The sequence below is a fragment of the Bos javanicus genome, chromosome 23 (assembly GCF_032452875.1).
Source record: "Bos javanicus breed banteng chromosome 23, ARS-OSU_banteng_1.0, whole genome shotgun sequence".
NCBI lineage: Eukaryota > Metazoa > Chordata > Mammalia > Artiodactyla > Bovidae > Bos > Bos javanicus.
In genome coordinates, this window is record NC_083890.1 from 6,814,866 (window position 1) to 6,959,044 (window position 144,179).

Sequence of the window (144,179 nt, forward strand, 5' to 3'; positions counted from 1 at the left end):
AAGTTCAGGTGATTCCTATGCTGCCATCTAAGACTGGGACGCTAATGAACCTTTTTTAACTTTTTATTTTGTATAGGAGTGTAGCCAAATAACAATGTTGTGAGGGTTTCAGGTGAACAGTGAAGGGATTCAGGCGTATATATGTGTGTATCCATTCTCCCCTCCCATCCAGGCTGCCACAAAACATTCAACAGAGTTCCTTGTGCTATACAATAGGTCCTTTCTGTTTACCCTTTTAAATATTGCAGTGTATACATGCCCATCCAAACTCCCTTAACCACCCCTTCTCCCATCCTTTCCCCTGGCAACTATAAGCTTGTTTTCAAAGTCTATGAGTCTTGTAAGTTTCTTTGTATCATTTCTTTTTATATTCCACATACAAGGGATGTCATAAAATATTTCTCCTTCTCTGTCTGACTTACTTCACTCTGTATGACACGCTCTAGGTCCGTCTATGTTGCTGCAGATGGCACTATTTCTTTCTTTTTAATTGGCTGAGTAATATTCCATTGTATATGTGTACCACATCTTCTTTATCCATTCCTCTGTCGATGGACATTAAAGTTGCTTCCATGTCTTGGCTACTGTAAATAGTGCTGCAATGAACATCGTGGTGCCTGCATCTTTTTGGATCATCTTTTTCTTTTTTTTTTGGGGGGAGGAATATTATTTGTATAGGGCTTTATTTTATTTTATTTTTTTTGCTTTTTCTTTTTTTTTTCTAATTTTATTTTATTTTTAAACTTTACATAATTGTATTAGTTTTGCCAAATATCAAAATGAATCCGCCACAAGTATACATGTGTTCCCCATCCCAAACCCTCCTCCCTCCTCCCTCCCCATACCATCCCTCTGGGCCGTCCCAGTGCACCAGCCCCACTCTGGATATATAGGAGTGGGCATATATACCCTGGCATACCCAGGGTCATACAGTAACTCTATTTTTAGTTTTTTAAGGAGGTGGCACATTGATAAAGAATTCGCCTGCCAAAGCAGGAGACACAAGAGATGTGGGTTTGATCCCTGGGTCGGGAAGATCCCCTGGAGAAAGAAATGGAAACCCATGCAAGTATTCTTGCCTAGAAAATTCCATGGACAGAGGAACCTGGTGGGCTACAGTCCAAGAGGTCTCAAAGAGTTGGACCCAGTTTAGCAAGTGACACACACACATATTGTTCTCCATAGTGGCTATGCCAATTTACATCCCCACAAACAGTGGAAGAGTGTTTCCTTCTCTTCACACCCTCTTCAGAATTTACTGTTTGTGGATTTTTTGATGACAGCCATTCTGGCTTGTGTGAGATGGATCTTATTGTAGTTTTGATTTGCATATCTCTAATATTTAGTAATGTTGAACATCTTTTCATGTGCCTGTTGGCCACCTGTATATCTTTGTTGCAGAAATGTTCATTTAGGTCTCCTGGTTATTTTTTGAATGGCTTGTTTGTTTTGATGCTGTTAAGCATCATGAGCTGTTTGTACATTTTAGAGACTAATCCCTTATCAGTCACATCATTTGCAAATATTTTCTCCCAATCTGTGAGTTGCCTTTTTGTTTATTGTTTTCTCTGCTATGCAAAAAACCTTTGAGTTTAAGTAGGTCCTATTTGTTTAATTTTTTTATTTCCATTATTCTGGGAGATGTATCAAAAAAGATATTGCTGTGTTATGTCAGAGAGTGTTCTGCCTATGTTTTCCTGTAGTTTTATAGTGTCTGGTCTCACATTTAGGTCTTTAATCCATTTTGAGCTTATTTTTGTGTATGGAGTTGGAGAATGATCTAATTTCATTTTTTTACACATGGCTGTCCAGTTTTCCCAGCATCATTTGTTGAAGAGACTGTCTTTCCAATATTAGAGTTGCCTCCTTTGTCATAGATTAATTGTCCATAGGTGCACGGGCTTATTTCTGGGTTTGCTATCCTTTTCCATTGATCTATATTTCTATTTTTGTACCAGTATTATATTGTTTTGATGACTGTAGCTTCGTAGTATAATCTGAAGTCAGGGAGCCTGATTCCTCCAGCTCAGTTTTTCTTTCTCAAGATTTCTTTTGCTATTTGAGCTCTTTTTTGTCTCCATACAAATTTTGAGATTTTTGTTTGTTTCAGTTCTGTGAAAAATGCCACTGGTAATTTGATAGGAATTGCATTGAATCTGTAGATTGCCTTGGGTAGTACAGTCATTTTGACAATATTGATTCTTCTAATCCACAAACATGATACATCTTTTCATCTGTTTATGTCTTATTTGATTTCTTTCATTAGCATCTTGTCGTTTTCAGAATAAGGTCTTTTGTCTCCTTAGGTAGGTTAGTTCCTAGGTACTTTATTTTTTTTGATATGATGGTAAATGAAATTGTTTCTTCAATGTCTCTTTCTAATCTTTCATTGTTAGTGTGTAGAAGTGCAACAGACTTCTGTGCATTGGTTTTGGAGCCTGCACCCTTACCAGATCCACTGATGAGTGCTGATCCACTGATCCACTCATCAGATCCACTGATGAGTGCTGGTAGTTTTCTGGTAGCATCTTTAGGATCTTCTATGTACAGGGCTTCCCTGGTGGCTCAGACGGCAAAGCGTCTGCCTACAATGCGAGAGACCTGGGTTTGATCCCTGAGTTGGGAAGATCTTCTGGAGAAGGAAATGGCAACCCACTCCAGTATTCTTGCCTGGAAAATCCCATGGACGGAGGAGCCTGGTAGGCTACAGTCCATGGGGTCGCAAAGAGTCGGACACAACTGAGCGAATTCACTCACTCACTCATGTACAGTATCATCATCCGCAGACAGTGACAGTTTAACTTCTTCTTTTCCAATTTGGATTCCCTTTACTTCTTTTTCTTCTCTGATTGCTGTAGGTAGGACTTCCAAAGCTACGTTGAATAAAAGTGATGAGAGTGGACATCTCTAATGAAGCTTCCTTAAAGAAAAGAAAGATAACTGTGGACTTCCAGGTTATCTACAAAAACAAATTAACTGTTTAAGAGTAACAGATAGCTTATTTTTCATCTTCCAGTTACATTACTAACCAAATAATAAAGATAAGTCATATATATGTATAAAGTTATAAATATTTATATATTTAAAAGTATAACACTTAGATTTTATTCAATCATATTTCTTTACTTAATAAATAATTCAGAGGTCTCCTCAATTCTAATTTATTCTTCAGTTCAGTTCAATTCAGTCGCTCAGTCGTGTCCGACTCTTCACGACCCCATGAATCGCAGCACGCCAGGCCTCCCTGTCCATCACCAACTCCCGGACTTCACTCAGACTCACGTCCATCGAGTCGGTGATACCATCCAGCCATCTCATCCTCTGTCGTTCCATTCTCCTGCCCCCAATCCCTCCCAGCATCAGAGTCTTTTCCAATGAGTCAACTCTTCGCATGAGGTGGCCAAAGTACTGGAGTTTCAGCTTTAGCATCACTCCTTCCAAAGAAATCCCAGGGCTGATCTCCTTCAGAATGGACTGGAATTTATTCTTAGTATTTTACATTACTGGATCAACTAAAAATTCTTTTTTTTCCATTTCCCCCACAAAACATGAGGGGGAAATATTTTTAAAGAGCATTATCTTGTAAGAATTTTATTTTCTTAATATGTTGAACAATTTGTATGCAAGTATGTTTATTTTTATTCATTCTACTAGCACCTTAAAAGGGATAAAAATTTAAGTATTTGGATAGAAATATCAGTAACTGATATTATTATAAATCTATCCCTTGGTATAACCTGAATCAATTTGTAGAAGACAACACTATCTCTAAGAAAATCAAGCATGAGAATACCTAATCTTATAGAAATTTGAGGAGACGCCTTCTCTCAATCTGTTGCTTTGCCAAAACAATTTACTGCAAGGTTTAAATGGATCATTATTTTAATGTACTGAAATTGAACTTTACTTACCCAAAAATTGTTTCATACAATTTTGTAGCTAGACATCTAATGCATTAGTCTTGAATATGATATTGTTCAACACCTGTGCTTAACAGTGAAGACATTACTCTGTGCAAGTCCTGAGCCCATCAGAACATAACCCGCACCAGAGAGTTTGAATCTCTCTTAGGCCTGCTGTATAACAAGAATTGAGGAAAATTCACATTGAAAGCACAACTTGCTAAAATCCACATACACATATAAGGAAAGTTCACTTGATAAGTTTGTTTCATATTTTTAAAATTTATTTTACTGAAGTCTAATGGACTTACAATGTTGTATTAATTTCTGCTATACAACAGGGTGATTCTGTTATATATACATTCTTTTTCATATTCTTTTCCATTATGGTTTATCAAGGATATGGTTCCCTGTGCTATATAATGGGCTTATTTCATATTTTTAACATCTTAAGTGATATAGAAAATAACTAACTTACATTTATAAGAAAAACTTAAACCAATTCTCTTCTAGACTATAAAATAAAATTATTAACAAAAGCCACTGAATCAGGAATTCAGTGACTGTTGGTCCTGGCTTTTCAACAAAATAGCATTAGACATCAGAAGATTCTCCTCTCCTGGGTCTCATTCTCTCATCTCTACCCAGAGCAGACGGGGTGACAAAGCGTGTAAGGTCTCTGACAACTTCTATTAAAAGGACAATGATTCTTTTTATTCTGTAAAATGTTCTGCTCACCATCAGTTCAGTTCAGTCTCTCATCATGTCCAACTGTTTGCGACCAAATGGACTGCAGCACACCAGGCCTCCCTGTCCATCGCCAACTCCCAGACCTTGCTCAAACTCATGTCCATTGAGTCAGTGATGCCATCTAACTATCTCATCCTCTGTTGTCCCCTTCTCTTCCTGCCTTCAATCTTTCCCAGCATCAGGGTCTTTTCCAGTGAGTCAGTTCTTTACGTCAGGTGGCCAGAGTATTGGAGTTTCAGCTTCAGCATCAGTCTTTCTAATGAATATTAAGGATTGAATTCCTTTAGGATTAACTGGTTTGATCTCCTTGAGAGTCCAAGGGACTCTCAAAAGTCTTTTCCAACACCACAGTTCAAAAGCATCAGTTCTTCAGTGCTCAGCTTTCTTTATGGTCCAACTCTCACATTCATACAAGACTAATGGAAAAACCATAGTTTTGACTAGACAGACCTTTGTCAGCAAAGTAATGTCTCTGCTATTTAACATGCTGTCTAGGTTGGTCATAGCTTTTCTTCCAAAGAGAAATTTTCTTTTAATTTCATGGTGGCAGTCACCATCTGCAGCGATTTTGGAGCCCAAGAAAATAGTCTGTCACTGTTTCTATTGTCTCCCTCATCTATTTGCCATGAAGTGGTGGGACCGGATATCATGATCTTTATTTTTTGAATGCTGAGTTTTAAGCCAGCTTTTTCACTCTCCACTTTCACTTTCATCAAGAGGCTCTTTAGTTCCTCTTTGCTTTCTGCCATAAGGGTGATGTCATCTGCATATCTGAGGTTATTAATATTTCTCCCAGCAATCTTGATTCCAGCTTGTGCTTCATCCAGCCCAGCGTTTCTCATGATGTACTCTGCATATAAGTTAAATAGGCAGGGTGACAATATACAGCCTTGACATACTCCTTTTCCTATTTGGAACCAGTCTGTTGTTCCATGTCCAGTTCTAACTGTTGCTTCCTGACCTGCATACAGATTTCTCAGGAGGCAGGTCAGGTGGTCTGGCATTCCCATCTCTTGAAGAATTTTCCACAGTTTGTTGTGATCCACACATAGGTTTTGACATAGTCGATAAAGCAAAAATAGACATTTTTGGGGAACCCTGTTGCTTTTTCAATGACCCAACAGATGTTGGCAATTTGCTCTCTGGTTCCTCTGCCTTTTCTAAGTCCAGCTTGAACATCTAGAAGTTCTTGATTCACATACTGTTGAAGCCTGGCTTAGAGAATTTTGAGCATTACTTTGCTAGCGTGTGAGATAAGTGCAATTGTGCAGTAGTTTGAACATTCTTTGGCATTGCCTTTCTTTAGGATTGGAATGAAAACTGACCTTTTCCAGTCCTGTACTCAGTATACCTTTTAGCAAAAGTAAACGGCACAAACTCCATCATAAGGAAACATGCTAGCAGGTTTTCATGTTTGCAAGCATTTCTCTTTCATGAGTCACAGTCAGGGCATCTCCTGTTTTCCATGATTACTTTCCTTCTTCCCAGTGTAACCATCATCATCAAATCTGTTTGCCTCAGAATAATCACTTGTTCATAGCCCCTTACAGTCCCTTCTATGTTCATCTGACTCCTCATTTTTCTCTACCTTACTGAGAAAGCATACTTCAAAAACAGAAATTGTTAAGTTTAATAGAGTGATTGACTGTCACCAACAACCCAGGAATTAAATGCTGTCCCTAATACAATAGACTCTGTAATTCGTAGAGATGGAAGAACACAAAATGTCAAACTGTTGTATTGGCCTTCTTAATCTCCAAGCAGGTTGTGTTTTTATAAAAGGTATGTTTTCCTACTTATACAGTAAATTGTTAATATTTATAATTCTGATTTAGTATTTATGATATGTTTATCTAGTTACATCATACATAGTTTAGTATTTATACAGTATTATCTATCTTTAAAACCTGAAAGGATGCAGCTATCAGATGTGATCTATGTCATACCTCTTGGGAGGCTCATGCAACTAGGCAATGCCATAGCCAAGGGGAAGCCAGCAGGACAACGAGGGGAGAAGAGCCAAGATCATCCAGGGGCAGAACACTCCACCCTGGGGAGCTGGCTGCAGCTCACAGTGCCTTAGTTGGGAATAATAAACAAGCTGCCTTCCCTGTGTGGGCTGGGAGTGATGTTTCCATGTCACCATGACTACCTACCTGATCTTCGGGGCTCCCTGAGGAAGGAAGCTGGAGTGTGTGTGTGTGTGTGTGTGTGTGTGTGTGTGTGTGTGTGTAAACCAAAGAAGAGGAAGTGGAAAATGTACCAAGGAGACAGCCAAAGGGGAAATGGTTTTTAAGAAACAAACCAGCTCAAAGGAAAAGTACAATTAGATGAGTGGGAATTGAAAGGTACAGATGGTGTGATAAGTTCCAAGATTACACAAAAGAAGTCGTAATTATTGTTTTCTTCGTGGGGTGTGTCAAAGCTCTTCTGGTACAGCCAGTCACACTGCTTGGCCGTGTTTTTGTCTTCATAGTGTGCAAGTCTCTTACAGAAAGACAGGACTAACTTTCTTATGAAAGCGATGAAATACAACTGGACACGTCACAATCCCTGGGCTAGGTCTGTAGGACTAAACCACGTGGTAGGCAGACTCTCACAGGGCCCCAGCCATCTCCCCACCTCAGTACACAGCGGAGGTTCTGGCGTTATTCCCTCCTCTCAAGTGTTGGCTGGATTGATTGAGTTGCTTCCAATGAATCAAAAGGCAGCAAAATTCATGAGATGTGATTCAGTTGTAAAAAGCCATGACTCCCATCTTGGGTGTCCTGTCTCCTTCTGTCTTAGGGTGACTTGCTCTGGGGGGGAGCCAGCCGCTACAGCCTGAGACGGCCCTGCAGAGACACCCGTTTAAATAATCCTGGAAGCTGGCCTGTTGAAGTGCAGCAGCAGCCACGTGAGTGAGCTCAGGGGCAGAGTCTTCCCCTTGAGTTGATTGCAGGTCGGCTGACATCTTCACTGTAACCTCGCAACGGGGCTGAGCCAGAATGCCCCCAGGAAGCTGTGCCCAGATCCCTGACCCGCAGAAACTTTGAGACAGTAGATGTGTATTGCCTTAGGCTGCAAAATCTGGAGTCATTTGTTGTACAGTAACAGATGACTAATTCAAAGCATAATAGGTAACACGTGGCATAGCTGAAATCCTATACAAGGTGGAGTGGAAGAGTCAGAGTCGAGGCAGGAGAGACGTGAACGGTGACCCAGCGCATGGAGCAGCCGTGTTGTCCCTACAGACACACCTGAGGTTATTCACGACACTCTGGAGCCCTGGCGTCATTCTGCCCATATCACACATGCATAACCTAAGGTTCAGAAGGATTGAATAATTTGAATTTTGCCTTCTTTACTTGGGCCTCCCTGGTGGCTTAGAGGGTAAAGTGTCTGCCTGCAATGTGGGAGACCTGGGTTCGATCCCTGCAGGAAGATCCCCTGGAGGAGGAAATGCCAACCCAGTCCAGTACTCTTGTCTGGGAAATCCCATGGACACAGAGCCTGGTGGGCTACAGTCCAGCAGGGGTCGAAAAGAGTCAGACACGACAGAGTGACTTCACTTTCCTTTCCTTCTTTACTTAAGCTCTTAATGTACTTAGAATTGGCTTCTGTGTGTGAGGTGAAATAGCGTTGAAGTATATTTTCATACGGATTACAAATTATTCTAGGCTCATTCAGTAAAGAGTCTTTTCCAAGTTCCATTACTTCTGTTAATCAAAGATTGGTGGTAACTTCACATGTTTGGGGAAGTTTTTTAGCATATGGCTTTGTATGCAAAGGAGGATTGAAATAGGCTAAGAAATTATCCAGCAAGTTTATTTCCTTTGACAATTGATATAATCTATTTTAAATGAAAAAATAAACCCTCTCCAATAAATACTTTGAAAAACATGGAAGAGTGGAGAACGAAATGGCAACCCACTCCAGTTTTCTTGCCTGGAAAATCCTATGAACAGAGGAGCCTGGCAAGCTACGGTCCATGGGGTTGCAAAAGAGTGGGACATGACTTAGCAACTAAACAACAAAATATATGAAGTAATATTAGATTTGAAAAAATCAAGATCAAGCTAAAAAAGTTTGAAAATCACTAGACGAGGATGGAAAAGAAAATAAACTGAAAATTCCTGAACTGTTTTAAAAAACGGGGAGGGGGATGAATCGGGAGATTGGGATTGACGTATATACACTCTTGATACCAGGTATACAATAGATGACTAATAAAAACCTACTACATAGACTTCCCTGGTGGCTCAGATGGTAAAGCGTCTGTCTACAATGCAGGAGACCCGGGTTCGATCCCTGGGTCAGGAAGATTCCCTGGAGAAGGAAATGGCAACCCACTCCAGCACTCTTGCCTAGAAAATCCCATGGATGGAGGAGCCTGGTGCAGGCTACTGTCCGTGGGGTTGCAAAGAGTCAGACACAACTGCGTGACTTCATACAAAATATAGCACAGGGAACTCTACTTAATGCTCTGTGGTGACATATAGGGAAAGGAAATTGAAAAATGAGGGAAGATATATATATATAAGCTATATATGTATATATAGCTGATTCGCCTTACTATACAGTGGAAACGAACACAACGTCGTAAAGCAACTATACTCCAATGAAACTTTCTTTTAATACTTTAAAAAAGAAGGGTTAAATAACTTGCCCACCTCGATCGCAGTAGCAGGTAGCAGACGCTGGCTTGGAACTCTGGTTTTGAAGTCTGATCTGTGAGTAGATGCGCAAACATGGAGGTCCTGCTTCCATTACAACGCTAATTGCAATGAATGACATGGGGAGTGAGTGCAAATCTTCCAGAGGCACGCCTCACTTTTCAGGTGATAAGAGCTGAAGTCAGGGTGGGTTGATCGCTGCAGGAACGTGAACGGCGGTGGCAGGGCGGGGTCGCGGGAAGCCCCCGTGACGGTTACAGCGGGCACAGCGCAGCCTCTGCTGCCCCTGGGACGGCTCAGGCTCTGGAATCAGGCCAACACTGGTTCAGACCAGTCACTGGCTCTGAGATCGGGACAGGTTACTTCTTGCTGACATGGTGTCCTTATCTGTGCTGATTCAACGAGGCCATGCATAGAAATTGCCTGGCAGTGAATCAGGCATATGGCAAACACTTACTAGATGTTCCCAACTGAGAATACTATTATTATTGTTTTCTCTTCAAATTTGACTTTCTCTTAATAAATATGTAATTACCAGTACCACCTTCTCTGCTCATTAGTCACAGTGATTTCTTTTAAGGGAGAACAAGATATTTCCCTAGAACAATTGGGTGAGAGTTAAAGACAAGAAGGAAAAAAAAAAAGAATATGAGAAATAGGAAAGGGGAATAAAAACAAAAGGTCTACATCTGCGAGATAATGATGATGTGAACAGCGCTGGGAGCAGAGCAGGGAGGCAGGTGGACTCTGTCTGCAAGGAGCAGAGGCTGCCTTTTATCCATTTTTCTATTGTGCTAGCAGTCAGGCCCAGGGCCCTTCCATGAATGCACAATGGGCTCTTTCATTCAGTAAATGCTACGCAAACCTATTGAGCACCATCATGCTTCATTGAGGGTAGGAAGGCTGTGCCTACATTCCAATAAGGCAAGAGAGGCAATCAATGTGTAATATGCAAAGAAATCTACATATGTAAAGTATGAATATATTTTGAAAATGATAACAGGAGACTTTAAAGGAGGGAAAGGGGCTGGAAAGACCCCAAGGAAGGGGTCCTGCTGCCTGAACAAGGGTGGTCAGGACACTGGTCCCTTCCAAGGCTGCCTTCTGAGTGTGCGGGGTGCAGGGGAGCCTCTGTGGAGGGGTGCAGCCAGGGGGAGTCCACAGGGGATGCTGGAACAGCCAGTGCTGGCAAGGCAGCTGGCTAGAGTCAGAAACAGCAAGGTAGCTAGGTAGAGGGGAACCATCAGTGATCCATTCCCTAGAGACAGTTCCACAAGATTCTTGCCTCTTTGGCACTCACCCTGAAAGCAGTCAGTGATTATACCTAGAATCTAGAAAAAGTGATACAGATGAATTTATTTGTGAAGCAGAAATAGAGACACAAATGTAGGGAACAAATTTATGCATACCAAGAGGGGAAGGGGGCGTGCCGTGAGTTGGAAGATCGGGACTGACATATTTACTGATTTGTATAAAATAGAAAACTAATGAAAATCTACTGTAGAGCACAGGGAACTCTCCTCAGTGCTCTGTGATCATTTAAATGGGAAGGAAATCTAAAAAGAGGGAATGTATGCATACACATAGCTGATTCACTTTCCTGTACAGCAGAAATGAACACAACATTGTAAAGCAACTATACTCCAATAAAAATTAATAAAAACAGAAGCGGCCAATGGATCTTTTCCACACATGCACAGGTACTTTTCACACCGCTGCCTCTGCACTGGGACCTGGAGCCGATGAGTATGCGTGTGAGCCCTGCGGAGTGGAGTCTCCACAAACACAGGGCACAGACTTGTGGCTGCCAGGGGGAGGGGGATGTGGAGGGGTGGGGGGAGTGTGGGGTTAGTAGGTGCAAACCATTATATATAGAATCGAAAAACAATGAAATTGTAGTGCGTAGCACAGGATTCAGTGTCTTGGGATAAATCATAATGGAAAAGATATAAAAAAGAATAAATGTATAACTGAGTCCCTTTGCTGTAGAGCCGAAATTAACACATTATAAATCAACTATACTTCAATTATTTTTAAAAAAGATTTCTAAAGAAAACAGAGGAGTTTCCCATTCCCAGCTCCCCTGCTCTCCCAGATGTACACACCCCAACTTTCAGAGCCAGGCATCATGCAGGCTCAGGTCGCCAGGGCAGGGGGGTTCAATGTGGGGCTTGAACCCCTAGCTCCTGAGGGAAAACCTTGCCTCTGGGATTTCCCCTCCTGCTTGTGGGTTCCCTCGCTGGGGGTGTGGGTCCTGACTAGACTGCGTGTCTGCCCTGCCACCCATCTTTATGTGCTTTTTTTCCCTTATAACCTTAGTTATGGAAGAGCTGTTTGGCTTCGGGTCGTGCGTTCTCAGAGAGTTGCTCCCTGTGGAATGTAGCTTCAGTGTGTCCACAGGAGGAGGGGAGTTCAGGGCTTCCTACTCTGCCATCCTGATCCTGCCTCATACTTTTTTCTATTTATAACTCACTCTTTTAGATGTATTGTGTGTGTGTGTGTGTTTTAGAAATACATTCGTACAGAAGGAACTGAATACAGTGTATAAATAAGTAAAGTTATAGTGGGAGAGTTAAATGGAAAAAAGAAAAAGACGTGTTTGGTTCTTTTTGAAAAACAAATAATCCATAGGGTGATACTTTGGCACCATGGAAGTGCTGTTCCGCGGGGGCCTTTCCCCGAGTGGTTTTAGCATTCATTGATGATCTTTGCCTGCATCGGTTATTTAAATGGGAGCTGCAAAAATGATGCTTTTTCTGGTTCTAGACTTTCTGCTAGATCTGTTAGCTGGCTTGGCTCTAAGAAGAAAGAGCTTTCTCTTGTTAACTGGGGATGAACTAAGACCACTGAAATTTTAAAATGTCAGCCTTCAGTGACCACTATTATTTTTACCTGCTTTGTTATGATTTTATAGATTGTGCTTCGCACAACTTGAGGGGTGAGGTCTGATGAAGTAGTCACTGTAGATTGTATAACTGTTATGACAGTTTTCTGGAGGACAGCAGAAAATCATCTTGCAGAAGGGTCTTCTTTTATAATTTAGACCAAGCTGCACTTGGGCTGGTGGCTGGGACTTATGTACCCTGATCCCTGGCCACTCACCTTCAAAACTTGGAAATCAGCCTCTGGAAACCATTCCAGGGTGTCCCCCAGCTGTGTGCTTCTCCCCACAACTCTGTCCCAGCAGACACGTTTCTTCCTTTCTCAGCTTACCTAACACCCGTCATCATCTATCAGAAGAGCACTGGAGCCACACTGAATTGGTGTTTTCAGAGTGGCGGAAGAAAGGGAAGGTACCTGCCATTCAGTGACCCAGAGATCCCAGATGCCGTCTCCACGGTTCTGAATCTTCTTGCTTCTGTCCTGTGCAAGAGGAAACAGTACCCACAGTTCACATCTGTGCCTCCTTCTATTTCTAACAGACAGTGTGTGCTCAATGGCCCAGTTGTGTCCGACTCTTTGCGACCCCAGGAACTGTAGCCCACCAGGCTCCTCTGTCCATGAGATTTTCCAGGTAAGAATACTGTAGTGGTTTGCCACTTCCTCCTCCAGGGGAGTCGTCCTAACCCAAGGATCGAACCTGGGTCTCCTGCATCTCCTGCTCTGACAGGCAGTTTCTTTACCACTGAGCTACCTGGGAAGCCCTTCTGCTGCTGCTGCTGCTGCTGCTGCTGCTGCTAAGTTGCTTCAGTCGTGTCCAACTCTGTGCGACCCCATAGACAGCAGCCCACCAGGCTCCCCGGTCCCTGGGAATCTCCAGGCAAGAACACTGGAGTGGGTTGCCATTTCCTTCTCCAATGCATGAAAGGGAAAAGTGAAAGGGAAGTCGCTCAGTCGTGTCCGACCCTTAGCAACCCCATGAACTGCAGCCCACCAGGCTCCTCCGTCCATGGGATTCTCCAGGCAAGAGTACTGGAGTGGGGCGCCATTGCCTTCTCCAGGGAAGCCCTTCTAACTGACTAGAATTCTCCAGAGCTGTACCTCCCACAATTTATTTATAGGTAACCAAAAAAATGATAGGACGTCTCACTCAGAAACCTTTGCCCACCGAGTCAGTGAAATTTAGTGAAAATTAGCTATGGCTACTGGGACGGAGCAAAGTGTCCTGTCACAGGCTCATTAAACGTCTGCGGGGTCTACAGCCGCTGTTTGCTTAAAAGCTGTTAAGTCCACTTCTTTGTGCTCTGTGTTTTAGCAATTCACAGAGCGATGGAAATTTTCAGCTCTTTCTCTCCCTCTCTTGCCCAGGGAAGCTGTTGGCAATTACAAGCCTTTCCTTGACAAGGTCCTTTTGACCCAGCGTGCTGTTGGCAGTCGCCGCCAGGAGGGTTCAGCTGTTTTAGGAACAAGGTGACAGTCAATTGCTTCCATTTCCACTGGCTACCACTTTTGTTGTTAAAACTTTCCCAGGACTTTTGGGGGCGGTTATTTCTTCTTGTTCCATCATGACAATTTCTTTTCTCACCGTGGGAGCTGTCATGTATAATTAAGCTGTGTGCTCCAAACTAAAGTCAGAAGCGGTGATTACATTACCATTCACTGAATGCCACCAACTCTGTCCCTACGGAATGTAGAGAAATTTCGTGCAGTGACTTTCATTTTTTTGCCCTCTTTTAACAAGAACTCAGTTCATACGCTTGTGAAACATTTCACTTTAGAAACTTGAAGACAGGTTTGAACCACCCTGTCTGTATCTTGAAATCCAAGTTTTTCCAACTTAGCACCATTACCACTTTAAGTTGGACAACTCTTTGTAGTAGAGGGTGTCCTGTGCATTATAAGCTGTTCACCAGCATCCTTGACCCCACCCACTAGATACCAAGACACCCGGCTCCCAAGTGGTGATGTTCAAAAATGTCTCCAGTTATGTCCAGATGTCCCCTGGGGGACAAAACTGTCTCCAGTTGAGAATCATTGTTCTAAATGATCGAGTATTAATATGACTGTGTTTCAGTTTGATAGCATATGTTTCTTTTTTGACATTTTATTTTTTAATTTATTTTTAATTGGAGGATAATTGCTTTACAATGTGTTGGTTTCTGCCATGCAACATGAATCAGCCATAAGTATATATATACATCCCCTGCCTCTTGAACCTCCCCCCACCCCGCCACCCACCCCTCTAGGTCGTCATAGAGCACTGGGCTGAGCTCCCTGTGTCGTACACAACTTCCCACTAGCCGTCTATTTCACATACGGAAATGTACACGTGTCAATGCTGCTCTCTCAATTCGTCCCACCCTCTCCTTCCCCTGCTGTGTCTGCGTCTCTATTCCTGCCCTGCGAGTAGGTTTATCAGGACCATTTTTCTAGATACCATATATATATGCATTAATAAACAGCACTTGTTTTTCTCTTTCTGACTTACTTCACTGTGTATGACAGGCTTCTTGGTTCATCCACCCCACTAGAACTGACTCAGATTCATTCCTTTGTATGCTTGAGTAATATTCCTTTGTGTATATGTACCAGAACCTCTTAATCCATTCATCCCTCGATGGACATCTAGGTTGTTCCCATGTCCTGGCTATTGTAAGTAGTGCTGCAGTGAGCTTTAGGGTACATGCGTCTTTTTGAATTATGGTTTTCTCAGGGTATATGCCCAGTAGTGGGATTGTTGGGTCATATAATAGTTTTATTCCCTTTTTTTTTTTTTTTCAAAAGGCATCTCCATACTGTTCTCCATAGTGGCTGGGTCAATTTACATTCCCACCAACAATACAAGAGAATTCCCTTTTCTCCACACCCTCTCCAGCATTTGTTGTTTGTAGATGTTTGATGATGGCCATTCTGACTTGTGTACTCGTTGTAGTTTTGACTTGCATTTCTCTAACAATGAGCAGCGTTGAGCATCCTTGTCTGTGTTCGTTGGCCATCTGTGTGTGACATTTTATTTCTTTCTTTTCCAGTATAGTTTATTGCAGGATATTGACGAGTTCCCTGCACTCTACACTAGGGCCTTGTTGCTTATCCGTTCTCTATAGAGTAGTTTGCATCTGCTAATCCCAAAGTCCCCTCCGTCCCTCCCCGACTCACATGCCCCTTGGCAGCCACAAGTCTGTTCTCTCTGTGTCTGTTTCTGTTTTCTGTTTCACATTCACTCATGTCATATTTTAGACTCCACATATAAGAGATATCATATGGTACTTGTCTTTCCCTTTCTGACTTACTTCGCTTAGTGTGATCGTCTCTAGGTCCGTCTGTGCTGCTGCAGGTGGCATTGTTTCATTCTGTCCCATGGTTGAGTAGTATTCCATCGTATATATATTTCTCAAAAAGATACCGCACCCTGTGTATCCACGCATCTGTCCATGGACATTTAGGTTGTCTCCATGCTTGGTTATTATGAACGGTGCAGCTATGGACATCAGGGTGCATGTATCTTTTCGACTTACAGTTTTGTCTTGATATATGTCCAGGAATGGGATTGCTGGGTCCTACGGCAACTCCATTTTTATCTTTGTTAGCAGCTTCCATACTGTTTTCCTCTGTGGCTGTGCTAATTTACGTTCCCACCACCAGCGCAGAAAGGCTTTCTTTGCTCCACACCCTCTGGTACGAACATTTCATTGGTTTAGTCTTACCTTTAAAAGCCTCACAAAATCTCTGCCTTCCCTAAAGGTATGATAGAAATAAAGTTCTTAATCTTGCTTATTCTTCTAAAGAGTTATCAAAAGTGGTTCCTAATGAGTTAAACCAATTAAAGGGGGGATAGGGAGGGGACTGCTTTTATTCTGTATAATAGACTAAGCACTGCCAGTTCATCACTGTGGGTAACTTTAAAATTACCCGAAGAAATGTGTAAAAAATAAAGAACTCGTGCCATTACGTCATATGATTCGCCTGTTGATTTGTGTTTAAGAGTAAGACATTTTAGAAGCCTAAGTTTACAGCAGTTCTACCACCATTAAGGCTAGTTATTTCAAAGGTTCCCTCTAAGGTGATTATTCCAGGACCTAAGATGACACAATGGCAGAGACTGACAGGATCTTCTGAGCAACCTCAACACATCCCTTTACTGCAGGCAGGACACTGAAACCCCTTGTGGTACAGCGGTGAGTGCGTGTGTGTGTGTGTGTGCATGTGTCTGTGTGTGTGTGTATGTTGTGTTCCTGTGTGTCTGTATATGAATGTGTATGCCTGCATTTACGTGTATGTATGTGCATGCATGTGTGACTATGTCTACATGAATTGTGTGTGTGTGTGTGTTCCTTGCTCTCCTGCTTCGCGAGCATTCTCTTCCCTGCCTGGATCTGCTCACCTCACTGTTGTGGATCTCGGGAGGCTGAGCTGCTTTTCCTTTGCTTCCCTGAAATGTTCCCCTAGTACAGTGATTCCAGCCCACCGTGACTTCTTCCACCCTTAAATCCTCAGTGCGTGTCCCCTACAACAGTATCTCACCATTTTCTTGGAATGTTTCATGGGTGTTATACAAAAATGGGTTCCAGGTTCAAACAAATAGGGAATTCAGTGTTAACAAAAGGTCTGCAGATTACACTGCTGCAAGACCCCCAGCCTTCATATGCTAAGGAGAGTCTTCACCTGCATGGGGAGTCTCCAAGGAAACACTCACGCAAGGGCTCCACGAGTGTTTTCCCAACTGAATCCACTCTGCGACACTTCACAGAATATCTGACGGAACTGGAATTTCTGAGAAGAGTTTCTATACAGCTCATGTGACACTCAGCATATGCTATGTTATATTTTTATCTCTGCGTTTCACTTCACCTTCCCTACAACATATGGGAAATTCCAAGGCAAGAATAAAATTCTAGCCATATACCCAGGAAAGTGAAAGTCACTCAGATCAGATCAGATCAGATCAGTCGCTCAGTCATGTCCGACTCTTTTCGACCCCATGAATCGCAGCAGGCCAGGCATCCCTGTCCATCACCAACTCCCAGAGTTCACTCAGACTCACGTCCATCAAGTCAGTGATGCCATTCAGCCGTCTCATCCTCTGTCGTCCCCTTCTCCTCCTGCCCCCAATCCCTCCCAGCATCAGAGTCTTTTCCAATGAGTCAACTCTTCGCATCAGGTGGCCAAAGTACTGGAGTTTCAGCTTTAGCATCATTCCTTCCAAAGAAATCCCAGGGCTGATCTCCTTCACAATGGACTGGTTGGATCTCCTTGCAGTCTAAGGGACCCTCAAGAGTCTTCTCCAAAACCACAGTTCAAAAGCATCAATTCTTCTGTGCTCAGCCTTCTTCACAGTCCAACTCTCACATCCATACATGACCACAGGAAAAACCATAGCCTTGACTAGACGAAACTTTGTTGGCAAAGTAATGTCTCTGCTTTTGAATATGCTATCTAGGTTGGTCATAACTTTCCGTTTGCGACCCCATGGACTATACAGTCCATGGAATTCTCCAGGCCAGAATACTGGAGTGGGTAGTCTTACCCTTCTCCAGGGGATCTCCCCAACCCAGGGATCAAACCCAGGTTTCCCACTTTCCAGGTGGATTCTTTATGAGCTGAGCCACCAAGAGAGCCCATATACACAGGAGGTGCTCTGTAAATGTGCCGATGTTGAAAAAGCAAACCCACTGCAGAGCTGACCTTTGATTTGGGGCCCCACAGATGGCTGTGCAGGTTGAAACAGTTTTAAGGGGTGACATTCACCTCCAACATGAGGAGTGCTTTCCCAGGCAGTGCGCGACCTGGGCAAACACACCCAGGGCCCCCATCTTCCAGCCCCTGCACCTGGGAGCTGTGTTCTCTTCACACCCACCAGAACCTGGAAATCTTCACACACAGCAAATCTCCACACACTCTTGTGTCTTCTATTCACACAAAGCCACCGGTCAGAACCACATCCTTTATGAAGATTCTGTGCAAGAAGCAGCAGAGGGGGTTTGAGTCCCACACCATCAGCGAACTTTCTGAGAGTTACCCGTTAGACCTTTCTGTCCTCCTGAAGGCACTCTCCAGCTCTGCCACTAGTGTGGGCATTGTCTTCTCTGTCTTTCTAGAAGCACTCTGACTTTCCTCCCTGTCATAATTTGCTCCACCAAACCACTGTGACAAAGCACAGAAAAAGGAAGCAAACAGCCAGGCCACCCCAGAAAGTCTTTATGACTTCAAGAAGGAACAACCAGTGTTTGACGGGTTGGGAGATTGAAGTGGGAACATCTGCAAAACAAACCAACATGGAAAACAATGTCTATGGTTCATTTAAAAATATCTGTACACATCAGCGGGCTCAAGTTACGTCATGAGATAACGTGTGTGCCATGTATATGGTTCCTGCACTTAACTGGGGAATATGGTATGGTGCTCGTCATTGCCCGTCTCAGGCCTTCAGCAGCTCATAAGATGCAACTATCAGCTCCATGTGCTCTGAGCACCCCCAGCAAGAAAACTGCGGCGGGGCTGGCAGAACCTTTCAAAGGGCAGCCTGCGGGGTGGTCCTTTCCACGAGCAGAAAACCTGAGGGTCGATGTACAATTTTCCATGACGCCATCTGGTGGGTGGGCGATGGGAGTCTGCAGGAGGCAGGATCAGCTGATTTCCTGCCCCTCTGAGTCCAGAAAATAATGCTCTCATGCAGCTGTGGTTAAAGGCTAGTGACCAGTGGGGAGGGCAAGTGCAGGCTCAGGAAAGCCCTTTCTTTAACAGAAACAGGGCAGAAGCCAACCAGAGCAGGCCCACCCTTCGGCTCGAAACTGCTGAGAGGCATCAGAGTCTTTAAACCATTTTATGAAGCAGTTTTCAGTCAAATCCTAGAGCTTTCCCAGAAGGGAAGAGCTTTGATTCCTGCCCCGCCACTCCCACCCCTGTGTTATGTTAGGTACTTGTTTCTCTGACTGTGTGTGTGTGTGTGTGTTATTTGCTCAGTCATGTCCCACTCTTCTGTAACCCAGCAGGCTCCTCTGTCCATGGGACTCTCCAGGCAAGAATACTGGAATGGGTTGCCATGCCCTTCTCCAGGGGATCCTCCGGACCCAGGTATCAAACCCAGGTCTTCTGCATTGCAGGCAGATTCTTTACCGTCTGAGCCAGAGTTACTGAGTGCAAAATACAAAAAGCTGGTAAAACATACCATCTTGAGCCAGTGAAGTCCTGAGCCAACAATTAGCACAAATCTGCAGAGAAATCTTCTTAAGCCTTTCAGTTATCCACAGGCCGACTTGAGCTTCTGTGGACACACTCAGATAAGACTCTCTTGCATTTTAACTGTATTCACGTGCCAAGGGACCGTGCATGGCTGACATGGAATTGCTGCAAGCTTGTCTAAAGACGGAAACCATCACACACTGACAAAGCTCTCCTGCCCTCTTCCAGAATGAGCCCACGGAGCTGCGATGCCAGACTCCCTGACACACAGAACATTAGAAATTTTCAGGAAAGCAGGGCTCGTAAAGTTTGGATGCCATTTGCCGGACCCTCTGGAATTCTGTGGTTCCTTCCAAAGATGCTGGCTTCCAAAGATCCTTAGGATGTGTTCTTTAGTGCCACGGGTTCTACTTCCTGCCTCTTGAGTTTGTACTCTCCTCTCCAGCTCTGTGGGATTCTGAAGGGTTTAAATCTGGTCAGCATGGCATGCAAGACAGCAGAGTGATAATGTGGTTCATTCCAATAGCAGGAGATAAATTTTTTTCTGGTAAAAAAAGTTATGCTAGTGTGTGAAAGAATATTTAGAAGGTATGAAATAACTTTGAGAAAGGATGAAAGCATAGTTTTTAAAGTGCCTGTATCTCCACTGTGCTGTGCTTAGTCGCTCAGTCATGTCTGACTCTGCAACACCATGGACTGTAGTCCGCCAGGGTCCTCTGTCCATGAGGATTCTCTAGGTAAGAATACTGAAGTGGGTTGCCATGCCCTCCTCCAAGTGATCTTCCCAACCCAGATATCGAACCCAGGTCTCCCGCATTGCAGGCAAATTGTTTACCATCTGAGCCTCCGGGAAACCCATATCTCCACTATTCTGAGATCAATCAATTCAATCTTTTCTCTTGTGGAAATTTGTAATTAGTTGTACTTAAGATACAAACAACTGGAGGAGGGACAGAAGCTACAGGTACATGGAGAAACACAGAGACACAGAAAGAACCAGGATGTCGGTCAAGCACTGAAACAGGGGACGAAGTAGCTCTCATGCTAAGTTATCTCGATCCCGAGTTTGGTGTGTACACCGGCTGCGGCATCACCAGGAATTTGTTGGAAATGCAGAACCTCAGGCCAAATCCCAAACAAACCTGCTGAGTTGGAATCTGCATTCGGAAAACATCCCCCGGTGATTCACGTGCTAGAGCATGAGCAGTTCTGCCCCGGGTGACCCGAGGCCGCAGCTGCGATGAGCCCGGAGCAGCCTTCATCCTGCTGAGGCTGATGGTGCCCACCTTCCGTGTACCCTGAATCTTGCTCCCAAGTCACAAGTTTATAAAGGGAAAAGCTGGAACCCCAACAGGAGTCTGCCAGTCTGGTCTGGCTAGATCACTGTGATGTTCTATTTCTAGCCATTTATCCAGAAACACATACGGTTGCCAAGAAAACAAATCATACGGTTAGAGGGTTGGACCTTTCAGTTCCAGGAAGAGGAGAGGGGCTGGAGGTTGAGTCAGTCACCAGTGACCAATGATTTGATCAGTTGTGCCGATGCCATGAAGCCTCCATGAAAACCCCAAAGGACCGGGTCCAGGGAGCTTCTGGTTGGTGAACATGTGGCAATGTGGGGAGGGTAAACTTCTCAGGGAGCATGGGTGTCCCACACCCTTTCCCACATACCTTACCCTCTGCATTGCCTTCCTCTGTCTGTTCCTGAGTTACAGTCTTTTGTAATAAACGGGTGGCCGTAAAGTGTTTCTCTGAGTTCTGTGAGCAAAATAACAGAACCCACAGCTGAGGTCATCGGAACCTTTGATCTCCAGTGGGCCAGGCAAAAGGCTGGATGTTTGGTGTCTGAAGTGGGGAGGGACACCATCTCCAGGTAACTAGTGTCAGAATTGTGTTGAATTGTAGGACACTCAGCTGGTGTCCAGAGAATTACCTGTTAGTGGTGGGCAGGGGTAACTTCTGCCACATGCTGAAAAACTTGGTCCAGAACCCTTTTATGATCTTACATACCTTAATAGGGAGCTTTCATTATCTGTTTACAAAGCAGTTGTTAATACTACTTTGAACTGTTCTTTGCACCATTTAGGATTGTATTAAATGCTTACCAAGATAGACTTGATGTCACCCTACATGACTAATTTCTCCTGGCTTTGTCTGACTATCAAGGTTGGCCTTTATTATTGTATGAAAATATAACAGTAAGGTCGTAGTAAACATTTCTAAGAAACTCACAGAAAATAGGTATAAAGTGCTTGAGTTGAAAGATTAGCAGTTCCCTACTGGTAGGCTCAGGGCTCAGGCAGACCAAGGTTTTATTCTGACTTCACTAATCACTTTCAGAAGTTACAAGATGCAGAGGCAATGATGGTAGCTATCAGATCAGTGGTTCCTAAGCTTTGCTGAATTTCCTAAGCTTTCCTAAGCTATGCTCCCCAGAATTTCCTGGGGAGCTTGTCGATCCCCATTGTCCCTGACCAATTAAATCAGTTTGTCTGGGGGCGGGGCCAAGCAGGAGCAGACCTTAAAGATTTGCAGGTGATTGAAAGAGTGAGCAAAGCAGGGGCCCTGTTGTACTGAGCGGTGCATTCCTAGGACAGCAAATGACAGGCTCCTGGTTACCTGCTTAGTAAATCCGTGCAACTAGAGAAAGCCTGCACACTGCAGATGAAGACCCAGCACAGCCAAAAACAAACTGATGGCTGATCAACAGATAAATGAATAAATAAGATATGGTACTTATATACAATGGAATATTATTCAGCCGTAAAAAAGAATGAAATTTCGCCATTTGCAGCAACATGGACGGACCTAAAGATGACTGTGATAAGTGAAGTCAGTCAGAAAGAGAAAGACATATCAACCTCATATGACACCACTTATGTGTGGAATCTAATGTATGAAACAAGTAAACACATATAAAACACAAACAGAGTCACAAACATAGAGAACAGACTTGCTGTGGTTGCCAAGGTGAGGGGCAGGGATGGGCTGGGAGCTTGGGATTAGCAGATACAAACTCTGAGTGCATAAACAAGGGCTTCCCTGGTAGCTCAGTTGGTAAAGAATCCACCTGCAATGCAGATCCCGGTTTGACTCCTGGGTCAGGAAGATCTGCTGGAGGAGGGATCGGCTACCCACTGCAGGATTCTTGGGCTTCCCTGGTGGCTCAGCGGGTAAAGAATCCGCCCACAATGCGGCAGACCTGGATTTGATCCCTGGGTTGGGAAGATCTCCTGGAGAAGGGAAAGGCTACCCACTCCAGTATTCTGGCCTGGAGAATTCCACGGACTGTATAGTCCATGGAGTCGCAAGGAGTCGGACATGACTGAGAAAACTTCACTTTCCTACTGTATTGCACAGGAAACTATATTCAGTATCCTGTGATAAACCTTAATGGTAAAGAATACATATATCTATATAATATATATCTGAGTCCCTTTGCTGTTACAGAAGAAATTAGCACAACATTGTAAATCAACTGTACTTCAATAAAATAATTTTTTTAAAAAAACTCTGCTTACAACAGTTTATAGACCTCCAGAATCCCACACACTTGAACTCCCTGCATCCCTGGTAGATAAAACTTGAGTCTAAAGCAGTCACTGAGATCTTAAAGTGCGTATGCAACTTCACCTCGTTTTCAGAATGGATCGGAGAGTAGAGTGGGATTCTAAAAGGGTCCCGGTGGCAGTTTAATTAAAAGGCTAAACCAAAAATAGTTTGACAAGGACACAGCAAAGATGTCTATTTAGGCCTTTACACACGAGTCTCGGAGAAGTGTTTTGACTAGCACTTTGCTTTCCCTACTTCTTTCCTGGTGTTGTGAATTTCTTTAAACTTTTTAAAAAAAGCTTTAAATAGATCTATGATCAGAATGACCTTGAACTATAACAGAACAAGAGAATCATGCCTATTACCACAAATACCCAGGCCCTGTCTAAAATAGATCAGGCAATCTTTTTAGGAAAAAAGAAATTAAAAAAAAAAATCTTGCTTTCATGGGCTCCACACCCAGACAACTAGTTCTGTTATTGAGCCATAAAGCACCAGGGGAGAAGCAGGACGTCAAAGGCACCATGAATATGCATGCCTGGGTGTGGAACTGGAAAAGATGCACGCATTAGCTCTGGCTCACAAAGCCAAATTAATGGTGACTGGCAGTTACAAAAACACTTTCTATGGTTTCCCTGCCTTTGGCGATTTGAGTCATAATCTATTTTACGCTTAGTATTTGGGGCATAATAATTTTCCTTATTTACATTCTGTTTTATTCCATGCAAAATGTAAAATGGATTATACAGATATACAGGCCATGGAAGAAAACACAATTTTGAATAAAAGAATGAAGGACATAAGCCAAATGAAAAATAGGTGGGAAAACGATGAGATATAAGTCAAAAGCTGTACGTTCATGCTATCTGAGACTTGAGAGCCACTGAGACAGTGGCTACTCACTCAGCTCTACCTTTTATTGTATGAAAACAAGTGGTATATTCACGGTCTGCTTAAATGAAAATGTCTGGAACTGAGACCAGAGGGGAAAATGCCTCCAGCATTGTCAAAAAGAAGACCTTGTAAAAACTTGAAAAAATTCTTTCAACGTCTGTACAATCCAGAGTTTTGTAGAATTACAGCATCATTCAAGTCATCGAAGCACAAGTTTCAAGGATGGGCAGACAAAACACATTGTTAAAAAATACATGTGTATTTTATTCACTGCAAATGATTACTGGAGCTGCCAAGACTCTGTCCTGACCTTGACCCCTCTGTGGCCAGATTCTGGCACAGCTCAGTGACCAAGGGTCTATGCCTCTACATAACCAGCCCTCAGCCAAGGCACTGGTTATAAAAACTGTACACAGTCTTGTAATATTTCTAACGTATTTCTCAGCGAGTCAATAAAAATATAGTGAAGATTAGAAATGGAATAACTATCCATTCTCTGCCCGCTCCTTAGGTAGAACTTCAGCCTGTGATACCCAGGCTGACAACTTTTCAAGACAGATAATATCTTAAAAATTATTAGGAGTATCAGTTCAGATCAGTCGCTCAGTTGTGTCCAACTCTTTGAGACGCCATGAACTGCAGCACGCCAGGCTTCCCTGTCCATCACCACCTCCTGGAGTTTACTCAAACTCATGTCCATTGAGTCGGTGATGCCATCCAACCATCTCATCCTCTGTCGTCCCCTTCTCCTCCCGCCTTCAATCTTTCCCAGCATCAGGGTCTTTTCCAGTGAGTCAGTTCTTCTCATCAGGTGGCCAAAGTGTTGGACCTTCAGCTTCAGCATCAGTCCTTCCAGTGAATATTCAGGACCGATTTCCTTTAGGATTGACTGCTTTGATCTCCTTGCAGTCCAAGGACTCTCAAGAGTCTTCTCCAACACCACAGTTCAAAAGCATCAGTTCTTTGGCACTCAGCTTTATTTATAGTCCAGCTCTCACATTCATACATGACTACTGGAAAAACCATAGCTTTGACTATAGGGACGTTTGTTGGCAAAGTAATGTCTCTACTTTTGAATATGCTGTCTAGGTTGGTCATAACTTTTCTTCCAAGGAGCAAGCATCTTTTAATTTCATGGCTGCAGTCACCATCTGCAGTGATTTTGGAGCCCAAGAAAATAAAGTCTGTCGCTGTTTCCACTGTTTCCCCATCTATTTGCCATGAAGTGATGGGACCAGATGCCATGATCTTAGTTTCTGAATGTTGAGTTTTAGGCCAACTTTTTCTAGGATTATAATTTTTTTTTAAAAATTTCACCCAGAGAGGCCTCACTCACAGCACCAACAGAATCCATTCTGGACAAGAATTTGAGCCTGCCACCTTTGGGGGGGGGGGTTTATCATTAATTTGGACTTCCCTGGTGGCTCAGACAGTAAGGCGTCTACCTACAATGCGGGAGACCTGGGTTCAATCCCTGGGTCGGGAAGATTTCCTGGAGAAGGAATTGGCAACCCACTCCAGTATTCTTGTAGGCTACAGTTCGTGGGGTCGAAAAGAGTCGGACACGACTGAGCGACTTCACTCACTCACTCACTCACTATCATTAATTTATTGCTTTTTCTAATGAAGTATAGTTGATTTAGAATGTTGTATTAATAAGTGAAAGTGGAGAGTGAAAAAGTTGGCTTAAAGTTCAACATTCAGAAAATGAAGATCATTGCATCCGGTCCCACCACTTCAAGGGAAATAGATGGGGAAACAGTGGAAACAGTGTCAGACTTTATTTTTCTGGGCTCCAAAATCACTACAGATGGTGATTGCAGCCATGAAATTAAAAGACGCTTGCTCCTTGGAAGGAAAGTTATGACCAACCTAGATAGCATATTCAAAAGCAGAGACATTACTTTGCCAACAAAGGTCCATCTAGTCAAGGCTATGGTTTTTCCTGTGGTCATGTATGGATGTAAGAAGTGGACTGTGAAGAAGGCTGAGCGCAGAAGAATTGATGCTTTTGAACTGTGGTGTTGGAGAAGACTCTTGAGGGTCCCTTGGACTGCAAGGAGATCCAACCAGTCCATTGTGAAGGAGATCAGCCCTGGGATTTCTTTGGAAGGAATGATGCTAAAGCTGAAACTCCAGTACTTTGGCCACCTGATGCGAAGAGTTGACTCATTGGAAAAGACTTTGATGCTGGGAGGGATTGGGGGCAGGAGGAGAAGGGGACGACAGAGGATGAGATGGCTGGATGGCATCAGTGACTCGATGCACATAAGTTTGGGTGGACTCCGGGAGTTGGTGATGGACAGGGAGGCCTGGTGTGCTGCGATTCATGGGGTCACAGAGTTGGACACGACTGAGTGACTGAGCTGATCTGATCTGATTAATTTCAGGCATACAGCAAAGTGATTCAGTCATATATATATATATATATATATATATAGGAGGAGGAAATGGCAACCCAGTCCAGTATTCTTGCCTGGAAAATTCCACGGACAGAGGAGCCTGGAGTCCTACAGTTCATGGAGTCGCAAAGAGTTGGCTGTGGCTGAGCACGCACACACACTCTCTTTCAGACCCTTTCCCATGTGGGTTGCTCCACAATGCTGAGTACAGTTCCCTGTGCTGTACAGTGGGCCTTAGTCCACCACCTTTGAACCAATCTCTGCTGGTGGGAAATCTCTCCCAGGTGCCTCATCGAGTTGGAAGTGGGATTTTTTGTTTTGATTGTTTCATCGACAGTGTTTCACAAGTGTGTCACTTTTATTATTTCTGCAACTTTTCATACTATTTGTACTGTTATTAACAGTAGCTGACTTGGAGCTGACTTTTAAATCTTGCTCATCTTACATGAAAATATTTGTAGCATTACACTTGTAAGAGATTTTTTTTTCCCCTAACACACATGAAAGACATGGTATTTTTAAAACTGTCTCCAAAAACCACCTAAAACTGTCTCACCCCCCACACTGCAGAAATCACAACTTAAAGCCTATGAAAGCACTTTAGAGGCAGCGTGGCATAGCGGTTTGAAACTAGGGGTTCTAGGAACAGACTGCCAAGGTCCAGACCCCAGATGTGACTCTCAACATTGAGCAGGTCACTTAGTCTTTCTGTGTCTCAGCATGCTCATCTGTAAAATGGAGTGACAGCACCATGAATTTAATGTATACAAGATGCTTTTTTTCCCCCAGCCGCACCACTTGGCTCGCAGGATCTTAGTTCCTCTACCAGGGACTGAACCACAGCCCTGGTAGTGAAAGTGCTGAGTTCTAACCACTGGACCGCCAGGGAAGTCCCAGTATACATACAGCACTTCTAACAGGGTTTGGTGCATAGTAAGTCCTGGGTCGGGAAGATCTGCTGGAGAAGGGACAGGCTACCCACTCCGGTATTCTTGGGCTTCGCTGGTGGCTCAGCTGGTAAAGAATCTGCCTGCAATGCGGGAGACCTGAGTCCAACCCCTGGGTTGGCAAGATCCCCTGGAGAAGGGAACAGCTACCCACTCTAGTATTCTGGCCTGGAGGATTCCACGGACTGTAAACAACTTTCACTGTCAATTCTTTCAAGTGCTGTGTGCTGTGACTGAATGAAGTCGCTCAGTCGTGTCTGACTCTTTGCAACCCCATGGACACCAAGCTCCTCCGTCCATGGGATTTTCTAGGCAAGAGTACTGGAGTGGGTTGCCTTTTCCTTCTCCAGGGAACTTCCCGACCCAGGGATCGAACTCAGGTCTCCCACATTGTAGACAGACGCTTTACCGTCTGAGCCACTGCTGCTGCTGGTAAGTCCGACTCTGTGTGACCCCATAGATGGCAGCCCACCAGGCTCCCCATCCCTGGGATTCTCCAGGCAAGAACAGTGGAGTGGGCTGCCATTTCCTTGTGGTTCTGTCTGAGCCACAGAACACAGTAAATAAGATAGCCTTTGCTCTAGAAAGGTCTGGACTGCCAACTCTGAAAAGGTGGAGAAAGTGAGCTTTTTCATAACCCCAGAACAAACTCTTTCCTGGTTCTTACCCAGCTCCTTCTTCAGATGAGTTGTGCTCATAGCCTCCTGTCCTATCAAAGCTAACGGGCAAGTTTATGCCCTTACCTGTGGATCTGTCCCATCCTAAATTTCCCGAGTTAGTACAATATTCATAATGACATTTACACTTTTAATTTTGGGGAGCTGTTTGTGATGTAGGGGTGAGTGGCAGGAGTAAAGGAGATGGGGGAGGGGAGGAGGCAGGAAGGACAGAGGATGGAGGTGGAGGCCAGGCCCGAGGTCGTCAGTCCAGCCAGCGAGCTTCAGAAGGTGTCACAGGGCTCAAGGAAGGTGCACAAGTGGCCCCCATGAGTAGAAGGATGATTAATTTATTTTCTTCTTTCTCCTTTTCTGTATTTACTGAGTTTCCTACAGTGAACAAGTGTTGCTTTTATAATGAGAAAAAAAAATTAATAAAATGTGTCCTTGGAAAATTCCAAACAACAAGTTGTTCAGGGAGGAAGGAATTCAAATTAACAGCAACTGAGTATAAAAGAGAAGAGAAAGCTCTGACATGGTAAAATTTTATGCTTATTCACTCATGAAGGACCACCAAGAATCTCAAACGCATAGCTCAGTGAAGGTCTGAGCCTCAGAACAACTTTGCCCCCCGTCTCTGGCAGGTACTAGGAGTTTCCACTCAGAGGCGCCAAGTGACAATACAGCCCCCTCTATTTTTCAATCACAAAATTCCTCTCTAGCCCCCACCACCCTTCTCAACGCTTTTCTCTTTTTCCTTTGTCTCTATTTTCTGTACTAAACCCAACATTCCATCAGGTTCATGCTCAGGACTGTCCAGCTCTCTGCAACATTTTGGACGTCCTGCCATGCTCTTCAGCCCGTGGGATGTTTCAGGCAAGAATACTGCAGTGCGTTGCCATTTTCTCCTCCAGGGGATCCTCGCAAACCCAGGGATCAAACCCAAGTCTGCTTTGTCTCCTGCGTTGCAAGCAGATCCTTTACATGCGGAGTTACTGCTGCTGCTGCTAAGTTGCTTCAGTCGTGTCCGACTCTGTACGACCCCATGGACTGTAGCCTACCAGGCTCCCCCGTCCCTGGGATTCTCCAGGCAAGAACACTGGAGTGGGTTGCCATTTCCTTCTCCAATGCATGAAAGTGAAAAGTGAAAGTGAAGTCGCTGAGTCGTTCCGACTCTGTGCGACCCCATGGACTGCAGCCCGCCAAGCTCCCCCGTCCCTGGGATTCTCCAGGCAAGAACACTGGAGCAGGTTGCCCAGATCCAGCATTCACCTATCAGTGTTTCGGTTAATGAGAGTCCTTTTTTAAACAACCGTATATCTGTCAACTTTCTTTTTTTCTTTTTTTGTTCAATAGAGTTTAGTTTATTTTTTTTTAACTGAAAGAAGAGTTGATTTACCATGATTCAGGTGTACATCACTTTGATGTACACCTATATATAATATATATATTTATTTATTTATACAATGATTCAGGTATGTGTGTGTGTATATATTCTTTTTCAGAGTCTTTTCTAATATAGGTTATTACAAGATATTGAATAGAGTCCTAAAGAACAGCACAAGTTTTACTTTCCTGTTTGAAAAATCGTATTATTCATACAAGAAACATGTGAAAACAAACTCCCTATTTGATCAGATGAAAAGGGTGAGGCTTATCAAGAATGATGACACGTACTTCTTCAGTTACTCATTTCTCCTATTTTTGCATCCAACCCTGAGTCCAAAATGAAATAACCCCATCTTCCTATTTTTTCATTGATATTTTAAGAAATCTATTAATAGAGAACAGCTAAATTGCATGAATCTTAGAGAGCAACTTGTATTTCCCTTAGCAAAATCTTCCAGGAGAGCTGCAGTCAGTTGCTAAACTAGCCTCCTATTTAGACTTTTTAATTTTTTTTAATTTTTGTTTTTGTTTGTTTTAGGCATGGTTTGCAGGATCTTAGTTCCCTGCTGCTGCTGCTGCTGAGTCACTTCAGTCGTGTCCGACTCTGTGTGACCCCATAGATGGCAGTCCACCAGGCTCCCCCGTCCCTGGGATTTTCCAGGCAAGAACACTGGAGTGGGTTGCCATTTCCTTCTCCAGTGCATGAAAGTGAAAAGTGAAAGTGACATCACTCAGTCGTACCCGACTCCTAGCAACCCCATGGACTGCAGCCTACCAGGCTCCTCCATCCCTGGGATTTTCCAGGCAAGAGTACTGGAGTGGGGTGCCACTGACTTCTCCAGGGATCAAACCTACGCCCTCTGCAGTGAAAGCGCAGAGTGCTAACCACTGGACCGCCAGAGAAGTGCCTATCCCACCTTCTTAAAAAAATTATTTTATTAAAGTATAGTTGGACTTCTCTGGTGGTCCAGTGGTTAAGAATCCCCTGCCAGTACCTGGGACTTGGGTTCAATCTCTGGTCTGGGAAGGTTCCACCTGCTGAGGAGCAGCTGGACTCATGAGCCACAGCTACTGAGCCTGTGCTCTAGAGCCCGAGGCCCATAGCTGCTGAAGCCCGCACCCCGGAGAGCCTGTGCTCCATGACAAGAGAAGCCACCACAGGGAGAAGCCCGAGCACTGCGATTAGAGACAGCCCTCGCGCAACAAAGAAGACCCACCACAGCAAGTAAATAAATACTTTTTTTAAAGTATAGCTGATTTACCATGTTGTATCCATTTCTGCTGTACACCAAAGTGACTCCATTTTATATATTTGGCTGCCCAAACAGCACAGTGGGAAAGAGTCTGCCTGCCAAAGCAGGAGATGCAAGAGACATGGATTTGATCCCTGGGTCAGGAAGATCCCCTGGAGGAGGAAATGGCAACCCACTCCAGTGTTCTTGCTGGAACAATCCCATGGGTAGAGGAGCCTGGCAGGCTGCAGTCCATGGGGCCACAAAGAGTCGGACAGAACGGAGCATGCGCGCGCACACACATACACAAACACACACACACATTGTTGTTGTCTAGTCACTAAGTCATGTCGGACTCTTTTGCAACACCATGAACTGTAGTCCACCAGGCTCCTCTATCCATGAGATGTTCCAGGCAAGATTACTAGAGTGTGTTGCCATTTCCTTCTCCAGGGGAGCTTCCTGGCCCAGGGATCGAACCTGCATCTCCCGCATCGGCAGGCACATTCTTTACCACTGAGCCATCCAGGAAGCCCCACATATATATATATTCTTTTCCATTTCTTTTCACTCTGATTTATCACAGGCTGTTGAATATGGTTCCCTGTGCCGTACAGTAGGCCCCTGTTATTTATCCATCTTGTGGGTAGTAGCTTGTATCTGCTTATCCCAAACCCCCACTCTGTCCCTCCCCCATGTCCCCTCCCTTGGCAGCCATAAGTCTGGTCTTTTTCCGTGAGTCCGCTTCATAGACAGGTTCATTTGTGTAATGTTTTAGATTCCACACATATATCATGAATTTGTCTTTCCGTTTCTGACTTTACTTAGTAGGATCGCCTCTAGTCCATCCATCTTGCCGCCAATCTCCCATCCTTCCTTTTGATGCTGGAGGCTGGTCAGGAATGAGCAGGGGCCATGTCCACAGGGGAAGAGCCTGGACTGACGCTGCGGCAGAGTATTTGTGGAGTCACTTATTATTAATAACTGTGTGACGTGACCAAGATACTTCATCTTGTGGGACTTCCTTTTCTCACATCTAAAACGTCAGTGACAAACAACGTCTCATGAAGTCAACAGTAAATGAGATCATTTGACTCATAAAACACTTGAACACCTATGTGTCAGACCCTGTGCTGAGTCCTAGGGATACACTTTGAACAAGACAAAGTTCCGGCTCTCCAGAATCTACAGGAAAGTCAAATCTGTAAATGGATGTAACCAGGGTTCTAGAAGCGGATTCCACAGAGGCTCACGAGATGGGAGGTGATATCAGACACACACGGGGAGCTTTTCAGATCACACACAGCCACCTCCAGGGGGGCTGGGATTCTATGCTCTCAGTAAGTATCACTTCCTCAAAACTGCTCCTGCCTGTACCTAGCAATGAAAGGTGTGGGGTCTTGGGGGTTGTTTGTTTTGTGGGGCGTTTGACTGTGCTGGGTCTTAGCTGCTGTGTGTGAGCTTTCTCCAGTTGCGGCGAGCAGGGGCTACTCTCTAGCTGCTGTTTTAGGGCTTCTCACTGCCGCGGCTTCTGTTGTTGTGGATCATGGGCTCTAGGTGCTCAGGCTCAGCAGTTGTGGCCCAAAGGCTAAGTAGCCCCATGGCATGTGGGATCTTCCTGGACCAGGGACCGAACCCATGTCCCCTGCAATGGCAGGTGGATTCTTAGCCACTGTAGCTCCAGGGAAGTACCCGAAGGCATATTCTGTAGGTCACCTAAAACTAAACATTTTCAGGTGGGGAAATTCCTGTATAAACTCAGACCCCCAGAGCCTCTGCTCTATATAATATTCTTGGGCAAAGTCAGTCAGTAGTTATCTCATCTTCAACTTCTGCTTGCTTGCTAATGACTCTGAAATCTGCATCTTCAATCCAGATCACCCTGCTGAGCTCCAAAACCTAGTGGGTTTTGGAGCTAGTGGGTACCTATCTTCCAGTCGATCCACAGGACCCACATTTGCAGTCAAAGCAATAGTGAATTCAGGGCCCTTCTCCCTTCTGCTGGTGGACCTCTTCCCACTATATTCCCCACTGTATAGAAGGATACACAATCTGCCCAAGCAAACAACCCTGGAGTCATCCTAGATTCCCTCCATCTTTTGCACCATTTATTAATCATCTGCCAAATCCAAATGCCATCTCTGAAATACAAAATATAGATCCCCAACTCTATTCCCAGAGCTGTGATCCTAGTTAAAATCTGAAATAATCTACAGTCACATTTTCTGGATTGTCCCCATGACTCTCTTGTCTACTTCTAAATGGTGCTCTCTCTAAACTCTAAGGTTTCTTTCCCACAGGTAATCTGATGACATCATCTCCAGCTAAAAGCTTCCCAATGGTCTTACCTTCTTACTCCTAACCCAGCGCCCAGAACCATGTCTTCCTCCTCTCCCAGCTTGATCACTGTTGGGACAGAGTGAGGGACTGCCACGAGCCAGGAATAGAAGACGCATAAGAAGAGAGTTGTAGAGGAGATCATCCTACAAGGAGGTAATTTATAGTCTGGCTTGGAAGGCACTGGAAGACTCAAATAACATAAAGGTTGTTTTGTGATCACTTACTGAATTCCTGTAATGTGTCTGGCACCAAGTCAGTTGCTAAGTGACAATGATTACAATACATGGTTCCTGGGACTTCTCTGCTGGTCCAGTGGCTAAGACTCCACACTCCCAGTGCAGGGGGCCCAGGTTCGACCCCTGGTCAGGGAACTGGGTCCCACATGCCACAACTAAAGACCCTGTGTGCTGCAACTAAGACCCGGCACAGCCAAATAAATTAGTATCTAAAATATACGGTTCCTGCACTTGAGCTGGGAAAACTGCAACAAGCTGAGTCCTGTGTCATGATACACACAGGAAGTACTGCCCCAGCACGGAGCCTGAGTTATAACTTGGAAGTTGAGAGGGACTGCCTGGGCAATGGTGGGCTGCCTACGATGATAAGGAAGCCAGAAATTACAGCAAGAGGAAGCATGTGATGCTTTTTAGAATAGCAAGCGGGTCATTGCTGCAGGATTACAAGGAGGATGATTAGGAAACACCGGAGTGAGGGGTTAGGCAGAGGCTGTCATTCACATGTTCATCAACAAATATTTATCTAACATTCTTTCCCATGTCTCCTATTAGTTCCACCAGCTCCAGAGAGCTATGGTTGTGTCATGGCTTAAGTTAAGACGTTGAAAGTCATCAGTGAGCAGATAAAGATTCTAAGCGATGTCACCGTTGGTTTATTGCTTCCCCCTCCCCAACCTCCACTCTCAGGCCCCAGAACACGCCTTTGGATCCTTCAGTACTTTTCTTGGCTGCACCGTGAGGCATGCGTGATCTTAGTTCCGTGTCCGGGGATGGAGTACACGCCTCCTGCAGCGGAAGCACAGTCTTAACCATTGGACTACAAGAGAAGTCCCTCAGTATTTCTGTCTTATGTTTCACCCATAGATTAGACATGTCAACCTTTAAAAGAATAGAGTGAAAGAAAATAAACAAATTTCAAGAGAAAGAAAGGGCTTTAACACAGAAGGGAAATGTGGCACAGAAACCTCTCTGCTGCTAAGAATCTTTCAGACAAGAAGGCGACACGGCTTAAGGCACTCCCAGCCACATTCAGCGTATAGTTCTCTTGTTTTAAATAATCATATAGAACAGTCTTTTGGACTCTGTGGGAGAGGGAGAGGGTGGGATTATTTGGGAGAATGGCATTGAAATACGTATAATATCATATATGGAACGAGTCCCCAGTCCAAGTTTGATGCACGATACTGGATGCTTGGGGCTGGTGCACTGGGACAACCCAGAGGGATGGTGTGGGGAGGGAGGAGGGAGGAGGGTTCAGGATGGGGAACACATGTATACCTGTGGCGGATTCATTTCAATATTTGGCAAAACCAATACGATATTGTAAAGTTTAAAAATAAAATAAAATTTAAAAAATAAATAAATAAATAAATGATCGTGTTCGATCATTGTTTTAAACGATCGTGTTCGATCATTACTCCCGTACTGGCAGTCTTTCTTTTGTGTATGTGAGTTTCTTCCTATTGAATAAGCCTCTCTTTTGGAAGCATTCTTATGGCAACAACTGTAATTGCAAACCCAAGACTGAGCTAGAAGATGCCGCGATGTGACAGCTTTTGTGACAGGAAGGGTGGAGAGAGAATGAAAGCTTACAATTTCCTTTGAGGCATCTTGAAGTCTCACAGTAGCCCTGCCCTGGTCATGTAAACAGGCAGTGACCCAGAGATTCAGAGGAGAAAAAGTCAGACAGTCACATAAAGTCCCCGCTCCATGAACCACAAGTCAACAAGCAAGAGCTGAATTCTTGATGGCGTCTTAAAAAGGAATCATTTAGAACAACATTTCCCAATATCTTGGAATAGGAGGGCCTCTTTTTCCTGTCAAAACTTTTCATTCCTTCTATGAGTTGCGTTGTTCTTTTTGAGTACCTCATTCGAAGAAAGGCCTACATGATCGCTAGCAGCTGCACCTTTGCCATGACTTTGAAACAAATATCTTTGCCTCATGGATTATATCAGCATTTATGTTACTGGAAAATTTCATTAAAGAATATGAATTCTTCGGTTGACCAACAACGCTGGGCCCCTGAGGAACGAGATGATGTTTGCAGTGGCCCCTATGACTTCTTCCTCTCCTCGCTGTCGCTACTTGAAGATCATAGACTTGGAATCCATTGTGTTCCTTGTATCCATTCATTTGGTTAATCGTTTCTTTTCGTTAAAAAAAAAAAATGTATTGGGGCTGAGTATATTCTGAGCAGCTCAGAGGTCACAGATGCAAAGTCAATACCTGGGACCTGCCATCAGGGAAATTTAAGTCCAGCTGGGGAGACAGATGTGAATATCTGCCACAGTAAGACTGTATGGTGGGTACCAAGCAGAGTGGTCAGTTCCATCGAGGGAGAGGAGTTGGCAAAGCTTTCCTGTGGGAGGAGTAGCAACCAGCTATGGCCACAGTAGTGTTGCAGCTCACGGCTCAAAGACACAGTGAGTTAAAACAATAGTCCTCAGGCTCACGGTCTATGGGACAACGGCCAACCCACTGGGCTGAACTTGACTGCAAGCTCTGGGTTCCGGCTCTACGCTGCTGATTGCGTTTGCATTCACTCCACAAGGCTCTTCTCTTCCTTAAGATCTGAATTTGTTCTCAGAGTGGGTCTCTAAAGAGCAAGAGAGCTCAACAGTGCAAAAACAGTAAGTCTCGCCTCTCACTGCAGTCACTAAAATTCCGGTGGCCAAAGCGAGCAAGGTGGCCACGTCCAAAGTCAAGGGACTGGGCAGTACACTCCACTTTTCCACAGTGTCGGTGTGGATGCTCTACAGGGGAGTAAAGAAACTGGGGCTCCAAACTCAATTTACCATAAGACCTTGGCTCTACATCCTGAGAGATGAGCTCAAGTTTACCAGGTAAACCTAAACATCTAAAACAAAGATCAAGAAACATCAAGCAACATTCATGCACAGTATCTGGCCTCCAAGAAGAGTCCTGAGGGGAGAAGTCAGGCACGTTCTAGGGGACCCGTGATCAGCATCTGTCATGGAATAGACCAGGGCCACTAGCGCATAGAGATGAGCACAGCCTTGTGGCTGCCAGAGCTACATCGAGCTAGAAGAGGTTTAATGAAAGGCCTCCTACGGCTGCATCTCAGCCCAGATCAACCACGAGGGGCCATTTGAATCCAGTGTCTCCGGTTTGATGGACAGTGACTCTTAAAAGAGGAAAAGTAAGACTCACGTTCTGTGCTGCTTTCCAAAAGAATCCATCCTTTATGCTTCAAGGATTGGATTAGTTTCCTATTTCCACTGTTGCTGTTGTTGTTCAGTCACTCAGTCGTGTCCAGCTCTTTGCGGCCCCATGGACTGCAGCACACCAGCCTTCCCTGTCCTTCTATATCTCCTGGAGCTTACTCAAACTCATGTCCATTGAGTCAGTGATGCCATCCAACCATCTCATCCTCTGTTGTCCCCTTCTCCTCCTGCCCTCAGTCTTTCCCAGCATCAGGGTCTTTTCTAATGAGTCAGTTCTTTGCATCAGGTGGCCAAAGTATTGGACCTTCAGCTTCAGCATCAGTCCTTCCAGTGAATACTCAGGACAGAGGTCCTTTATGATTGACTGGTTTGATCTCCTTGCAGTCTAAGGGACTCTCAAGAGTCTTCTCCAACACCACAGTTCAAAAGTATCAATTCTTCAGTGCTCAGCCTTCTTTATGGTCCAACTCTCACATCCATACATGACCACTGGAAAAACCATAGCTTTGATTATAAGGACCTTTGTTGGCAAATTAATGTCTCTGCTTTCTAATATGCTGTCTAGGTTTGTCATAACTTTTCTTCCAAGGAGCAAGTGTCATTTAATTTCATGGCTGTAGTCACCATCTGCAGTGATTTTGGAGCCCAAGAAAATAAAGTCTGCCATTGTTGCCACGAAGTGATGGGACCAGATGCCATTAGTTTTTTGAATGTTGAGTTTTAAGCTAACTTTTTCATTCTCCTTTTTCATTTTCATCAAGAGGCTCTTTAGTTCTTCACTTTCTGCCATAAGGGTAGTATCATCTGCTTATCTGAGGTTATTGATATTTCTCCCAGCAATCTTGATTCCAGCTTGTGCTTCTTCCAGCCCAGTGTTTCTCATGATGTATTCTGTATATAGTTAAATAAGCAGGGTGACAATCTACAACCTTGATGTATTCGTTTCCCAATTTGGAACCAGTCTGTTGTCCCATACCCGGTTCTAACTGTTGCTCCGTGACCTGCATACAGATTTCTCAGGAGGCAGGTAAGGTAGTCTGGTATTCCCATCTCTTGAAGAAGTTTCCAGTTTGTTATGATCTACATAGTTAGCATAGTCAATGAAGTAGAAGTAGATGTTTTTCTGGAACTCTCTTGTTTTTTCTATGATCCAACGGATGTTGGCAATTTGATCTCTGGTTCCTCTGCCATTTCTAAATCTAGCTTCAACATCTGGAAGTTCTCAGTTCATGTACTGTTGAAGCCTAGCTTGGAGAATTTTGAGTATTACTTTGCTAGCATGTGAATCTCAGGGACGGGGGAGCATGGTGGGCTGCCGTCTCTGGTGTCGCACAGAGTTGAACACGACTGAAGCGACTTAGCAGCAGCATGTGAAATGAATGCAATTGTGTGGTAGTTTGAACATTCTTTGGCATTGCCTTTCTTTGGGATTGGAATGAAGACTGACCTTTTCCAGTCCTGTGGCCACTGCTGAGTTTTCCAAATTTGCTGGCATATTGAGTGCAGCACTTTCACAGCATCGTCTTTTAGGATTTGAAATAGCTCAACTGCAATTCCATCACCTCCACTAGCTTTGTGCATAGTGACACTTCCTAAGGCCCACTTGACTTCACATTCCAGGATGTCTGGCTCTAGGTGAGTGATCACACCATCGTGGTTATCTGGGTCATTATGATCTTTTTTGTATAGTTCTTCTGTGTATTCTTGCCACCTCTTCTTATCTTATGCTTCTGTCAGGTCCATACCATTTCTGTCCTTTATTGCGCCTGTCTTTGCATGAAAGAGAGTGGGATTCTTTAATGTTTCGAGAGGGACAATTTCCTCCCATCCTTCTTGAATTCTGCTGTATAATCTAATCACTAAATTGACCCAAGACAGAATAATAGGAGAAAAAAAAAAAACAAACATACAATTCTTATAGAACAGACCTAAGAAGTAACCAAGGCAGTCAGCTTTTAGATTCTTTAGACAAAGAAACAACACATTTGTGAGGAATGGAGAGGATGAAGAAACTGAGACTTAGGTGATTATTAGTGAAGAATCTAAACAGAATTGGGCTTGGGTGATAAATTAGTAAAGAAGAAACAAGGTTGTTTCTAGAGCCTTCCTGGCAACTTTCACATGGGAGACCTATTTCCTGTTTTCAGGGAGATGGAGGGGAGGGTCAGAGTGTCCTTGTATCAGCTGTTTCTTATGTAACTTTCATTCAAACTAATCAATATGCCACTTTGGCATATTTGGGGCCAGATTGCCTTGGGCCCCAACACCACTGTCACCAAATTACTACAAACTTAAATCAGCTTTAAATCAGCACACATCTGACTTTCCTGGTGGTCCAGTGGTTAAGAAGTCGCCTGCCAATGCAGGAGACAAGGATTTGATCCCTGGTCCAGGAAGATCCCACATGCCACAGGGCAACTGAGCCTGTGTACCACAAGAGAAGCCATTGCAGTGAGAAGCCCGCCCACCGAACTGGAGAAAGCCCACGCTCAGCAACCAAGACCCAGTGCAGCCCCAAATAAGTACATACATAAATACTTTTACAAAGCCTTAGAAAGCACACATTTATCATTTTACATTTATACATTTTACACATTTATACATTTTACACTGGAGGTGAGAAGTCTAAAATGGGCTAATGAGCTAACACGGAGCTGCTGTCAGGGCTGCATTCCTTCTGGAATCTCCAGGAGAGACTGTTTCCTCACCTTTGCAGCTTCTGGAGGCCATCCATTTTCCTGGGGGTGTGCTTCCTCTGTCTCCAAAGCCAGCAGAGCAGCACCTTCAAAACCTTCTGACTCTGAACTTCTGCTTCCCTTTTCCCTTGTGATTATATTGAACCAACTAGAGAGTCCAAGATAACATCCATATTTTAAGGGCAGCTGGGGCTTCCCTGGTGATCCAGTGACTAAGACTCTGAGCTCCTAATGCAGGGGGCTTGGGTTCGATCCTTCATCACGGAAGTAGCTCCAACATGCCACACCGAAAGATCCCACATGCCGCAACTAAGACCCGATGCAGTCAAATAATAAATAATTATGTTCCAAAAAAATAAATAAGAGCAGTTGGTTAGCAATCTTCATCCCACCTTACTAGGTAACACAGGGACATGGACATCTTTGACAGGCCATTTTTCTGCCCAGCGCACCTCCTACTGGTGGTAATGTTGTATGACAGGCCAAGACTTTCATTCCTTTAGGCTCTCACTTCTGAATCAGGAGAAAAATAAGCAGAGAATTACTTTATAAGGGAATACATTGAAACGCAGATAGTTACATGGCAACACAGTCTAGTATAATCGTTACTGCTTCTGCAGCTACCTCAGAGTACTTCAGATGTGTCCAGTTGGCCCTTGTCTGACTTGCAATCATCTGTTAACTTGTCTGTCTCATCAGCTCTAAGCAGGCATGGAGTTAAAAATAACTGTGCAGAGGCTGGAGAAGAGTGAGCACAAATCACATTAGACACCCATTGTGTACATTCATCAGAGAGGCTATATGTGACCTGTACTTAAAGAAGAGTCACCCTGGGACCAAGGTCATACAGCTAACACACAGAACAGGGCTTGAACTCACACCAAGATCTGCCTGACATCAAAGCCTTTTTTTTTTTTTTTTTTTTGCTTCCTATCAGTAAGGAAAGGCTGGGACACAGATTTTGTTTTCAAAAGGCATCAGTTGCTTCTTTTTTTTCCCTATCATCCCTACTAAGTTTCTGGAGTATTCTAGTTTTAAGATATAACTTTGAAAAGTACGTGATGAATATATTTGCCCAAGCCCATCAAACTACAAAATCAAGAGTGACCTGTAAACTTTGGGTGATATATAATTATTTAGAATATTTGTATAATATTCTAAATCCTACATTGTCATTTCAGCAATCTTCACAGCGTCTTTACCAACAGTAGGTCCTATGTCAAAAACTCACTCTATGCACTGATTCATAAGAAACAACTTTTCATCTGTTCCAGTTTTATCCTGAGACCGCAGCAATTCAGTCCCATCTTCAGGCTCCACTTCTAATTCTAGCTCCCCTACTTTCCCCACCACATTTGCAGTTGCTTCCTCCACTGAGGTCTTGAACCGTCAGTCATTCATTAGTGCTACCGAAAGGGGAGTGTGGGGTCCAGCTGCTCACCACTCAAAAGCCAACAAAGAGGCCAGGTTGGTGGAAAGGAAAGTTTGCTTTATTTCAGACGTTGGCAACTGGGGGTGGAGGGTGGCGGACACCTGTCCAAAGTCCAACTTCGCCCCTGCCCCTGACAGTGGGAGCTTTTATAGACAGAGTATTGGCAGGGGCAGGGGGTTACATGCAGAAACAGCACAGTCATCTCTAACAGTCATCTTCACATTGGTCATCAGTGGTCTGACCAGCATCACCTTGGTTGTTTTAGGTTCAGTTAATCTTCAGTTCCGGGGTGCACTTGTTCCCATCTCTTTGCGGCCAATTCTCGGAACTGTGGCAGCTGAAGTACAGCCTGGCCATCATGCAGTTAACTTCTCCACCTAGTGTTTTAGTATCTACAAGACGGCTCACAGGATATGGCTCAGAATACTATCCACAGCCCTTGAGAAAGATCTAAAGCTCCTTGACTATGCTTCAGTCAGTTCAGTTCAGTCGCTCAGTCGTGTCTGACTCTTTGCGACCCCATGAATCGCAGCACGCCAGGCCTCCCTGTCCATCACCAACTCCCGGAGTTCACTCAGACTCACGTCCATCGAGTCAGTGATGCCATCCAGCCATCTCATCCTCTGTCATTTCCTTCTCCTCCTGCCCCCAATCCCTCCCAGCATCAGAGTCTTTTCCAATGAGTCAACTCTTAGCATCAGGTGGCCAAAGTACTGGAGTTTCAGCTTTAGCATCATTCCTTCCAAAGAACACCCAGGGCTGATCTCCTTCAGAATGGACTATGTTTAATGACTACATTATTATTATTTAGTCTCCTTTGGCTGTTTTCCTTTGTTTCAGCATTTCTCACTTCTCTGATAAAACTTATTCTTTATAGTTTTGCACAGACAAAAGGCATGCAGAGGATATGGTGAGGGAGCAACGACCACAGCATCCTGCTCCATTTCTGAGGAATCAGCTTCTTCCAAACTCCTGGTAACCTTGATATTTTGACCTCTTGCCATGAATCACAAATGTTCTTCATGGCCTCCGAGGTGGTGAATCCTTTCCGGGCAATTGACCTTGCTCAGATCCATCAGAGGAAGCACTTTGTATAGCATCTATAGCCTTATGAAGTATATTTCTTAAATTATAAGACTGGAAAGTTGAAATTACCCCTTGATCCGTGGGCTGCCGAGTGGATGTCCTGTTAACAAGCATGAAAACAACATGAGCCTCCTTGCACAGCTTCATCAGAGCTCTCGGATGACCAGGTGCATTCTCAGTGAGCAGTAACATTTTGAATAAAAAGCTTTTTTTTTTATTTTCTGAAACCGCGTTGTAAACAAGATGCAATATCACCCAGGTTTTGTTGTTCCATTTATAGAGCACAGGCAGGGTAGATGTCACATAATTCTTTCAATTTTTCAAAACCATGTGTTTTATTTTCGGCAGTGCTGGGTCTTCATCGCTGCACAGGCTTTTCTCTAGCTGGGTGCGCAGGCTTCTCATCGCAGTGTCTTCTCTTGCTGCGGAGCAGGGCCTCCGGGGTGAGGGCATCCATGGTTGCTGCCCCCTTGCTCTGGAACACAGGCCCCACAGTTGCGGTGCCTGGGCTTAGTTGCTCCGAGGCGTGTGGGATCCTCCAAGACCAGAAACCAAACCCATGTCTCCTGGATTGGCAGGCGGATTCTTTACCTCTGGGCCACCAGGGAAGCCCTGATTTAGGATAAAGGTCCTAGGATTTGGGGAATGGTGAGCGAGCACTGGCTTCAACTTCAAGTCGCTAGCTGCCTTAGCCCCTAACAAGAGAATCAGCCTGCCCTTCGAAGTTTTGAAGCCGGACATTGACTTCTCCTCTCCATCTGTGAAAGTTCCACATGGCATCTTCTTCCAGTAAAAGGCTGTGTTGTCCATATGGAAAAGCTGTTTAGTGTGGCCACCTTCATGAGTTATCTTAGCTAAAGCTTCTGGATTAACTGGTGCAGCTTCTACGTTAGCACTAGCTGTTTCCCCTTGCACTTCTGTTAGGGAGGTGGTTTCTTTCCCTAAAAGTCATGACCCAAACTCTGCCAGCTTCAGACTTTTCTTCTGCAGCTGCCTCACCTCTCTTAAGCTTCATAGAATTGAAGGGAGTTAGGGCTTAAGGGCATGTTGTGCCTGGATTGACTTTCTACCCAGAGATTAACATTTTCTCCATATCAGCAATAAGGTGATCTCACTTTCTTATCATTCATGTGTTCACTGGAGCAGCATTTTTAATTTCCTTCAAGAACTTTTCCTTTGCATTCATGACTTAGCTAACAGTTTGGCGCAAGAGGCCTCGCTTTTAGCCTAACTTGGCTTTCAACATGCCTTCCTTACTAACCTTAATTATTTCTACCTTTTGATTTAAAGTGAGAGACATGCGACTCTTCCTTTTATTCAAACACTTGGAGGCCATTGTAGAGTTATTAACTGATGTAATTTCAATACTGTTGTGTCTCAGGGAACAGGAGGCCCTAGGAGAGAGCAGGGGGAGCAGCTAGTCGGTGGAACAGGCAGAAACACACGACATTCACTGTTTAAGTTTGCCTTCTTACATGGGCACGGTTCACAGAACTCCAAAACAATCACAGTGACAACATAAAAGACCACTGATCACAGATCACTTTAACACATAATGAAAACAAAGAAAGTTTGAAATATTGTGAAAATTACTGAAATGTGACAGAAATATGAACTGAGCAAATGCTGTTGAAAAACTGGCTCCGACCGACTTGTGTGAGCCAGGTTACCACAAACCTTCAATCTGTAAAAAATGCAGTATCTGTAAAGCACAATAAAATGCATTAAAATGAGGTCTGCCTATAAGTGATAATATACAAGAAAGATTCAGTTGACAGTTTTTTATCTCAATGTTTTGATTTCAAGATTTATCCATGTTAATATGTGGATAGAAACATTTGTTTTAACTGCTATATTGTATTTCATTGTATGACTATAATGTTTATTTTTCCCTATGAACATTTCCCCTAATGTTTATTTTCTTCTTTAAATGCATCTCCTCATGGCCGTGGGGTTCAGTTACTAATGGCACAGTTCCTCAAACTGAGAACTGCAGACTGTTAGCATTTCATGGACAGGAACTGCAGAAGTGCAGAATAAGCACTTAGAAACTTCAAAAGTTATTCAACTGAGACTTTTACATCTATGGAGTCTAATAATAAAAAATTATTCAGGCTTATATTTTGTAGGTCTATTGTTATATTTCATTTGTTTTATGAATTTTATTTATTTTAAAATTTATTTGTTTTAATTGGAGGCTAATTACTTTATAATATTGTAGTTGTTTTTGCTACACATTGATATGAATCTGCCACGGGTGTACATGTGTTCCCCATCCTGAACCCCCCCTCCTACCCCCCTCCCCCTCCCATCCCTCTGGGTCATCCCAGTGCACCAGCCTTGAGCACCCTGTCTCATGCATCGAACCTGGATTGGCGATCTGTTTCACATATGATAATATACATGTTTCAATGCTATTGTCTCAAAGCATCCCACCCTTGCCTTCTCCTACATTTTATGAATTTTTTTGCTTTATCCTTATAAATACGTTGATCCTCAATAGGTTGGAAATTCAAAAGGGAAACACTGGATTCTCATGATAGTATTTCAGAATTTCTGCAGTTTCCATCCAGAGGGCTTCCCAGGTGGCACAGTGGTAAAAAAAAAACAAAAACAAAAACAAAAACCCACCTGCCAATGCAGGAGATCCAGGAGACATGGGTTCGATCTCCGGGTTAGAAAGATCCCCTGGAGGAGGAAAGGCAACCCACTCTAGTGTTCTTGCCTGGCAAATTCCATGAACAGAGGAGCCTGGTGGGCTACAGTCCATGGGGTCACACAGAGTTGTACACAACTGAGTACACACACACACACACACACACACACACACACACGCACATTCCACCCAGAAAAGGTATTTCTGAGTGATGAATAGGTGCATCTTTAGCTCTTTAGGTATTTACACTCTAGTACGGTCAACCTTACATGCAATGTATGAGGGTCTCCTTTTCCCCACAGCTGCACTGTGTGTCCTTCATCACTCAGTCCTGCCTGACTCTGTGATTCTTTGGACAGTGCCAGGCTCCTCCATCCACAGGATTTCCCAAGCAAGAATACTGGAGTGGGTTGCCATTTCCTCCTCCAGGGGATCTTCCTGACCCAGGGATTGAACCCACGTCTCCTCTGTCTCCTGCATTGCAGGCGGATTCTTTACCCACTGAGCCATCGAGGAAGCCCACAGTTGCATTATCAAACTTTAAAATCTTTCCTAATAGCCTTGATACCTGTGAAATAATGTCGGTATCATTAATTTCAAATTAACACTTGAAATCTATTAGGTTGCCATTTGTGTGACTTGAACAAGGGAGATTTTCTCAGTTGGCCATTGTGGGAAAAATATTTCCTTAACAAGTTCTAGGAGGTAAAGCATTCTAACAGGTAGAACTGGTTTGGATGAGGAAAAGCCTAAGAATAGCTGGTTGTGACTTGATTCGAAACAGGAAGTGCTACTTGTAGCAAATCAGGGCTCAGGCAGACTTTCTTGTATATGCTTCTTACCTGGTATTCTGGGTTTGGGGCAATCATTCAGTCATCACCACTAATACACTTCAGTGGAGCCGTTTTCACTAAGAATTCTGTATCTGACATCCCGATCTGATCATCCTGTGATTTTTCTGGTGCTAATAAGATGAAGACACAGGTGGTACTCAGAGGGTCTGAGGTGGAGATAGAGGAGGAAGGGGCCACCGGGCCAAGAAATAGGATGTCATCAGTTTCTCTCCCCCCAGTGAAGTGAAGTGTTAGTCGCTCAGTCATGTCTGACTCTTTGCGACCCCATGGACTGTGGTTCACCAGGTTCCTCTGTTCATGGGATTCTCCAGTCCAGAACACAGGAGAGGGTAGCCATTCCCTTCTTTAGGGGAACTTGCCGACCCAGGGAGCAAACCCAGGTCTCCTGCATTGCAGGCAGATTCTTTACTGTCTGAGCCACCAGGGAAGCCCCTTTCCCTGCTAACTAGTAGCTTATACAAATGGAACCCAAGGGAGTGTGCCATTTGATACATCAGAACCCACATGATTTTTTAAGAACTGTGTCATGGGATGAGGCTTTGGAAGTGAAGAGAGGATTGGGTGTACATGCATTTTGCTTGTGAGGGGTGTGAGTCCTTGAAGCCGTGAGAGGGCTCCCCTTGACAGTGCACTCATAACTGGTGTCTAAACACACCCCGGTCAGCCTGACCTCCTGGATTTCAGGCCCCCAGGGGCCAGTGTCCTCCTACACTAAATCTGGTGACTTGTTTTCACTATTAGAACACTGGAGAGGTAACATCATGGCAGTTCTGCACACAAGCCTTAACAAGGCCAAGCAGCCTCCTCTCTACTTCGGGGATCCCTGAGCTGCTGTGTAAGAATTTCAGATGCTCCACTGGAAAAGCCAGGTGGGGAGGGAAAAGCCCTGGATCACAAGTAAGAAAGTGTGAAGCCCAGTGGCCCAGCTGTCCCTCAAGGTGTCTGTGAATGAAGCTGTCCCAGTCCCCATCCAACTGCAGCCGCAGGAGGGACCCCAAGGAGACCAGCAGAGCTGTCCACTGAATCTGGCCATCTATGGAGTCATCAGCAATGATTGATTGTTGCTGATTTCAGCCATTACTTTTTGGAGTGGTAACAAAGCGACTTTATAATATGAATTTACTTCATGAACGTCCTAAGTTGCTCCTTTATCAGAGGTTCTTCCATTTCTCCCCACCATGTTTTGTAATTTTCTGTGTCAAGATCTTGCAGAGTATTTTTGGTTTGGTTCTTAGACATACGCTTTTTGTGTTTATGTTGATAAATATCAAAATATCAATAGTATTAGTTATGCACAGAAATAAACTATGTGATTTTGTTTATTGACCATCTACGCAGTGAACTTGTTCAATTCTATTAATTCTAATAGTTTATCTGCAGATATCTTTGCTTTTTCTGCACATGAAATTATATTATATATAAATAATTACAGATTTATTTCTCTTTTTCTAATCCTAAAGGGCTTCCCTGGTGGCTCAGTGGTAAAGAATCTGCCCGAAATGCAGGAGACCTAGGTTCACTTCTTGGGTCAGGAAGATCCCCTGGAGAAGGGAATGGCTACCCACTCCAGTATTCCTGACTGTAGAATCCCATGGACAGAGGAGCCTGGCGGGCCACCGTCTATAAGGTCACTGAGAGTCAGACACGACTGAGTGACTTTCACTTTCACTACTTGACAAGAGAGAGTGAGACGGAGCAGGTCCTTGCCCCCCACCCCCCACCCCGCACCATGCCCTCTGCCTTTTGTCTGCGAAAAACTTGAGTCAAAAAAATAAGTTTAATCAGAGAAGTGAGAAATGCTGAAACAAAGGAAAACAGTCAAAGGAAACTAAATAATAATAATATAGTCACTAAGCATAGTCAAGGACCTTTAGTTCTTTCTCAAGGGCTGTAGATAATATTCTGAGCCACATCTGTGAGCTGTCTTATAGATACCAAAACACCAGGTGGAGAAGTTAACTACATGATGGCCAGACTGTACCCAGGACTTGAGCTGCCAAAATTCCGAGAATTGACTGCAAAGAAGTGGGGAAAAAATGGACCCTGGAACTGCAGATTAACTACCTAAATCAACCAAGATGATGGTGGTCAGACCACTGATGACTAATTTGAAGATGACTGTTAGAGACGACTGTACTGTGTCTGCATGTAGCCCCCCACCCCCACACACACTCTGTCTGTAAAAGCTCTCACCCCCTGCTTGTCGGGGGAGAGCGGTTGGCCTTTGGACAGATGTCCGTCAACCGGCCCCCTGCCCCCTCCACCCTCAGTTGCCAGCATCTGAAATAAAGCAAACTTTCCACCAACCTGGCCGGTCTATTGGCTTTTAAGTGGCGAGCAGCCGAACCCTAGACACTCTTTTGGTAACAAGAGCACCCTGTAACTTCTTTCCTTGTATCTCATTGTCAGGTTTGGGTATCAAGCTTATGTGGGTCTCATAAAATGTCCTTCTTTTGCTATTCTCTGGAAAAGTTTGTGTAAGACTGATGTTATTACTTTTTAAAATATTTGGTAGAACTCACTAGAGAAGCATCTAGGGTAGGAAAGAGTTTGATGACAGAGGCTCAGTTCCTTTTGATCCAGATTTTTAATTTTTATTTACTTATTTGTTTGGCCGTGCAGAGTCTTGTTGCATCACACAGAACTTTGTTGCCTCATAAGGGATCTTTCTTTTTGGTGCGGGAACTTTCCATTGAGGCACGCGGCCTCTGCGGTGAGTGGACTTGGGATTTGAGGCTCTCAGGCTTAGTTTCTCCTTGGCATGTGGGATCTTAGTTTCCCAGCCAGAAATCGAACCTATGTGCCCTGCACTGCGAGGAGGATTCTTAACCACTGGACCAGCAGGGAAGTCCCCAGATCTAGATTTTAATCTTATTTTTTACTGTGTCCATTTAGGTACACTGGGGTTTTATCCGTATCTAAATTTTCAAAATTATTGGCATAAAATTATTCACATGGACATCCTACGACCTTTTCAATGACTCTGTTCATCCCTGACATTATGTACACATTTCCTCCACCTCTTTTCTTGATCAGACTGGCCAAGTGAAGTGAAAGTCACTAGTTGTGTCTGACTCTTTTCGATTCCATGGACTATACAGTCCATGGAATTCTCCAGGCCAGAATACTGGAATGGGTAGCTTTTTCCTTCTCCAGGGAATCTTCCCAACCCAGGGATCGAACCTAGGTCTCCTGCATTGCGGATGGATTCTTTACCAGGATCAGACTGGCCAAGTGTTTGTCAATTTGTCCTTTTTTTTTGGATAGAATTTTTAGACCAAATAATCCTCATTGTAAGTTTGTTGTCTGTTTTGTGCTTTGTGGTTTATTATTTACCTTCTCTACTTCCTTTGAGTTTTCTGTGGTATTTCTACTTCTTGAAATGGATACTTGGGTCATTCAGTTTTTCTACTTCTCTAGTAAATGCATTTAAGCCTATAAATTTCCCTTGAAGCATAGCTTTGAATGCAGCCTACAAATTTTGGTATCTCGAATTTTCAATATGTTCAATTAAAAATATATTCAAATTCCTACAGTGATTTTTCATTTGATCCACTGGATTATTTAGCAACATAGTACTAATTTCTAAAATTGTGGGATTTTCACGTTGGTATATTTTTGTATTGGTATATTTATTACTAGCTTCACTGCCTTATGGCCTGAGAACCATCTCTGCACTATTTGCTTTTGATGTTTGCTAAGACTTCCTTTATCGCCAAGTACATGGTCTAATTTTTGATAATGTTCTACACACACTTGAAAAAAATGTGCAGTCTGCAGTTAGTTCACTTTCTAATATGTATACATCAATTATGTCAAATTTGTTAATCATGTTGTTTAAATCCTCACGTTTACTAATTTTTGTCTGCTCATCTATTTGTATCCTTTAGTGAAGATTAACTTGTAGAGTAATATACAGACTTCTCTAGTATCCACAAGTAAGGCCCTAGATAAGTCTCTTTTTTTCCTCTCAAAGCTTAACTTTTGAAGGCATGGTTAGAAATCATATGCATGTGATTTGCACAATTATTTTCCTGCCTGATCCATTTTATAGGCCTGAAGGAACAGCCTTGCTGCCAAGTGAAGACACTCAACCGGACCAAGTAAAACAAAACCTGAGATGCAACACAGCTGTGTCAGAAAGCGGTTCAATTCCTGGTTTGTGTTCTAACTCGTCCCAAAGGGCATCACTGGATGGACTGGATGGGCAGGAGGGGGACACGGAGGCAACATCGTCGCTGAGAAAAGTCACGTGACAAGTGCTGATCGAACAAATCCTAACGTTCTGTTTGCAGCACCGAAGCTAAGACGAAATGAAGACTGGGGACCCGGGCCTGTGCTGGGATGTTCCTCCCATGGGGTGTTTCTATGTCTAAGCTGAATGTTTCCACCATCTCTTCTCAGTTGCTCTACAAAGGGTTAATGAATGTAACTCCATGTAACTTGATTAATGTCTCAGAAATATATCTCATTCCAGAATTCATAGAAGACCCTGACTTCCTATCAAAAGGCCTTCAAAAAAACAAGGTAAAGAACATAAAATCATATCTTACATATAAAAACTGAATTTTTAATTTTGATATTGTATTCAATAATGAGTGAATCTTGGTCAATGAATGTTTATTTTAAAAGCATTCTTATGCACCTCAGTCTTCCTACTAATGGTTGGAGATTACAGTTATTTAAGATATTTAATTAATGCAAATGAAGGTGTAACTGTGAATGCTCTTCACTTAGTACAGAGAGTGAGCAAATATTTTAACTTTATTCTCAGTAATATTTTGTATTGTACCATCATGGACATATCTGTTCCCATTTTGGACTAAGTTTTCAAATTATTGTAAAAGAAGAGAAATAAACTATTTACCTTATGTGATTATTATGAAAATAAGGTGAAATCAGGTAAACAATAGTTTCAAAGTATAAGGAATATGTAGTTATCAATCAGTAATATCATATGAAAGAGAAGACAGTAAAATTCCAAACAGTCCTTTTCTTTCTTTTAGGACTGTCATATAAATGCATATATACCTCTGTATGTGTATATATTCTTGTTGCTAACTTGAAGCAGAGCTGTAGAGCTCTGTATGCAACAAAAGTGGCTGGGAGTTTTACAAGGAAAGCTAGAGATTTTTCTATTAACATATCAAGCACTTTCTTTGTTGCGAAAACCACAATAGCAAATTTTATATTTATTACACCAGGACATAATTAGTGGTTATCCAAATGAACGCACACTGAAACGTACAAATAACAGGTGCAAGAGCTCACAGAGGCACTGACGGCAGCAGCTCTGAGGATCTGGAGCCAGGGGCCCCAGCCCCCGAGACAGCCGGAGGAGGGATGCTGCAGGTGATGGTGTGGCTCGTGTGGGCGCTCAGCGTTATTTGACGTGGGAGGTGACAGCTTGTCTAAAGACGGGGCTGAGCAGGACAGCTGGCGTGGGGATTAGCCGCATGTGAGAGGCTGGGAATTGGAGAATAGAAGCGGTAGGATCAGAGCCTCGGTAGGATCGGCTCCGGCACAGCTGGGATCTGGGTTCTGGAATCCATCTGCTGTGGTTTCTCACTAGGGTTCCCTCCGCCGGTTGGACTGCAGACTGTCTTCCTGCCCTGGCTCTTATAACTGGTGGCTTTTCACGGTTTAGGGTCAGCACATTGCTGCTTCTCCCCTCCCCTCCCCCCGTTTTGGCGGCACGTAGCTGCTGGGATCTTAGTTCCCAGATGGGACGGCACCTGAGTTCCCTGCACTAGAAAGGCAGAGTCTTGCTCATTGGACTGCCAGGGAAGTCCCTCGCTGTCGCTTCTTTATAGAAGATGCCTCTCCAGCTCTATTTCTCTGCAGCCTTTATCACCATCTGCAACTATTTTCCTTAATCACTTGTTTTCTGTTCATTGTGTGCCGCTTCCTATCTGAAGATAAGCTTTATAAGAGGAGCAACTGTATCCTCAGCAGTTTCTGTGTCATTTTAGTAAACATACATCAGGTAACTGGCTGGCTGGCTGGACAAACAAATGAATACATTTCTCACCAAGGTCCCCTCCAGCTGTCCGATTTTCTTGCTATATATACACACAACTTAGAATCACTTTGCTGTACACCTGAAGCTAGCACAGCATGGTAAATAAACTATACGTCAACAACAAAAAAGAAGCCTTGATCAGGACAAATAAAAGTAAATAAAAAACAGCCTGTACTGAGCAGCAGAATAGTGAAGACCAAGACTGTACCAAGCAGAGGGAAGTCAGATGACACAAGAGCACAATAGAAAGATTCATGTAATAATTCTCAACAGCAACACTGTAGGTCAGAAGACAGTGTACTCCCATCTTCAACAGGCTGAGATAATCTAGCCACCAACCTGAAACCCTGTGCCCAACTAAACTACCATTAAAACAATGATAATGATGATGATGATGATGATGATGATGATGATAATGTACTCCTAACAGGTCCTACTACTTCAGGAAGAAGAAATTTGAACTCAGAAGGAAGAAGTAAGATGCATAAAGGTGTAGTAAGCAAAGTTACTAAATACTTAGAAAATTCTAAATAGGTCTTGATTGTATAAACCAACATAATTACGATGATTGATTTGTACTTATAAAAATATGATGGAGTTCCAACAAGACTGCTGGCTGAGAGTGTTCTAAAATCTATCGGGGGAGGCAGAGATATTTGTTAACTTCAGACTTTGAAAGTCACCTATGAGTGATCAGACTGTAACTATCGCCATCAGGAGAAATGTACAGTTTTCAAACAGGTGCTCTCAAGAAGCTTGTGGTCAGGCGCAGCTAACAAGGTGTGTCACAGCACTAGAGCTGATGGCCATGTGTCTTGTGAAAGGACTCCTCCTCCAGCAGACCCAGGAGCTGCTTCCTGTCTGCCCTTGGTCCTGTACTGAGACTGTAGAGCAAATTGCCGTGGGCTATACTGGGGGCCGTGTTCTGTGTGCTCATCACTGCATCCCAGGGCCTGCAGGCACCTATGTTCATAGAATGAATGGATGCAGCTTACTTGAGGCCGCATAGCCGCCAAGGATGAAAACTGAGATCTTTGCAGGCTCAGGCTTGATTTGAAAAAAATGTCACATCTGAAAGACGTTGTATCCCATGAAAATAGTAGCTGCTGCGTTAAAGCAAGAAGAAATCCCTCTGAGATAAAAAATCAAATTTGACCAGAGAAATTCAAGTGGGTGACTATCGTCCATCTTCTGTTGGTAACTTCTCAGGTGATGCTGGCAATGGAGCAGAGTTCTAGAACAGGCTCTCAGAGCAACTTGACTCTTCCAAGAAGAACTTGACTGTATCCACCCAGGGCAGCCTCCACAGACACATGATCCCAGGGAACAGAGAGCATCCCTGCCCACCAACTTGTTACCACCAGGAATGAAGTTATTGTTCAGTTGCTAAGTCATGTCCAACTCTTTGTGAGCCCTTGGACTGCAGCACACCAGGCTTCCATGACCTTCAGTATCTCCTGGAGTTTACTCAAACTCATGTCCATCGAGTCAGTGATGCCATCCAACCGTCTCATCCTCTGTTGTCCCCTCCTCCTCCTGCCTTCTATCTTTCTCAGCATCAGGATCTTTTCCAATGAGCTGGCTCTTTGCATCAGGTGGCCAAAGTATTGGAGCTTCAGCTTTAGCATCAGTCCTTCTGATGAAAACTCAGGGTTGATTTCATTTAGGATTGACTGCTTTGATCTCCTTGCAGTTCAAGGGTTTCTCGAGTCTTTTCCAACACCACGGTTCAAAAGTATTAATTCTCCAGTGCTTAGCCTTCTTTCTGATCCAACTCTCACATCCATACATGACCACTGGAAAAACCATACCTTTGACTATACGGGTCTTTGACTATATGGACCATGAATGGAGACCCCTTGTTAAATGCAGTGCACCTCCATGCCTACTGGTGATCAGCTGAAGCAAGGGCAGGTGGGAGGGCTGGGAGCCAGCAGCAAATTTGCTCCTGGAAGTTTCTGCACCGAATATACCAGGAAAGAAAGGAAGGGAGGGAAGGGAGGAAAGCAGATAAGAAACTAAAAGGTGATGGAAGACACCAAGTACTTGTTCCACAGTCCTACCTGGGGCAGCCTCAGTGCGGATCTTCAACCTCGATACCCACAGCTCCACCTGGAAAACATCACACCTGGCCTTCCAGTCTCACAACAAGATTAAAGTCTGGGCAGAAAGGGAGGGGTCTTTTGTTTTTTGTTGCTCGAGGACAGGTGTGTCCAGGTACAAGCACTGCAGAAAAGGGTGCTTGAGGTCCCAGCCTGTCTCAAAGGGAAGGAAGGAGTCAGGGTGTTGCAGGGGGAGAGGGGAAACCTGCAGACAGAAAGAGGCGGAGGTGCTGAGGATGAGAGCTTTTGTTTGGGTTCACAGCTAAACTGATTTACCATTAAGGTGGGGGTCATGCTCTGCTCTACCCAGGTACGTATGCCTGGGGTGAAAGATTCAAGTTCTGAAAAACAGCCTCCACTTAGACAAGGTTTCTTCTCTTTAATCTGCCTCCCACATAGAGCACCATCAGCAAGGAAACACTCTGCTAGAAAGACTAAAGGACGTTAGGGTGTGTGTGTGTGTTAGCAAGAACAGACTGGGGACTTGAGGCGGCAGGAGTATGTAGCATTTCTGTCACACTGGAGTGACTACAGTTAATGTTCTACTCCATCTTCTACTGTAGTGCTGGAGAAGACTCTTGAGAGTCCCTTGGGGGACTAATATTAGTTCCCCCCGCTAATATTAAGGGGGGACTGCAAGGAGATCAAACCAGTCAGTCCTAAAGGAAATCAACCTTGAATATTCATTGGAAGGACTGATGGTGAACCTGAAGCTCCAATACTTTGGACACCTGATGTGAAGAGCCTGACTCATTGGAAAAGATCCTGATGCTGGGAAAGATTGAGGGCAGGAGGAGAAGGGGGAGACAGAAGATGAGATGGTTGGATGGCATCACTGACTCAATGGACATGAGTTTGAGCAAACTCCGGGAGCTAGTGAAGGACAGGGAGGCCTGGCGTGCTGCAGTCCATGGGGTCACAAAGAGTCGAACATGACTGAGTGACTGAACAACAACATATCCTTTGACTTTGAGGTACAAGGTGAAGTCCTCTTTTTGCATTAATTACTCTCCTCTGATACTTTTCACAGGATTCTAGAGCCTTGCCAGAAAGGAACTTCGTAACAGTCATAACATTTTAATCTCCCTGGGCCTAGGACTGAGTTGAGCCCTACAGCTTCCCAAGGAGATTTTCTTCACAGTTGGCATTTTGATCAATTCTACAAAAAGAAAGCAGAAGGTGATCAAAGGCTCCCCAAGACACCACTGACTCTGGTTCCCTGGGGTGCTGAGGTCAGTAGTCATCTAGCACTGAAATCAGAGCAGTCTCTCTTAAGCCTCGCTGTCTTGTCCAAAATGCATGGTTTAATACTTCCATCTGTGAATACCTGCATTTTTCCAGGTGCCACATTGTACATATTTGGGCGGAAGAAAATCTCTATTTTCTTGCAAGGGGGTTTGAGGTGTGAATCCAGTTCATTCTTACGCACGTTCTCAGACAGGATCAGGGTCTGAAGCCGTCAGCATCTGCCCATGAGCTGCGGCTATAAGGAAGCCCCTTCTCTACATCTGCATCTCCATTCCTTCTCTGCAAATAGGTTCATCAATACTGTTTTTCTAGATTCCATATATATGCATTAATGTACAATATTTGTTTTTCTCTCTCTGACTTACTTTACTCTGTATAACAGATTCTAGGTTCATCCAACTCACTAGAACTGACTCAAATTATTCTTTTTTAATGGCTGAGTAATATTCCATTGTATTTATGTGTGGACACAGTGGGGGAAGGAAAGAGTGGGACGAAGGGAGAAAGCAGCATCAACATATGTACACTATTATGCATAAAACAGATAGCTGGTCAGAAGTTGCTATATAACACAGGGAGCCCCACTTGGCGCTCTAGGATGACCTAGAGGAGTGGGATGGGGGTGAGGGGGAAGAGGTTCAAGAGGGAGGTGATATATGTATAATTATGGCTGATTTGCATTGTTGTATGGCAGAAACCAACACAACATTATAAAGCAATTTCCCTCCAATTAAAAAAACATCTTAAAAATTTAAAACCCCAAAACAAAAAATAAATAAAATATTAAATATTAACAACAACAAAAATAAGGTGATCTATCCATTCTATGCAGGAATACTGGGTTTCTTCGAACAGTCTGTAAAAGTTCTAAGTAATCAACACTAAAATTAAAAGAGTGAAACATAAAAAGAAGAACTCCTTTGCAATCATTACCTGTCGGCCTGCTCTCATGCCTTCATTGTCAGCAGACTCTTGGCAGTAGCAAATCAACCACTGGGTTAATGAGAACTCAGAAGTGCAGCCTCTGCTCAGCTCATAGAATAAACACTGTTTTCCTCTGACCTAATTACACGATGCTTTAAACATCATGATTTTGTAAAAGAAACTGAGACTACAAATTGCATCATGAACCACACTGTGGGGACTCAAAACTGTGCCTGCAACTTGCAGAGAGTGTTTGCAGCAATCTGTAGGTCACAGGCAGGGGACACTCCTCTGTGGACACCGTGTTATTTCCTGCACTGTCCCTAATCGTCCCCAGGCCCCAATCTAAAAACGGTCAGATAGGAATCAGAATGTCTTTTTTTCTTCATCAACAGATTTTGTGTGGTCGGTTTTATAAAGCAACTGGCCTCAGGAATATTCTGTATTTCTTCCCCAAATCCTCACAACCACTTTCTGTTGTCACAATTAAACACAAAAACTTAACAAACAAAAAGTCCTCACACCACCACCACCACCACCAAAACTCAGAAACTAAAGTAACTTTCCGAGATAAACAACAAAGTTTTACTGTATAGAACAGAGAACTACATTCAATTTCTTATAGTAAAGTGTAACGAGAAAGAATCAGGAAAAACAATATATACATATGTATGACCAAATCACCTTGTACACCCAAAACTAACACACACAATACTGTAAATCAACTATAATTTAATAAAAAGTAGCTTTCTTTCTTATTGTAACATTGTGGTCCTTTTATTTATTTTATTTTTGGCTGTACTGGGTCTTCATTGCAGCACGTGGGCTTTCTCTAGTTGCCACGAGTGGGAGCTACTCTCTAGCTGTGGTGCACAGACTTCTTTCTACAGTATCTTCATTTGTTGTAGAGGATGGATTCTAGGACACACAGGCTTAAGTTGTTGCGGTGCTCAGGCTTAGTTGCCCTGAGGCACCTGGAATCTTCCTGGACCAAGGATCGAACCTGTGTCTTCTGCATTGGCAGGTGGATTCATAACCACTGGACCACCAGCGAAGTCTGAAAAATAATTTTCTTTAACTTACTGAAGCCCGATGAAATTGTTCATAGTGGTTCAGCTCTATTGGGCTATGTTGAATTTTTATGATAGAATTTCATTTGAATATTTAGCCTAAAGGAGTCTTGCCAAACCCAATCTGCAGTCACTCCTAAACTGTATGGGAAAATATCTGGGATTCGAAAGACAGAAAACATTTAAAGTGGCCTGTGGGATGCTGCTTGGACCTGCAGAGTGTTGAGGGGAGGAGTGTTCTTAAACACGAAATCTCCGGCGGAGTATGCCTACAGACTGTTGACCAAGGATCCCTCATCTCTCATAGAAAACAGCAAAAGAAGGCAGGGAGAACCATCGGATGTCATACCAGGCTGCTGCACAGGCTGGCATTCCACTACCATCATGGAGAGATGATGGTGGTGATGATAACGACTCTAACTGCTTGTTCAATCAGCATCGCTAAGTTGTGTCTGACTCTCGGCAACTCCATGGACTGCAGCAGGCCAGGCTCCTCTGTTCTCCACTATCTCCCAGAGTTTGCTCAAATTCATGTCCACTGAGATGGAGATGTTATCTAACCATCTCATTACTATCATGACCGTTACTACGACTTCTGTTGTTGTTCAGCCGCCAAGTCCTGTCCGACTCTTAGCGACCCCATGGACTGCAGCCTATCAGGCTCCTCCACCCATGGGATTTTCCAGGCAAGAGTACTGGAGTGGGGTGCCATTGCCTTCTCCATCCTCTACTACTGCTGCTGCTGCTAAATCGCTTCAGTCGTGTCCCACTCTGTGCGACCCCATAGACGGCAGCCCACCAGGCTTCCCCGTCCCTGGGATTCTCCAGGCAACAACACTGGAGTGGGTTGCCATTTCCTTCTCCAATGCATGAAAGTGAAAAGTGAAAGTGAAGTCGCTGAGTCGTTCCGACTCTTAGCGACCCCATGGACTGCAGCCTACCAGGCTCCTCCGCGCATGGGATTTTCCAGGCAAGAGTACTGGAGTGGGGTGCCATTGCCTTCTCCGTCCTCTCCTACTACAGAGTAAGAATTCATGAAGGTATTCTTTGGAGGTGTCCTGCGACGCAGCGACCACAAGAGGGCAACGCAGACCACTTCGTGTTAAGCATCCTCTTGGAATCCCAAGCGGAGACCAAGGGCTGAGCGTCCGGCAGACCTTATACACAGAACTCACTCTTCATCCCTTAAATAACGCCACACTATGAGAGTCACCGCTAAAGGCGGGGGGCAGCGCGGCGGCCGGGGCAAGCACTAGCTGAACACTTTGAAATTCAATATTGCATAACGAAGATAAGGTTCTTGCCTTTGACAAATTTCATTCATTAAAATATTTCAGCCCTTTGCATGCATGTGCAGACTGCGCAGACCAGCATCTCTTGGCCACTTCCTGCCACAGGTGTATTATGGTCTCCGCAGCGAGGCCAACAGATGAGTTCATCAGGCAACGTCCTAAAGGCAACGTGAGCTGGGGCCAGAGGGGTGTAAGTCAGATGAGGGGTGGGGGCGAGCAGGCAGTGTGTCCCCAAGGCCTCAGTGTGCTCAGACTCAGAGACCAGATCAGAAATCACCCGGTGAAGGAGAAAACCCAGGCAGGAACAGAGATGGCTCTTTGACAACATGCTTTCAGTGTAACAATACATGACAGAAAACCAAAACCAAAGTGCAAAATATCAATGAGAAAAAGCCAGTAGTGAGCACAAACAAAACAAAACCGAACCCGTTGGGGTTTTTTTTTTTTTTTGACCATAAACTTTTCTAGATTTCAGGTTTGGGCTTAGAAACAATCTAGGAAGAAAACAACAGTATAATCCCACTGGCCTGAGATAAGGCACTTGAATATCATCTCTAGACTGTGTGCGGTCCCCAGGGGATGACAGGGCTGCTGGCTGGTACCTGGGGAGGTTTCCTCAAAGGAGCCGTGTGGGAACATGTCTCCACGTCTCCGAAATATCCACCTCATCCCCACGCTTCCCCCGCAGGTGCAGCAGCGCTAAGTGCCCACACAGTGTTCCTATCGCGGCCACCAGTACCTTCAGCTCACCTGGGGAGGGTCTGAAAAACCCGCTGCCCCTCCCCCACTCCAACTTAACCTTCTGAAGAGTCTCCAGGTGATTCTAATGTGAAGTCAGCGTGGCCTCGAGTTATACGCGTGGATGAGATTTCGTAGGGAAAACACAAAATTCCAATTCAGGACACGGGCCATCCGCCTTACTTCTCTAAGCACCAGGGATGCACTAAAGCTTCTACGTAACCTTTACTTGCACCTTCAACACCTGAAATGGTTTGTAGGTAAAATCTGTTTTCACATAGAAAGTAGTGTAAACATAAAAACTAATACACGGAGGGTAGAAAGTGTGGCAAAATACTTACTTTGTCGTTCTTACGAGTCACCTTTTAATTTCCAGAATCCCTCTCAGATGGGCATCTGCCAACTGCTCCCTTTGGCCCCTCTTTGGCGCCTCCTTCAGGTTGTTCCGAGCCCCTCCCTGCCCTTTCCTGGGGTCTCACCTTTGAGCCACAGACTGAGACGCCGCATCTCCGAAGCGCCTTCTTGGCTTCTTGGGGTCTTTGGTTGGCTGCCCTACTGGGTTTACAAAGTACCAGTAGTAATCGTTAGCAACTGAGAATTCATCGTAGACCATGTTCAAGACTGAGAAGTTTTCCTTTAGCCACCATTCACTTCCTCTCTTTATCACGCTAACACAGTACTTGCTTTTGTCCTGTTACTTCTTCACGGAAAAAAATTTTCCCTGTGATGGTTAATTAACTTAGCAGCTTGACTGCGCGCCGAGATGTTCATGGTTTAGTAACTCAGTCGTGTCCGACTCTCGCGACCCCGTGGACTGTAGCCCGCCAGGCTTCTCTGTCCTTGGGATTCTCTAGGCAAGAACACTGGAGTGGGTTACTGTTTCCTCATATAAGCTGGTTAAACATTACTTTTGGGTGTCCGTGAGGGCGTTCCCGGGTGTCTGTGTGTTCCCGGGTGTCTGTGAGGGCGTCTCCGGGTGTCTGCGAGGGTGTTTCCGGGAGAGAGAAGTATTGGAGTCGGTGGGCGGAGTAATGCATACCATCCTCTGCACGCGGATGGGCCCAGCCTCGCAACCTGTTGAGAACCTGAATAGAACAGAAAGGCTACCTCCCTCCTGACAGCTGGGAATGACATCCGGGTGGTGAAGAGGGGCACCCCGGCCCGGCTACGGCTCCCCGACAGCCCGCCATCGGCCCCCACGGTGCTGAATCGGAGGCTCTCGTCGAGGGGCCTGGATCCCATCCTGGTTACTGCAAATGGGCATGTTCTTTCCAGCCGGATGTTCTACGTTTTTTAAGCACTTTTATTCCAAGTAGGGCCCAAGACCAATGTTGTCCATTAAAGCTGACTCTCTTCTGGCAAGAAACAAGAACTTGAGCAAGAACTCTCAGGACTGGAAGGGAAAAGTTGAGAAACAGTAGAAAATGCGTCCCTGGCAGCCTGGTGCAGAGCGGAGCAGCCCAGCGCCGACACCCCTGCGGCACTAGAGGGCGGGGCAGAGAAGCGGCGAAGCGCCAGGCGCCAGAGCCCGCCAGAGGGAGCTGGGTATTTCCGAGCTGTCCGCCCAGTGTATTCACCAATTCTTTGTCGTTCAGTCCGTAAGTCGTGTGAGACTCTTTGCGACCCCATGGACTGCAGCACGCCAGGCTTCCCTGTCCTTTACTAGCTCCCGGAGCTTGCTCAAACTCATGTCCATCGAGTTGGTGATGCCATCCAACCATCTCATCCTCTGTCGTCCCCTTCTCCTTCTGCCTTCAATCTTTCCCAGCATCAGGGTCTTTTCCAACCAGTCTGCTCTTCGCATCAGGTGGCCAAAGTGTTGGAGCTTCAGCTTCAGCATCAGTCTTTCCAATGAATATTCAGGGTTGATTTCCTTTTTGACTGATTTGATCTCCTTGCTGTTCGAGACTCTCAGGAGTCTTTCCCCACATCACAGTTCAAAAGCATTGATTCTTCAGTGTTCAGCCTTCCTTCTGGCCCAACCTCTTACATCCATTCATGATGTAACCCCCAAAATAAACACCTCACATTCTGTGATATCGTACATTAAAAACAACATGGTTTATGGAGTGAGAAAAAGTGGCCAGCAACTCAATCAATGCAACTCTAATCTGGAAACAAATTACTATTTCTCATAAAAATATCAACAGTTGGAATGACATGACATACCAAACAAATAAATACTACAGTCAATAGAGTATTACATAGAGTATTACATCTTACATAGAAAAGATGAAAGGAGCCTGACGGAGGAGGATGAGGAAGGGGTGTAGAACAAGGACCCCGGATTTTCACAGGCTGCTCGTGCAGATGCAGGGGAGGGTGTGTGCAAAATAAGGTGGGGCCAGAGGTGATGCTCTGGCTCTTTATCTTTGTACTTTGTTTCATATGGCGGACTTGCAGTTAGGCCTTCTGAGACAGGACAAATGACCAAACCAGGTGAGACGTGGCAATGAATGCATTTCCCTTCTCCATGGAATTCCTCCACCGCTGTGTCAGAGGAAGCTGCTGTTATTTGTGTCACAAATCATTCACATCCTAGGGGCAGAAGCCTTGTCTGAGCCAAAGAGACTTCCACATTTCCAATTACTGACATTTCTCTGTTTATAGGCATGGTCTGTGATGACTTGTGTGTAAGAAGTGCACACAGCAGAGCCTCTCTGTGTAGGTTCCCAGGTCTGCCCTTTTCCCATATTGGTGTCTGGTTTCTTTTTAAGATTTTTGCCCTTAGGGATTGCATTAATATCTTGGAAATTCAGCAACACCTGGAAAGTTGTTTGCTGGAATTTACCACCGAGTGGATGGTTTTAGTGGGGTGGCATTTCCAACACTTGGCCTTCTCATTCCCTTTTTCCAGCTTGTCCAGCCCTTTTCTCACTCCCCTGTCCCTTGGGAGGTCTCTGGGACTGGAAGGTGCTGGGTCAAGTTCACTGAGAAGCTCAGTCACAACAGTGGCCTTAAAATAACCACAGAGCCAAAGCCAAGATGATAAGGAGAACTGAAAAACAAGGGGATAAAAATGGGCAAGAAATCCCTGGCACAAAAGGCCCACACTCGTTCCCTGAGAAAGGCAAGACCTTTGAAGCATTTCAAATATAATCTCATATATCACACATATATTACAGCATCACATTACCCACAAAATCAAGAAACTTCACACAAGACACTTTATCCTGGATTTTTCACTGAATCAAGCAGAAGCTTAAGAGCAGAATCCAATGAAACACTTCCATGGATCAGTTGATGTAATAGCAGAAAGTGCTAGAAGGTTTCAGTAAAGCCTCCAGGCTCCAACACCACCACTGGAATCAAGACGAAGCCCACTCCAAATGTAAGCTGGTACAGCCACTAGGGAGAACAGTATGGAAGTTCCTTAAGAAAACTAAAAACATGGGAGGAGGGAGAGGGTGAGGTGTATAGAGAAAGTAACACGGAAACTTACAATAGCATATGTAAAATACACGGCCAGTGGGAATCTGTTCTATGACTCCGGGAACTCAAACAGGGGTCCTGTGACAATCTAGAAGGGTGGAGTGGGGAGGGAGATGGGGGGGGAGGTTAAGGAAGGAGGGGACATGGGGGTACCCATGGCTGGTTCTTGGTGATGTATGACAGAAAACCACAAAACTCTGTAAAGCAATTATCCTTCAATTAAAAAACAAAACCACAAAACATCACTAAACACACATCAAAATGCCTAAAATGAAAAATGAAGACAACACCAAATGCTGGCAAGGAGAGAGATAAACTAGATTACTGTGAATGGTTGATGGGAATGAAAAAATGGTTATGCCACTCTGAAAATATTTGACTTTTTTTTTTTTTTTGAACAGTCAACATCAACTACTAAATGATCCAGCACTTGAATTGCTGGGCAACTGTTACAGAAAAAAAAAAAGAAAGAAAACTTACATTTACACAAAAAACTGTAAATGAAGGTTTACAGCAGCTTTCTTTGAAATAGCTCAAAATTGGAAAAAAACCAGATTTCTTTCAACAGGTGAATAGTTAAACAAACTGGTATATTCGTACCATGGAATGCAACTCAGCAATAAAAAGGAAGGAAAAAAAAACACTAAAAACAGGGATAACATATAATCCTGCAACCCCAGTTCTGGGCATATATATATATATATATATAAAACAAAACCATAATTCAAAAGATGTGTTCATCGCAGCACTATTCACAATACCCAGGGCATAAACAACCTAAATGTCCATCGACAGATGAATGGATAAAGAAAATGTGGTACATAAATACAATGGAAGACTACTCAGCCATTCTTTCTACTAGAAAGAATGAAATGATGCCATTTGCAGAAACGTGGATGGATCTAGAGATTATCATACTAAATGAAGTAAATCAGAAAGAGAAAGACAAATATCATATGATATCACTTACATGTGGAATCTAAAAGGAACTTATTTACAAAACAGAAATAGACTCATAGACAAGGGAAAAAAAAAAAAACTTATTGTTACCAAAGCAGAAAGGGCAAGGCAGGGATAAATTAGAGTTTGAGGTTAACAGATACTCTCTACTTTCCCTTCCCTTCCCTTCCCTTCACTTTTCTCTCTTCCCTCTCTCCATTCTTCAACCTTTCTCTCTCTCTCTTTTTTCTCTCTCTCTCTTATTAATTGGGATACTCATAGCCCCCACCTCGTAGGGTTGTTGTGAGGACAGAACAAGTTAGTATTTGTAGGGGTCTTAGACTACAGGCCATGATAACAATCCTGTGAGAGTACTAGCTATTACTAACTACCTATTATTGTTAATGGACTTTCTCTCAAATCTTCCCCAGCTAAGTCTCTTGATCTCTCTCAGGCCCTTTGGCAACTTGGCACCCTCCTTTGCCCAACCTCTCCCTTGTTTTTCCAGGACTGCCCCTGGGGTGGCAGGAGCGGGGGAAGGACAAATCTATTTTGCCAGGGTCTTATCTGTACAAACATTTGGGTCACTCAGCATCAGCGTCTCAGCCCCACATTCGAGCTTTGAGTACTGAGCCCGTGTGCTGAACTCCTGACACCCGGGCACCTAGAGCCCGTGCTCCGCAATAAGAGAAGCCACTGCAGTGAGAGGCCGGCACCAGAACAAAAAGTGGCCCCTGCTCACCGCAACTAGAGGAAGCCTGTGCAGCGCAGAGGACCCCAGACAGCCATAAACAAATAAATAGACAAAATTATTCTTAAAAAGAGGTAATGAACGTAGTATGGGTGAAAATACCTATACGTGAAAGGGCAAAGGGCATAACTGTATAAGCATTATGATTACATCTATAATTATTTATTATTACTAAAAGCATGTAAGAACACGCACGAGAAACTTAGCAATGGTTCTGGGCACAGTACTCTGGGTGCCCACATAGGACATGAGTCCACACAGCTGGATCTGGTGCTGCTGTTTGATTTGCTGACCCCTCATTTGGATCATCCCCAACTTACTGAGAGGGAAGGAAAAATTAGGATCCCATGGGGAGGGGGAAGCCTGAGCCGGGCTTTGGGCTGTGAGCTCGTGGATGGAGTCCAGAGCAGCGATCCGGCTGAAGCTGGGTCTGTCTTTTGTGCTACCAGGAGTCCCAGCAGTGAGAGAGTTAAATGTTCTCTAACATGGATGTCTGCAGCCCCAACACCATTTTAAAGGCCAGAGTTTTACTCTGAAAACTTGAAATTGTGTCCCTAAGATACAGAGGACTTTGCTTTTTGTAGGAAACATGTAAAACTTTAAACATTGGGTTGTATCCAATATTGAAACTCTATATGTTTGGTCTTTTAGGGTGGCACATATCCATGGACTTGGCCAACTGAACATTTTTTTTTAAAAAGTCACACCCCAAACTTCTCCAAATTCTACATCCTTCTCATCCTCCTTAATAACAGTATTTCAAACTTGGATTCTCCAACCTCCTCCTCAAAATAGTCTATCAGGCAGGCCATTTGTTCCCATTGATTCTATTTTGAGAGTGGCTTTCCTTTGGACAGAGCCACTGGAGCAGCTGCAAGAGTTGATGTCCGTTCATCTGTGACCAGAAAAACTTCTACAAGTTCAAGAACACCAAGACTGTCCCCAAGCTGCTCTGAATACAGCTCTGGGCAGGGTCCTCTCTTCCAAACCAGTTGGCGTGACATCGAGGGACACTCGCAGTAAACACGCAGGTGTAACATCAGGAAGAGGGTTCATTTGTAACACTTACTATCACAACTTGCTTTCTTAGGATCCATCATCATATAGTATTAACGGTTTAATCAAAGTGAGGAATGCATTTAAGCCACATGCTAGGTTGTAATCAGAAAAAATTAGAACGCGGTTTCTGCTCTCAAGGCATCACTAGGCTGAGACAGTACTAAATGATGAATCTTCCACAAAACACAATATTTTTGCATGATGCTCTGCACTTTCACCCTGCGGGACTTTATTATTATTTATTTACTTTTATTTATAATTTAAATAAATAAATATATTATTTATTTTTATTTATAATTTATTATTATTATTTATTATTAAAGTACTTTCACCCAAGTACTTTATTTTTATTCAATCGGTATTTACGTAAAGCATATTACATATAAGGCCTGACATTGGTCACAAGGTATGCTTATGCTACCAATACACCAGAAGATATAGAGAGAAATCAAACAGATATGGCATAAGGTAATAACTGCCCCGTGAAAGAATCTAAGTGTTACAGAAGGCCAAAGAAGGACAGCTGGTAACAGCTAACATTTATTGAAAGTCGCTCAGTCGTGTGTCTGACTCTCTGTGACCCCATGGACTATACAGTCCCTGGAATTCTCCAGGCCAGAATACTGGGGTGGGTAGCCTTTCCGTTCTCCAGGGAATCGTCCCAACCCAGGCATCGAACTCAGGTCTCCCACAATGCAGGCGGATTCTTTACCAGCTGAGTCACCAGGGAAGCCCAACATTCACTGAGTGCTTGCCATGCGTCAGGCACTACTCTAAGTATTTTATGGGTATTATCTCACCCAATCCTCTCATTTTACGGATGAGGAAACCAAGGCACTGATGTGCTAATAACTTGCCTAAGGATTCTGTTAATCCTTGGGAATCTGGGATAAACGGTCAAAGAAGAAGAAGTGCTGAGTTCTCTAAATGACTTGAGCTCATCTTCCCAACCTCCTAAAGCAGCAAGCTGCTGGGAAAACAGACAAGTAGGGCAAGAATCAAGCCATAACCAGTGGGTTAAGGGACGTTAAAAATGTGAAATTGCCTTTCCTTTCATTTCTGAGTCACAGGCTTTGTAAACAAATCTGAAACAGCACGGGTTAAATGGACACTCAGGGGAAAGGAGGGCCCAGCCCCACCTGCTGGGTGTGGGGTCACCCAAACCGCTCCCCACTCTGCCAGCAGCCCAGCCCACTCCCCGGGACCCGAGGGCAGTCTCACACCTCCCTCCAGTGGCCACCACCAGCAGGGTCCTGTTCAAGCTTCTGAGATGAGGGAGACAAGTACAGGGCAGGCCTGGGGTCCTAAAGGGCAGGGAGCCATCCAAGTCTGCTTCCTAAGAGGGTAACTCAAAGTCCACAGTAAGCTATTTTTACTCCTGGGCTGCCTTAAAGGAACCTTGCTTCTTCCCGGAGAGGAACTCAGGCCGGCGAATCTGGCTCATGTAATGTGATCTCAAATTACATCAAACTACTTTCAACTCATGAATGGTTTTGGGGCAGAAAGTTGTCAGATCATGAACCAACCTGTGTGCCTCCTTGCTGTGGATGGTATAGCTTTGATCTTGCTTCCCATAGAAATTTGAACAATATATTCCAGGCAGAGACCCTGCCTCCAGTCCTTGGGGTCCCCCAAAGCATGGGGCAGTGCCGGGACACCCAATGCAGGTTCACTGCGTTTATCACTAAGTCATAAACATAATTCCTCCTGTGTGTCCTAATGTGAGAGGGGAATCAAAGACGCCAGGGTGGAAGATGCTTCCTCTTTTTCCTGGCAGGCAGGCAGAGAGTGAGAATTTCACCATCTCCCTTCTTAACACCCCACCTAACCCTAGCACCCACCATCCACACAGGGTTACCCCAGGGAACTTTTTAGACAGGGTGTCATCATGAACTATAAGTAGCAGTGGTCCAAAAGCAAGATTAGAGGTGAATTTACTCCTCATTCCTCCCCCGAGCTGAGCAGCACTTTACAAAAGGCCCAATCCTTACTCAGATGGCTAAACACCTCCAGAAGAGCTGGTTACAAGCAAATCCGTAAACTGGTATCATCCTTTCAACCAGCACGTGGACATCAACCGTCTATCAACACACCACGCCTCATTCATGAAGTCTTTGTTGAACCGCCTCCGTGGGCAGGTAATTGTGGGGGCATCGGATGAGTCCAACACTGGACATTTCCCCATGGAACTTCCCAAACAACATGGGAAATAGAACGCGCAGTTATAATACAGGTGGGAAGTGAGGAAGTGTCCAAAGATACACACACAGGAATGTGGACGCTCCTGAAGGAGACCAGTTCCTGTGTTTGGCGGGGGTGAGACACGGTGTGTCTTGAAGGCATTTGAGCCAGAACAGGGATTGAGTCCTGCACAGTCGGGCCCTGGCAGAGATTGGCAGGGGCACAAAGGTAGGGAATTGCGTGGACATGCTTGGGAAACGGGGCGGGGGGTGGGGGGCGCGAGTAATCTGCACTCATCAGCTCAGCTTGAGGGGATTTTGACAGGAAGAACAGGAGGTAAAAGTGAGATTCTTGCCAGGTCAGGAAGAATTACAGGCAACAATCGCACACTCACTCCATGCCCCAAGAGTCCCAGCAGCTTCCTGAGAGCCGCATTTGCACAAGTCTGACCTGACATGTGCCCTCCTGGGAGACGGATGTGCCAACCGACCTCTGGGTGCTTCCCAAGGGGGCTTGGGATCCCCCAGGGGCACAGAGCAGAGGTGGGGAAGAGCACTACCTGGTGGGGCACCAGCGGAGAGCCATCACAGCCCAGGCTACAGCCTGGCTACAGGTGAGCAGATTGAGGCATAGACTAGGGCTTCTGTTGTTTAAGGCCTTGTAGATGGTCAGAGATCAGAGTCAGGCCTGGAACCTGTCATCTGACTTCAAAGCTGCTGTTCTCAATCAGTAGCAGCCTCGACATCCTGTATTAATGTCGATGCCCCACTGACAACCTGGACTCGCAGCTGAGCTCTCCTGGCACCCACTCCATTTAGCAACCCACTGTGTGTCCAGAAGGCAGAGAATGCAAAGTGGTGGAGATGTTCCTGTAAAATGGGCTCAGGCCCAGGTTTCCTAAGGAAAAAAGAGAATTCAGAAAGGGGCTGAGTGTCTATAAAACCAATCAGAACTTCAGGGACTAGAAGATGAAAAAAGAAATAACAGTACACATAATAATAGTATTTTGGTAAGTGCTAGTCCCAGGTGGCGCAGTGGTGGAAAAAAAAAAAAAAATCCACCTGCCAATGCAGGAGATGCCAGAGATGCGGATTCAATCTGTAGGTCGACAAGATCCCCTGGAGTATGAAATAGCAACCCACTCCAGTATTCTTCCCTGGAAAATTCCACGGACAGAGGAGCCTAGAGGGCTGCTGTCCATGGCGTTGCAAAGAGTCGGACACAACTGAGTGACTGAGGGCGTGTGCAAGTGCTAGTGAGTACTGAAACACTGTATAGAGATTATTGTGGTTTTCACAGCAGCTCACTGTAGTAGATGCAATTAATATCACACATGGCCCAGTTCAGTTCAGTTCAGTCGCTCAGTTGTGTCCAACTCTTTGCGACCCCATGAATCGCAGCACGCCAGGCCTCCCTGTCCATCACCATCTCCCAGAGTTCACTCAAGCTCACATCCATCAAGTCAGTGATGCCATCCAGCCATCTCATCCTCTGTCGTCCCCTTCTCCTCCTGCCCCCAATCCCTCCCAGAGAGGGTGATTAACATGCCAACGGTCACACAGCTAAGAAAGTGGCAGAAAAAAGATACAAATTCAGTCTTTTCCGACTTAAGGGTCTGTACACTGAACCTCTACAAACTGTCCCTTTGAAAGATGTCAAGTAACCATAAGGAAAAGACACATACCTTTGAATAGAAAAGAAGACTTTTTGGGATTCTGGAGATTTATGTTTACTGCAAAGTCATGTAGCCCATGACTATCTAGAGATGATTTCTTCCAAGGTAACCATTCATTCTCTATGTCCGGTCAAAGGTGGCTCTCTACAAATTTACCTACAGCTCACCGCATTCCCCCACCAGGGCAGTCCTAATCTCTTCTCCTCCCCAGGGCTTCCACATCTGCCTTACCTCTGACACCTGGAGACTAGCAGTTCCATGTCTGTCACTTTTTGGCTGGCAACAAAGAAGAGACTGGGTTTCTTGAAGCAAGAATTTTAAGGCTATGCTAAGACGTGTCTCCCTTTTTTTTCCCATAACAGCAGTTTTCTCCCAGTGGATTCATAACTTCTTTTAACTTGGAAAATGGCATCTCTCACAGCATCTCTCTATTGTGGATCAAGATGGTTGACGTTGTTTGGGGTCTACCCTGAGCCAGGTGTGGCTCTTAGTTCTTTATCTGTATTAGCTCATTTAATCCCCTGCATCACCTGATGGGGTGATACTACTGTTGTTAGCTCTAATCGTAGACAAGGAGGGTGGTTCAGAGAAGTTCCTTTATCTCTTGTTTCCTGGCAAGGTAACAGTTAGAAGCGGCATAATCCATGCTCTTTGATACCAGAGTTGATTTCGGGCTTATTCACAGTTTATTAAAGCCCTGATGAGACCCAAGATGCTGAATCTTAACATTGTCCTATCAATTCTAGGGTGATCACTGGTAGGTCTAGTTCTTGATGACATTCTAAAACATGTGCAACCACATTTAAATCACTCTAAAAAATCATGTTTGTAGACCTGAAGGCGTATAATCCACCTGCCAGGAGCACCGTACTATATGAGGCAAGAAAACCGATCCATGTCACTTCCAGGAGTCAGCAGCCCAGTGTCCAAGCTGCCATGTTGCAAAATCACATTACTTACAACAGTTGCCATGGACAGGCAGTGATTTGTGACTCCCAAACAGCGCCTTAAATAGCAAGATCCACCATGAAGACACTTGGTTCGAATTGTTTTTAAAAGAGAAAATATCTCTTCATTCTTAACAAATGGCTTTATCATATGTGGAATCAACTAAGATAATGGCTAAACTAATAATGTTTAGTTTTTACTTTGTTAGGGACATAAGCAGGAAAAAAAACCCCATCTATTCAGATAAATAAATAGACTTGCATACTCAAAAAGAAAACTTCATGAATTCCTTCATGAATATCAAAAGAAGTAACAATCTCCCAAGTGTGAAATCCTCTTTTCTACAAAGTCTAAATAATTAACACTATCTTAATACCCTCATTTAATTATTTATGGTAAGTTCCTGAAAGTAGAACTATTGTGTCAAAGGATATTAAGGGGCTTATAATACACTTGACCAAATTGGGATCCAAAAAGTTGTCCCCAGCCTAATACAAGGGCCATGGTTTCCCACACTCTCAACCAGGATGGTATTTGTTGTTGGTGGTGTTCAGTCACTAAGTCATGTCCAACTCTCTGATCCCATGGACAGGAGCACACCAGGCTCCTCTGTCCTCCACTATCTCCTGGAGTTTGCTCAAATTCATGTCCATTAAGTCAGTGATGCTATCTAAGCATCTCATCCTCTGCCAACCCCTCCTCCTTTTGCCTTCAATCTTTCCCAGCATCAGGGTCTTTTCCAATGAGTTGGCTCTTTGAATCAGGTGGCCAAAGTATCGGAGCTTCAGCTTCAGCATCAGTCCTTCCAATGAATATTTAGGACTGATTTCCTTTACGATTGACTAGTTCGAGCTCCTTGCAGTCAAGAGACTCTCAATAGTCATCATGATTTAACAGCACCATGATTTAAAAGCATCAATTCTCTGGCACTCAGACTTCTTTATATCTCTCACATCTGTACATGCCTACTGGCAAAACCAGAGGTTGGTATTGCTACTGCTGCTGCTAAGTCGCTTCAGTCGTGTCCGACTCTGTGTGACCCCATAGACGGCAGCCCACCAGACTCCCCCGTCCCTGGGATTCTCCAGGCAACAACACTGCAGTGGGTTGCCATTTCCTTCTCCAATGCATGAAAGTGAAAAGTTAAAGTGAAATCGCTCAGTCGTGTCCGACTCTTAGTGACCCCATGGACTGCAGCCTACCAGGGTCCTCCATCCATGGGATTTTCCAGGCAAGAGTACTGGAGTGGGGTGCCATTGCCTTCTCCGTGAGGCTGGTATTACATAGATGCTTTTGAACTTTACCACTGCAAAGTATGTCCAGATTTTGCTTAATCTAGTTTTCTTCACTTCTTGGGTTTGTGTTGCACAAAACTCTGCCCCACCTACCCCTCTGGGCTCATTTCACCTTCTAGGCCCTCATGCCCTGACCTCCAGTGGCATAGGCTACACTGTACAGTCTCTGCAGGCCCTGCTTCATCTTCCTGAAACCTCTCTCCCCAGCTCTGCCTGGGGGACTCCTACCCACGCTTCAGCTTAATCTGCTCTCAGGAATGCCACCTCTGCTTCCTTAACTACATCAGATCCCCTAAAGCTCCCCTGAAAGCACCCCTTCTCTGTTGAAATGTAATCTGCTATGCGATTCTCTATCTCAATGACTAAATAGCAACTCCTTGAATGCAGGCATTTTTTGTTGTTAACCATTGAATTCTTAGCTTAAGAGTGCCTGGGACATGCTAGATACACGACCGTCTGAGCCACCAGGGAAGCCCCCAAATAAAGAATCAGTTCGGTTCAGTTGTTCAGTCATGTCCGACTCTTTGCGACCCCATGAATCACAGCACGCCAGGCCTCCCTGTCCATCACCAACTCCTGGAGTTCACTCAGACTCATGTCCATCGAGTCGGTGATGCCACCCAGCCATCTCATCCTCTTTCGTCCCCTTCTCCTCCTGCCCCCAATCCCTCCCAGCATCAGAGTCTTTTCCAATGAGTCAACTCTTCGCATCAGGTGGCCAAAGTACTGGAGTTTCAGCTTTAGCATCAGTCCTTCCAAAGAACACCCAGGGCTGATCTCCTTCAGAATGGACTGGTTGGATCTCCTTGCAGTCCAAGTGACTCTCAAGAGTCTTCTCCAACACCACAGTTCAAAAGCATCAATTCTTCGGTGCTCAGCTTTCTTCACAGTCCAACTCTTGCATCCATACACGACCACTGGAAAATAAAGAATATTAAGAAATAAATAGAACTCGCCTTCAAGCTGCTGTTGACTCAGGAAGAAATGCAAAACAGTTTTTATAATATGATGTATTAAACGTGCTACAATAGAAATATACAAAGTTCAGTTCAGAAAAGAGAAGGGGCAAGTGTGCAACTTTGGAGCAAACTCAGAAGGCATTATTGGCAAGGTCACCGGAGCTGAGACTCTGGAGGGTGGTAAAGGTTGCTCTTGCAAACTGGAGGAGGTATTGGGGTGGACTGGCATCAGACTGGACTCTGAGAGGCCGGAAGAAGCTGTTGAAATGGTGCCTGAGGAGAGTTAGGCCCAGAACCTAGCCTTAACTCGAGGCTGGAGACAGAGAGGCTGAGCTGGGGGCAGAGGGCCGGGGCCGCAGGGCTCAGTGCCAAGGGGAAAGACCCTGAAAGGGACAAGTGTCTCCTTCCACGGCACCCCGCCCCCGCCCAAATCCCTCTCAACTTGGGATATTTTTTACTTGCCATTTAGTGCTTTTCCCAGTAAAGAAAAATTTAACTCTACATTCCTGCGTTGAATGTTACCCCTTATCCTTATATTGTGCAAGGCCAGTGTTAAATACAAATATCAGAGTTTTCGAGCCTTTTGAATTTTGCGGCTCATCCTGGGGGGCGCCTGGGGGAAGGTCGGAGGGAGGAGCAGGGGGTCCTCTCTAGTGCGGGTGGGGGTGACGGTGGGGCTGCGCGGAGTCTCGGGGCGCTGCCGCCCCCGCCGAGCCGGCGCCTCCCTGTCCAGCGCCGGCCCGAGGCGCTGCCCCTGCGGGAGGCGCGGGAGCTCGCAGCCCCCACGGCCCCCAGCCTCGCAGGGGTCGGCGGCCTGAGAGCCACCCCCTGCCCCGCCACGATGGCCCAGGGCCCACAGATCTGACCCCGCGACCCGAGACCTGGGCAGCGGGGGAAGGGCTGCAGAGCCGGGGAGCGGGTGGGGAGAAGCTCCTGGCCGGAGGGCTGCACCTCCGACAACGCGTGCTCCGAAGCCCCTGGAGCCTGCTCCCTCCTCCCCTTCGACTTCCTCGCAAAACCCCAGAACCAACCTGGTTAAGATGCGTTAAACAGCAGCCTCAGAGCCTTAAACCCCAGAAGACACCGCTGAGAGCCGGGCCCCGCGCCACGGCACGGTTGCGAAGCTGGCCCAGAATGAGAGGGGAGATGTTTGGGAGGTTAAGAACCATTTGATGATGGGTTCATTGGGTGTCTTTGTGGGAGGCATAAAGGAGTCTGCGGGACCAATCTCAATCCACAGGTTTATGTCCTGGGGGACAGATACGGGGGCGCCATTAGCCCCGGAAGGGACCGTGGGAAAGAGCAGGCGTGTCTCCACCTGAGAGTCCTTCGCCATCCTGCCTTGTCCACTCACCTGTCCTCCCGGTAGACTTGCGGTGACAGTTGCCTTCAAAAGCAAGTTTCCCCTCTAGCAGGCAAGACTTGAGCATGTGAAAAATTCCATGGAATCTCTTGGCCCAGGCTGATAATTGAGCAAAAGACATATTAAACGCTTCTTTAACTTTCTGCTAAAATTTAAAATTTGGAGAATTTTATCACTTTTATAAAGAAACAAAAATCTTGACTTCTGTAATTTTCCCCTTCCCTCTAAATATTCAGTAAGTGTTCTAATCCGATGTCTGGGTCATACTCTAGGTTATGAATTGGTTGAAAATTAAATTCTTGTTAAACCATGTAGCATTACTATTTACAATACTCAAGACATGGAAGCAACCTACATATCCATCAACAGATCAATGGACAAAAAGATGTAGTATATAAACATACAGTGGAATATTACTCAGCCATATGAAATAATGAATGAAATAATGCCATTTGCAGCAAAGTGAATGGACCTAGAGATGATCATACTAAATGAAATAAATCAGACAGATATCACATGATATCACTTATATGTGGAATCTAAAAAAAATGATACAAATGAACTTATTTAGAAAACAAAAATAGATTCACAGACATAGAAAACAAACATATGGTTACCAAAGGGGAAAAGAAGGAAGGGATAAGGGATAAATTAGGAGTTTTGGATTAGCAGATACACACTAGTATATATAAACTAAACAACAAGGTTGTACTCTGCAGCACATGGAAATATCTGCAATATGTCATGATAACCTACAAGAGGAAAGAATCTGAAAAAGAATACACATGTGTATGTGTGTGTGTATACATCAAAGAATCACTTTGCTGTACACCAGAAGCTAACACAGCATTGTAAATCAACTGAACTTCAATAAATAAGCACATAAATAAAACATTTAGAATAGGAGCGTTCATTTACAATTTAAGGTAAAATTTTTCTGAAGCTTTCTGTGTTTTCAAAGTAAGTATTCAAAAGATGAAAGTGAAATGCGTTCAGCAAAAAGATTTATGCTGAGAACCTACTGTGTGCTAGGCTGGAGGTGCAGAGAACACATAAAACACAGACTGTTGTAGAATAAAAATACTCCAGTGGCGGAAGATCTCCAACGATGTGAATGCAAAAGCACAGCCATTTTGGGGTATGTTTGCCTTGCCCTAGCTCTGAAATCAGCCAAATTCTGCAACGATCTCCGGTTCCTTCTAGTAGGAAACGGTATTTAGAATTTATAGTGGAACCTGCTCCCAGGTTATCAGCAAAGAGAACACACTCACACACACAATATACAGCATCAATGCCAGTTCTAACCACACCCCACAGGGTTCCTCCTGCTTTCCCCCTTTCCATTCTAATAGTTTCTCTTGCTGACGGTGAGAGACTTGAAACCCATCATTCTTGATATGTTCACTTATCGAATCAATTCCCTCCTTATAATTAGGTCCATATTGCTGCGGCCACCCCCCTCCCAGACAGGTGTGCCCCTCCCCCCATCCTGTTTCCCTCAGGGTCAGGCCTGCTGGAGGGTGGGAGCCCCCCGGAGCCCCCCCACTCTACCTGAGCCCTGACATCCTGCCCTGCATCACTGCCCTCGCTCTGCTTGGATGCTCGTACCCGAGACACGCTCTTCTACATCACATCCCCTCTTCCCTCCACGTGGGCCCTGACCCCCAGACCTCGCTGCCCCCGTGTGGACAGACCTCCTGCCCCGCACAGGCGGCCCCTCCGGTGGACACACTCCTCACCGGGTTCCGGAGCCTGCAGTCTCATCCATGCGGTCAAACAGGCCGCGAAAGTCAGGAAGAAAGACCACCAAGGCAGCAAGCGCCTTATTGAAGGGGCTGGGGAAGAAGAGGAAGAATTCTTGGGAGCGGCCCTCCTGTCTTAAAGCTATTGTTACTCCTCCTTCCTTTCTGCTCAGGTTATTGAAGACTTTCATCTCCCGTGAACTGAAATGTAATGAACAGCAGTGATCACTGTCAGCCAGTGCAGTGCGTTAGAGGAACTACTATTGTATTTGGAACAATTTCCCACAAAATAAGCCAAGACTTAGGATCTCGTATGATGTTTCTTCAGAAAGTTTCTTTGGAGTCAGGGACCCGCAAAAAAATTGGGTGTTACTTCGGCAGGTTCCTTGAAAAGGTTTTTTTTTTGGTGGTTGGTATTTATTTTTATCTGGAACACTCCCCACCACCACACACACAGCCTATTATGTATGAAGGATAAGTTAAAGAATAGTCACCAAAATAGACTGATTGATACCACCTTGAGTGGGCTTCCCCCTTTCATTTAAAGAGTTCTCCCTTTAATTCCTTGCCCCCCTTCCAATTCCTCTGACTACATCCACTGTTAATATTAATGCCCTGACTTTTCCCATCACCCTTGTTTTCTAACCCAATCCTGGGTTTCCTTCCTAACTCAATAGCAAATTCTGGGATCCCACCAAGGGACCAGAGTATATGACTGTCTTTAATTCCAAGACACAATCCGTCATAGCCTGGAGTCCATGTAAAGAAGAAGAAGGACATGTGTGTGGACAGGCGTGTGGACAGATGCCCACTGCCAGCCACAGGCCAGCTCCATCTTCTCCTGTGTCACTCCCTGCTTGAGCCATCAAATCCTGAGCAGGAATTTGGGAGAAAGAGAAGATGACAAAGATTCAGAAGCAACCCCATAGCTTTTTCTGCTACTTCTCCCATCAGAGGTAATCTTCTGCTCAGCACTGACCACAATTCAAGTTCACTGTGTATTTGGAACAACACAAGACCCAACAGACCGGTTCATAGTTGGGAAAGGAGTACGTCAAGGCTGCATATTGTCACCCTGCTTATTTAACCTATATGCAGAGTACATCATGCAAAATGCTGGGGTGGAAGAAGCGCAAGCTGGAATCAAGATTGCAGGGAGAAATATCAATAACCTCAGATATGCAGATGACACCACCCTTATGGCAGAAAGTGAAGAGGAATTAAGGAGCCTCTTGATGAAGGTGAAAGAGGAGAGTGAAAAAGCTGGCTTAAAACTCAACATTCAAAAAACTAAGGTCGTGGTATCCTGTCCCATCACTTCATGGCAGATAATTGGGGAAACAATGGAAACAGTGAGAGACTTTATTTTCTTGGGCTCCAAGATCACTGCAGATGGTGACTGCAGCCATGAAATTAAAAGATGCTTCCTCCTTGGAAGAAAAGCTGTGAACAACCTAGACAGCATATTAAAAAGCAGAGACATTACTTTGCCAACAAAGGTCTGTCTAGTCAAAGCTATGGTTTTTCCAGTAGTCATGTATGGATGTGAGAGCTGGACAATCAAAAAGACAGTGTTGAAGAATGGATGCCTTCAAACCGTGGTGTTGGAGAAGACTCTTTGGAGTACCTTGGACAGCAAGGAGATCGAACCAGTCCATCCTAAAGAAAATCAGTCCTGAATATTCATTGGAAAGACTAATTCTGAAGCTGAAGCCATCTGATGTGAAGAACTGACTCCTTGGAAAAGACCCTGACGCTGGGAAAGATTGAAGGCAGGAGAAGGGGACGACAGAGGATGAGATGGTTGGATGGCATCACTGACTCGATAGACAAGAGTTTGAGTAAGTACCAGGAGATGGTAAAGGACAGGGAAGCCTGGTGTGCTGCAGTCCACGGGGTCACAAAGAGTTGGACACGACTGAGCGACTGAACAACAAGAAGACCCAACCAGATTCAGAGGTTTTGTGTCAAAGGATTCAAACTGACTTCCCCGGGGCTGCATCCAGCCACATAAAAAGTTTACATTTGTCCACAAGAGCATTTGAGTAGTGCCTGTGAGTGTCTGCTGGGGCTCGAGAGTCTGCCTCCTACCTGCTTGGGTCCTCATCACTGTCTCACAGGGCAGCCTCCACGCCTTCTCACACATTGCTGCCCTGGAAGCCCTTCTACAAAGCAGCAGACTGTACCTCGACCTCCACGGCCCATGCCAATGACTGCTCCTCCCGCACGTGTACTTCCCCTTACTTTTATCTTGGCTACGCCAGTTCTTCATTGCTGCATGCAGGCTTTCTGTAGTTGTGGCCAACAGGGGCTGCCCTGTATCTGCCGTGCTCAGCTTATCATCGCAGAGGCTTCTCTTGTTGCCGAGCACGGTCTCTAGGGCACATGGGCTTCAGTAGCTGTAGCTCATGGGCTCAGTAGTTGCGGCTCTCAGGCTCAGTCGTCCCGAGGACTCTGGGCTCTTCCTGGACCAGGGATCAAACCTGAGTCTCCTGCATTGGCAGATGGATGGCAAGACTTCCCTTTATTTTTTATTTCAGGACCTTGTTCCCTATCCCTGCTGTTTTAAGGGGTCTTATGGTATTCTCTTCCCAGGCTCGCCTTCCTCCTTTCATCGCATATTCCTTGTTACTGTTTGCTCAGCCACAAAATCCAGTTCTTTTGGAGCCCAGCCCATCCACAGGTTTTGTAGGGAGGGTGCCAGACAGAGTCCTGAGACCCGGCTTCATTCCGGACTCTGCCCCTGGTGAGCTGTGTGCTACTGGGCAAACCACCTTGGAACCGCAGCCTCCAGCTCCCCAGCCCAGCAGGGGAGAAGGGAAGTTGTTCGCCTCAGTTTCCTGTCAACTGTTAACGCATTATTCTTCTGTGATTTGGGGGGAAGAGGGGGCACAGTCCAAATCGAAGCAAATGGGCGGGAAACGTGGCATCCTCTTCACTGACTCAACCATTATTAACTGAGAATGAGTAGGCGCTGGGCACACGGCAGTGAATAAGACAGATACAGTCACTGCTTCTATTAAGGAGTTGGTTAGCAAACAAGCAGAGGTCAGGTTGTAATCAAGCTATAAAGAGGATAAAGCCTGGTTGCTCCATAGAGGGACTGAGCAGTGACTGAGGCCATGGGGTGGGCGGCATCTCTAAGAAGATGACGTTTGAGCTGTGAGCCATGCGAGGAACAGTCTGTGCAGAGAGAACAGCGATGCAAAGACCACGAGGTACATTGAAAATAGTGAAAGTGTGAGTCACTCAGTCGTGTCCGACTCTTTGTGACCCCATGGACTGTATGTAGTCCACCAGGCTCCTCTGTTCATGGGATTCTCCAGGCAAGAATATTGGTGGTTGTTGTTCAGTCACTCAGTCATGTCTGACTCTTTGCAACCCCATGGCCTGCAGCACGCCAGGCTTCCCTGTCCATCACCAACTCCCAGAGTTTGCTCAAACTCACATCCATTGCGTCGGTGATGCCATCCAACTATCTCATCCTCTGTCGTCCCCTGGGTCGCCATTTCCTTCTCCAGGGGATCTTCCTGATGCAGGGATTAAACCTGGATCTCCTGCATTGCAGGCAATTTCTTTACTGTCTGAGCCACCAGGGAAGTCCCATCAGAGAACCTAAAGCCGTTAGTGTATCTGCCTGGGCTGCAGTGTGCTGCACTCGCTTAGGGTAGAAGGTGTGAGAAGATGAGGGAAAGAGCGGGAAGCAGGGCTCAGATCCTGAAGGACGCTGTGGGCTCTAAGAAGGGGTGCCCTGCGGGGTGGTAAGTAGAGAAGTGTTGTGGGCCCTTGGTGTGGCTGTAAGTGGGATGCAGAGGAAGCCAGGGCAGACTCCTGGACTGCACAGGGGCAGTGGTGATGGAGAAAGCAGGTGAGTCTGGTTGCATTTTGGACCTGGCAGGACTTGCTGAGAGACTGCGAAGAGGGAGGTGGGAGCAGGAATCCAGAACCACCCTTGGGTTTGGGGACTGAGGACTGGAATGGGTGCTGGTGTCGTAACACACACCCTCCAATCACATGCATGAAATCCAACAGCCCTTCCAATGCCATCCTTACTTCTCCCTGCTCACCTGTAAACATCAGTTCAGACAGCTTCACGCTTCTCTTCAGCACAGATTTATTCACGCCTACAATGTGTTTCTCTTAAAGTAATGTGGCTATTTGGTTAATTTCAGCGCAGTTGTTTTAAACAGCTCTGGTCGGAGCCGGCTTAAGCAGCAACCTAACCCCGGATGAAGTGAGTTCCTTTTTTAGCATCAGCAGTCTGTTTGCAACAAATGAAGATGCCTCAGCTTCATGCCAGCTGTGAGCAAGTAGTTTGAGTTCTCAGTCTGTAATAATCTAGAAATTCAGAGGAGATAGCCAGGGTAAGGCTTGGGGATCGCCTGCCCTTGTCAAGCTCTGTACTGCGGCGTGTCTCAGCTCTCTCCATCACAGGTATCATTTGCTGAAGAGAAAGGCTGCTTGTTAGATCTGCCGTGGTGTCTGTGAGCTGGGGCTGTGCTCCATCAGCTCCTTTGAGCCGACTACCCTCATCGCTGTTTTTGTGGGTACCGGTTTGGGTCTGCTCTACACATGGTTTTTAAATATTCAAAGCTACCTCTGAGATCACCACTCAGTAAAGCTCCAATCTGTAGAGTTATGCTAATGATTTAAGTGAGACCTTCATCCCTGAGAGCAAAAGAAAAATGAAACCTGTTAATTGACAAGTAGGGGAAAAAATATGAAATCTTCACCAGTACCTGACCAATACTGGCTCAAAACCTTAAAAAAGAAAAAAAGTGATTGTTTTCTTCAGTCCAGAAACCTGGACTTAGTCAAGTGTAGGCCTATTTCTGCTCCCTTGAGATGATCTTTTTAAGATTCTTTGGATGAACAGGTGCAGTCACTCATTGAGCTTGGCTCCCTTCCAAACGACAAAAGGCTCGTCTAGACGTGGAATATCTTCAGCTGCCATGTGCCGACATTTCTGCTCATTTCCATGTGAGCAGGGGTCAAAGCCCACGCCCACCGCTCTAATTCAGTCCTCACGTTGGTCATGTGGGCGATGCAGCTACAGCGAAAGATCATCTCCTTGTCTTGGCTCAAGTGGCTCACAAATACCTCGGGTGTCACCCTCCAATACTCCGAAGAGGATGCTAGGCTAGCAGAGTAATAGGGTATCAGGTAAGCGGGTTTCTCCTGTTGCAGGGAATTTTGCTAGGGCCCAGAGAAGGGGGAGAAACACCATCACACACAGCAGGGGAATCAGCCACCTCCCACAGGGTCAGTTGATGGAGAAGCACCCATTCAAGAAGTAGAAACTCTGCTACCCAACCCCCACGGAAGAGCCATGTGGGAAATGGTTTCTAAAAGTGTTCTTGGGAAATCTCTATCATGTCACAGTCTAGTCAGTCTTTTCTTTTTGGACTTGTTTTGTGGGGGGAGGGCGGTGCTGGGCCTTTAGTTCCCTGACCAGTGGCTGAACCTGCCCGCCTGCATTGGGAACATGGAGTCTTAGCCACTGGACCACCAGGGAAGCCCCTGGTCAGCCTTTTAAGTAGAATTATAAGGCCTCTGCCACCTCCACATCACTTGAACCCTGAAAGTGATTGCTCAGAGGCCTGGAAAGGGGCAGCTAGGTATGTAGAGAGGTTAGCAGCTATGTGTGGAGCGAGGGCCGGAAGGCCTGGTGGTGGTTCAGATGCCAGCAGGCCAGGCTGGCAGCAGAGGGGCTGACCTAACTCAGCAACTCAGTGCACAAGTCACATGAGTGCTTCTGCCCCTAAGTGAGAAGCACACGGCTCCTTATTAGACAAATATGCCTCCAGCAAAAGGGTTTGGCAAATAGAAGGCAATTATTCATTTAAGAAAGGCACCCAGTTAAGTATGCCGTGTTATTACAATTCTGTGGAAGAAGCCATGCAAATATATCTTGTCCTCCTCCTTTAAAATTAAAAAAATTTTTTTTATTGAAGTACAACTGATTTACAATGTTTCAGGGGTATAGCTAAATGATTCAGTAACACATATATATTATTTTTCATTATAAATTATTACAATAACCTATAAGATATTGACTGTAGTTCCTTTTGTCATAGCTTTGTATGATGACAGAGGGTAACTGTACTTTGTACTATATAAGAATATTGAATCACTGTATGGTACACCTGAAATTAATATTATACTCTACAACTGTGCACATGTGCATGCTCAATTGCGTGTGCACGCTCAACTCTTTGCAACCCCATGGACTGCAGCGCGCCAGGCTCTTCTGTACATGGAATTTTCCAGGGATCAAACTTGCATCTCCTGTGTCTCCTGCAGTGGCAGGTGGATTCTTTACCACTGGGTCACCAGGGAAGCCCTGTAAGCCTACAACATTTCAATGTTAAAAAAAATGTTAAAAAAAGGAATGAAAACCGATGCAAGTAAAATAATAAAATAATAATAGTTGTTCTTGGTTGTTGGGGTAGTTTCTCTGCTATATTTCTAATTTTCCCAATTGCATATTTATTAGCTTCATAGTTGAAAAAGGAAACTAATAAATGGGTTTTGTAAAATCAAAGCTTAATAACTCCAAAGACAATGAATTAAACCATGAGGCCTTAAGAGCCTAGTGAGATTGATGATTAGGAGATAAATATATTTAAATCTCCTGGAGAAGGAAATGGCAACCCACTCCAGTATTCTTGCTTGGAAAATCCCATGGATAGAGGAGTCTGGTGGGCAACAGTCCATGGGGTTGCAAAGAGTAGGACATGACTTAGCTACTTAACAGCAACAGCAGATATTGAAATCAATAGCTATCGTATACTGTTAGTAATCAATTAAAATGATGATTAATAGATCAGTCTATCTGTCAATATCAGGAATAAGCTTAATAAGAAATGTGTAAGATCTATATTTGTAAAAAATATTTTAAATATATATGAATAATATACATGTATAAGTGGAGAGACCTTGTTTCTGTCTGGAGCACTCAATACTGTAAAAAAGTCTATTCTTACATTCGTGGATTAAAATAGAATTGCAGTAAAAATTCCAATGAGACTGCTTTAGAACCTGACATGGGAATTCCTAATCCATCTAGAAAAAAGTCAAGAAGAAATTTGTTAAAAGAAGAAAGAGGCAGAGGAAGGGGAGAAGAAGAAAAACAAAAACTAAACTTTCTAGAAGTTCTATAAAACTGCAGAAGTTTTGACAGCTCGGATAGTCACGTAAAAAGAGGAAGAGATAAAAGGAAGGACCAGAATGTACCTGTGGAGTTGACTATATGGTAAAGGAGATGATTCAAATCCGGGAATAATGAAGACCTGTCTGGTGCTGAGAATGAAATTTGAAAATAAAAGAAACGAAGTAATAGCTCAACTTCAAGTCGTAAGTGAAGCGTACATTTTGCACAAGGATTAATGATCAGACAGATTAATAAATGACAAATCTATGCAAGTAGCAGATAGAGAAACCAGGAATATATTTTATAATCTTGGGATAAGGACGTCTTTCTTAAACAAGAAGTAAAACTCAGAAGTCATGAAAATGAATAGATCTCACTGTATAGAAAGGGAACTTGTCTGTGTACCACTGTCAAACAGGCTGAAAATACTTATAATGCATAGTAGACAAAAGATTACTGTAAAAACACAATCAAATAGCTAAAGGGACAAAAGCTATAGACAGGCCATCCCAAGAAGAGGTCCTTAAATCTAATTCAGCCTCACACCTTCATCATGACAGGCAAACTACAACACCCATGGAGCCACTTTTCACATGGCATATTGGTTAATCTCGAAAGACGGCCAAGGCCCAGTGGTTGCAAAGTGATTGGGAAAAAAGCATTTTTATATAAGATGGTAGGAATGTAATTTGGTGAGCCGTTTGAAGAAGATGTGATTTGGAGGACAATTTGAGGAGCATTATTTCAATAACCCAGCACTTCCACATCTAGAAATCTGTCCCTATGGAACATCGTGTACATGTGCCCATGGATATGCTCACAGAGCATCATCTGCAAAACAGAAAAATCAGAGTCAACAGGATGTCCCCCTATAAGGAGTTGGTGAGATGAATTATGGCTTAACCAAGCTGTGGAATACAGCGCCGTGTCAGTAAGGACGCGGTACGTTTCCGAGTACTGATGGTGGAAGAGGCTCGTGACTCATCACTGAGTTAGAACATTGTTGTAAGAACTTCCCGGGTAGTCCAGTGGTTATGACTGTGCAATTCCACTGCAGGGGGCATGGGTTCGATCCCTGGTCAGGAACTAAGGTCCCACATGCCTGAAAAGATTTTAAAAAGAAAAAGAAAACTGTTGCATATGCAGAGATAGCTTAATTTTTTTTAATTTTCTTTATACTGTGTGAAAAATGAAGGATTCTCTTATTTTATAAACTTTCATAATTTCAAGTCATATTACGCTCATCTTTTAGAACACTTTCTTAGCTGAAGTATTCAGAACTAAGCATGTCTAATGCAGTCCTCTTCTCAGTGTTCCTACCCTCGCTAGGGGCCCCAAGCTACTCATCACTTCCACCCTGTTTACAAAAGAGCCCTGGAAAGCTTTAGAAAATGGTAATGTCTGGGTTCTACCTCAGAGCAAGAAGTCAGGATGTCAGCAATAGAACTGAGGTATCTCAAAGCATGGTCTGCAGACCAATAGCATCCCTTGCCTCCGACAGCTTGTTAGCCATGCAGAATCTCAGGCCCCACAGCAGACCAACCCCAGAAAAATACATATTTCAAGAGAACTATACAGTAAGCCCCCTACATACGAACCTTCAAGTTGCAAACTTTCAAAGACGAGAACATGCATCTGGTTCCAGCAAGGAACTACAAGCTGTGCCATCAATGTCAGGCGTGAGTGACATTGCGGCTTGCCCTTTATCTCCTATTGCTGACGATCCTTCAGCACTACTATCTCCAGTCAGTAACTCCTGACTGTTCACTCGATGCCAGCCCCTGTGTGCCAGCTGTTGTACTATACTCCTATACTTTTCAAGGTACTATACTGCAAGATTAAAAATGTTTTATTTTTTTGTATTTGTTTTCTATGTATTATTTGTGTGAAAAGTATTATAAGCCTATTATAGTCCAGCAGTATACAGCCAATTGTGTTAGTACCTAGGCTAACTTCTTCAGACTTAAGAACAAATTGTCTTTTCGAACTCATTCTTTGAATGCAGCTTGTTCATATGAAGCGGAGTTCAGTTCAGTCGCTCAGTCATGTCCTACTCTTTGCGACCCCATGGACCACAGAACACCAGGCCTCCCTGTCCATCACCAACTCCTGGAGTTTACCCAATCTCATGTCCATTGAGTTGGTGATGCCATCTAACCATCTCATCTTCTGCTGTCCCCTTCTCCTCCTGCCTTCAATCTTTCCCAACATCAGGGTCTTTTCCAGTGGTCAGCTCTGCATCAGGGGGCCAAAGTATTGGAGCTTCAAATTCAGCAGCAGTTCTTCCAATGAGTATTCAGGGTTGATTTCCTTTAGAATTGACTTGTTTGATCTCCGTGCAGTCCAAGGGACTCTCAAGAGTCTTCTCCAGCACCAAAATTCAAAAATGTCAATCCTTTGACGCTTAGCCTGTTTTATGGTCGAACTCTCACATCCGTACGTGATTACTGGAAAAACCATAGCTTTGACTAGATGGACCTTTGTCAGTGAAGTGATGTCATAGGAATCAACCTACTTTTGATTAAGCCAAAGGCTGCCAGGACAGCAAGTAGCCTGATTAAGAGGCATCTACATTCTAGAAGAAAGACTCTTCAACAGTGCCACCGCAAAGGCGGGCTGGCGCTCAGCTCTCATACGTACACTGTTTTCATTATTTGACACTGAAAAGCAGCCCACGGTGGCTGCCCGCTTACAGTCAGAGAAACCTTGCTCTGGGTTTTGCAAACTGCATCATACTTTCAGAAGTGCTTGCAATGCATATGCTTTCTCCTTTCCGAGTGTGTCTTATCCCAAACCGTGCTGCTACCTTTAAAATGTCACAACAGAGCATGTGAACCGCAAGTGTCCACTTACATCAAGAAGCTCTTAGCTATATTCAGTGCAGCCCAGCACAGCTGGCATTTCTCGAGGCTGTTGGAACAGGCAGTGGGAATTCACTGAGTTAGCAGCAGTCTCCATGAAGGTTTTGACTAGATTGATGAACCTCCTGTTTATTTTCCAGAAGTTAGAGCTTGATGGGAAGTCAACACATCTGTGCTGAACTTACGGCTTCCTGCTTCCGACCTACCTGTCTGAATAATAAAGCATCCCACTTTGTGTCCCCTTGAAAAGGCAAGGTTTCGAGTCTGTTATCTGAAATTCTTGGCACGTGGCCTCTGCTGGCTCTGCGCGTGGCATTTGTTTGCAGAGTCACTGACAGCTCCTCTTGCAGGCAGTTTCCACCTCCCGCAGCGACGATGGAAACAGCCTTGTCGTTCCCTGTGACCTGTCACCGCATGTCCTCCTCAGCGAAGACAAGTGGATTAGCTCTGGTGTGACCCGGATGTCAACTGAGGTCTCTGAGCCTTTTTAAATAGAACCGGCTTGACCTCTCAAAGTCACAGCCTTTGGGGAGTTCCCTGCCCTCACCTGCGTTGCAGGGGCGGGCCCAGGGCCTCAGGCCCGCGTCTGTCACTCCCCATCACATCCTTCTGCTTAGCTCTCCTATCAGCTCTGCCCACCGAGTGCTCTCTTCAGTGATCTCCACTCAAAACACCCACCCAGCATTTACGGAGAGGAGGCTTTCCTGACACCCCGGTGCCGTGGAGGGTCCTCACTCCACAGAACGCAAGCCACTGAACACAGATGGTCAGGCACCTTTGCTGACGTGGGTCCTGCGGCCGCTGGGCCTCAGAAAGTCCTCCTGGGCCCCTTTTCCCCACAGACTCCAGCTCAAGTCGTGCGCCTCAGCCCCAGCCTTCCTGCCTCCAAGGCGGTCTGCTCCCAGCTCCTCAGTGCCCCTCATTTCACGAGCTCCTGAGCTAGATAACTGTGTAACTAAGGAGAAAAGGGGTCTACTGGAAGCGAGGACGGGAGGGATAGGAGTTTGGGATTAATAGTTGCTATAAAAAAAATAGATGACCAACAAGGACCTAGTGTATAGCACAGGGAACTGTGCTCAATATCATGCAATAATCTGTAAGGGGAAAGAATCTGAAAAAGAATATGTGTATATATATTAACATATATGTGTGCACATACCTACACATACATGTATGTGACATATATATGTACACACATACATATGAATATGTAACTGAATCACCATGCGGGACACCTGAAACTAACACAATATTGTAAATCAACTACACTGTTGTTCAGGCACCCAGTTGTGTCCAGCTCTTTGCGACTCCATGGACTGCAGCATGCCAGGCCTCCCTGTCCCTCCTCATCTCCCAGAGTTTGCCCAAGTTCATGTTCCTTGCATTGGTGATGCCGTCTCATCCTTGTACCCAACCTTACCCACCCTCTTCTGCTTCTGCCCTCAGTCTTGCCCAGCATCATTGACTTTTCCAATGAGTCGGCTGTTTGCATCAGATGACCAAAATACTGGAGCTGCAGCTTCAGCATCAGTCCTTCCAATGAAAACTCAGGGTTCATCTCCCTTCAGATTGACTGGTTCTGTCTCCTTGCTGTCCAAGGGGCTTTCAGGAGTCTTCTCCAGCACCACAGTTGGAAGGCATTGATTCTTTGGTGCTCTGCCTTCTTTACAGTCCAGCTCTCACAACCATAGACAACGGGGAAGACCATAGCCTTGACTATACAGACCTTTGTCGGCAGAGTGATGTCTCTGCTTTTCAACACACTGCCTAGGTTTGTCATCAATCTCCTGCCAAAGCAGTCATCTTCTGACTTTACGGCTGCAGTCACCGTCTGCAGTGATTGCTTTAATGAAAGCAATATTGTAACAAATTCAGTAAATACTTTAAAAATGGTCCACATAAAAAAGAATCTTAAAAAAAGAGAGAGAAATATCCAAGCTGCCAGTTTCAGTTATGGCTTCCGTGGCCCTGTGCGGGCTGCTATGGTGTCTGGAGCTTGTCTGGGCTGTGGTTCTATCTGCAGAAGACCTGTTTTCTCCTTTCCTTTCCCTGGTCTGTTTCTCTGGTCGTCCAGCTGAAATGATTCCTGAGCTGCACGGGATCCTTTTTTAAGAAAAATATATTTTAATATTTTGCTTTTTAAAGCAACTTCCAGAAAATTTAAAGCTACATATGTGACTCACATAATGTGTATATATGCTGCTCTATACACTGAAATGCATCTCTAACTTTCAGTCAATTAGTATACGGCCCATCCCACACCTAGACAATCTACAAAATGAGAAGATGCCTTTGAGACCAAACAGACACTGTACCACTTAAGAATACACTTGTAACAGTCCCAGCACATAAACAATCTATTCATTTAGTAATTTTCTGAATTAAGTAATCAATTAATTAACCAAATAATGTATGTGCTAAATACCGTGTTGTGACTAGCATTAGAGCTGTGGACACATTAGACAGACCTACCTCCATCGAAGTCAAGGTCAGCAGCATGGCCTCTGGAGCCTGACCATGTGGTCCACATCATGGCTCCACCCATCACCAGCCACGTGCTCTGGAAGGGAAACTGAAGCTGCTGCGGGAACACAGAAGTTGAGCTGAAGGTTCAAGAGAGGATTTTTTGAGGAAGTGATATTTAAGCCACAAGGCAAAGGATGAGTTAGGAATTGTTAGGCAAAGGTGAGGAAGAGATCACTCGGGCAGTTGGAACAGCAAGTATGGAAAGCCAAGGCAGAAGATGAGTATGGAATATTGGGGGCCCTTGAAGAGGGTTTTGAATGAAGGGATCACAGAGGTGGACACTGTGGGACCAGGTGGCTGAGAGGCAAACCAAGGTTTGCAAAGTGGTTTGCAAACCACTACAAACCAAGAAGGAGTTGAGACTTTCTCCTAAGAAAATGGAAAGCTGTGAGATTTTCTGTAGGGCAGTCACATGATCAGATGTGAAGAGATCACTTTGACTGTACTGTGCAGAGGATGGATTGGAGGGAAGCAAGAGTGGACACAGTAAAGTCATTTTGGGGGGATTTCATGATGGTCCAGGTGAGAGGTGCTGATGGCTTGGAGCAGAATGGCAGCAGTGAGAAGAAATTATAGATACGTAGCACAAGGACATGGCAATCAATCAGATGTGGAGATGCGGGCACGGGGTGGTGAGGAAGAGGTCATGTATGAGCCCAGATTTACCATTTAAGGAACTGGACGAGGGGTGGCTTGTTCACTACCAAAGAGAATATTGTAAGAGGAACCTATTTGGAGGGAAAGGATGACTCCAGTCTTGGAAAGATGTTCTTAGATATCTGTTGATATCTAAGAATGCATGAGCTCGTCTTCCAGTTTTGAGGCTGAAAAGAGAGTCCAGGACAGACGTGAAGGATTGTAATCTTCAAGAGTTGAGCAGAAGACCTTCCGTGAGGAAAAGAGGATAAGAAGAAACAGCCAGAGCAATTTGAGGAAAACCAAAACCAATGGGAAAAGGGCATTTTTAGTAGGAGCAATTGGTCAGCTGTGTGGAATCATTCTGAAAGGTCAAACACTGGCAAATGTCCAAAAAAAACCCAGTGACCCAGGGTTATTTACAACCTTGGCAAATCACTTGGTAGAGGGCAAACAGGGAGGCTTGGTTGGATACAGTTAAGGGGAAATGGAAAGCAACAGGAGACAGGCAGCGCGCCTGAGAAATGTGCCTGTGAGGACGTGGAAGGAAATGTGGCTTTAACTGCAGGGAAAAACAGACTAAATGGAAAGTTTTGTTTGCCGTTGTTGTTTTTTAATAGAGAAAGCGTGTGTACCATTCAATGGTGGTAGAAATTAGCTGCAGATACGGAGGGTGGGGTTCCCAAACAGGTGGTTGTGGCAGTGGTCCACAGCTGGGTTTAGGAGGAGGGCTGCTCCATGTCATTTGCTTATTTATTCTTGGCTGCGCTGGGTCTCCATCGCTGTGCTGGTTTTCTCTACTTGCTCCTCTCTAGTTGTGGTGCTCATGCTTCTCACTGTGGTGGTTTCTCTTGTTGCGGAGCACAGGGTCTAGGGTGGGTGGGCTTCAGTAGTTTGGGGGCACAGTAGTTGTGGGACACAGGCTTCATTGCCTCGAGGCATGTGGTATCTTCCTGGATCAGAAATCGAACCTGTGTCTCCTGCGTTGGCAGGCAGATTCTTTACTACTAAGCCTTCAGGGAAGTCCGGGCTGTTAAAACTTAATGAAGAAACGTCAGGAACTTTTTCCAGTGGATCTGAAGATGTGATACTGAAATACTGAGTTCTGATGAAATGGCTTCTATTGTCTTTTAACAAACCCTTTCCTTTCAGATGCTGAGTAACCAAGCATTCCAAATCCTTGCTATTCAAAGCGTGGCCCTGAGACCAGCAGCATCAGCGTTACCTGTGAGCTAGTTAGAGAGGCAGAATCTTGGGCCTCACTTCAGACATCCCTTAACCAGAATGAGTGTTTAAAAATGTTCTCAGGAGTCCCGTATCCGCTAAAATTTGAGAAACAGCATTCTAAATGACTTCCTATTAAATCTAAGAGTTGAGAACTGACTAAAGGGTCAGAGCTGTAATCTACAGCAGACACATATACTTTAAGGACCATGCCTTTTTGTCCAATGGTTCTTTCAGCTATACAAGTTTTTTTAAAAGACACACTTGTTTTAGCTACAGAATCCATATGAATTTCTAAAAGAGACAAATAGGATAAGGAAAAAGCAAAGTATCACAACACTTTCCAGCTTTGTATTTTGCTGTGTTGTCAGTACTATTTTTTAAGGTAATCACTTATTTATTTATAACAGTGGATTTTTTTTTTTTTTTTGAGAGATCTTAGCTTCCTGACCAGAGATTGAACCTGCGCCAGCTGCAGTCGAAGTGCAGAGTCTTAACCACTGGGCCACCATGTACGTCCAGTGTTTGTTTGTTTTTTTTTTTTAATAAACTCTAGTTTATTGAGTATCTACTATATGCAGCGTCTTGGTTCTGGGATGGCAGTAATTAACAAGAAAAATCCCCTCCCTTAGGATTTCATATCCATCCTCACTCAGCTCAATTTTGTGGCCTGCCATTATAATACTCCTTGGCATACACCCTCCACTCTCTCGTCCCCTAACTTCATTGCACTCATTCAGTGTCTAATTATTCATTCATTTATTCACCTAGTCAATTAATAAACAATGACTCATCAGCCAATATGTGCCAAGCACTGTTTCAGGCACTTGGGACTCATCAGAAGAAGACCCTTGCTCTCCTGGAGCTCACATTTGAGACGGCCTGTGGTACAGGGTCCGGAGGAGAGGTTGGTGAAGGAGAGCTGGGCACCAGCAATGGAAACAAGTAAACTACCCACCTTGCAATACCCCTTCTCCGGTTAAGTCCAGCTCACTGGTTTTTCTGCAGTTGAAGTTGGGTTAAGAAAAGCAAAAATGCAGACTGACAGGTCTCAGACCCACAGTCACCGCCACTGACCTCAGTGGGGCCTTCTATCCTGCCAGGCAATCCCAACCCACGTTCCATCACCAGCACCATCTACTCTACCCCAGTCTTTGCTGATAACTCACCTAATATTTTCTCTCTCTTTCTAAACCTCTAAAGTCTGTAAAGGTTAAAGTCCCCAAATGCCAGAGCATTCTTTCCCATGCGAATCTCATCATGAACATCTTTTTGTCATAATAGACTTCAATACATAAGCTCCCATTGCTTTAAAAATAAAGATTAAATGTCCTAATATACACAAGGACTCCTTTTTCATCCACATACAGGCTCCTTTTTCACCCACATTCTATGCCCCCATTTCTAGCATACAAACCACAGCAGAAGTTGAATCCTGGCACATGTAGTTACTCTGTAAATGTTTTTAAATCAAAGTGTCTTAGATTTCCCATTTCTGCCATTGATTTCTTCCACTTAGGTTCATACCGCTATGTAAAATAATAGTCTATTGAAAGGATGACCTCAGTGTTGTTCCAGTAGAACTGAAATGAACAGTATTGAACCCTTGAAAACAGTGTTCGCTCCAACACCTACCTCTTAGAGGCTCTTACCATTCAGTTCAGTTCAGTTCAGTCGCTCAGTCGTGTCCGACTCTCTGCGACCCCATGAATCACAGCACGCCAGGCCTCCCTGTCCATCACCAACTCCTGGAGTTCACTCAGACTCACGTCCATCAAGTCAGTGATGCCATCCAGCCATCTCATCCTCTGTCGTCCCCTTCTCCTCCTGCCCCCAATCCCTCCCAGCATCAGAGTCTTTTCCAATAAGTCAACTCTTCACATCAGGTGGCCAAAGTACTGGAGTTTCAGCTTTAGCATCATTCCTTCCAAAGAAATCCCAGGGCTGATCTCCTTTAGAATGGACTGGTTGGATCTCCTTGCAGTCCAAGGGACTCTCAAGAGCCTTCTCCAACACCACAGTTCAAAAGCATCAATTCTTCGGTGCTCAGCTTTCTTCACAGTCCAACTCTCACATCCATACATGACCACTGGAAAAACCATAGCCTTGACTAGATGGACCTTTGTTGGCAAAGTAATGTCTCTGCTTTTCAACATGCTATCTAGGTTGGTCATAACTTTCCTTCCAAGGAGTAAGCATCTTTTAATTTCATGGCTGCAGTCACCATCTGCAGTGATTTTGGAGCCCAAAAAAATAAAGTCTGACACTGTTTCCCCATCTATTTCCCATGAAGTGATGGGACCAGATGCCATAATAGAGGCTCTTGCCATTATAACATCATTATCATAAATACTGATATAAGGCTCATTTTTTTATCACAGCAGGAATAGAGTTGAGTACTTTGGTCTTTTGTTGGAAGTTCTACCCACTGGTAGAACTTTTGATATTTGATATTTGATATTAACTTTTGATATCTTAAAACCACAAAATTTTTAATTAAGGCCCCTTGTTGCCCAACAGCGCCCAGGACACTTGCACCCAGGATTCCCACTCCTCCTGAGTCCTCTCTTGGTTCTTCTTTTCTGCAGATGGTCCCAACACGCCCAGCTTCCTTCCAGCCCCCTCCTTCAGGATACAGAACTTCTCAGCGAGCCACAGCAGCAAAGCAATGCTGAACTCACGATCTGACTAATCAAGAATAATTAGAACATTTATTTTCCATGATCTATTTTTCTATTATTGCAGCCTACTATCAGGGTAACTTTTTTAGCAGCTATTTCACACTCCCAGAGCCTATTTAAAGCTTGTGGTCAGTTATGACCCTCTCTGTTTCTCCCCCCACAGGAAGCACTGCCAAAGTATTTCCCCAAGCTCTGGGTGTGCTGGGGTGCGAGTTCATCTCAGGCTTCCCTGGGGACCACCGGAGAGTCGGGGCTGTGAACCTCACCCCGTGGAACTGTGACTCCAATGATGATGGTGCCATGTGCGAGCTACCAGAAGCTCCTCTTCTAAAGAACAGTCTATTTATAAGCCCAGTCTTCTCAAAGGACCTGAGCTGACCAGGCTATTTACCTTTCCAGAAGCTCATTTTACCCATGACATTCCCTTTCTCTGACCCAGTCCACACACACTCTAATCTGCTTCTGACAATTAAATATCTAGCTAATTAATTTTCTCTCCTCACTCTCAGGTTATGGGGGCTTGACTATTTTTTGTTTTTCAATAAGTGGGGAGATCAAGAAACCCAAACCCTCTCCACCAACCAGAGGCTCCACCCTCTGCCCCGGGGTGGCCTGAAATTGAAGCCAGAGAGGGAGCGGAGGGCAGAGCACAGGCTCGTCGCCGCAGCCGCGGGGCGGTGAAGGGTCACTCTAAGCACTGCTGCTGCTGGACGTGTCAGGTGGCTGCTGGGGGCTCCGCACCGGGTCTTCCTCCGCCCTCTCGCCACAGATTGCTTCTCAAAAGGAGTTTGCAGCTGAAACTTCAGCATCGCAAGTCTCGGGGACGCCCCTCACACAGGAGGGTAAGGAGCTGGGGCCCCAGTCTCCAAATCCGGGGGGTGAATGACAGAGGGTGGGAGGGGGGTGTCTGTGTGTTCGCGGTGGTAGTGATTTTATAGACAACAATCTCCCCTTCGTCATGTCCTCCAGTCCTGAAGCTGTGAGCTAGAAAACATTTTCTTGAAATCTAAGGAATGTGAGGAGGACGTATAGTTATAGAAAGGCGTGAAAGTAAAGTGACAATTACTAACACTCATTTTAAGTCTCTAATGCTAATGTAGGTTTTTCTTTTTCTGTGTTAGAGAGGAGGGAGGGGAAATAAACCTCTGAGGTTTTGTTCTTAAAGTTTAGAAGTTCATCTTCATTTTTATCAGGAACATCAGGAGCATTTAGTATCTGATAAATTTAGATAAAATATAATCTGTTGTGTTGAAATCAGTACCAACAAATCAGACAGCTCTTTGAATTCCCAGAAACAGAGCCTATTGACAAAATGTCTTCTGCAAAAAAAGAACAGCGTTTAATTTAACTTTAAAACAAGTTTTTGTTCCGGATGTGCACCTGTGGCAATACTGACTTGTGTTTTATGCTAGAAATCATTTTGGAAGTGGAACAGTAAAATGGAAACCTCCCCTAAAGCTGGACTTCGCTTAAAATGGCAAGAGGCAGAGGCCTGCTGTTTCTATTCCCGGAGTCAAGCTGCCGGGTGGACACACGCGGTGGCTGGAATGTGCTGGGGCCGGGGCAGGCGCAGCTGCCGCCCCCTTGGCGAGAAGGCCCTCTGGGATCCCAGCTCGGTCTGGCAGGAGAGTGACAGGGACACTTGGGCACACAAGGCAGCCCAGGCCGCACCGGGCAGAGGCCTCCCAGGAGGCGGGGTGGAGGGCGGAAGGAAAGAACACGTTCTTACTTATGAAGTGACGGTCCCACTCTGCAATCGTTTCTAGGAGTTTTCATCTGAAATCTGTTTCAGGCCATGAGGGACGAGTGTGATCCTGCCACGTGGGCTTGCCCCTTGTAAAAGAGGGTAGAATTACGTTAGCATTTCTTGGCAGCCTTACTTCAGTCCAGTGGTTGCAGATCTATTAGATTGGCCAAAAAGATGTTATGGAAAAACCTGAACGAACTTTTTGGTCAACCCAATATTTGGGGTCATGGACCTTTTTCTGAACCTATGAAAGCTCTGGGCCCACTTAGAGAAAAATACACATGAACACACATGCAGAATATGTTTTCATAATATTCCAGAAATTTTCATGCAATTCCTGGACTCCTGAAACCCAACCCAATAAAGGGTTGCCTGATATAATTCAGTACAGCCAGGTAATTTCAGATACAAACCAGTTTTTAGTATAAGTTTGTCCCAAGTATAGCCTGGGATATACTTAAATTCTAAAAGATGATTAGTGGTTTCTCTGAAATTCAAATTTATCTAGAAATCTTCTATTTTTATTTGCTAAAGTTGGCAACTCAGACCCAAATGCATGATCCCGGGGTGAAGAATCCCTTATCTCTGTTGGTTTATCCATAGTTAATCATGAGTTGATACTACCAGTCTAAAAGGCCATACTGAAGGGGGGTCAGGGAGAAGAAGTGATACAGATCAGACTTTGACAATTCTAACAGCAAAGACCAGCTGTTTATTCTTAACTCTGTAAAATTTTAGAACTGAAAGGTATATAGCTCCTCATTTGACAGATGATTAAACTGAAATCTTAAAAAATTGAGTGTTTTGCCACAGATCATTCAGCTGGCTACAGCAACATTAACACCAAAACCCAATTCTCAGTTCTATGATGACCAGATCATTAGTCTTACAAACCAGATTTCCAACCTCACTTCTCACAACCTTAACATACACACACCAAAGACTAGAAACAATAAAGAGCTATTTTACTAAAATTTTCAACAAAATCAAGGCCAAAAATCTTAGCACAGAGTCCTTACATTGTGTATGCAGATTTAACCGAAGGTAGCTTTAGGTATAGAGTCTGTACACTTTATAGATAGACAGGTCTCTAGCTAAGTTGATCCATAAGAGATTGGCAATATTTGTCTTTAAGCAAAAGTTGATAACTTTATATTCAACCTAACACTTAAAAGGAAGTGTTTGATTCTCTGGTCAACAAATTCACGCAAGATCTCCTTGAACCTACTTTTGCTTTTGGCTCACCCAAACTACTAGAATCTCATAGCTTCACTGCCCCTAATAAGATAAAGAAACTCACAGGCTCTGACCGTCTCTAAACAAATCTGTCTCACATTGAGAAGGGCAGCTTCAGGGCTTCAGTCTGGAGCCAGAAAGAACCATTTCATGATCTCCATATCTACCCTTTGAAATTATAAACTTGAGTTCCACCTCATTCAGTCTCTATCTGCTCATGCTGGAAGGAGCTAACCTTTTAACCTATGAAAGATTACAAGCTGCCCTGGAGGTAAGGGTAATATAGGGGGTCAGGGTTCAATCTGGATTTGGATCTTTGCTCCACTACGAATTATGTACCCAGTGTGTGAACTTGGATATGTCTTTTAAATTCTCTCAGAATATTAATTTCCTCATTTGTAAAGTGAACATAATATCACCTGCCTTTTTGGAATTTGCATGATGCTTAAATTTATAAAAATAGAATCATGTATTTACCTGGGCACAGAACACAGTGGTCCTCAACGTTTGCTAGCTCTATAAATATTATCAATATTTTAGGTAGAAATAAAGGTAATGGTTTCCATTGAATACAGAGTCTAGATTCATGCTTGATGATTTATATTTAGGAGTTAATTATTCACATACTTAAAATTTTCAAAGACAAAAGAGCATAGCAAATTTGACAGCTCATGTAACTGCCCACTCATTGATCACACGCTGAATACGTGATCCTATTGTCAGAAATGATAGAAGTGCTGAGAGCAGTGGCGGGCAGTGGGAGGAGAGCGTGGCCTTATGTTGCCTTTTGCCCACTTTCTAACGGGCAGCTCTTCTAGGGCACCTGGGAGGTTGCTCTGGGAGACAGTGGATGTAGCAGAGGGGGAAGGAGGCTGTGGGCTTCAAGACCAGAGGAGAATTCTCCGGGTTCCCTCCACAGAATGAAAGCATGGCTTGGTTGGGAGCCTTCTGCAGCCTTCCGCACCCTGCACCTCTTTTACTCAAAAAGGGAAGGGACAGAAGGGGACCGGCAGTGCCTCCTAACAGCTGCTCATCCCGTTACACAAGCTTGCTGCCAGGGCTGGACCTGCTCCGTCTAGTGTGTCCTGCTACGGCAGGGCCACTCCCGGTCCCAGGGTGCTGGGAAAGTGCTTCCATCCCAAGGGGACGACTCATTAGAACCCCACAGTGGGGAGGGAGAACCCAGCCCTTTGTGCTTCAGAGAAAAACAGAGAAATAGTCTTGAAAGTGTCCCAGCTGCAGGCTGCTCAGCTAGGCTGACCATGCAGACCCCATGCAGACTGACTGTGACCCCCATCAGAGCCCCCACCCCCGCCGGGACCCATGGCAACAGCTACCAAGCTGGGGGGTTTCCTGACCACCAGCCACAAAGCACTCACTCGTCAAAAAAAGAAAAACGCCTTGAAAACAACAAGTAGAATGCTCATCCAACTTTGAGTTGATATAATAAGAATGGAAGGCTTTCCAAACTGTAACTCAATGCCTGGGTTATAGTCTGGATCATATAAGGATGTATACAGGCAACTAACTCACTGGCGTAACCTCTGCGTCTCCCTTGCAGCCACATTTTGGTATCATCTGTGGCCATCATTTGTGATCATTTACAATATGACCCATATTGGGTCATTATGGGTGCATAATGAACATTTGTATGATTGTAAAAACTCATACACACACACACACACACACACACACACACATATATTAGCTTCCCTGGCGGCTCAGATGGTAAAGAATCTGCCTGCCAATGCAGTAGACGTGGGTTTGATCCCTGGATTGGGAAGATCTTCTGGAAAAGGAAATGGCTACCCACTCCAGTACTCTTGACTAGAGAATCCCATGGACAGAGGGGCCTGGCAAGCTCCGGTCCGTGGGATCACAAAGAGTAGACACTACTGAGCAACTAAGACTTTCACACATAATAACTGAAGGATCCACCGAGGGTTCCGGTGCATTGTTTTGACTACATGTTCACATATAACCTTGGGACTGAGTAGTACATGTCCATGGACATTCTGTGTTTTTCTAATCTCCCTCCATAAGCCCACACCATCAGCCCAGCAACCCAGTACCACCACCAGATGAGTGAATAGCAGTGAATTAAACTGTTCCCCTTTCCTTCCATTCATGACCCAGGCTGCCTGCTTATAACTTCTTTCCTTTAAGGCTGCCTTTGCTTTTCATTTAAGTGTGACTGTAGAACAATGCTGGGTGTGTTAGTCACGTGGCGTGGTGAGAGTGTGTGTGTGTTTGTCCCTAGCGTGCCATGTCAGAGAGGCCTCGGTGTGAGGGGCCTGGAGGGTCATCGAAGGCTTCCCAGGGTGCCTGCGGAGAACAGAGCCTCTGAGTCTTGCTCCTCCATCAGGAGGGAGCTGGTCGAACCTGCAGCAGGGACCGGAGCACCCTGCAGCTGCCCTACTGTTCTTACCCGTAAACTGAGAATGGCTGTGGCAGGGCCCTGTCTCCCTGAGAGACACCAGAGGAAAAGCATTGCCTAGGATGTGGGAGGCGGTGACCATCTCCGCAGCCGAGAGGACATCATCAGGACCTGGCCCAGCTTCTAAGGAGTGAGCCTGGACCCCAGGCTCCTCGGAGGCATCTGCAGTGTTGCTGAAGGAACTGAGCCCCAACCAAGTACACCTGGGCAGGTGCCCGGACAGCTTTATCTCTGAGGTGCAGACCTTGGAACAGAATGCAACGGCAGCTCTCGTAAAGAAAGACTGGACGTATGAGCATATCTGGGGAAATACAGCCACCAGGAAGGGGTCTGCAGGCTCTGACTTTAAAACTCTTAAATGGTCCCCTGCATCTAAGAGCTAAAGAAGCCTTTACAAAGTGCTTTTGAGGACTCTAAAAAGCCTCTCTTATTTAAGATATATATACGTATTTAAAATATATTAATTAAGAACATTCAGTTCAGTTCAGTCGCTCAGTCGTGTCTGATTCTTTGAGACCCCATGAATCGCAGCACACCAGGCCTCCCTGTCCATCACCAACTCCTGGAGTTCACTGAGACTCACATCCATCGAGTCAGTGATGCCATCCAGCCTCTGTCGTCCCCTTCTCCTCCTGCCCTCAGTCCCTCCCAGCATCAGAGTCTTTTCCAATGAGTCAACTCTTCGCATGAGGTGGCCAAAGTACTGGAGTTTCAGCTTTAGCATCATTCCTTCCAAAGAAATCCCAGGGCTGATCTCCTTTAGAATGGACTGGTTGGATCTCCTTGCAGTCCAAGGGACTCTCAAGAGTCTTCCCCAACACCACAGCTCAAAAGCATCAATTCTTCGGTGCTCAGCTTTCTTCACAGTCCAACTCTCACATCCATACATGACCACTGGAAAAACCATAGCCTTGACTAGATGGACCTTTGTTGGCAAAGTAATGTCTCTGCTTTTGAATATGCTATCTAGGTTGGTCATAACTTTTCTTCCAAGGAGTAAGCGTCTTTTAATTTCATGGCTGCAATCACCATCTGCAGTGATTTTGGAGCCCCCTAAAAATAAAGTCTGTCACTGTTTCCACTATTTCCCCATCTATTTCCCATGAAGTGATGGGACCAGATGCCATGATCTTCGTTTTCTAAATGTTGAGTTTTAAGCCAGCTTTTTCACTCTCCTCTTTCACCTTCATCAAGAGGCTTTTTAGTTCCTCTTCACTTTCTGCCATAAGAGTGGTGTCATCTGCATATCTGAGGTTATTGATATTTCTCCCGGCAATCTTGATTCCAGCTTGTGCTTCTTCCAGCCCAGCGTTTCTCATGATGTACTCTGCATAGAAGTTAAATAAGCAGGGTGACAATATACAGCCTTGATGTACTCCTTTTCCTATTTGGAACCAGTCTGTTGTTCTAAAAGACGTTTTAGAACTAACACCCAAAAAAGATATCCTTTTCATTATAGGGGACTGGAATGCAAAAGTAGGAAGTCAAGAAACACCTGGAGTAACAGGCAAATTTGGCCTTGGAATACGGAATGAAGCAGGGCAAAGACTAATAGAGTTTTGCGAAGAAAATGCACTGGTCATAGCAAACACCCTCTTCCAACAACACAAGAGAAGACTCTACACATGGACATCACCAGATGGTCAACACCAAAATCAGATTGATTATATTCTTTGCAGCCAAAGATGGAGAAGCTCTATACAGTTAACAAAAACAAGACCAGGAGCTGACTGTGGCTCAGATCATGAACTCCTTATTGCCAAATTAAGAACATTAAGATTAAATAAATTAATGATGTTAAAATATTATTTGAATATTAATATATCATAATAATACATTAAAAAATATATGTCCCATGGTGGCAACTCTGTTAGAAATTTGTATGTGAGTCATAGGAGGACACTGATAAAAACAAAACAAAAACCACGCATATCTGGGAGAAACCATGCATATCCTGGATCATCTATCAGACCAGCTGATGTCTCACCCAGTAGGGTCCTGGGGAAATGGGACAAAGGCAAGAGGATTCAGATGGAGGGTTGAGAGGTCTCCAAGGAAACGCCAAGGGCAGCAGGAAGCGGGAAGGCCAGACTATGGAGGAAAGAGAAGGTGGTAACAGGAAGCAAGAGCAGGAAGCCACGGCAGAAACGTGACGGAGTGCACTAGGGCCTCAGTGTGTTCTCTCCTTCCTGGAGGTTTCTTTGTCCTTCCCAGTCGTGTACCAGCTTCTCAGGTTCAAACCCTTCCTGGCGCCTAGCATCCTTTCTGTGTTGGTCTGGTGTTACCTGCCCTCCTGTCTCCATCAGTCCAGCCGTCTCGGTCTGCACATCCCTCTCTGCTTCCACAGGGGCATTTCCTCTGCTTTAAAGCCCTTGTTCCCCTCCACCCACCCCCATACCTACTCCTCTTAAAAAGCTTTCAGTACTAGAACCAGCAAGATTCTTGTTATCTATAAACTTTCCCATCCTAACTGTACCACAACAAAACAATTCCTTTCATCTGAATTCTAAGGTCCAGGCTCATAGATTCAACCTGTTCCATATAATCCGTGTTTTTGTTTGTTTGTTTTGGGGTTTTTTGTTTTGTTTTGCTTTTTTTTTGGCCACACCATGCGGCATATGAGATCTTAGTTCCCCAACCAGGGATGGAAGTGGTGCCCCTGCCACAGAAGTGGGTAGTCTTAACCAGGGGACCTCCAGGGAAGTCACCCATATATTGGTTCTTTTGTTTACATAATCTGTGTCCCAAGTTTTCTAAACTTCCAGGGTGACCCTTATTCATAGCAACGTAAAGATAACCTGTTCTTCAGCCTATATCATTGCATGAATTCCAGTTCTCTCCCTGGCATTTTCAAAGATCCCTTAGAAATGTCTACTGTTCCAGAAATCTTCTCCTAATCCCCTGATTACCTCTCCATAGTGCGGCTGCTCTCTCTGATGGGCTTCACCTCAAAGCTTAAACAGGTCACTTCCTTTATTCCTCTAAACACAAATAACAGGGGCTGTTTGTTTTAATGACAACAATTGAAATTTTTTGAACATTGACTTTTTGCAAGATACCCTATTAAATGCTGTATAGATGCTTCCTCACTAAGCTTTCATGGGCCACTCTACAGGCAAGCACCATTGTTATCTTTCCTTTAGAGGTAAGTCCGTGCAGACTCTGAGAGGTCAGTAATCTATGAAAAGTCACACGTCAGATAAGTAGGCAAGCTGGTATTTACATCATATTGTCATTATCATTCAGTTTGAAATACGATCCAATCTCCCTTGTGATTTCTTCTTTGACTCATGGATTATTCAGAAGCGTATTATTTGAGTTCCCTGATGTCCTCCAAAACAAAGACTGATGAGTAGTTATAAGCCCTACATCTACACGAGTGAAAAACTGCCCGTAGGGATTCCTCCAGGAGAAACAGACAGGGCTTCTTGCAAAGACACATGCGTGCTCCCGGTGGTGGAAACTGCTTGTGTTATTTCGCAGGTACTCTGCTGCGCTTCCCTACCCTCTTGCTGGCATCCCATACTTGCCCTTGTCTGTCTGTTTAACATGAATTGCACATTGTATCGCTCCCTCACTCCCAGCACAGTGCCACCCACACCCTGATAACTGCTTGCTGAACAAAATTTTTTAAATTTTCCCCAGAAACATCCAATAACAGGTCACTCACCACATAAGTCAAATGCATTTGAAGACTAAAATGATGGTGGGTTGAGAATCTGTTTCACAGGTAAGGAAGCATGTGGCTTTGCTCACAAGGAAGAATGAAGGACACACGTGCTCCAGTCTTGTAAACAAATACAAATGTGAACATGACGATCAGAGCTTAATGAGGAAGACAAAAGGCCCGGCAAAGAGACAGACACCCTGTTTCTTCCCTACTTGCTTCTCTCCTTCCACATGGAAAAGAACAAGAACAAACACAATAGAAAGGTTACAGAGTTCTTCAAACATCTATTCCAGTAGTAATTAAATTGAAAACATTCAAGGGGGACTCAAAGCTAAGTGTCACCCCTCAGTGAGACTTAAAATACACACACACCATCCTTCAAACGTGATAGAATACCTAAACACCTAAATGCCCATCAACACAAGAATAATTGAACAAATTTTATATATCCTTGCTGTGGGAGTCTCTGCAGCTATTAGGGAGAATAAGATAAATTTATGTATGTGCTGTTACGGAAAGAAGTACATGAGTACATCCCAGTGAAGAAAGCAAATTGCCGAATAATAGAGCACAAACTTGTTTTGGGCTTCCCCGGGTGGTACTGGTGGTAAAGAACCCGCCTGCCAATGCAGGAGACGTAAGAGCCTCGGGTTTGATTCCTGGGTCAGGGAGATCCCCTAATGAGGGCATGGCCGCCCACTCCAGGATTCTTGCCTGGAGAATCCCATGGACAGAGGAGCCTGGCGGGCCACAGTCCACAGAGTTGCATAGAGTTGAGATAACTTGTCTCACAGTGGTATGCTGGAGCTTATAAGAACCAATGTATATTTTCAGGAATTTAGCAAACTGGTTGTTGACAGCTTAAAACCAACCACAAGTGTATTTATATCAAGGGAATCGTTTAGTTGCTCAGTCGTATCCGACTGTTTGCAACCCCATGGACTGTAGCCTGCCAGGCTCCTCTGTCCCTGAAATTTCCCGTGCAAGAACACTGGAGTGGGTTGCCATTTCCTACTCCAGTGGATCTTTCTGACCCAGAGATCGAGCCCACATCTCCTGCATTTCCTGCATTGGCATGTGGATTCTTTACCACGGAGCCACAGGGAAGCCCTGAAAGGTCTATGGATATCTATATGCATGAGCATATACGGTCTGGAATGATATACAGCAAACGGCTAACTGTTGAATTACACATACTGATTTTATTATTTTTGGTGAGAAACATGATTTTTTTCTTTTAAAATTAATTTTATTGGAGTATAGTTGCTTTACAATGTTGTGTACCATACAGCAAAGTGAGTCACACATGCATATATCCCTTTGAGACTTCCTTCCCAGCCAGCCACCACAGGGCTTTAAGTAGAGTTCCCTGTGCTATACACTGTGTTCTCGTTGGTTATCTATCTTATACGTAGTATCAATGGCATATGTGTGTCAATTCCAATCTCCCAATCCCTCCCAACCACTCCTTTTCCCCTTGGTGTCCATGTATTTATCCTCTACATCTATGTCTCTATCTCTGCTTTGCAAATAAGATCATCGATACCATTTTTCTAGATCCCACATACATCCATTAATATACAACGTTTATCTCTTTCTGACTTACATCACTCTGTATAATACTCTCTAGGTCCCTTCACATGATTTTGACATTTTAAAAATGAAAAAACAAATGGATGGACCTACAGAGTATGATACTAAGTAAGAAAAAAGCTAATATCATATGATATCGCTTATATGTAGAATCTAAAAAAATGCAAATGAACTAATTTATAAAACAGAAATAGACCCACAGACAGAAAACAAACTACCGTTACCAAAAGGAGAAACAGGATGGGGTGGGGAAGGGATAAGTTAGGAGTTTGGTCTACATTTAATATTAGAGCTGTTCATAGCTCTAAATATACAGCTAAACCCACACTCCCTATAGGTTTAGAAGTTGGTTCAAGTATTTATGATATTGATAATATGAAATGGTTACTGTCCTTCATACATCAGCATCCATGTAAATATATTTCTAAGACGCATATTGGTAGATTTGGAACTTTAGTGTCAAAGCATAAATTTTTTTTTGATAGTCTGCTAAATTATTATTCAAAAGTCTGTATCAATTATCCTCCCATCAACAATGTATGGAGTATCACACCAACATCTGATATTCTTTGTATTTTAAGATATTTTAACCATTTGATAAGCAAAATTTGACCACAAAAAATAAAAATGCTCTCTGGATTTCAGTTGACAGTTCCCTGATTACTGTTAGTTTAGCTTTTTAAAAAAATATTAACTCTGTATTTTATTTTCTGTGAACAACTAGTTACCTAGTCATAGTCTTCATCCATTTTCTAGTTGGGTTACCTTTTACTTCTTATTTTGTTGTCGTTTATATAACATTTTTATTGATGTTCCTTAGCAACCACTTTCTATTACAAAGATTCCTTTTTAACCTTTTACCTCTTAATTGTAGGAGCTCTTTAACTACCATGTTAGGGGATTCCCTGATAGCCCAGTGCTTTCACTGCTGGGGCCTAGGTTTGATCTCTGATCAGGGAACTAAGATCCTACAAGCTGTGAGGTGTGGCCAAAAAATAAAAATAAATAAAAATAGACACGGTATTAACTTTACTTTGGCACCCCACTCCAATACTCTTGCCTGGAAAATCCTATGGATGGAGGAGCCTGGTGGGCTGCAGTCCATGGGGTCTCTAAGAGTCAGACACGACTGAGCTACTTCACTTTCACTTTTCACTTTCCTGCACTGGAGAAGGCAATGGCAACCCACTCCAGTGTTCTTTCCTGGAGAATCCCAGGGACAGGGGAGCCTGGTGGGCTGCCATCTACGGGGTTGCACAGTCGGACATGACTGAAGCAACTTAGCTGCAGCAGCAACCTTTTATCTGTCAAAAACGTTATAAACATTTGTCTTCACAGTCTGTTGCTTGTCTTTTAAATAGCTGATGTTGTTTTATAGATATAAGTTTTCACTTTTTTTAATATTCAGAGTTCAGTCTTTCCCTGTTTGCTTCTGGATTTTATGTTATGCTTAAGTATCTTTCTGATGCTAAGGTTTTTTTTTTTTTTAACTATTTTGTTCTTGTTCTTGTAAGTTTGTGTGTGTATATGCATCCTTTAGATATTTAATTCAACTGGAAATTATTTTAGTGACTATGCAGAGTAGGAAGTACTTGAACATCATTACAAGTTCTTATCCACTGATTATTAGCCATGTGTATTCTAATATATATTCAGACATCTACATTTAACATGAATTCCTGAGTTTTAGTATTATAGTATTTCATTGAGAAAAACTTCAGAGTAGTTATAATTTGGGCTTCCCTGGTGGCCCCCTGGGTTGGGAAGATCCCCTGGAAGAGGCCATGGCAACCCACTCCAGGATTCTTGCCTGGAGAATCCCCATGGCAGAGGAGCCCGGCACGCTACAGTCCATGGGATCGCAGAGTCAGACACGACTGAGCAACTGAGCACAGTTCTAATTTACTTCTTCCTGAGTGCAAGCTCAGTCCTTGAAATGATGTTTAACTTATTCCATAATTATTGGGCAGCTAGATCAGAGAATATTTGGTCATTTCTGCTGTATAAAATTTGTCCATATAGCTACTGAGAGGTCTCATTTGATAACATATATCTTTCTAGCATTGTCTGCAATGATTGATACTTAAGTCAACTGTCAATAAGATGTGGATCTAGTTCAATGTCTTTAAATCTTTTTTTGAGACAATCTACATTGTGCCGTTAAAAAACTACTATCTTACAAAGGAAAAGAGAAGTTTCTCCGGGTAGTATTTCAAAGTCCAGAGCACAATGAAAACCAAGTCTTTTTTTTTCCCTAGCAAGTTCTTGCCTGTGACAGTGTGTTTGCCAACATGGCCCCCAAAAAGAAGACGGTCAGGAAGAACAAAGCTGACGTCAATGAGATGACCATCATTGTGGAAGACAGTCCCCTCAACAAGCTCAACGCTCTGAATGGGCTCCTGGAAGGAGGCAACGGCCTTAGCTGCATTTCTTCTGAACTGACAGATGCTTCTTATGGCCCCAACCTCTTGGAAGGTTTGAGTAAAATGAGGCAGGAGGGCTTCCTTTGTGACTTAGTCATCAGCACAAAAACCAAATCCTTTGATGTTCACAAGTCAGTGATGGCTTCATGCAGTGAGTACTTTTACAACATCCTAAAAAAAGACCCCTCAACCCAAAGGGTAGATCTCAATGACATCGCACCGCTGGGCCTGGCCACAGTCATTGCATACGCCTACACCGGAAAGCTCACTCTCTCCCTGTATACCATAGGAAGCATTATTTCTGCTGCTGTTTATCTTCAGATCCACACCCTTGTCAAGATGTGCAGTGATTTTCTGATACAAGAGATGAGCGTTGAGAATTGCATGTACATTGCTAACATCGCCGAAACATACTCCCTGAGAAACGCAAAGGCAGCCGCCCAGAAATTTATCCGGGATAACTTCCTTGAATTTGCAGAAACAGATCATTTTATGAAACTTACCTTTGAGCAAATTAATGAACTTCTTATAGATGATGATTTACAGTTGCCTTCTGAAATAGTAGCATTCCAGATTGCAATGAAATGGTTAGAATTTGACCAAAAGAGAGTGAAATACGCTGCCGATCTTTTGAGCAATATTCGCTTTGGTACCATCTCTGCACAAGACCTGGTCAATTATGTTCAGTCAGTACCGAGAATGATGCAAGACGCTGACTGTCACAAGCTTCTTGTAGATGCTATGAACTACCACCTCCTTCCCTATCATCAGAACACGTTACAGTCTAGACGCACGAGAATCCGAGGAGGCTGTCGTGTGCTTGTCACTGTGGGCGGCCGTCCAGGCCTTACAGAGAAGTCCCTTAGTAGAGACGTCTTGTATAGAGACCCTGAAATCGGATGGAGCAAACTTACAGAGATGCCAGCCAAGAGTTTTAATCAGTGTGTGGCTGTGATGGATGGATTTCTTTATGTGGCTGGTGGGGAAGACCAGAACGATGCAAGAAATCAAGCCAAGCATGCAGTCAGCAATTTCTGCAGGTACAGACTCTTTTATTAGAAATAGAAATGGTTCAATATCATGAGGGAATTGCCCTGACATAAAAGGAAGCTAATCATGTCTATTAGCTTAGGTTACTGGCTCAGTAAATCAATAATAATAACGCCACAATACACATATATAAAACTTCACATTTTATAGAGTGCACTCACATAGATTCTGCACTAGAAATTTCTGAATATGCCAGTGAAGCAAGCCAGGAGAGTCTGATGATTCTGATTTTACATGTGAGAAATCTGACACCCAGAGAAGTGATGCTGCTAGTAAGTGGAATTCACATGTTCTCATTTCTGGTCAGGGTGCTCTTCATGATACCGTGCCTTTTTGAAAGGAACTGGGTGCAAAGTAAGAAAGATTAAAAGGATGTAAAATTTCTTTTAAGTGGATTGTTACCGATGACTGTCAGGTTCATAACTGGCTTGTTACTGATGACTGTCAGATTCATAACTGGCAACTAGGTTGAGATTATTAAAAATGTGACAGCTAATTAATTTAAATTAATTTAAAACATTTCTTTAAAGACTAAATACCATCAATATCTTTGATGCATGTAGAGAGCAAAAGCATAACGAATCCTGCAGAAAGTGAAATTTACATGCATGTTATTTTTGTATATTTATAATAAAAAATGAAACCTACATACACATGAAATGTTCAGAAAGCAGTGCTTCTATTGGGGTAGTGGTTCAAAGCCAAACATACCTAATGAACAAGAGTTGAAACTTCATCTAGTAATCATAAAAAATATTCTTTACTATTTTATTATATGCACATGTCATTTAAATTAAACACTTAATGATTTTTAGCCTTGATAGCCATGGTTAAGTCTTGACTTGGAGGTGAAATGAGACAAACATGAATGAACATCAAACAAAGTCAGTTCTGTGTTTACAATACTTGGAACTACGGAAATAGGAAAGTATTAGTTTCCTATGGGTGCTTCTTTTCCTCCAGCTGATAACTGTTGGTACTCCACCTTTTGCGGTATTGACTTCAATGCTGATGGTATAGTAATTGTAACGTTGAACACTGAAAAAAGTTTATACCTACGCTAAAAAAATCGGACCTATTATTAATAATGAGTGCTAGAAATTAGAGAAGCATCCACAGTTTAGCTTTGTTGATGCGCTGAGACATGAGTTCTACTGTTCTCATGCTAAACAGAGGATAGAAGACTCAGTGACTAGCTTTACGGTGCCAGTGGCCAGGAGAGGTGTGTGAACAAGAAGGGATTTGTGAGAAAAGAAGAAACAAACCCAGTTAGTCAACCCCTACCTTGATTAAGCTGTGAGGATGAGCTGGGGGGGCTGGTGTCTGAGGATACGCGGAATTGGCTTTCATGCGGCCGCGTTTCCTTTCCCCTTCTCTCATTCCACACATTCCGGCTTCACCCCCCTCCACGCGGGCATCCCGTAAATCCTGCTGGAGGACGGATATTTGAATACGGAGGAAAGGGGGCCGGAGGTCATCTCAGCGGGGCGGTTGTGGCTGGTTTTCCACGCGGGAGGGGCGGGAGTCACCCTCGCCGGCCCTGCCTTTCCTAAGGGCCACACTTTATTACTGGATCAGAGAGGATCAGCAGCCTCCATCCCGGCAAGGAGTTGCTCTGGGTCCCCGGGCTCCTCGCACGGACGGGCTGGTGTCTCCCCCTCACCCACCCCCAGCCCCGCCCCCGCCCCGGGTACTTCCCGCCAGGCTGTCACGCTTGCTCTGCCACTTCCAGATACGACCCCCGCTTCAACACGTGGATCCACCTGGCCAGCATGACCCAGAGGCGCACGCACTTCAGCCTGAGCGTATTCAACGGGCTCCTGTACGCAGTGGGCGGCCGCAACGCCGAGGGCAGCCTGGCCTCGCTCGAGTGCTACGTGCCCTCGGCCAACCAGTGGCTGCCCAAAGCGCCCCTGGAGGTGGCGCGCTGCTGCCACGCCAGTGCGGTGGCCGAGGGCCGCGTGCTGGTGACCGGCGGCTACATCGGCGGCGCCTACTCGCGCTCCGTGTGCGCCTACGACCCGGCGCGCGACGCGTGGCAGGAGCGGCCGGCGCTGGGCACGCCGCGCGGCTGGCACTGCGCGGTGGCGCTGGGCGAGCGCGTGTTCGTGATGGGCGGCAGCCAGCTGGGGCCGCGCGGCGAGCGCGTGGACGTGCTGACCGTGGAGAGCTTCTGCCCGGCCTCTGGCCAGTGGAGCTACGCGGCGCCGCTGCCGGTGGGCGTGAGCACGGCGGGCGCCTCGGTGCTGCACGGCCGCGCCTACCTGCTGGGCGGCTGGAACGAGGGCGAGAGGAAGTACAAGAAGTGCATCCAGTGCTTCAACCCCGAGCTCAACGAGTGGACGGAGGACGACGAGCTGCCCGAGGCCACCGTGGGCGTCTCGTGCTGCGCCCTGGCCATGCCCAACCCCGTGACCCGGGAGTCGCGCGCCAGCTCCGTGTCCTCGGTGCCGGTCAGCATCTGAGCCCGGGGCGCCGCGGGAAGAGAGAGCGGCCGGCGCGGCGAAGCGTGAGCTGGGGGAGAGGAAAGGAAAATATCTAACATTTACTACGGGGCAGTCTTTTCAGATCCATCGAGGCACCCGTCTCGGGGGTTTGCAGTTGCTGGTGGGGCATCATCTACCTCTCTGTCGATTTTTTTTTTTTTTTCCTTAAGCAAAAGTCAGGGCCGGAGCCAACAGAGACAAGAAGCTGTTGATTTCAGCGGCCACTGGGTGGCAGGCAGCACTCGCGGTGCGCACTTCATCGCCGCATCCTTTTTAAACTAAACTCCACCTTGGAGATGGTGCTTCCGCATTTTAGTAACACAGGAAGCTTATGTGAGTAAAAGATCTCTCGTACAAAAGTTGATTGTCCTCTTTTTTTTTTTCTTTAGGAAATTAAAAATATTCTTTATAGACTTTATTTTAAAATGGAAATCCGTCTGCGTCCATAAGAACTCAAGATTTAATTCTATGTGTCAATGCAATTTCTTTTCCTATGCGTGCCTGAGTAAAAGATTTTTAAAGGCATCCCAGGAGAAAAATCACAAAGCTTAAGATGAGAGCGCGACTGGAAAGTAACAGGGACTCCATCCAGGGGCTGCCAGGTTGATGCCTTTGGCTTAAGAGTGATTCCCTCCTCCATGCCTCAGGCCCTCCAGAGTATTTCCTATCATAAAATCCTACTCTCAGAGAAGAAACTGACATCAGTCATTTCATTTCTAGTGTAAATTTAGATCATTTTTCTGTTTCTCCTGGAAGTATTAGCACTTTACTTTGCTTCCCTGTTAAAGGGATTGCAAATATTGATATTATTAATATAATTGCTAATCTAAAAACCACCCCAAGATGGTTAAAGGCAACCTTGACCTTCATGTAGGACCCCAGAAGAACAGCAAATAAAAGTCTGTCCTTAAGGATCATTAACTTAAAGCATACACAGCCCAAAGGTTATGGAGCCAGTAACAATAATTTGATTTCTTCCACTCTTAGATGAGTGAGAATGAAGGAAATGTTTAGAATTCCTGGATTTGGCACAAGTGGGATGAATGGATTTTCCTGTTGGTAAATCCTATTGTTTACCATTTCATATCAATCCTGATTTCTTAATTAAAAATCTAACACATTCATTTCCCATTGAAATGTTAATATATGCCCATTTGATCACATATGTTTAAAATTTCATCTGTTGCAAATTAGCTTTACAAATGAAACTATATCCACTGCATATCACTTTTTTATTATGTTTGCCAAGTTTGGGAGCAAAGGAATGATGGTAGTAAATGATACATATTTTCCTTTCTTATAATTTATCCTTTTGTTCTTTGATAGTTCGTTTTGGAGAGGAAGGGCTTATCAATTATGGGTTACGTGCAAATGGATTTTGAAAAAATAAGATAAAGTATCTAAATGGTGAAACATGAATATCTATGACGGTATAACTGGGTTTCCATGAATCCCCTCGTCTTCCACCTTGTGTAGATAGGTTATGGCTAGAGTTACAATATTTATATTTAAAATATTTTATTCGAACTGTGAAAAGTGGTTCATATAGTACATTTTGTGGAACAATTTTATATCATTGCCCCTGAGAGGAAGTTCAGTCTCTGAGTGTTTAATGGTAATACTTGGGTAAAGGCTAAAACACCATAGGTTGAGAATAAGACATTATTAATATAAAAACACTGGGCTGTTTCCTCTCCCCATGCAGGGCAGTATAGAGCAGACCTGCTCCTTGATTCTTTACTGTCCCAGTCTGAAAAATAAAGCGTGTGAGAAGCCAGTGCATGGAGCCGGTTACATCACTGAGCTCTTAAGTCCCAATGTGCAACACATAGATAGACTTTTGTCCTTGCAGCACTACTGGTAAAGTTAACTTTGATTTGTAATCAATTATTTTGGCCACAACTTACAAAGCCAATGTGAGGGTGACTGTAATATTGTTTCATTTGCTGTGATATATTCTCATACAATTGAGAAACCTATAGCGCATCGTTAATTTTGAGAGAGAAAAGTGATGTATTGTGGGTTACCGGCCATAAGTGGGCAAACAGACATAATTTCTTGGATGTGTCTCCCACCGAGATCCTAGAAACATCGTGAAGTGGGGGGCCTAAGATTTGAATGGAATACAACCAATCAATTAAAGTATTTTATCATGGAAGAATGAGAAAAGATGCTGAAACTAGAAGATTTTTCATCCATCAGAGCTTGATAAAATATGATGTTCAAAAATTCGGTAGTGACTTTCTAGAAGAGAGCCTGGGTTAGAATGGACAGATTGTTTGAGATGACCGTTTAATGTATTTTCTACACTGGTTGCCTGAAGACTCAGAATACAAATATCTGTGCTAACCAGATTCCTGGGTATATTGCTGTTGTTTCGTCTGCTCCAACAGTTAGGTCAATAAACAAAAAACTAATAGAAATTTGAAATTCCAGAATTTCTGACATATCAAATTAGTAGGGAGCAAGGATCATAAGAGTTGGTGAAAGTTTTACATCTTAGAACATCCTGCGTGGACAATCGAAAGCCATAAAAGTGTATAGCATCAAAATGATGTCTGTAACCTTCCACGTGTAAGGGAAACACACTTTTTAAGCCAACTACTGAAGCAGGTGTTCCTAGAAAACTTGACCATTTCTCCATGTTTTCCAACTGGAAAATTACTTTATTTTCATTATGTTTTAAACTTAGAATCAATCACACTTTCAGGCCTTTAGGATCCAACCCTGTTCCTGTTTTTATTTTTCTGAAAGCAAAGGACTTGTTATTTTTGTAATACCAGAGTCCTCTGATGAAATAAAAGCATTAGTTCAATGTATCAGAGAAATAGCAGGCCACCCAGCAGCTGAAATAATAAAATTCAAGCTCTTTTTTGGAATGGGCCAGAGATCTGATGTGAAGGTTTCCAGGATACCAGACTGTAGTCTGTCCATTTTTAGTTAGACTTTTGGTACCAGATTGTTATCCCTGATGTACCAGTTGCTTTCAGTGGCGTTGGATGGGTTTTATTTTTGCTTCCTATGTTGTACGAATGGTTATGAATAGGAGGTCAGTGATGGTGCAGATGAATATAATTCTAAATCAGGCTTAGATGGTAGTGGAGTGTTATGAATGAGGAGGTATAATTGAGGTAAGAAGCATGTGAGAACGTACTGACTGGCTCTATGACTTAAGGCAGAGCAGCATTATAATAAGTGTATTTTACAAATGTGCGTGTAGTTAAAGTTTGCCTGGAAATATGTAAGTGTTAAGAGGTCCATCTTTTGCTGGTTACCCTGGCCAAATATCTTCCAAATTCATCCAAGTTATTAGATAAAAGAAACTAATATCACTTCACTTATTTTTTTTCCAGAGTTACAAAGAAATGAGTTTATGCCATTTACTCTGAATGAGTCTTCTCTGAATAAACTAGAATTCCCAGCCCAGCCACTGATGAGTATATTCTCCAGCACAAAAATAATTCAAAGGAATTATTTTTCAATACATGCTTTTTAAAAACTGCAGACTGGTTTCCTAAACACTCCTCCATCATAATTATGAGAAGATTCTAAAACTAACAATTTTACCCTTCAGCACATTGAGAAGGTAAAGATCATTTAAATGCCCCTCTCAGGGAACCAGAAATAAAATACTTGTCTTGAATACTCCTTAAAAATCTTTGTGTTTATTCATCAAATTTTGGCCCAAAATTTCTTTGTTTGCTTAAAACATTCTTGTACTGTATAAGGAACAACAAACTAAAAGGTATATCCTGTTTATAATCTCCTCATTATCAATAAAGCTGCATTCAACAAGCACTTTGTCAGTGATCAGATGTGGGCAGCTTTGAAGTGTTCTTTCTGTGATAGTTGGGTGTTGGTTTCTTTTTTTTTTTCTTCTTCTTCTTTATTTTGTTTTCATGATGACTCACCTCAACGAAACACAACAAAAAAGGAAGCCACAAATCATTTAAAAAGCTGTTCCAATAACCTGAAGACTAATGAAAAATAAGAAGGGGTAAAGCATTGCTAATGACTTGCTTTGTAACTCAGACAGGAGCCCAGGTCTGTCTGTCAGTCCTGACCGTGCATAAGTCATAGATGAAGTGTGGTTTCTCATCTTGGTTCCGCCCTGACCACAGCCAGCCCGGAACAGACTCGGATTCATCATCATTTGCAAGGAAACCACCGCTTAGGAAATGAAATCATGTTGCTGTCAGACCAGCCTCACAGCCTGTCCCTTCCACCTCAACGAGCAAATGACGTGTAACCAACACCAGGTGTTCAACCTTTGATCTGAGTTAGCAGTAAAGGTTTTTTTCTTTTACACATGGACCATTTTTTTAAGTCCTTCTTGATTTTCTTTTTTACAATATTGCTTCTGTTTTTTGTTTTGGTTTTTGGCTCCGGCCTTGGGATCTCAGCTCCCCAACCAAGTATGGAATCCATACCCCTTACATTGGAAGGCACTTAACCAGTGGACCACTGGGGATGTCCTAGTAGTAAAATATTGAAACTCAGTTGAGGCCATCTTAGTCATTTCTAGAAAATTCTAAATGGCAGAAATAACTTTTTCTTAAGCTTCCCCAAGTCTCATGACCAGGTACAGAGACTAGTTAGTGGTGGTGGTTTTGTCGCTAAGTCATGTCCTACTCTTGCAGCCCATGGACTGTAACCCACCAGGCTCCTCTGTCCATGGAATTTCCCAGACAAGGATACTGGAGTGGGTTGTCATACTCTCTTCCAGGGCATCTTCCCAACCCAGGGATGGAACCTTCGTCTCCCACATTGCAGGTGGATTTTTTTTTTTTTTTACCACCTAGCCACCAGGGATTGGGCCCCAAACAGAAACAGGTGGCATTCCCAATCGTGAGCATCCCAGCCAAGGGCCCCAGAGTTTCCTCGCGTTTTCTTTGAGCCCCCACAGAGCTCCAAGTTTCTCTGCAGGTTAGCCCTCCTCTCCCCTATATATAGATATACCATCTATCCAAATCATAATACACAGGAAGTTATTTCATGAAATTACACCTTTGTGTGTCAAAGGAATAACCCTTTCGCACAGTGTGCTTGGCAAATGAAGTAGAAAGACTAGCGGTGAAAGGATACTCAGACCTTCCCCTCTGCTTTCCTCCCTTCAAAGCGGTACAGAGAAGAGCTGCTCTTTCACAAACGGGCCTTTAGGGAGAGAGGGATCCAACCAGTGGCCCCTGGGAACACCCTCAGCCCTTTTGCCGGCTTATGAACCTGGGTGGAACGTGCATTATTCCTCATGCCGGCACCAACCTTCCACCCAGTCTCAGACCAAATCTGCTCTTTAGGGAGTGGTACAGAGGAGAAAGCACTTTTCCTGAACCTTTGGACAGAAACAGTACCCTCAGATTAGCCTAAAGATCCTATGCAATTTCTTTCCTTATCCCTTTCAGAGCAAAGCCTTATAAAGTAAGTCAGGCTGACTCATAACGGATCTTCCATCTGGACTTTGCCTTGATATTCAGAAGTGATCGCAGTCTTCAAAAAGAAGACCCTTGTTAATTACCATTATTCATTTAGCCCAGAAGGGATGATGTGCCAAAAAGGAAGAAGCATGGCTCTGATCATAGTAACAAACATTTCTCCCACTGCCTCCCCATCCCGGCCAGCAACACGGACCCAGAGGAGGGAAGAGTCCAGTGATACGAATAGAGAACTTACCCCCGCCTTGCTGACCATCTTTGCTTTGCGTTCACGTTTAGGTTATCATCAGAGGCTCCACATTCGGAAATTCTCTTTCCATCTTGGGGATATCATTCCTCCTCAACAAGGTCGGGGGGCACACTGAGCCGGATGAATGTTTGGTGGGCTAGGGATGGAAGTGATTTATGTCAATTGCATCTATATCACTTCGGCTAGAAGTAGGCACGTGGCCCTCCTGGATGCTCAGGAGCTGGGGAAAGAGGCTTCAGGTGAGCCTGGGAGGGAAAAAGAAAAGCTTTCCCAGAGTGTTGTCTCTACACGATGAAGGATTACCCTTTGGAAACCGTAGCTCTCATCTCCCACCCCGCCTGTCCAGGGAGCACGGAGCTTCCCAGTGCCCCTCTCTCTGTGCTCACGCGGCAGCATGCGCTCCGTCCACCCGCTTCCGGGCTCACAGGTCTTGCCCTCAGCCCCCTCCTTAGATCTTGCTTCTTCCCTTCTGAAGGACAAGCGCAGACAGCTCTTGCAGCCTTTTCTCAATTTGGGGCTCTTATGGGTCTCCAGCATACATTTAATGGGTTCTGTAAGCCTCGGGTATTTGCATAAAGCTGGTGCCAATGAACTCAAGGAAACTGGTCTAATATCAGAATTGCCCCCTTCACCTCTCCCCCCCGCAGGTCTCCTTGTCCTTCTACTTCTCAAATGCTCTAAACTCTTCTTGATTTTATTAAAACACCTCTACTAAGACAATGTGGACTATACAGTCCTTTTCTGTGACTAAACTTCTCTCATTCCAGCCATAGAAGAAGGTTCCTAATGCATGATGCTTTGGGGGGAAGAGCACATTATGTAGTCTAAGAGAGGAAATACTATGCATCGATTCTTTTGTTTTCTTATGTTAGTTTCCGATGTACAGCAAAGTGATCCAATTATACATACATATATGAACATGTACAAAAGAATATATATATATTCTTTTTTAGATTCTTTTCCATCATAGATTGTTACAAGATGTGAGTACAGTTCCCTGTGTTATACAGTGGGTCCTTGTTGTTTATCTATTTTACATGGAGTAGTGTGTATCTGGAGAAGGAAATGAAAACCCACTCCAGTGTTCTTGCCTGGAGAATCCCAGGGATGGGGGAGCCTGGTGGGCTGCCGTCTATGGGGTTGCACAGAGTCGGACACGACTGAAGTGACTTAGCAGAAGCAGCAGGAGCAGTGTGTATCTGTTAATCCCAAATTCCTAATTTATCCTTCTCCTCTCAATTCATTAATTCTTCATCACCATCACAGGAGAGGATTCCTCAGGGAGAGAGGAGGAAGGAAACTAAAATAATCAGTCTGTCCTCCAAATCTTCTTCCCTAACCTCTATGAAACCTTTCCATTTAGTGCAAGCTTGAAACTGAGAAATGTTTTATCCTATCAGAGTTCCGCATATGGGTAACAAAGAAAATTCTGCATGCAAAAAGAATCCGCATTTAGCAAATGTTTACAAGTACCAGGCGCTCTGCTGTGATACATGGTGAACAAGATGCTGTGTTTCCCCAAGGGTAGTGAAGAACCAGAGTCCCCATGGGATTCCTGCCCGATGCCTGAAGCGCATATTTAGATCAAGCAGGGCCAACCCCACAGCACACAATTAAATTAGCAAGCACGTGCTCCTTGCCAAGTTCTGTGTTCCCTGGGTGCTATGGAGAAAAGAAAGGTAAACCCAACTTAGAGCCTGCGCTCAGGGTGCTCAGATGTGGTGAGAAGCTTCCTGATTGACCCCGCTGGGCCCTTATCACGCTCTGTCTCTGCCTGGCTCTGTGCTCCAGGAGCTGACCCCCAGGGACTAGCACCCAGACTCAGGCTCTTCAGATGAGAGGTTGTATTTCTTCTGTGGGAGGACGCAGGAAGGGCCGAGGTGGGAGAGAGTGGCTGCGGTGTTTCTGGCCTGTTCTCCAGCAGGTGTCCCTCTCCACGGCTCTTCTGTGCCTGCAGCCCCGGGACTCCGGCTCTCGCAGGACTCACACCTCCACACCAGCTGCCGACCCTGGGTACCTTCTCACTGGCTTGTTGACAGTCTGTCACCCTTCTGGGAATATGTTCCTTGAGAGAGAGGACCTTGTCTGTCTCAGGCACTGCTGTGAACATCCAGCGTCTAGAATATGCCTGGTGCACAGCAGGGGATCAGCATGTTTTGTTGACTGAATAAATGAATGAACACGTGAATGAAATTACAAACCCATGTAACTTACTGCTTGCTAGATTCCCATTCCAATTATTTTCAAAGAATGATAGGGTCCTTTATGGGGCTTCCCAGGTGGTGCTAGTGGTAAAGAACCCACCCGCCAGTGCAGGAGATGTAAGAGATGCAGGTTCAATCTCTGGGTCAGGAAGATCCCCTGGAGGAGGGCATGACAACCCATTCTAATATCCTTGCCTGGAGAATCCCATGGATGGAGGAGCCTGTCGGACTACAGTCTGTAGGGTCACACAGAGTCAGACACAACTGAAGCGACTTAGCACGTACACAAGGTCCTTTGTTATTACTATTTTTAAACAGCTGGATTTCTGTCTGTTTAGTTAGATTTGGCTGCGCTGGGTCTCTGCTGCTTGGCACTGGCTCTGTCTAGTTTTACTGACTGGGGCTACTCTTTTTTGTGGTGTGCGGGCTTCTCACTGTGGAGGCTTCTTCACTGAGGAGCACGGGCTCTAGGTATGTGGGCTTCAGTAGTGGGAGCAGGAGGGTTCAGTAGCTGTGGTGCATGGGCTTAGTTGCTGCGTGGTGTGCGGGAATCTTCCTGGACCAGGGATGGAACGTGTGTCCTCTCCACTGGCAGGTGGATTCTCATCCACTGCGCCACTAGGGAAGCCCCATTTATTTATTTAATAATCAATTACTGCACATCTACTACATTCAAAGCGCTTTCCTTTGCCCCAGGAAGAGGTGAGTATAATGAAGGCTGTTGTGACAACCATGGCAACAAGAACCTCTCCAAACTAATGGGACATCGTGAATTCTATTGCTGAGAACACATCACAGGCAAAGGGAATTATCCAGACAAACCTTACTCTACCTCTGCCTATTTACTTTTAAATTTCTTAGAAGGTTGATAATATTTCTATACTTATTTCTCTATTAAAATTTTTTAAATCACATACTTTTTCTCTAACATTGCCAAACCTTTAAAAGCAGGTTAGGACTAATTTCAGCAAATAGCTGGTAAGCATTTATTTCGTGCTTACTATATAGAATATAAATATATAGTATATAATTATATATAATTTGATAGAATATATTTGTTTATACTTATTCTGTCAAATGGTGTATATATATGAATATAAACATACATCCTGTTAAATTTTGTAGCTAGCTAGATCTATCTGTATTTATCACTAAATAAATACCAGCTAAATGTAGAATCAAGTCCTATATATAGTTTTATACATATATATGTACTTATATATATAGTTACAATGTTATGTGTAATAGGGGACTGTGTCCCCTCAAAATTCCTATGTTGAACCCCTAATGTGATGGTATTTGGAAGCAGGCCTTTCAGTTCAGTTCAGTTCAGTCAGTCGTGTCCGACTCTTTGCGACCCCATGAATCGCAGCACACCAGGCCTCCCTGTCCATCACCAACTCCCGGAGTTCACTCAAACTCATGTCCATCGAGCCAGTGATGCCATCCAGCTGTCTCATTCTGTCGTCCCCTTCTCTTCCTGCCCCCAATCCCTTCCAGCATCAGAGTCTTTTCCAATGAGTCAACTCTTTGCATGAGGTGGCCAAAGTACTGGAGTTTCAGCTTTAGCATCATTCCTTCCAAAGAACACCCAGGACTGATCTCCTTTAGAATGGACTGGTTGGATCTCTTTGCAGTTCAAGGGACTCTCAAGAGTCTTCTCCAACACCACAGTTCAAAAGCATCAATTCTTCGTCGCTCAGCTTTCTTCACAGTCCAACTCTTACATCCATACATGACCACTGGAAAAACCATAGCCTTGACTAGATGGACCTTTGCTGGCAAAGTAATGTCTCTGCTTTTCAATATGCTATCTAAGTTGGTCATGACTGGGAGATCATTAAGTCATGAAGGTGGAGCCCCATGATGGGAGTAGTGTCCTTGTAAGAAGAGGGGGAGTGAGCCCTCCCTGTTCCCCTGTGAAGTCACCTTGAGAAGATGGCCATCTGTGGACCAGGAATAGGGCCTTCATCCAGACTCCGACCACACTAACTCTCAGGACTTCCCTGCCTCCAGAACAGTAAGAAATGAATGTATGTTGTGGAGCCTCCTGGTCTACGGTGCCTTGTTACAGCAGCCCCAGCTGGAGCAGACTGAGCTAGGAATACAAGTGGAGATGAAGATTATAGAGACAGAGACATATCTATGTCTCATCAGGTTTGGTTCTGAGATTTAACAGCCATTCTGATGCCACTGCCTTAAATTCCATGGGAGCTGAATGAGTTCGTAGGCAACATTCATTTCTTTAAATACGTCTTGAGGGCCGCCATGTTCCTGGCCACATGGAGAAACCTGAGAAGGTTGAAGCCCACCCCCTGACCCCCAGAGGACTTGTTTTGGTTCAGAAATGAGCCATAGACAGAGGGACTCTTGGGAGCAGGGCACCTGCAGCCCAAACCCTGGAGCCCTTCAGATCCCCCAGACAGTCCTTCACTGATGGTTCTCTCATTTCCCTCATGGATAAAGACACTGAGGACCAGTCAGGACTCAGGTCACAGTCCTGGGTGATGGACAGCACCAGCCCTGACCTGAGATACTAGGACATCTTCCAGAGACACTAAAATGTGACATTAAATAACATAGAAGGTGGTAAACTCAGCTGAAAGAAGGACCTGCCCACTCTTCAGAGGCTCTCCCCAGGGGCACCCTTCTGAAGGTGATACAGTAGATGGGAGACTGATCCCAGGCAAGGGCAGAAGGCATGTGCTGGAGGTGGCAGGGTCCCTGGAGGAGAGCTTCTCCATCCAAGGATTGGCTGGAACAGGGACAAACTGGCTCCACCAAAAGTCCATGAAATATTGAGATACTGTCACTTCCCTTTGATTTCTGATGAATTCATTCAGTCATGCTCAGTCACTCAGTCATGTCCAATTCTTTGTGACCTCATAGACTGTAGCCTGCCAGCCTACATGGAATTTTCCAGGCAAGAATACTGGAGTGGGTTGCCATTTCCTCCTCCAGGGAAGTTTCCTGACCCAGGGATCAAACCATTGGCAGGAGGATTCTTTACCACTGATCCACCAGGGAAGCCCATCCTCCAGTAGAAATCCAGCTCAATAAGTCAGTGCCTTTGGTGAAGTCTGTCAGACCTCTGACCCTGACTACATTGACCAAACACAGATGAGAGAGGGAGTTCTAGGGGTCAGAGGTCCCTGTGACCACAGGCAGCCCTGGGCTCCAAGCTGCAGGAGGAGACTTTACACTGGGGGGCGGGGGGGCTTCCCTAGGGATGAAGCACATGCCACCATATGCTCTGCCACACTCCTGAGCAGGGAACAAGTGATGGCCAAGCCCTGCTTTGATGCCTCCCGGGTTTGCTGTTGGAATGTCCAGTTCAGTCGTTCAGTCATGTCTGACTCTTTGCAACCCCATGGACTGTAGCACGCCAGGCTTCCCTGTCCATCACCATCTCCCAGACTTTGCTCAAACTCACGTCCATTGAGTCAGTGATGCCATCCAACCATCTCATCCTCTGTCATCCCCTTCTCCTGCCTTCAATCTTTCCCAGCATCAGGGTCTTTTCCAATGAGTTAGTTCTTTGCATCAGGTGGCCAAAGTACTGGAGTTTCAGCTTCAGCATCAGTCCTTCCAATGAACAACTACAACTGATTTCCTTTAGGATGGACTGGTTTGATCTCCTTGCAGTCTAAGGGACTCTCAAGTCCTTAGAGTCTTCTCCAACACCAGAGTTCAAAAGCATCAATTCTTCGGCACTCGACTTTCTTTATGGTCCAACTCTCACATTCATACATGACTACTGGAAAAACCATAGCTTTGACTATAGGGACTTTGTCAGCAAAGTAGTATCTCTGCTTTTTAATATGCTGTCTAGGTTGGTTACAACTTTTCTTCCAAGGAGCAAGCATCTTTTAATTTCATGCCTGCAGTCACCATCTGCAAGATTTTGGAGCCCAAGAAAATAAAGTCTGTCATTGTTTCCATTGTTTCCCCACCTATTTGCCATGAAGTGATGGAACCGGATGTCATGATCTTAGTTTTTGGAATGTTGAGTTTTAAGCCAGCTTTTTCACTCTCCTCTTTCACTTTCATCAAGAGACTCTTCAGTTCCTCTTTACAGTTGGGATGTAGTGGAAGGGATTTGGCTGTGGGTTTGCCAGATGGAACCCGCAGAGGCCAGTGCTTCTCAGGCTGCAGTCAGTCTTTTCCATTTTTCCCCAATGCACCACATTACATAATTCTACTTTCTCTTTGTGCATTTTCTCTTTGCTCACACAGTGCAAAGTTAGAGAGCCCTGTTTTATAGAATCGAGCCCCACTGATGGTCTGCCCTGGATATCAGGCACTTGTTTGGGTCAGAACTCCACAGGATTCCATGCAGAGTATCAGTTGTGGCTCACAGGACACTGGCAACCAGCAACAGAGCTGCAGGGTTCTTTGGAGCCATGGAGGGCCTGCTGACTGCCACGGGAATATCTTTCCAACAGCCGTGGAACAGCTGGGTCCCCCTGTGTGGTCAGAATGCTGGGAATGGTGCTCAGTTTTCTCTGAGTTTCCCACTGAGTGTGGTATCTGCTCTTTATTCGAAAGAGCCTGTGTACTTTAAGAAGGGAAAAGTGAAAGTGGCTCAGTCATGTCTGACTCTTTGCGGCCCCATGGACTGTACAGCCCATGGAATTTTCCAGGCCACTACACTGGAGCAGGTATCCTATCCCTTCTCCAGGGAATCTTCCCATCCCGGGGATCAAACCCAGGTCTCCCGCATTGCATGCAGATTCTTTACCAGCTGAGCCACAAGGGAAGCACAAGAATACTGGAGTGGGTAGCCCATCCCTTCTCCAGTGGATCTTCCTGACCCAGGAATTGAACTGGGGTCTCCTGCATTGCAGGTGGATTCTTTACCAACTGAGCTATAAGGTGGGAAAAAGAGTGAAGCAAAAGGTTTTGTGCCAGGGATTAATACTACAGTAAAGTCAGAGAGATCAGACTTCTTACAAGACCCAAGAAGGCACGAGTCACCTCTAGTGGAGACTGGTCCTCTGAAGTTACAAGCATGTGACAAAAATCTGAATATGTTCATCTCTTCACTTGAGGATACAATAGGCCTTCCTGACAAAATATAGAAAACCGAGACCCCCAACCTCTCATTTCTTGGTGTGACATTGGCTCACCTTCAAGGACAGAGGTACAGTCAGTTGAAGAGGCATCAACATCCCCCAGTGCCTGGTAACTCACACCAAAAATATCTTACAGGCATCTTGGGAGAATATAGAACAACTTCAGAGAGAAATGATGAATGGTTTGCATGAAAACACTCATCTTCTGGAAAGCCTTAAACTGCTGATCCAAGAAGTTATGAGATGGAAGAAAGTGCGGGAATTAAAGAAAGGGAAAAAAATATTCAAATCATACAAAACAAAATAGTTTCAAATGATGAAGGGAGCCAGTTCACATCTCTAACTGAAACTATACTGAAGATGATACATCTGCCTGCTTAGTTTAGGGAAGATTACATTTGAATTAGATGAAAAAAGTGATTCGAACACAGCTGCTTATACTATCAGTCAGAAGTCAATTTGAAGAAACTTATCAATGCTGCTTACTTAAATGTTTCCTTGAAAGAGAAAAACAGGAATTATTTTAAATAATTTGACTAAAATCAGATGGATGAAGAGTTTATAGTTCAAATGAAAAATTTCCAAACTGAGCAAGTATCTTAATGTCTAAAAGTTCACAGCCTAAAGGTGAGAGATAAGAACTTCAACTGAACTTCAAATACTGCCTGAACTGTGTCAAGAACACACAGTGAAACTTTGCAGAAAACCAGCTGAGGAGGTAATTTATCTCTTAGAGGAAAAACTTCCAAAAATGTAGAAAAGCATCAGAAACATGAATTGGAGACACAACTCCAGCCAGAAGACAGTCTGGCTGAAGGTCTGGAGAAAGAATTACAACTTCCTTCTTGGAAAGCTAGATGGATTATCTTCCATGAGAAAAAAGCTCAAGAGAGCTGGCTGGCAGCTTCGACAACTGGAAGAAAGCTCAGTGAGCTAAGACAAGGGAATGGCCGTACCTGGCAAAAATCAGCTGAAGTAAATTTCCAATTTCCCCAAGCAGCCCTAGACTGGGCTGATTAATGGCCACACCCCACTGTTTGGATCTTGTGCATAACTTGTGTCATGTGGCCAAAAGGACCTCATAGAGGTAATTAAGGTTATGGATCTTGAGGCGATGACTATCCTGGACTCACCAGACGGATGCAATCTAGTCACTTGAGACCTCGAAAAACCAGAGAAATTTCTCCAACTAGAGTCAGAGAGGAAGTCAGGGAATTTCCAGGTGGGAGAAGGATTTACTGCACCGCCGAGTCGCAGTTGTCCACGTGCAAAGGTTGAATAAAGGCCTCAAGAGGCTGCTGCCAGCCTCCAGCTGACAGCTGGCCAGGAAACAGGACCTCGGACCTACAGCTGCAAGGAACTGAGTTTTGCCAACAACCTGAATGAGCCTAGCCTGAGCCTCTCTATTAGATAGAGTCCAGCCCATCCGCACTTTGATGCAAAGAAACCAGAGAGCAAAGTCACACCTCTAACCTACAGAACTAGAATAAATGTGTGTTGTTTTGAGGAACTAAGTTGAGAGCTAATATTCTTCCAGTCGACAAGCAGCCCTCGGCACAGGTCCTAAAAGATCAGTGCATCAGGTCCCCGAGGGAGGAGGAGAGTTAAGGACTCTGGAACCCAGGGTCACATGCAGTTCTGTTTCCGCTTTCACTGGCCCCTGTGCATCCACAGCCACAGGAAATTTGCCTGTGTTTTCTCTCTTTAAAAGTCAATTTATCTGTTTTTAGTTTAACCACTATTTTTTTCACTGATGCCACATTTGCTGATAAAATTACAATTCCTAAGGTATTGTTTTTCAAATATAAGTGGTTGCTATGTAATTCTTATGCATACATTATTTCCTGTAGAGAATAAATCATATAAATATTATATTTTGTTTAAAATAAAAGGTCCATGATCATTTAAGCCATCATTAAACTTCAACATGGCCAGAAGGAAACATTCAAAAGCATAAAGATGATTTCTATATTCTATGAGCTGTTATTGGAAATCTATAATAGTAGGTTAATATCTCAAAAATTTTGATTGTTTTTAAAAACAACACATGAGTGTGTACACACACACACACACACCCCCAAATGACAACACCACCCCCAGCTAAACTTAGTCTTGCAATATTTTTATAATCACTAACTCATAGTTTAGGGGATTTGACATTCACCTTTGTTTCTTATTTTTCCATGTGTTTTTAACCTTTATTTTGTTTAGGATATATCCTTTACTGTTTAAATGTCTTTAAATGTTATGCAGTCAAAACAAATTTTTTACTTTGTGAAAAAAATAAAGATACATCTTGAACTGTTATGTCTAGAAACCTGCTAGGCGCTGGACCCAAGATGACTAGACCTTGGGAGTCCCCAGGGGTGGAGGGGTGTGGGAGAGAGGCTGGGAGACAGAAGTGTAAACAAGTAATTGCCGGATGATGCAATGCAGGGAACCCCAGGGTGTGTGCAGAGCCTCATGGGATCCTGCGGGAGAGGCAACTTCTCTACAGGGGTCAACGCAAAAGAGGCAAACTTCCAACTGGATTTAAAAAAAGATTTAGAAATCAAGTATTTCTGTGGATCATGCACTACATTCAAAGAGATTGTAGGGCTTCCCTGGTGGCTCAGTTGGTGAAGAATCCGCCTGCCTATGCAGGAGATGTGGGTTGTATTCAATTCTGGGAAGATCCCACCTGCTGTGGAGCAACGAAGCCCATGCACCACAACTGCTGAGCCTGTGCTCTAGCGCCCAGGAGCCGCAGCTACTGAACTCCGTGCGCCCGAGAGCCCACGCTCTGCAACCAGAGAAGCCACCACAGCGAGAAGCTCACAGCCTGCAGCGAAGAGTAGCCCCCACCACTCCAACTAGAGAAAAACCCGCAAAACAACAAGCCAAAAATTAATTAAAATTTTTTAAAAAGAGCATTATAAGTGTATACTCTGGCCTCCCTTGAATTTTGCCAAAAAATTTAACAAGGGTTAGCCCCTCATGACCTCATCTATCGTCTTTAGAAAGAAGCCTAAATCGAGAGTTGGAAAACTGGTGTTTTATATCTAAATCCAGCATCTGCTAAACAAATGGTTTGGTTTCTGTAAAAATGGTAGTTAATCATAACCATTCTGCTTATCTCGTAGGACAATTGTAAAGATTAAATTATATCATGTACACGAAAACGCTAGGGCACCCGACAGATGACTTCAGGTCATGGCGTCTCTACACTGAGTTCCTGTGGCTGCTGTGAATGACTGCCATGTTCTAAAAGAACAGACTCATCAGAGTAATACATGATTTGACTCCTTTGAGTTCCACAGCACCTTTCTTCTGAAGCCTTGCACATCTGTTCTCTCTTGGAACCCCCTCATGTCTTTCCAAGATGAGCTGGGGCACATATGACTGCCCCAGACTTGCAGAAGAATGAGGAAGATGAAGTCACAGGGTGTGATCCAGACTTGGACTCCAGCTCCTGCTTTCAGACCATCCCCTGTGTACACACGGCACCCAGAGCACCAGGAGGAATGGCAGCAGTCCTGCTAACGCATCATTTAATAGCCACTCAGAACAGACAGGGATATATTTATTCCAATTACAAATGCTCAACAGTAAAGTTCATTCCCTTCAATATTCAGCTGGAGAAAAAAAGGAAAAATAAAAAACCCCATGCCTCTAAAATATAAAGGAGAAAGTACAGGCTGCCTGCCTGCCCAGGCTCCCGCCTTCCTCCCAGGGGTTTGCACAGCTGTGGGGACACCCCTGCTCTGTTCCCCTCCAGCCATTCTAGGCACAGAACCCCTTTTCCCACCTCTGCCAGTGGAAATTCCTCTCCTGCCTAAGTGTTAGTCACTCAGTTATGTCTGACTCTTTGTGATTCCTTGGACTGTAGCCCGCCAGGCTCTTCTGTCCATGGAACCCTCCAGATAAGAATACTGGAGTGGGTTGCCATTCCCATCTCCAGGGAGATCTTCCTGACCCAGGAATGGAATCGGATCTCCTGCATTGCAGGCAGACTCTTTACCATCTGAGCTACCAGGGAAGCCCTTCTCCTTGCTAAGCTCAGCCCAAATGCCACTCCTCCCTGATCCCAGATGTTGGGAATATGTTCACCAGCTTAGACTAGTGGGAAAGAATCCAGGGCCCTAGGAAGTCAGCTTGAGTCTGAACCTCTGCTTTGCTACTGAACCTTCCTACCTCTGGCCCCTTATCTGTAAGGGGGAGGCTGCGGTGGCCATGCTAACAATGGCCTTATCATTATAGGGTTATTAAGGGGATAATGATGATAAGATAATGCAAGTAGCACACTTGATGACGTGCAATGCCCAACAAATGCATGGGTATGTGCTAAGCTGCTTCAGTCACGTCTGACTCTTTGTGACCCTATGGACTGTAGCCCGCCAAGCTTCCCTGTCCACGGGATTCTTCAGGCAAGAATATTAGAGTGGGTTGCCATGCCCTCCTCTAGGGAATCGTCTCAACTCAGGGATCGAAACCACGTCTCTTATGTCTCCTGCAATGGCAGGTGGGTTCTTTGTCAGTAGCACCACTTGGGAAGCCCATCCAGTAAATACCAGCTGTCAGATTCACTTCAGCTCTCTGAGGAGGGAAATTGGTTCTCTGGTGCTCCTTTACCTGGTACATAAGCATACATTCCAGTTCTGTCATTTATGAGATCTGTGAGCTTGGCCTACCATTTAATTTCCTAAAGTCTTAGTCCTCGTCTGCAAAATGGGGTTAACACGGACGTCAAAGCCAGTAATGTGTATTGAAGCACCTGGCACAGTGCCGGTAAGTTTGTTTTTGTGCAAATACATCTTAGCCATTGTTTGGTGCTTAAGCGTCTATATGAAAACTGTATTAAAGAGTTAAGGTTCTGATATCACAGCGTTCCTCAGACAGTATCGTCTGACGTCTACAGTTGAAATTACAGATTAAAACTTGAGAACTGGAAAAATGAGAGAGAGTGTGCAGGATCAGGCCAGGGCTGGGAGGACCACAGCGGGCAGCCCGATGAGATCTGTTCTCCACAAGAGACAAGCAGTCCTCAGCTCCACTCCTGAAAGCGGCCGTCACCTCCTCCTGCTGAAGGGGGAGGGTCTGGGCGAGGTAAAGAGAGAACTGGAGAACATAAGAAGCAAGTGAAGTGAAGAAGAACGTGGTCGGGGGACAGAAGAGGGAGAAGGAAATGCACAGAGAGGTAAAGGCGGCGAGAGAAGCCCTGTGACCCGGGACATGCTCACCTCAGAGTCTTTGGATGGAGTGTTACAGCCCCAGAGGATGCTGGGAAAATCTAAGGGCGTGGCTGCCTGTCCCCTTGGATGGAGTGTTTCAGCCCCAGAGGATGCTGGGAAAATCTAAGGGCGTGGCTGCCTGTCCCCTTGGATGGAGTGTTACAGCCCCAGAGCATGCTGGGAAAACCTAAGGGCGTGGCTGCCTGTCTCCACACTTGCAGGTGGCACGTGGCAGCTGTCATGTGGGTCTCCAGATCCCACCACTCAAAGAAGGGGCCCAGCTTGCTTTTTTTCTTAATTTTATCTTATCAATATTTATTATGTTTTAAAAGTCACTTAATGATGGTTTATATATCCTATTTTTTTATTGAAGTAGAGTTGATTTACAATGTTCTGTTCATTACTGCTGTACAACAAAGCGATTCTCTTATATATATAAATATATACACATTCTTTTTTAAATATTTTTTCCATTATTGTTTATCATCAGATACTAATATATTTCTTTGTGCTATACTGTAGGATCGTGTTGTTTGACCACCACATCCTGCTTAACCATGGAACTAATCCAGGAAGGTGAGAGATCCAGGAGTCGACTCTGTTTTTCCATAATAGCACACAGTATTATTGCTCTATTTTGATATAAGTTGAATATCCCAGTAATGCTGCTAGATTAAAAAGAAAATTATATGTTGCTTTGCTGATAATTTTTTTTTAAAGCAGAGGACGACTGTAGTTTGTTTTGTAATGATTCTACTTGACTTGTTCACCACCGGAAGACCTCAGCTCTTGCTGTAAAGGCCATGGGGAATGCCTGAGTCAGACACACACCCTCGATTCAGCGCGTCCGCCTCTGTGTGGCTTTGCAGAGGCTCCACGTGAGTGCAAACATTTGGCTACATCACTGTGATTTTAGCTGGTCCCGAGCAACAGATATCAAACTATTACGAGTTTCACTGATGTTCCTTTTATTTTTTCTTTATTTTTCAGGTGGGATATTATACTGATTGTATAATAGGTTATATTATCTCTGAAAGTTATTTTAAGATAAAAGAAGTTAATTTTTTTTTTAATTGACAGGGAGAGGTGTTGGGGAAGATGGGATTGAAACCCTGCTCTCGAAGCATTTCTGACCATCCTTTCCGTTAGTTCTCTTCTCTCCTGCCCACTCCAGCTGGTGGAGATGCTGGTCTGCAGGACGACAAGGCACTGGACCTAGCCCTCCCTTCCTGGGTCTCTGACATCCCCTGCCAAAATGTGTGTATTCTGTAAGGAAGTGAGTAGATCTCCAAATGGTCACTGTCACTAATGTTATCATATAATATCATGATTTTTTAAAGTAAAATATTCCATTTTTAGCCTGATGCTAGAAAAGATTGGGGGCAGGAGTAGAAGGGGGCAACAGAGGATGACATAGCTGGATGGCATCATCAACTCAATGGACATGAGTTAGAGTAAACTCTGGGAGATAGTGAAGGGAAGCCTGGCATGCGTAGTCCATGGGGTCACAAAGAGTCAAACACCACTGAGCGACTGAACAACGACAGCAACAGGGATTTCTGGTGAGTGGGCCTAGCTGGAGGAAATGTAACTGCTGGAAGATGGTGCACACCTGGTTTTCCTCATTCCAAGATGGAGAGACCTCTATACCACCACCCATTGTGACTCCCTCAAGCTGGGCTCCAGGGGCCAGCTCATCCTCTCCCCTTCCTCCAAAGATGACCCCATAACCTTGGGCAAGGACATAAACCCAAAGTTTGCATTAGCTGAAAAGGATAGAAAGACTAGTTTTCAGTGGAAAAAAAAAAAAATCACAGCATTCAGATTCAGGATGGGAGTATTTCCAGCCAGGAAGCCAACAGAGTGATTGTGAAAGCTAAGACTTTGCAGCTAGTCACCCTGGGTTCCTCGGCTCAGCTCCAGCCCTGACCAGTCTTGTGACCAGCAGGTTTTATTTACCATCCCTGCAATTCAGATGCTTGGGCAGTTGAATGAGGATACCTGCCTCAAGTGGTACCCGTGAGAACGGAAAGAGTTATATTCTGTCAGTGCCTAGAGGAGGGTTTGGCACGTACGTATTACAGGCTAAATGTGATAGCTGTGACAAGTCTTCTTCCTGGAAAATTTCCTTCCCTTCCGCCTGGAGTGCGGAGACTGCAGGACGGCTCAGCAGTGCTTGTCGTGACCTGGGTATGCCAGGTGCATGGTGCCCTTTCTGTGCATGTCATCAAACACGGACCAGATTAGAGAGGAAAGCTCCACAGGGAAACAAAGACACCAGAGAATTCCCGTTTGACAGGCACAGACGAAGACAAAGGGAGTTATGTGAACACCAGCCACATATTCAGAAGAGTTTAGACAATACACTGCTTTGTTATATTTCATGAGTTCATGGCACCCAAAGATGCCGCTAATACAGGAGGACAATAGCTGACATATCAGGTTTTGCAGTCATACTACCAGTGGCTGACTGTTTGCCAAACCGCCTTCGGCATCGTCCCTGAGTTCACAGAACAAAAAGAGGATGGGTATTAAAATGCTCACTTCCATCAGACTTTAAAAGTCCCAGATTATCTGAAAGATCAGTCAAACTAAACCCAGAGTGCAGCCCGTTGCATCTGATGGCAGAGTTATTAAATTTATTCCATTCCTGAGGCATCTAAATAGGAGGAAGGGGGTGTTTGGCAAACATGAGCAGAGGGGAGCCCTGCACAGGATTTATCTGAGTCCACAGGTGGTGGACTAGTTTTCTAGGGCTGTCATAACAAATGACCACAATTTGGATGACTCACAACAATAGAAAAGTATTCTTTCACTGTTCTGGAGGCAAGAGGTCCAAAATCCAGGTGCCAGGAAGGTTGGTTCCCTCTGGAGGGCTGCGAGGGAGCATCTGTTCCGTGTTTCTCTCCCAGCTGCTGGAGGCTTCCACCCGTCTTCGGCGTTTCTTGACTTGAAACTCCATGACTCTGTGACCACCTTCTCCCAGTGTCTCCCTGTGTCTTCTCATGGCATTTTTCTGTGTGTGTGTGGTGTGTGTGTGTGTGTGTGTGTGTGTGTCCAAACTTCCCTTAGGGTGTTGGATTGGTACCACCTTAATGACCTCAACTTACCTTGATCACATCTGCAAAGACCTTTATCACAAATCAGATCACGTTCCCAAGTACCAAGGGTTAGGATTTCAACATCTCTTTGGGGGCGGGGGACACAATGCAAGCAATAACAGGTGTGGATTTGCTAATTGCTGAGGAGAATTCAGAGTCAGTCAAGCTTTGCCCACTAGTCTGAGTATCTTCACTCCTTAAATGAGGAGAGTGTACACGTTTCACCCTTAGACTTGATCTTCTAAGAAAAACTCTCTTCTACTGTTTCACTTGATTTCTGTTTTAGTCTGCTTCCAGTTTTGGAAGAAATGGTCTTTTTCCTGTCTTTAAATCTGTTGTTCTTCATGTGGATGGCACCCTAGAAGGTAAAATCCCAAAAGCTGTTTAGTTGGTCATTGTTGGCATTAACGTGGGAGAAAGAAGACAGAGACTGCCTCAGAGACACTCCTCAACCCGCACCAGTGGCTGTCTGCAAGCAAAGAACTTCACTAGCCTGGGGGGTGGGGATAGCAAAGGGGGCCCCTCTCTTTAAAGGAAGCCTGGAACAACACGTTCTTTCTGTATCTTAAAAGCAGGCATGAAGTTTGGTTTAAGGCTGTTAGTTTCCAAAGTTACAACGTGAGATAGAAGGGAAATGACAGTGACACAGTTCCACGCAGGCAAAACGGGTCCTCCTTTCCCCATTCTTCAGGAAAAGACAATTTAAAATTTTTAAATAAAATTGCTTGTGAAGAGCATGAAAGTTATTTACCTGTTTGCTCGCCTGTGTGTTTATTTATATCATTGGTCAGCAATGGGAGCCCACATGCCAACCCGATGGCGGCTTGTTTTGTGAATAAAGTTTTATTGAAACACGGCCAACCCCATTTGTTTTATTGTTCATGCCTGCTACCCACTATACGGCAGAACTGGGCGTTGCCAGCAAAACCTAAAATATCTACCATCTGGCCCTTTACAGAAGAAGTCTGCCAATGCTTTATCTAGATTTAGGGAATTAGGAACTAAAGGATATCACAAAGCCCCAAACACACGGGTTTCCAGCAGTAACTTGCAACCTCCTGGTTCATAACAAGGCTATGAGCTTAGTGGTTAATGCTTGGCATTAGTACCTATTGGTACAAGCCAGGTAGGGTTTAAACCACCAAAACCCCCTAGCAATCATAACAATAGAGATGCCAGAAGTGAGCACTATTAAGAATCAGAATCCCAGAACGAATAGAAAAGAAGACTGAATCACAGTTTAGACTAGCCCTCTAAGGCTTGAAGCAGGGCATCTGCCTTATCAGTAAACCAAGGATGTTGCAGCATCAAGCCCTCAGCCAAGACAGCCGCCCCACTGCGGGGCACCTGAGGGGTCTTGGGACCGAGAAAAAGCTGGGTACCGGCCCTGTGTAGTTTGGGTGCACGTCAGAGGGATGGCTTCAGAGAGCGCAGACACCTCAATTTTCCCATCCATAGCAAAGGGCTACTTTCATCCATTTGAGATGCTGCTTTTCTTTAGCAGTCATCTTTTGATATTCCTAAATTCATGGTTTTTGTTGCAAAAATTATATATCCTGACTCCTCCCTTATGACCTCAGAGCAGTCCCACAGAGCTACCTGAGAGGCTGCCTCCTAGGCTTAAGACCTCAGCAAAGCCCGCCAAATAAAGCATAATTCTCTGCCTTTAGGGGATAAGTCTCTGACAAGGGGATAAGATCTTATGCTTGGTGCTGGGATGAAACCCAGCACAACTTCTCCCCGCTGTGGTCATTCTTGTAGCTCATCCCCTCCTTCGCTAGAGTCATCGAATCACAGCAGGGAATCTCCAAAAGTGCTGGGGACCCTCAAGGCCTTCCCGGGGTCCCCCGGAGCATCCCAAGTCCAGCGCTCTATCAAAAGCACCTCAATATTGTCCCAGGGGCTGAGGCTCCTCTCGGCTCCCTCATCCCTTCTGCCAGCCTCTGGCTTTCATCAGGCAAGTCCGTATTCTCAACCCAAACTGTGCCTTTCTGGCCCAGCCCCGTGGGTGAATGCCTCAGTTGCACTGTCTGCCTGGTTCCCCATCAGACCATCTCTGAATCCAGGCTCTGTGGCAAAAGGGCCAGACCTGATCTCGCCCAGTCTGCTCTGACCTCATTAATTTTTCCCCAAGGGCACAATGTCCAGTCACTACCGCTAAGCCACAGGGACTTTGATTCTAATATATTGGCTGCTGTCTTTTTGCTGAATCTGTCTTTCCGTGACAGTTTCTGGGTTAACCCCATCTCAGAACATACCAGAACCTGAAGGGGCTGCTAATCTTTTATGTCCTACAAGAATAAATAAATTAGTATACATATACAGCATTTAGAATCGTGCCTGACTATAATAATCACCTAATGTTCGTGTGTGCTCAGTCACTTTAGTCATGTCTGACTCTTTGTGACCCCATAGACTGTAGCCCACCAGGCTCCTCTGTCCATGGGATTGTCCAGTCAAGAATACTGGGGTGGGTTGCCATGACTTACTCCAGGGGACCTTCCCCACCCAGAGATCGAACCCATATCTCCTATGTCTCCTGCATTGGTAGGTGGGTTCCTTACCACTAGTGCCACCTGGGAAGCCCAAACACCTAATACATGCTAGTTATTATGTAATCTGGAGAAGCCAATGGCACCCCACTCCAGTACTCTTGCCTGGAAAATCCCATGGATGGAGGAGCCTGGTAGGCTGCAGTCTATGGGGGTCCCTAAGAGTTGGATACGACTGAGCGACTTCACTTTCACTTTTCACTTTTCACTTTCCTGCATTGGAGAAGGAAATGGCAACCCACTCCAGTGTTCTTGCCTGGAGAATCCCAGGGACAGGGGAGTCTGGTGGGCTGCTGTCTATGGGGTCACATAGAGTCGGACATGACTGAAGTGACTTAGCAGCAGCAGTAGCAGCATTATGTTATCTGAGCCAGTAACTGGTTTCTTTCTTGCTCCATGGTGTTCAGAGACCTTTTGGAACCAAGCATTTACTTCTAAGAATAGGTTTTATCTTCAGGTTACTGAAATTCTAGTCTTATCTAGTATCTCTTCTGAATAGTTCTCAATTCCTATTTCCAACTGGAGAAGAAAATCTTAGGAAATGTGCCTTTAAGTAGAATGAGAAGACCAGAATACCTGTATTTATTTTTCTTCTTTTATTTTTAAGCCACTGAAACTCAGTTGGACCAATAGATAAGCGATCCTTGAACCTTCACAAGCTTTGTCTAAAACAGAAGCTCCTTTTTCATCTTTTCAACAGACTGTCTTTTATACTTTTGCATGTAGCAAGGATTGTTTTCCCCCAAAGACTAACACAGAAAGAACCACTCAGAGTCAGAGACGGCATATTTATTAAACATCACAGCAGCCCTCCAGGGTCATCTATTTTCATGGGCTGCTGAATTATCCGTGATTATGATGTACTATTTATTGATCATTTCTTTTTTTTTTTAACTCTATTTTATATTGGAATACAGCCAATTAACAATGTTGTGATAGTCTCAGGTGAACACAGAGGGACTCAGCCATGCATACACACGTATCCATTCTCCCCCAGATTCCCCTCCCATCCAGGCTGCGACATTACTGCTCATTTCTTGAGCTTCGGGTCTCTCCCATGCTAATGTCTCTCCCTTTGAGCTCTTTGACCAGCTGGGCCTGGCAGACAGGGCTGAGGGAAAGGGTAGAACAGAAACCAGGAAGCGAAGGTGCTGCTTCCCCAGCACCAGCCAAATGGGAGCAGGCCTGTTTCAAAGATTATTGGAGACAAACACATGCTGTGCCGTTCCTGACACTACCTATCCAGTGTCTGCTCCAGAAGTAGCCGTGTGGGATGGATAATAATTAATGGGCCTGTAGGGACCAGACCAGTAACTTGGTAACCACAAGGAAATTTCAGACAGCAGGCATGGCTCCAGATATGAGATAATCTGTGATCTTTAGACTCAGGTCTCATTTAGCAGAACAGGAGCTAGAGCTAGGCCCACACCAGCCTGCAGGTAAGAGGGCCTTCCAGAGGCATTGTGTCTAACACGAAGCCCAGAAGATTCCTTCTGTCTTGGAACTTGCTTTACAGTTGCTCTCATCACACAATACCATAGATATTTATCCACATTCTCCACTAAACTCTGAGCTCTGTAAGGGGTATGACCATGTGATTTTCATGTTTAGATCCCCAACGCCCATCAGTCAGCCGATTCAATTAATTTCAAGTTAAAACAAATCAATTAATTTCCAGTTAAAAATAACACTGTACCACACACTGCTCAATGAGACCACACCCTCCTCAATCAGATCAAGGCTTTAGAGACTCCTCTAGGCTAGATTAAAAGTGGTCTCTTCCTCTCCCCATCTCACTCTCTGGGTCATTCTCAAATGGACTGGGAATGTTGGCCCCACTCTTGGCTTACAACTGAAAGGCTCTGGCTGGATGTGGGCCCTGGAAGAACACTTGGGACCAAAGAAACTTCTCCCACCCACCTGCCAGGTGGCGTGAATGCCGTCCAAGACTGGATGGAGGGATTTACCCAGATGCTTGTTGTCATCTATTGCATCATCCTTTCCTAGGGAAAAAGAAAACTGTTTCCACATCTCTGTGACCTTAAATGTTCTCGATCTAATCGGACCACAGGCATCTCTTGGCCTTTCGGTGCCAATCACATTGACGTTGTAGTACCTATGGTGTTACCCTGACCAAGCCCTCTGGAGGTGCCTGACTCATGGTGTCCCATCTTCTGGAAGTTACACCAACAATGTGGGCAGTACAGCAGGGCCAGAGTCACCGCAGGAGAGATGACCAACTAGTCACCAGACAACAAGCAAGTTCTCTTCATTCTCCAGTTCTTTTCATTCTGTTCATAAATAGAACATCTCTTTATGTTTTGCTCTTTTTAAGTGGATCCAAATTAGTAACTCATTCTAGATCTATTTCAATTTAGTGCCATTCTTGTCCCTGTTTACAACCCACCAGTTTACCATCTGAGTCTAATGTTCTGGACTCTGACCCCTGGCCCAGTATTTGATACAAGATGAAGAAGTGACTTTAAAACTTTCAAAGGACAAAGGCCAGAACAGCACACCCAATGCTTGCAAGCAGCCGTGTATCGCAGAAGCAACTGTGTGTGTTCAAAGGGTGCCACAGCTTATCCTTCACTCCACCTGGTTACTCTGAGACATTTTAAGAAGGCACCAGGAATAGAGGAGGGAAGAGAAGGGAAGGAATTCTGAGCTGTGCTGGCCAGAAGCCACATGCCTTTTGGGGGAACAGATTCTTTGACCACCCCCAACAACGACCCCCAACCTCTTAGAAATTCTGGCAGCCCATCACTATCTGCTTGATCATCTGGACTTATACGCAGCCTCCGTCTGCACTTACAGGAAACAAGTTACAAGATGTAGATTCATTACACTTTTTAAGATGAATGTGAATTAATAAGACTTTTATTGCAAGCATTTTACAGAATCTTCCTGAAGCAACTTGCAAAACCTTGGCTTAAAAAACACTTTTTTTGGCAGCAGGGGTTGGAGAGGAGCTGCATCTGGAGGCCTGTGGGATCTTAGTTACTCAACAAGGGTTGAAACTGCATCTTCTGCAGTGGAAGCATAGAGTCTTCATCACCAGACCACTAGGGACATCCCCAAAAGACACGTTCTTAAAAAGGGAACTTGAGTGGTTATGTGGCTATTACAGCACTGTAGTCATGAGGGCAACTTTATGGCAAGGGTCCAAGGAAATAGCAGAGAGCAGTTGTCACCTCAGTCAGGAAACAGGGAGAGTTCCCCAGAGGTCCATGCACACTTCCTGCAAGTGAAGTTCAGGATATTTCCTCAAATCCTTCCCTTATCCACCCACCTCCCCTGCGTTACCTAGGCAAGATTCAGTTTGTTTTCACTTGTTGCAAACAAATAATTCTTGCCTAGATCATACTGAAGATCTAGAAATAGCACATAGAAAAGGGTAAACAGAGAAAAATCAGTGAAAATCTTTGCAGGCCCATCACCCAGCTTCCCTCTTTTGACCATCTGAGCACAGTACTCCATGGGAGTGGAGGATGAGAGAACGGGTGTCTCGGTGTCTGGAATCACTGATGAGCTGCCTGGTTTTACTATAACCAGATCTTACCCTCTCACCTAACACAGCCTTCTTCCCACCTGATGTGTAACTCTGATAAAAGAGAGCATTTTCTTGCCCTCTTTAACTGGTATTTCTGGATAGAGGAAAAGAAAAAAGAGACATTGAACAGCATGAAGAGGAAAAAATAAAACAACCAAGCATGCACACTTCTGCAGAACACACAAGAGACCCTCGATTTGGTAAAAGACTCTGTTTCACCAGAGTCAAACATACATTTTCAACAAAAACACCAGTGCCCTACAGACCGGTCTGGCTGCCTAATTTCTACTGTAAAACAAGCTCCAGTTTGAGCTGGCCGACAGGCGGGAATTTGAAGCTTGAACATTTTTATTTCCTGTTTCCTTCAGTGTCCCGCTTTAGTGGGGTAACTGGTTGACTTCCACCCCCAGGTGCCCAGAACAGCCTGATTTCCCTTGTGCTCAAGGCCAGGTCAGCTCACAGTGGGTGGTGGCCCATCCCCCAAGGGTCTGCTTTCTTCTGAGTCACCGCTTGTGTGACTCAGGAAGTCATGCTGTAGATAAAAGGATCTGACTTAGGCTGACGGCTCACTGACAGCTCACAGCTAAGGAGCCCAAGTGCCTTCTCTAGGCCTCAGTTTCCGGATGTAAAAAAATAGATATGTCTGCTCTCCTAGGTTGTCGACAGGCCTGTAGAGCTCAGACACGTCTCCACTACCAGAGGCTAGGTCTCTCCCACCCCTCCCTTCAAAGTAACAGAAGACTTACATCCTCCAAATTTCTGTTAGTGGGTCCAGGAGTGCATGGAACTTAAGGACAAGTTTACAAGGCACAGGAAGTGGGCAGAGGATGGAGGACATTTGCTCAGGGGCACTTCTGTGCCCTCACATGCCACAGCATGGGGAGAATGTGCTTTCAGACACTTGGGGTTGTTGTTCAGTTGCTCAGTCACATCTCACTCTTTTGTGACCCCGTGGGCTGTAGCCCGCCAGGCTCCTCTGTCCATGGGATTTCCCAGGCAAGAATACTGGAATAGGTTGCCATATCCTTCTCCAGGGGATCTTCCAGGACCTGGGATCGAACCCATGTCTCCTGCATTGGCAGGCTGATTCTCTACCACTGAGCCACCAGGGAAGCTCTACCATGGATTCAGATGAGAACTTTAGAGAAGGTTCAGGAAGCCGAGGAGCACTAAGGTCAAAGGAAGGGGAACAGTAGAAGTCTGCACCATTCTGTATCAGGATCAAAATTGAAATTTTGCAGATAAAATTTATGGTGAGAGAAAGTTGGGAGTTACTGAGAATTACAATTTAATGACGTTAGGATGAACTATTGTCTTAGATGTTTTTTTATGTTACTGAGTTGAAAGGAAGTTGACAGTCATTTTTCTTAATAATATGTTTAGCCGATTCAGAGTCCTTTGGGGGAACCAAACAGTTTCTTGACAGCTTAAAGAAATTAAATTACTTATTTAGAGCTTATAGTAAATCTCTTTGACTGTTTGTTAACAGAAATATTAAATCCATCATTTATTGATGGATTCCAAGAAGTAGCAAACTTGTTAGGATTTAATTATACAGGCTAAACAGCTAAACCCAAGTAGTAAATTTGAGTGAATCTAGCTCATGATGTGAATGAGAATATCATTTTCTGAAATACCTTAGAAAATAAATTCTGGGTACCAGAATTTATTTTCTGGTCCAGTGGTTAAGACTCTGCACTCCCGATGCAGGGGGCACGGATTCAATCCCTGGTCGGGGATCTAAGATCCCACATGCCACACAGTGCAGTCAAAGTAAATAAATATTACTGCAAAAAATTGTTAAAAGGAAAAGAAATTCCATGAATGTTACTGTGAGGATAACAATCTATGAGAACAACGTTGTGCAATCTTTATCTACTGGGTTACAGTTTAAAAATTTAACTAGTAGGCTAATTAGTTACTCCCACACCATTTTCTATAAAGAATAATAAGCCACTTAGACGGTTTTATAAAATAGAGCTTGATAACATAAATTACATATTGGTGGAAAACAAAATACATGAAATAGAACTAGGAATAAATCCAAGAAAAAATTGTCTACTATATGAAGCTATTTAGTTACTTTGGTACCAACTTTGTTAAGAGGAAGTGAAAAAAATAGCTAGACTTTTTATATATATAATATTTAAATTTTCACTTTTTCCAGTTTAAGGACATTTGAAGGACATTCCAAAAATATTCCTTTGCACTTCTCATAATCTTCTAGTGAGTCTTCCTACAATCAAAGTCACATCTTATTATGATATTTATATTAATATTATATCAAACTGAATACTGATATGTCAAATTAATAGCTTAAAAACAAGGATTGTCATATCACTAGAAAATCCTACGAAAAGCAAATCTCAGCCTGTGTGAACTCCTGGGATGTGACAGGATTTTTTAGGGACTTATACATACATCTATATCTATACTATTTTAAGATAAAGAATTTCTGTAGGAATTGCTTGTAAGTTTCTGTTTACAAGCTTCAGACTTCAGATATACCCTACCCTTCCACTTAACGTAAAATACTTTTAAAGATTTTCTCGATAAAGTGTTAGTTATATCAGGTTTTGATTCCTACAAAACAGTCACCTTGTAAATTTCAAACACATAGCCCTGAAGATTCAGCACTCACAAGCTCAGATTTTCTGAGTCCTGCTTGAAGTGTTCTGTCCCATATCCTGTCCCATTGAGCCATCAAAATGCCCCAAAAATTCCAGCACTTAAGCATTACAATAAAAACATTCACAACTGAAGAATAACTTCAAGCCACAGATGATGAATAATCATAAGCCAAAGAAAAATTTTAATTAGTGATAGGACAAACAAGAAATTTTTAAAAGCTGACATCATTCAAATTGATTCAATGACTTTTTTCCCCCCTGTTCTACATAAGCTTTCTGGTATGTCAGTTAAAAGTATTAACATCAATGGTATTTGCCTTAGTATCCCCAACATAAGACACAACATGTTAATTCAACAACAATGTTTTGAGTGCCTCTTGGCTTACTCTGTGCAATGCAGTATCAAGCACCAAGTAGTTATAAACAACACCCTGGGAGTGCTTTTTTTGGTAATTAATTAGGGAAAATTTCCAGCATATACAAAAGTACACAAAAAAGTATGAATCCTCACACACCCATCACCCAGTTTTAAAAATTGTCAGCTCATTGTCAGTCTTATACTGTATTCCCAGCCACAATTCCATATTATTTGAAATCAAATTGCCCATATCATAACATTTTATCTTAAATACAAGCATAATAGCACTATGCCACCTAAATAAAACACACAAAAAAAAATTTCTATATAGTTATCAAATATCCAGTCAGTGTGCAAATTTCCCTGCCTCGTAAGTCACTTTTAAGCTAAAGTTCTTCCTCTGCTATAGTTTGAGTTCCTCCAAAAAGAGACCGTAAGACAGGATTCAGATCCATGGAGTTTAAGTTCAGGGAACACCACAAGGGAAAGAGAGAGGGGAGTCAGGGGGAGAAGACAACCAACAACCGGTATTAAACGTAAACCAACGAGGCCATTTAACCATTTACCAGTGCAGAATAGAAGCCTAATCCTTTCAGGGGAATTCTTGGAAAAGGGATTAACACACACACATACGCCCCTCAGGATTATCTCCCTGAGAGTTGAAAAAGCTGGATACTTATTCACCCACTTGATTTAATCATTGATTGAGGGCTGCTTCTGCGGGCATTGATTTCCTGGCACTCCTGACCTTTCAAAATTGGACAGAGCAGCCTCCCACGGTTCAGGGGGAAAGCTCCTTTGGCACAAAGAGGAGCCAGTGACCACTGGAAGTCAGGCTGAGCACAGTGAAGGGTACAGAAGAGCTGGGTGAGCACAGACAGCGATTGCTACCCACTCTCCCCTTCTCGCCATTTACATGGTTGAGGATACCAGGGTGATTTGTTCTGGAGAATTTCCAGCACTCTGGGTATTCCTGACTGCATCCACGTGGTGTCTTTTCATCTGTTGGCTGTCCCCCTCACTCTCTGTTATCATTCTCCAATGGGTAGTTGGACACAGACTTAATAACGGACTGGATATTTTAGCTAGAAGACATCACTGGTGATAATGACAGGACTTTTCGTTAGCAGATATGTAATGCCCAGTTGTCTTTCTTGGTGTAGTGTTAGGAATTTTTGTCCAAGTTCATTATTTCATTAGAGCATGCAAATATTCCCTCACTCTGCTGCTAAGTCGCTCCAGTCGTGTCTGACTCTGTGTGACCCCATAGATGACAGCCCACCAGGCTCCCCCATCCCTGGGATTCTCCAGGCAAGAATACTGGAGTGGGTTGCCATTTCCTTCTCCAATGCATGAATGTGAAAAGTCAAAGTGAAGTTGCTCAGTCGTGTCCGACTCTTGACGACCTCATGGCTGCAGCCTACCAGGCTCCTCCGTCCATGGGATTTTCCAGGCAAGAGTACTGGAGTGGGGTGCCATTGCCTTCTCCACTCTTTATTCACTTATTAGCAGAAATGCTTCTACAATACAGAAACTTTTTCTTGTCGATTATTTGATTACCCCAAGGTATAAGAAACATAAGATAAACCCTTGATTCTTTCCTTTTATTTGCCAATTCTCGGAATCCACTATAGGTGATCAGGAGTTCTTTATTTTTTACGAACTCATAGATTTAAACATACCTGCAAGCTAAGTCGCTTCAGTCATGTCCGACTCTTTGTGACCCCATGGTCTGTGGTCAGCCAGGCTCCTCTGTCCAAGGGATTCTCTAGGACAGAACACTGGAGTGGGTTGCCGTACCCGTCTCTGGGGGATCTTCTGGACTCAGGGATCGAACCCATGTAACTTAACATCTCCTGCATCCGCAGGCGAGTTCTTTACCACTAGCACCACCTAGGAAGGCCTGAGTTTCAATCCATAGCCCAAATGCTCCCATTTTTGGCCAGTGAAAATCCATTCAGATTGACTTCTGAGTTCTTTTTGTCATTATTTTGATGGTCATTGAAAAATGTTTGCTTTTATCATATGACAATATGTCCCAGGACCTTCTTGAATTTTTCCTGCCCCAGTCTTGAAATTAGCTATTTCTTCAAGAATTCAGGTTCCTTTTAGTGGAAAATAGTAACAGGGAACACAGTCCAAGTTCTATCGATTCACATCACTACTAAGACAGTCATTATTTCTAGGCTTTTTTGGCGGCCAGAGGTAGGAATAAGGGTTTTTTTTGTTTGTTTGTTTTTCTTTTTGTTTTTCTTTTTGTTTTTTAAGAGCAATACATTCTGAGATCATACTGATGTTTTCAGTTCAAGTTTAGGTTTATTTGGTTAGCTATTCTTTGATTTCATATATTTTTCTCATGCTAACCCCTTGATTTTTATTAATATAAACATAATTACTTATTTGCCATATCTTGTACTATATACCATAGTTTCAAAACAGCAATGCTAACATTATTACAAACAGCATGATAATTGAAAGTGGCTTAAAGCTGTTTGCAATTCTGTTTATCCTCAGAATATATCCCACTGCTGCTGCTGCTGCTGCTAAGTTGCTTCAGTTGTGTCCAACTCTGGCGATCCCATAGACGGCAGCCCACCAGGCTCCACTGTCCCTGGGATTCTCCAGGCAAGAACACTGGAGTGGGTTGCCATTTCCTTCTCCAATGCATGAAAGTGAAAAGTGAAAGTGAAGTCACTCAGTCGTGTCCGACTCTTAGCAACCCCATGGACGGCAGCCTACCAGGCTCCTCCATCCATGGGATTTTCCAGGCAAGAGTACTGGAGTGGGGTGCCATCGCCTTCTCCATATCCCACTAGGTTTATATATTAAATTACTGGGCTTTTTTAAAGTCACTTGAAATAATCCTCTCTGTATAGTAAAGTCACTAACTTAACACAGTAATCTTTATTTTGCTGTTTTTAGGAATTATTTCTAAATTTAATTTGATTTCATAATCACGAAAAATCTTCACATGGGTGCAAAGTCCAATCTACAAAACAAGGTATAATCAAAAAGTAAGATTTTTATTCATGTTTCCTCCACCCTGTTCCCAGGGCAGGTAACCAATTTTTTATATTTTTTCACTTTTTTTATTATGCTCTTATTTTCTTGCTGTGACTTAAATATAAGCAAAGAGATATTCATATTCTTGGCACATTTTTTTGAGTGAATGGTAGCATATTACATATATTTTCTCCACCTTGCTTTTTTCAGATAATAATGCATCCTGCAGAATATATGGAGATGAGATAGTAACAAACTTATACACACTCGTCAGTTACAGCTGCATAATTCTCCATTGACAGATGTCCCAGGTTCCCTATTGACAAACATTTGGGTTTTGCCAACATTTGGTTGTTACAAACATGGTTGTAATGAATATCCTTCTGCAGATTATAAACTGAAGTTTCCAAAACACAAATGTTCTAAGACTTCATTTTGGAAATTGTTACATAAGTCATGGATTGAAGAGTTTTGTTTGAACTTATAGTATATGTTAGCTATGACCCTATCAACGTGGCTTCTGCATTTTCTCATTTTTATTATGTAGTAAAATTCTGTTTGTGACCTAGTATATAACCATTTTCCTAAGAAAATAGCTAATTTTAATTTTAAACAAGCAAAAGGAAGCAAAATTTCATCACAGCCCTTTCAGCAAAGAACAGGAGCAGTTCGCTAGAGCTGCCAAGCATCAGGGTTCAGCAGGGAAGGAGGGTGGGGTGGCTGGGGGCCTGAGGGCACGAGGCACAGGTGCCCTGCTGTTCAGGCAACAAACACTGCCCAGATGCGGAGCCCAGTGGGGAGCAGGGGTGGAGGGAGGACTTTGGTCCAGGATCTGGCAGCTGAACTGGAGGCTGTGAAGCCAGTCTGTCTACAGTCAAAGGCATAGGGTAACCCTTACTTGTAAGATACATCGTTCAGTATCAACCTACTGATTGAATCTTATTTTATTCTTCAGTCTCCAAATCTTGAGAAAGATATGTCAATGCCTCTTACCACAATTCATATTTCTGCCAGTTTCTCCTTGATTTTCCATAATTTTTTTTTCCTTTTCTATTTTAAGCCTGTCTGTCTTATTTTATAAAGGTTCACAAACTTTACATCTTCATTGTGGATTGTATCATTTATCAATATGAAAAGACCCTTGCTTTTCTGGCAAATTATTTTTGCTTTGAATGACATTAATGTTAATAAAATGACAATTTTAATTTTTATTCTTCTTCCTTCTTCTTTCTTCCTTTTGTAAATTACACTGTTGTCCCTTTTATTTTTTAACCTTCACAGCAGAAGAATGGCTGCCTTGTGCTCTGGCTGATAAAGATCATAGGTTCCTGAAGCAGGAAGTAGGCAGAAGGCTCTCTCAACCACCAGCAAGATTTTCCATGTCAGGGGGCAAAGCTGTGACTGCTCCTGCCAGGGACTGTCAGTCAGGCTCCATAAGATTTTCACTTAATGGTGTTTCCTCTCAGATTCCAACTGCTGCTTCCACTTCCTTTCCAGTGTCACGGTTCTGTGGATTCATCATTTTTCAGTGTCCGGGTGAGATGCTGGCTGTATAATAATTTTATGTGTTGCATGAGAACACGTTGCATTTTAAACTGGTAGCCCATTTGTCGTGTTTTTAACATTCCCTGCTATTGGTAATTTGATTTTAAAATTAACTTTGTATCGTAAAAGCTTATCTTGACGAGAACTTAACAGCTGAATATGACACAGAAAAAGAAACTATACATCAAAGATGATAAAATGTGCTTACAGATTTTTATTCTATGAATATGAATATTTCAGAACTAAAAAAAACCCATGACTTTGCCTTTTTACTTTGGAGTATTTTTATACTAAGAATTTATACATTTTTAAGAACATTTAGTTTTTATGTTGAGCACTTTGGATGAATTGGAAGTTTCAACCATGATGTGTGTGTTAGTTGCTCAGTCATCTTGGACTGAGTGTATCTGTTAATGTGCCTTAATGTCATCTTTACAGGATTTTTATTTATTTTTAAATTGAATTTTTAAAGACTTTTTATTTGCTTGCTTTTATTTTTCTTTTTTTGGTTGCACTGCACAGCATGTGGGATGTTAGTTCCCCAACCAGCGATTAAAAAAATCTTTTAAAAAATTAATAATTCCAACCATAAAAATGGAAATGATCTAATTAGAAAAATACATTTTTGACTCTCATGAAGCAACTGCTTCATGCAATAATAAACAGTGATGATAAAAGGATTAGAAGACAGTTGACGGGGAACTTTACAAAGCCATTGAGCTGCCATCACCTAAAGCCAGTGATCAGTCTTAGTGTTGCTCTAAGTGTGAAGGCCAAAGATCAGGTATCTTATGATGATGAAGTACACGCACCACTTGTCAAGTATTCCTGCCCGTGTGAAATAGAGAGCCATGGGAAGTTGCTGTATGGGCGCAGG

At 44.3% G+C, this 144,179-nt stretch overlaps 1 protein-coding gene and 1 long non-coding RNA gene across 3 annotated transcripts; one reads left to right on the forward strand and one right to left on the reverse strand.

Annotated features, from left to right (window-relative positions):
* Nucleotides 1-891: 891 nt before the first annotated feature.
* On the reverse strand, nucleotides 892-60,523 carry LOC133236075 (uncharacterized). Its single transcript, XR_009732721.1, has 3 exons — nucleotides 58,664-60,523; nucleotides 9,305-12,670; nucleotides 892-7,954 (listed from the first exon to the last, which is right to left on the reverse strand). It is a non-coding gene; the product is annotated as an uncharacterized LOC133236075 (long non-coding RNA).
* Nucleotides 60,524-92,361: 31,838 nt separating this feature from the next.
* KLHL31 (kelch like family member 31) lies at nucleotides 92,362-112,184 on the forward strand. 2 transcript variants are annotated; one of them, XM_061397837.1, is made up of 3 exons: nucleotides 92,362-92,589; nucleotides 104,689-105,893; nucleotides 107,636-112,184. In XM_061397837.1, exons 2-3 carry the CDS (start codon nucleotides 104,722-104,724, stop codon nucleotides 108,366-108,368), a joined length of 1,905 nt encoding a protein of 634 aa, XP_061253821.1. In that variant the 5' UTR covers nucleotides 92,362-92,589; nucleotides 104,689-104,721; the 3' UTR covers nucleotides 108,369-112,184. The 2 variants fall into 2 exon arrangements, with proteins under 2 accessions (XP_061253821.1, XP_061253822.1); XM_061397838.1 differs by having other exon boundaries at nucleotides 104,693-105,893.
* The last annotated feature ends 31,995 nt before the right edge of the window (nucleotides 112,185-144,179 follow it).

Coding starts and splice junctions, on each gene's coding strand:
- KLHL31 (XM_061397837.1), top strand. CDS start 104,722: ATGGCCCCCAAAAAGAAGACGGTCAGGAAGAACAAAGCTGACGTCAAT. Junction 105,894..107,635: donor GCAGTCAGCAATTTCTGCAG/GTACAGACTCTT, acceptor TGCCACTTCCAG/ATACGACCCCCGCTTCAACA.